A 144,179-nucleotide genomic window follows, 5' to 3' on the forward strand; every position below is an offset into this window, starting at 1 on the left:
TAGTCCATAGTTCCTGATATAATCATAAATGCTACAAGCAGACACATCTCACATCCACCAGTACATGAATGTTAACATTTTTGCCATAACGCCAGCAACATTGATTTCTGTGCTTATAAACTATATGAAGTTTTCAATTAAGAATTAACATTGGCTTTAAATAACTCATTATGACCCATTATTTAAAAATATTTTCTATAGAAATGGAGATTCATACAAAATTAGATGTCAATTGCTCTGAATCATTTCCACTGTAATGATCCTCAGTTAACGGAAGACTGTGAAAGGTATATCATGTGTTCCCAAATAGCCTTGACATCTTCCCTGTGAACTGCTGACATTTCTAAACCAAGCATGTAGATGTGAATGCAGCAACACGATCTAGATTCAGTTTCATTTCTGCCTTGCCTCTTTTATTTGTATTAGTTTATTTTTATTTGTTCAGCAAACTTAGACTAAAATTAAAAGGTGACCCACCAGGAGTGGGTGCTCTCCAGTTCAGTTCTGTCTGGGTCCTGTGCTTTCCCTTAGGGCTGCTCCTTGACACCTGGGCTGTTGTCTTTCTCTTACAAGTAGGTCTGCTGACACACATGGCTGTCTCTATTTCAAGTGCTCGGAGGCACTGATTACTGTAGCAGGGATAATATTCCCTGTTCTATAACATCTGCTTCAAAATGTTCGATAAAGAACATGACTTCCTTATTTAATGGGGGCTCTTCACTTCCAGGAGACTTTTCAATCTATCACTAAGGTAATAAACAACAACTGAATACAACCTAAACATACATTCTCTCTGGGTGTCTCTTTCTCTCTGTTTCTCTGTCTCAGTCTCTGTCTCTCTGTCTCTTTCTCTCTGTCTCTCTGTGTCTGTCTCTGTCTGTCTGTCTCTCTCTCATATGCATGTTTAATCATTTTTCTCTTTTCATAACAGCATTTAACTCTTTAACCATAAATATGCCCACATTTTTGGTTTCAGTCCTACATTATCTTAGAAGATATTCCATGGCAAATTTTCTACCTCATTTTACATTGTTGAAGTAAATGACATGAAGATGTTTAGTCAGAGTCCTCCATACAATGCCTATGTAAGTTTGTGTGATAGAAACTGTACTTTTTCTTCAAAAAATAATATTTAAATAAAATAAAAATTACATAAAAGTGGCATTCACTGCTATAGCCAAAATGGCATCAAGTAATTTTTGTATATATTATTATGATATGATAGAGTACTCACTATATACTTTTCTTGGCCATGAAAACAGGATGCTGATAATGATAACTGATTTGAGAAACTTACTATGCTTCCATTCATTTAATAAGGAGTCTTTTTTTTTAATGTTGTCTTCTCACAATAAACCATCCATTGAGACTTGAAATTGATGTTAAACACTTAATTCATTGCTTACTCCACCATCTTTTAGGCCAGAAATAATAGAAAGAAAAGAGCAATGTGTTGGTATAAACTGTTCTTTTTGTTTTTTGTTTTGTTGTTTGTTTGTTTGTTGTTTTGTTTTGTTTTTGTTACTCTATATGAATGTATGTCTCTGTATTTTTAATTGGTAATTATATGTTGACAGAGAGTTAAGTGCTGGTAGGATGGTATTGCCCTTTCTATGACCCATCTCTGGGTTTTCTATTTGTGAAGATCCATCCTTCCTCACCTGCCTAAAGGCAATCTAGAATTGCATCATAGGTTGTTTCATTGTTGATTGGAAGAGCTCCAGCCAAGCCGAGGGTATTCAGGTATGGAGGTAGTTATAATTATAGACGAAGGTATAAAGGTAGGTATAGAGGTAGGTATAGAGTTATAGAAGTAGCCATATGATGATATGAGAGTTCATTGGCTAGATAGTCATATTTTTAAATGAGTTAGCTGAGATACTGTTCAGGAAGGCAGCATAAATGTTAAACTATATAGAAGACTCTGAGTCATTATTTATACTGCTGGCAGGTCTGAGAAAGTCCTGTTATTCGAATGTGTGAGATTTAAATATTAACATATCGTGTAAAATTTAGTGTTGGACTGTCAATAGGATTTTGTAAAATTATATAAATTGGCCTTAACAAACTCACATTTTCCTGTTTACTTCTTTTTTTTCTTCCTTTATGACAAAGTGTTGTGTATTTCAGAATGACTTGGAACTTGTGTTCCATCTGCCTCATGATTCTTGAGATTAGAAGAGCATATCACCGTGCTAGACCTTTTGGGTAATGTTCAAGTCAAGCCAGGTATTCACCCATATGAGTCACACACTCAACTGACTGAGCTATAACTCCAGCCCCAGAAGACAGTCTGAACATACAAAACAGATCTTTGATTCTATAAGATTCTATCTGAATATCCACTCCGCTTGTGCCCATCAGCAAAGTCTACATACTGAGACACTTCCATGTATTAGTGCCTTCAATATCTTTTTTTCTTTCTTTTAAAAAAAAATTAGATATTTTCTTTATTTACATTACAAATGTTATCCCCTTTCCTGGTTTCCCTTCTGAAAATCCCCTATCCTATCCCCCTCCCCTTTCTCACCAACCCACCTACTCCTGCTTCCCTGTCCTGGCATTCCCCTACACTGGGACATCGAGCCTTCTCAGGACCAAGGGCCTGTCTTTCCATTGATGTCCAAACAGGCCATCCTCTGCTACATATGTAGCTGGAGCCATGGGTCCCTCAAAGGATTGACGGATCTGAAGGGCCTTCAATATATTTAAGGAATATTACTAAAATTGGTTGTTATGGGCCTGATTGACATTTATCAATGGTAATAATTATGATAAAATCACACTGTCTTCTCAAAACAAATAACACATAATTAAAAAATCTAAAATTGTAATTCTCTAAAATTTAAAATAGCATTAAAAGAGCCAGGTCTCTTGAAGACTGAGGATACAGTTCTGATGAAACACTGAATGTAAAGCAGGAAGCAAGAAGCAAGAAGTCAGATTTACATGTGTAAAACTCATTAAAACAATAGGCATCCCATTTAGACACAGCATCTGCTTTTGTTCAAGTTTGAGCCTGCAAGACAATAAATTCAATCTTTAGTGAAACTAATCTAGTATCATACAGTTGTAGGAAATATATAATATGTAAAAAGTGATTATTAAAATTATTAACTGAAATATTTTATTCTGTATAAAGCTTTGTTTTCATTTTAATTAGGAGTTTCCTAAGTATTAAATCTATCAAGAATAGTTAAGTTTTGTTTCTTTTATAGTTAAATTCTACATGTTATCTCTCCACTTTATTTTTTAAAAATTTAAAATTCAAAGATAATGTTTTTCTAAGAAACATATGGCAAGATAATATAATACATTGAAGATACAGAGAGGAAGGTGAATAAAATGGTAAGCTGACATAGACTCTATTTTTTTTTTCTGAATTGGGGTAGCCATTTCTAGCCAAACCTTCATAAGCCACATAGTACTTAAGTCTTATTATTATTTTTATTTTTATCAATCATTTTACTCATTTACATTTCAAATGATATTCCTCTTCTCAGCCATTGACAACGATTGGTTGAAAATGGAATTTCAGGAGGTGCCAAGCCAGATTTCCCAGCATTTTAAATAGAATTAGGGGCTCTTTAAAGAGAACTGGGAGAAAGGCCTTCTGTCCCCTATTCCTTTAATGTTTGCCATGGAAGAACTCAGTATGTCTTCTCTCCAGTGAGCTGAATGCTGAATACAGAGGTTGGGATAGGCAGAAATGAAGAAATATCTAATAAAAGAATAAAAAAGGATTAAAAAATATCATTTGATTGTTCCAGTTGGAGAAAGAAAGGGGTTGGATGTAGTAGGAGAGGATGTAGAGAGAACCTGGGACGTATAGAGGGAGAAAAAAAACATAATAAGGATATATTATGTAAAAATATCTATTTTCAATGAAAGAAAACTTTAAAAAGAAAAAAAAGAATTAAAATAGGAATGTTAATCATGTAGCCTGAAATGCATTTAGCACTTAAATATTCATGATTAATTATTTTTATGAAAAAGTATATTTTATACATTCTACTATAACAAGTCATCTAGGAAAAAGTGATGACTGTTCAGGACAAACTGGTTGCTTTCACTCATAATTTCTTCAGAACAAAACCCTCCATTGAAAGCATGATAAATAGGGACAGCCTTGTTATTATGGCTGTGTGAGTATATGTATTTTATTTGTTTTTCAAAATCAAGAAAGGTTTTGCATTACTTTCTGATATCTAATTGTCTTACATACTCATATATAAACCTAATAGGTGAAAGAGATATGATATGATAAAATAGATGCTCTTGCCATTTCTATTCTAATATTTCTATTAGAATATTCAGTACTGAAGATGATAAGAAAAGCTGTAAGTACGCATCATCACAAAAGACAGAAAGAAAAACAATCCCTTCTTATCTGTATATAAATAATGCCTGAGCCATTGTAGCCCACTATTGCTGATAACAAGAGAGGTCATTTGAGACATATTTTCTGACAGAATGAGGACATTCATTTTATCCATGATTAGGTGAATAATGTCCCATGGCATTTTCTCCATTGATGCGACTTAGTGGTGACAGCCTCATTTGCTGTTCACAGTGACCTTCCCTTCCTCCTCTCAGGATATCCTTTACTCCTTTTAGAAACTTACTTACCTTCTCCTTTCAGAAGCATATTTAAAATCATAGGTATCTTTGTATCTATAAAAATAAACCATAATTGTTTTCTAACTTACAAAACAAAAAGTTAATTCTTAGGCACATTTTGAATTTCAATTTATACTCTTCTTGTCACAAACATTTTATTTTAAAACAGTTTCAAAAATGTATTTTTATATCCTGGAGGGATGACTCAGTTTGGAGAGGGCTTGCCACACAAGTAAGAGTACCTAACTTTGAATTAGCTTCTCCAAGTCAGAAATGGAATGTGTGTTTGTAATCTCAGGGTGGTATTGAGGAGACACAGGCAGGCGGATCCCTGAAACTCATAATGGCTAAACTGTTTTAAAAATGTTCAGGGTGAAAACAACACTTAAGGAGAAAAAATCTGTAAGATAGGGATTGAGAAAAAATCAAAATTTTAATCTCTAGCCTCCACAGGAAAACACATACAAGTTCATGCTCATCAACCATTCACATTTAAAATACTCGGATGTCCATGTATCACAGACACAGCCTCAGACACAGAAGCAGACTCAAACATAGATGCACACATGCAAACATGCATGCATGCATATAGACATGTAGGTATCACATGCATTCACACACACACACACACACACACACACACACACACACACACACACTTGTTCCATTATTATAACAGAAAATCATGTAAGCAAGTCATCATGGCAGATGAAAGGGTGTGTAGTTAGTGGTGCCATGAACACCATTCAATAAAAGTGGAGGTTTTTGATGGTCGTGAGCTTGACTTCTGATTGTTAAATAATTATGTTAGTGTTGTCTTCAACAATAAGACTGTACTATAATTTAGTAGAGAAAAACCAATTTTCTTTTCAATATCCCTTGTTAAGTTTCCCTTGGGGGGAGGACAATATTTAGCTGGGGCTGTGTCTCCCATGTTATTTGCTTTTCTGTTTATATTTCTTTCATAGATGTATTTGTTTTAAGAAACTTTTATGCTGGTATGTTTCTATAGAACCTCACCACTAGCTTTAAGTTACAAGGTGTTCTCTTTTACGCTGTCTTACCACTTTCCTCAACACACCGTCCTACTCCTTTCTTTCTTTCATCTTCATAACTAGATATTGTTTCCCTTGCCTTGGGAGATTTCTTTCTCACCCATTGTCCCTTATTTTATACCTGACTTCTGTTGTCATACTGATTATAATGTGATCATTGGATGCAGACTCAAAGAATATTTTGTTTTCACTGTATTTATATAATTTAATATAACTTAAAATCTTGAACTTGAGTTATGCTGGATAAAATCCGATATTAGTGTGTAATACACATCTTAATATTTGCATTTGTATCATTTACAACTAGGTATAACAAGAAAAGAAAAACAACAGCAAATTTACAAATGCAGCACAAAAGCAAATCCATTATCCTCACACACACACACACACACAAACACACACACACACACACAATCAACAATGTAAATAATTCTATTCTCCCTTATATTGGCATGGATAGTAGAATAAATCTTCTTTGTATTTATGACTGAACAGCAGATCTTAGAATAGCTATGTGTCAAGTATAAGGAAAAAGGGCGGGGAAAACTGTACAGGTTACTTATAATGAACGTTTATTTAGCATGCATGTACATGTTCAGACCCAGAAACTCCAGATTTCCTACATAACAAATCACTAAAAACTTCAGAAAATTCTGGGTAAGACAATTTCAAAAATTTTAAGATACTGTAATTACATTGTAAAAAGTTATGTAGAAGTGCATAGGATAAAGTTAAAATTCCATTCCTTTCTAATAACACTGAAAACTCTGTGCTGAAAACAACGTGGTAATGGAGGTGTTTTCTTTTGGCTTAATTACTTCCCCAGTGACCAGTCTCTGGTGATTTAAGCAGTTTCCTAAATTTTCTGGAGAAGATTGTTTCTAAAATCAGTTTTGTTCCTTCCTATATATGGCAAAGAACAGCAATCATTCCTGGAACTATAGCTTTTAAAGGGAATTTGGCTTGAAGTAATGCGTGCATTTATTTGGGAAGTTTGAAACTGTCACATTTTAACACTTCCAATATGTTTTCTTTGTATGTTTATACTTTATATCCTAGTTAGGGTTTTATTTCTGTGAGGAGACAATATGACCACAGCAACTCTTTAAAAGGAAAACATTTATTTGGGGCTTGCATAGTGTAGAGGATTATTTAGCCCGTTATCATGCCAGGACACAGGGCAGCTCTAGGCAGAAGTGCCACGGGAGAATGAGCTGAGAGTTCTACATCTTGATCCAAAAGCAATCAGAAGGAGACTGGTATTCCACACTGGGCAGCACATGAGCATTAGGAGACCTCAAAGCCCACTCTTATGATAATATAGTTCCTCAAGCAAGGCCACACCTATTCCAATAAGGCCACACCTCCTAATAGTCCCACTCCCCACAGGTCAAGCATTGAAACACTTGAGTCTATGTTAGCCAAACTGTTTAAATCACCACAATTTCCTATTTTCATTTTTATTTATTTTTAACCAGTGATATATGCAGGAGTGTCAGATTTTGTTTTTTTGTTTCTGAGTACAGCACATATTGTTCTTTTAATTATCCCACATGAAATTTATGGTTGTCACAGATTTAATTAATTCATTTGATTCCTTCTAGATATTTTCAATCATATTTAATTGTTCCCTTAAATATGTTTCATCCACATTCAAAAGAGTTAGGAATATCACTATATTTAGATCACTTTTAAAGCCATGGAGAACATAAATATTAAAGATACTTATGGGCATCTATGAATTGATATTTATTGTTCAAGTTACAAAGAGATTAATATTAAAATCTGAGCCAATATTGGATTTAACAGTTCCCTAAATACCCCTTTCTAGTTTTGTTATTATTTATCTAAACTTTATGATTACTGAGTTTTTATTAATTTAATCTTGTCATATATATATATGTATATATGTATATATTAACATAATGAGAATAATTTATTTACTACTGGAATCTTCTTTTTATTTATTTTTTACACTCCCGATTTTATTCCCCCCACCTACTGTCCACCCTCCAACTGTTCCACATTCCATACCTCCTCCCAACTCCTGTCTCTACGAGGATGTCCCTACTCCCACCACCCATACCACCTGACCTTTAAACTCCCTGGGGCCTCCAGTCTCTTGAGGGTTAGGTACATCTTCTCTGATTGATATCCTATCATCATATATACAGTAGTCCTCTAATGTATGTGTGTTGGGGGCCTCATATCTGCTGGTGTATGCTGCTTGTTTGGTGGTCCAGTGTTTGAGAGATCTTGGGGTCCAGATTAATTGAGATTGCTGGTCCTAATTTTTAATCTGCTTGAAATGATTTTTTTCTTAGTAAATTATTTGATATTAACCAAGAAATTCTTGTGGTTAGAGCTGTCATAGTACATCACCTTAATAATTTTACTTTATTTTTTTAAATAATTGAAAATTTGATACATATGATTAGATTAAATTTTACATTTTATCTAGAATTATCTTTTAAAATTAATTTTAAAATTAAAGTTAAAATTTCAAAACTCTGAAACTGATTCATTTAAAACTGATTTTCTCATCTTTATTTCAAGAAATAGCTATCCATAGAAGTTTTATCTACGGTATATAAATCATTCTTTTTTTCTCAATTTTAAGTATATTCATATATAAATCTTAACAGGTTAAGTTTAGCTGCTCCTATTAAAATCTTACAGATATAATGAATCTGGAGTTATAAAAAATTCCCACTTTTTAAAACATAAAAATAACTAAAATGTTGTTCTAGTGAAGTGGGTTGTTTTATTGTCTTGTATATTTTAGACACTAATCTGCCAGATGTATTGCTTACAAAACTGTTTTCCCAGTTTGTATGCTGCGTGTTCAGACTGCTAACATTTGCTCTGCAGAACTTAAGTCTTTCATTTTTATGAGGTCCAAGTAGTTTATTTTTGCTATCTTTTCCTGTGCAAACATTCCTATTCAAAAAGGTCTTACGTATGCTTGTAACTTAATGTGTACTCTGTATTTCTTCCTTCTAGAAGTTTTAGAGTTTTGGGCCTAACATTGAGATCAGAGATTCATATGAAACTAATTTGTGTGCAGCCTCACTATCATCGAATATCGTATCACTGATGCTCGATTTCCACAGAAGACATGTATTGTGGGGATCACAAAACTTCAGTCTGCAGCAAAGCACATTGTCTGATTTATTCAGCACAACATTGTGCAAAGGTCAAGTGAATAAATATTGCATATCTGTTATTATTGCATTTTCCTTCTCTACTAAAATATTTAAGATCCTCCAATCTTTTGAATGTGACATGTGTAATACATTGTTATTGATAAAAGTTATGCTACTAAATGTATTGTATTCTTCCATCTAATTGGAAGATATTGAACAGACATTTATCACCCACACACTCCCTTCTAACATTGATAACATGAAATTAATTTTATAAAAACTTATGTATGAGTATAATAATACCTTGTCGATTTTATTGTGCATAATGTCCTTTGGGTTCCTTGTTACAAATGACATTCTTAATGTTTTAAGGCCAAATAATAATCTTCTGTGTATATTTCATTAATCCACTAATCAGTATTATACATCTTTTGCCAATTTATGCCAATGCATTTCAACGTGTAAATATTATTTTTATATACTGAGTTAACTTCAAGTAATAGGATGGTCAGAATACATGATCGTTTGCTCTGCATATATTTCTTGAGAAATTCTAATCCAAAATAGCTCCACCCAATTATATTTTAAAGAGTATGTATAAGGACACTATTTTATTAATTTTTGTTCATTGTGCAGATTACAATATTTTTTGATACAGAGGTATTATTTAAACTCTATAAAATAATTTACATATGAACTGAAATTTACAGTGAAATTACATTAGGCTCAATAATGTAGGTGGTCACACAGAATGGAAAAATTGAAGAAGGAAACAACGAAAATCTTTTTCCTAATCATACATGAATCACTGGTAGATAAAACTGTATTGCTCGAGATGTGTAATTTTGTGATTTCTTTTTTGTACACATCTACATTATGAATTTTCTGAAATCACATAAAAATACCAAACAGGACATCGTAATATATAAATAAAAGACAGGCATTATAAGCAAAGACCTTCAAAAATACCTGTGAGTTCATTTTGTGTTGGCCACACACTGCTCGGCATGAGAGCAGCATTTCGGTTTGCTTTGCATATCAGTGTGACTTTGTTACAAGTGTTTATCAGTTGTAGTTAGCTCCCTGGTTATAGGAGAAGTCTGTGTCCACATCTCCTCTCAGCAATGGGACAGGATCTTGCATAGACCCATGCTAGCCCTGTGCATGTTGCCAGTTTCTACAAGTACATACTTGCATCAACCACTTATGTCTCGAGAACACAGTTTCTTGGGGTCATCCTTGTCCTGTGACTCACACAGTTTCTCCAACTCCTATTCCTCAAAGTTCCCTGAGCCAAGAAAGATGCAGACATTCCATCCGGGATTCAGTGTTTTCAGATCATTTTCTGCACATTGTTCAGTGTGCATCTCTCTTATTAGTTCCCATGTCCTGCAGGGGGAAGTTACTCCCTGATAATAACTGCTGAGCAAGACATTGATTTGGGAGTCATTTTATTGGTATGTTCTTTTAAAAACAGTAGCACCTACAACTCTGCCTGATTACTTGGAGTGCTGCTATCCTAAAGCATACCAGGTAAGCCTCTCTTCACCAAGCCCTAGCCTGCCAACTCCCCTGAATGCTTATCAAAGAGCAATAAACTACACAGCATACTCATTTCCCACTCCAAAGTCCTGTGCACTTTCCAGGAGGAGAAACACCAACTAAGCCTTTGCCTCCTAAGCCCCTGCCCACCAAGTTGACTGAAAGCACACCTAATGGCCATCAGCTAACAAGCTAACTAACACACACACACACACACACACACACACACACACACACACACACACACAATCTCTCTCTAAAATGACCTTAAATACAATTTATAAAGATGATAGAGGTCTTTAAAGGTGAATAAATCCCTTAAAGAAATATAGAAAAAAATACAATCAACAGATGAAGGAAATTCCAGGCTGATGGGGCAGCATGTTTCATCACTTTATAGTTTCAGAACTATAGTTTGGCTCAGGAAGCCAAAACCCCCAGTATGTGGAGGGACAATAATTTGTTTACTGAGGAAACACCTCATCATAAAACTTCCACGTTCCTCTGAACAGCAAACACGTTTGTTTCCTTGGACATTCTATCACTCCTCAACAGGACATCTGGATTTCTCTGACAGAAAACTTTGCATCATCGGATTTATTCCCCAGACTGTAGAACATTTAAAGACGTCCTTCTTTCTCCTTAGATTACTTCTCAGCTGCATGGTGGGTCTGTCGATGGTTTCTCCAGGGTTCAGAGGCTAGGATCAAAAGGTCTATGAGGACCAGGAGAGCCACCCCCATCCTGATGAGATTCTCCATTGTGTCATATGGATTCTCTGGGGTGGGGTGGGGTGGGGTAGAGGGGGATTGGCCTTTTGAGTGGCCAGCTGAAGACTTCAACTACAATTTAATTACAAAATTTCTTTTTTATCTTTCCTTGAAACTTTTCCAGATGCTTATCTCCACTCATTTCAAATTCATGGATTTTTTCACAAATTGTTATTGCATGTCTATATCTATTTGCATATACATATACATTACTAAATATAACCTGTTAAATTAGTATAATGTTAATTATATATACATTTCCAGCGCTGACTCTTTGACACTGGCAAACCATTTGGTGTGCTGCATACAACTTACTTTTTTTGGTAATTAGTCATACTGAATATTTTGTTTTAGCTTTTTTTTCATGTATACATTTTGACCATTTACATGCCATGTTATTTCATGGATTTTGCACACATTATAACCAACTGACTTTATAACACTATGAGTACTTTGTGCTTCACAGACATTCCCTCCATTAACTCTTAGGAACATGGATAATGCAAATATAATTTCTCCCACTTGTAACCTTCTTTGCTATGTTGATCATTTTCTTGGACACATTTGGATTTTGAATTTGACATGGATACATTGGTCCATTTTGGTTTTGTTATCTGTGCTAGGAGATTTAATACAATAAGCAATAATATATTTTGATTTGATTTTTGTGTGTGGTGAGGAATAATGTTCTTGCCCATTATCTTAACTTATTTTATATTTTTTCATTATTTTAAACATAACCAAGTACATCTTGTAACCTTATGACCAAAATTTTCTTCTTCTTTTTCTAATTTGAAGATTTCAAGATAAGTTTTTAACTCAGAGCTTACTGATTGTTAATTCTGCTGCTTTTCTTCTCTACTCATTTTGTTTGTACTTTTGGTTTTAAATAACTTTCATTTTAAGGTGATTAAATATGTTCACCCCTCTCCATCAACTTCTCTCATTACAACCAGTGGAGATGTGAAACAGAATGGCCCCCACAGGCAAATATACTTAAACGGTTATTCACCAGGGAGTTGAATTGTTTTATATGAACGAAAGCATTCAGAGGTTTGATATTGGGGTTTTGAGGTTTCAAAAGCCCAAGCCATCCCAGTGTTGCCCCCTCTGCCTGTGGATCAGGACGTCAATCTGGTCTACTTCTCCAGCACCATGCCTGATATCAAAATACCTTTTATTCACCTGAAGTGATTGTCTGCTCTGAGCCTTCCTGCTGAATAAGCACAACCTTCCAGCTTTTTCTGAACTCTGGCTGGCTGGTTCAACTCAGCTATTCTGGCTCAAACTCCTCTCCAAGCTGACTCTAATTCAAATTGTCTTTGCTCGGCTATTGACTGAATTTCTCTACTTGGCCTCCAACAATCGCAAGCAATCTGTACAGATCTCCTGACTCCTTATTCCCTGGCTTCAGCTGCCTTTGCTGATCTGCCCTGAACTGCAAGAATTCTGAAATGATCTCAAATCCATTGCACTGTACTCCCTGCACTGCCTGACTAACTGATCTCCACCATCCACTTTCCAACAAGGCTTCTCCTGCCACAAACCAAAACTCTATTCATTGTTTGGGCATAAAGGTTTGTGCTAAGGGTTCATCTATATTCCAGCACAAGGGATTAATGATGCATCTTTCAAGTAGGACCATATGGGCCTAAAAGGTCTTAGGATATGATCTCTTGCCTAAGAAACTATGCGGCTAGATTAAAATTCTACACAGTTATGGCAATGGATTAAGTCTCTGAAACTGTAAACAGGTCTCCAATTAAAGTATTCCTTAAAAGGCTTGCCTTGATCATGGTTATTTCTTCTCAGTAATAGAGTGTTGACTAAGATACCACTCACTCCCCCTTTTTTTGTAGTGCTGAGATTGGAGTCATAGCACTAGTGATGCTATTTCTCATTCTTCAACAATTTCATATGGCCACATAGTAACTAAGTTTACCAAGGTGTGTTTTAGCGCCTTGTCAAAAAAAAATCAACATATTTGTATGTATATACACACACAAACACACACTCACATTCATATTTATCCTCTTAGACTAATGGAACTCACATTAGAATAGTATAGCTTATTCAACAAATATAAAGGCCTGTTGCATTTTACTAAGATAATATTGAAGGACTGCCAACTATAAAGAATTAAAAATATACTAGAGTTTAAAGAGCCTTCAGATTTCGTTATCATTTGCATCTTGTAGATGTCACCTCTTTGGGGTAATGAAATCTCCTATTTATTTCGATGCTATTAGAGGAGAACAAATTGCTGAGGCATTCCCAGAACATTTGTAATTCCATCCACAGACAGACCTAGAGCTTCTCTTTCATTTAGGATTAGCATCCTATAGCAGTTCTCGTCTGCTAAAGTTACAGTAAACAGCATAGACAACCAGCTGTTCTCTTCATATACCAAATCCAAACTGCTTCAAGTACATCATGACTTGGCTTAAACCTACTCCCTAATGTGAGTTTTTAATAATACAATACAGTTCTCTGAAAGGAAAATTACATTTACAGTTACGAAAACCACTTTTGGTAATACACGAGTGAAAATATTATTGAGCATTTAATTTGCTAAGTTTGCACTTGAACAGTGACAGAATTCAGTGAGTCATCTCTCTCTTCATGCGATTTGACAGCTTGAAAAATTGGGAAGCATTATCTGCCTCAGTTGTTACATGTCAAGTATAATAAGCATAAAATTGACCGATAAAAAGTGAGTGGAAGCTGTCTCAGCAGATGACCTTTAAACTTTTAGTTTAGTTCAGACTTTTTAAAAACCCAAGGTTTACAAAGATTCCCTGATACACACTCCAATCCCCTGAAAGAGGACAGAAATCAAGACTGTGTTTTCTTGTGAGGATATTTACTAAAACATTAAACTGGGATATAGAAATTAAAATTAATATATGAGTGCCAATTCTAATACTAGGCTCACAATATGACAACCTTTCTTACCTAAAGTAATAAACAAATGACAGTGTGAATAATTTTAATACTAGTTTTGTAATTTAGATTCTAAAAATATTGTTTCTGAATTAAGTCCTTAACAGCTAGACACTTTCTATACCAAAAGCAGAAATACATTGGATAAAATATAAACAGATGATTAACTATTTCTCTAATGAAAGTATGCCATCATTGTGTGATAATTTGATAGCATTTCAATTTTAAAGAAATGTCCATCACATTTCTTATAAAGATGCAATAGCCCCTCAGATTTCAGACAAGATTGTGATAACTAACATTTTCTCAATGTGTGTGACAGTCCGACTTCTTCCATCAGCAGGATGCCACTGGGAAAGTGCAATGAACTTTTGTTGAGCTCTATATTAACAGTTCTTCAAGTGGCTTTCATATTTGAACTCTAAACAACAATTCAAGGATTTGCAATGCCAGGCAGTGGTGACACACACCTTTAATCCCAGCACTTGGGAGGCAGAGGCAGGCAGATTTCTGAGTTCAAGGCCAGTGTGATCTACAGAGTGAGTTCCAGGACAGCCAGTGCTACAAAGAGGAACCCTGTCTCAAAAAAAAAAAAAAAAAAAAAAAAAAAGATTTGCAACAAGTTCAACTACTAAGCAGATTTTAGTTTCTAAAACTACTCATATTAGAATCAATTCAAAAAACTTTAAAAATGCAGATTTAGAAATGTGAGTTAAGGGTCTTTAACCTACCTATATCACTTTTATTATTTGTGGAATACCTTCCAACATGAAAGTGATTTCTGTTGCAAAGGAAACTGTGAACTATGAACCATAAAAGCCAATGCTGCAGTCATCAGGACAATGAATTGAAGAAGATGTAAAATATCCTATTGAATTCCTCGTATGCAGGCCACACTATTAAACATGGAAGGTCAATTTTAGCTTCCAGCTCCTTTTAGATACTTGTACAATAGCCACTACTTCAATGCTTTTAACAGAAGCTCAGACTTTGTGCAACAATCAGTTGTAAAATAATTAACTATTTCAGATACGATGCTTCCTTCTAATGAGGCACATAGAGAAACTTTTACTATAGATATTTTGGGCTGCTCCTTCAATAGTAATTAATAAATAGTATAATGGAAAGTACAATATGTTTGCTGATAAAAAGCAAGACAAAAAGTAAAAGTAATAAAATATGTCATTCATGAACCTTTCCAGTACAAAATAGATACATGAATACCAACTCAGTATGATATGAAGAAACTATAGTCAAGCATTGTGCATACTTAATATAAAAATGTGTACAATTTGATATATTTGAACTTCCATAGTGATGTTGTTCACACAGTTCCTAATAGATGGGACTTTAATTAAAATCCAGAATATGACTCTCTCTCTCTCTCTCTCTCTCTATATATATATATATATATAGTGAATATGAATATATATATTTTGAAATAAAAAACAGCTAAATTTTTCACCATTAAAATTAATCCTAAGACTACCAATATACTTAAACACACCAAATTTTACTTAAAATTAAACACAGATAATTCATTATATTATATTTATTACATGTTTTAAAAATGTATATATATATATATATATATATATATATATATAATTCTGACTATGGATTTACCTTCCTTATCTTTTCTCAGAATCTCTCCACAGTCCCACTCACCTAACCCCATGCCTTCTTTCTTTCACTTTAGAAATCAATAAGTCAAAAAACAAACCTTAGAAAATAGAATAAAATTAGCAGATTGCCAGGCAGAGAGACTGAAGGAGTAAAGAAAAAAAGCTAACCAGATATACATGCAGAGTGACACACACATATATAAAACCCATGAAAAGCATAAACATGGGAAAACAGATGCAAAAATCCAGTGAGGTGTTATAACATGACCAGACAGAGCTTTATTGGATTAGATAAAAAATGTTTAAAATACAGTTGGGCTTCTTTTGTGCTGGTGTTTATGAATCCTGGCCTTAAGAGGGCTTTGTATACCCAGTGAGAGATGCCACTGTAGGAAACTATTTTTAGATTTGTGAGCTGTTTTCAACCAAAGGTACCATAAATTCCCATTCTGACACACAGTTTCTTTACTTCCCTTGTTAGGGAAATGGAAATTAGAATGGAATATTTTAATCACCTTGGGAAAGCATTTTATATGTCTAATTTTAGACTTGCTTCTGATAGAAAAACCAGGAAAAATTGTTACCATAATCACATAAGTTTATGCAAATGACTATCACATATGTTTTTGTTTGAGGAAAAAAAGGAAGGAAAGGAGTTCCATCTTCAAAATACTAATTTCATTTCAAATCTCACTTTATATCATGGAAGAAGAACAGCAGTTTGTCTTTTGAAAAACATTATTATTGAACTTTCCTATATGTTTTTGCCTTGTAGTTCAGTATTTTGCCCTAATTCCAGGATTACTGATAATTGTAAAGATGATTAAGAGATGAGCTGTACCAGAAGGAATAAACAATTATGATAAGGCTAAAAGATACAAAAGTCATTTTCTCTTTTATCTATCAACTGAGTACATGCAATGTTAAATTAAATATACAACTTACATGAACACTGTAAGAAAAAAAAACTACAGAAGTATCGACAATATAGAATCTCGTAAGATTGTTTTTAATTTTGGTGGATGAAATAAAAAAGACAGGAAAATAAATTGAGAACATTTTTTTACTTCTCATTCAATACATAAGAATAATTATAATAATCAACTTCATAGTTTCTTATGTTTTCTTTCTCATCTCTTAGAATATTATGAAGTAATTTTTAATGCCTCTCTTTTGAAATAAATATTTGCCTACTGGGATGTTTGAAGCTTAATTTTTGTTTGGTATTTCAGTGGCTTGAATATTACAGTTATTACATTTTATTGTGATATGTCAGTCTAATAAAAGTCAACTCTTAAGACCCAAGCTTGACGTGATAACTATGTGCAAGGAACCACTGAAACCAGGAAGCAGATTGATTGGATTTCATCACTACATAGAAAGTAAAAAGTAAACACAGGGACCAGGGCCAGGGATACATTTTCAAGCACAACCCCTAAGACATGCTTCCTCTATCACTGCTTCCTCTCCTAAAGCTTTCATAATTGCTGCATACAGCACAGCATGGAAACCACAGTTCAGGCACATCATCCTGTGGAAGTCAATTCACACACCGACAGTATGTATGGAGTAATTGTTTCCTCTACTAGTGCATGTGTTGAATGCATGGTGCTCATTACAATAGGATTAAGAGGCAAAGAACCTAAAGATGATGTCTCTATTGGGAATTAATTAAGTGAACAGGAAGAATTGTTCTCTTGAAGTCAGTTGCTGAGAGCCTAGGGAGCCAGCAAAGTGAAGTTCTGGCCTCCTTATCTTCTCTAGCTTTCAGTATTACCATGTGATTTTTTTTTTCCTACCTGCATTCCAGCTAATGTTATTGAACCCAATGTGTGGGTGATGGATGATTTACAGTTTTACTGATAACATCTGAAACCATGAAGCCTTATGCACAAATAAAAAACGTGATGATCATTTCTACTTACTCTAACATTTCTCACATGGTATATTTTTATAGCCTTCAGCACACAAAAACATTTGCTTCACTCAGCATTTCTCAACTGCCTGTTGTGCTTGTCCAGATTGAGTTTCTTGTATGAATGGAATTCAGGCAGATGGAAAGGATCATGTCACCAAGTTCCTATTAAAAGATAGTTCTATTTTAAATAACTTAAAGAAGGAGTTGCCATAAAAACAAAATACATTTGTCGATGTTGTGTAGTACTATGTGTTAGGGGCAAGGAATAGCTGCACAAACCACATAGACTCAATCTCAGTCATGTATCGATAGTTTACTGAACACAATTCTAAGACTGATTAATCAGAGATGTAGCAGGGAGTCAGGATCAAATCCCAGTTTTTATCTGGGCAAACAAAAAGGTGCATTTGCATTATATCTACACAAAGCAGAGCTGTCTGACCTTTAAGCTAGTAGACTGGATCTAGAGACCAATAGGTTAGAGTTTCTTCAAAGCCCACCAGGCTCCATAACCAAGCACAAGTTATTTTGGTCAGCATAAGAAACAATAGGTTAACGTTAGGAGATATTAAATAAAGATTGAGGACCTGGGGCACAAGCCCCTTCCGCTCCACTTGAGACTCGAGCCCCGGGCTACCTTGCCAGGGGAATCACCCAACACCCCCAAGGGCCCACACAGGACTCCCCACGGGATCCTAAGACCTCTGGTGAGTGGAACAGAGTGCCTGCCCCAATCCAATCGCACAGAACCTGAGACTGCAGTACATAGGGAAGCAGACTACCCGGGCCTGACCTGGGGCACAAGCCCCTTCCGCTCCACTCGAGTCCCGGGCTACCTTGCCAGGGGAATTGCCCGACACCGCAAGGGCCCACACAGGACTCCCCCCGGGATCCTAAGACCTCTGGTGATTGGAACACAACTTTTGCCAGGAGTCCGGTTCGAACACCAGATATCTGGGTACCTTCCCTGCAAGAAGAGAGCTTGCCTGCAGAGAATACTCTGCCCACTGAAACTAAGGAGAGTGCTACCCTCCCAGGTCTGCTTATAGAGGCTAACAGAGTCACCTGAAGAACAAGCTTTTAACAGAGACAACTATAACAGCTAGCTTCAGAGATTACCAGATGGCGAAAGGCAAACATAAGAATCCTACTAACAGAAATCAAGACCACTCACCATCATCAGAACGCAGCATTCCCAACCCACCTAGTCCTGGGCACCCGAACACAACCGAAAATCTAGACCCAGATTTAAAAACATTTCTCATGATGATGATAGAGGACATCAAGAAAGACTTTCATAAGTCACTTAAAGAATTACAGGAGAGCACTGCTAAAGAGTTACAGGCCCTTAAAGAAAAGCAGGAAAACACAACCAAACAGGTAGAAGTCCTTAAAGAAAAACAGGAAAACACATCCAAACAGGTAATGGAAATGAACAAAACCATACTAGAACTAAAAAGGGAAGTAGACACAATAAAGAAAACCCAAAGCGAGGCAACGCTGGAGATAGAAACCCTAGGAAAGAGATCTGGAACCATAGATGCGAGCATCAGCAACAGAATACAAGAAATGGAAGAGAGAATCTCAGGTGCAGAAGATTCCATAGAGAACATCGACACAACAGTCAAAGAAAATACAAAATGCAAAAGGATCCTAACTCAAAGCATCCAGGAAATCCAGGACACAATGAGAAGACCAAACCTACAGATAATAGGAATTGATGAGAATGAAGATTTTCAACTTAAAGGGCCAGCTAATATCTTCAACAAAATAATAGAAGAAAACTTCCCAAACATAAAAAAGAGATGCCCATGATCATACAAGAAGCCTACAGAACTCCAAATAGACTGGACCAGAAAAGAAATTCCTCCCAACACATAATAATCAGAACAACAAATGCACTAAATAAAGATAGAATATTAAAAGCAGTAAGGTAGAAAGGTCAAGTAACATATAAAGGAAGGCCTATCAGAATTACACCAGACTAGAGACTATGAAAGCCAGAAGAGCCTGGACAGATGTTATACAGACACTAAGAGAACACAAATGCCAGCCCAGTCTACTATACCTGGCCAAACTCTCAATTACCATAGATGGAGAAACCAAAGTATTCCACAACAAAACCAAATTCACACAATATCTTTCCACGAATCCAGCCCTTCAAAGGATAATAACAGAAAAGAAGCAAAACAAGGACGGAAATCACGCCCTAGAACAAGCAAGAAAGTAATCCCTCAACAAACCAAAAAGAAGACAGCCACAAGAACAGAATGCCAACTCTAACAACAAAAATAAAAGGAAGCAACAATTACTTTTCCTTAATATCTCTTAATATCAATGGACTCAATTCCCCAATAAAAAGACATAGACTAACAGACTGGCTACACAAACAGGACCCAACATTCTGCTGCTTACAGAAAACCCATCTCAGGGAAAAAGACAGACACTACCTCAGAGTGAAAGCCTGGAAAACAATTTTCCAAGCAAATGGTCTGAAGAAACAAGCTGGAGTAGCCATTCTAATATCGGATAAAATCGACTTCCAACCCAAAGTTATCAAAAAGACAAGGAGGGACACTTCACACTCATCAAAGGTAAAATCCTCCAGGAGGAACTCTCAATTCTGAATATCTACGCTCCAAATGCAGGGGCAGCCACATTCATTAAAGACACTTTAGTAAAGCTCAAAGCACACATTGCACCTCACACAATAATAGTGGGAGACTTCAACACACCACTTTCATCAATGGACAGATCGTGGAAACGGAAACTAAACAGGGACACAGTGAAACTAACAGAAGTTATGAAACAAATAGACCTGACAGATATCTACAGAACATTTTATCCTAAAACAAAAGGATATACCTTCTTCTCAGCACCTCACGGAACCTTCTCCAAAATTGACTATATAATTGGTCATAAAACAGGCCTCAACAGATACAAAAATATTGAAATTGTCCCATGTATCCTATCAGACCACTGTGGCCTAAGACTGATCTTCAATATCAACATAAATAATGGAAAGCCAACATTCATGTGGAAACTGAACAACACTCTTCTCAATGATACCTTGGTCAAGGAAGGAATAAAGAAAGAAATTAAAGACTTTTTAGAGTTTAATGAAAATGAAGCCACAACGTACCCAAACCTATGGGACACAATGAAAGCATTTCTAAGAGGGAAACTCATAGCTCTGAGTGCCTCCAAGAAGAAACGGGAGAGAGCACATACTAGCAGCTTGACAACACATCTAAAAGCCCTAGAAAAAAAGGAAGCAAATTCACCCAAGAGGAGTAGTCGGCAGGAAATAAATAAACTCAGGGGTGAAATCAACCAAGTGGAAACAAGAAGAACTATTCAAAGAATTAACCAAAAAAGGAGTTGGTTCTTTGAGAAAATCAACAAGATAGATAAACCCTTAGCTAGACTCCCTAAAGGCACAGGGACAAAATCCTAATTAACAAAATCAGAAATGAAAAGGGAGACATAACAACAGATCCTGAAGAAATCCAAAACACCATCAGATCCTTCTACAAAAGGTTATACTCAACAAAACTGGAAAACTTGGACGAAATGGACAAATTTCTGGACAGATACCAGGTACCAAAGTTGAATCAGGATCAAGTTGACCATCTAAACAGTCCCATATCACCTAAAGAAATAGAAGCAGTTATTAATAGTCTCCCAGCCAAAAAAGCCCAGGACCAGACGGGTTTAGTGCAGAGTTCTATCAGACCTTCAAAGAAGATCTAATTCCAGTTCTGCTCAAACAATTTCACAAAATAGAAGTAGAAGGTACTCTACCCAACTCATTTTATGAAGCCACTATTACTCTGATACCTAAACCACAGAAAGACCCAACAAAGATAGAGAACTTCAGACCAATTTCTCTTATGAATATCGATGCAAAAATCCTCAATAAAATTCTCACGAACAGAATCCAAGAACACATTAAAGCAATCATCCATCCTGACTAAGTAGGTTTTATTCCAGGGATGCAGGGATGGTTTAATATACGAAAATCCATCAATGTAATCAATTATATAAACAAACTCAAAGACAAAACCACATGATCCTCTCGTTAGATGCAGAAAAAGCATTTGACAAGATCCAACACCCATTCATGATAAAAGTTTTGGAAAGATCAGGAATTCAAGGCCCATACCTAAACATGATAAAAGCAATCTACAGCAAACCAGTAGCCAACATCAAAGTAAATGGAGAGAAGCTGGAAGCAATCCCACTAAAATCAGGGACTAGACAAGGCTGCCCACTTTCTCCCTACCTTTTCAACATAGTACTTGAAATATTAGCCAGAGCAATTCGACAACAAAAGGAGATCAAGGGGATACAAATTGGAAAAGAGGAAGTCAAAATATCACTTTTTGCAGATGATATGATAGTACATATAAGTGACCCTAAAAATTCTACCAGAGAACTCCTAAACCTGATAAACAGCTTCGGTGAAGTAGCTGGATATAAAATAAACTCAAACAAGTCAATGGCCTTTCTCTATACAAAGAATAAACAGGCTGAGTAAGAAATTAGGGAAACAACACCCTTCTCAATAGTCACAAACAATATAAAATATCTTGGCCTGACTCTAACTAAGGAGGTGAAAGATCTGTATGATAAAAACTTCAAATCTCTGAAGAAAGAAATTAAAGAAGATCTCAGAAGATGGAAAGATCTCCCATGCTCATGGATTGGCAGGATCAACTTTGTAAAAATGGCCATCTTGCCAAAAGCAATCTACAGATTCAATGCAATCCCCATCAAAATTCCAACTCAATTCTTCAATGAATTAGAAGGAGCAATTTGCAAATTCATCTGGAATAACAAAAAACCTAGGATAGCAAAAAGTCTTCTCAAAGATAAAAGAACCGCTGGTGGAATCACCATGCCTGACCTAAAGCTTTACTACAGAGCAATTGTGATAAAAACTGCATGGTACTGGTATAGAGACAGACAAGTAGACCAATGGAATAGAATTGAAGACCCAGAAATGAACCCACACACCTATGGTCACTTGATCTTCGACAAGGGAGCTAAAACCATCCAGTGGAAGAAAGACAGCATTTTCAACAATTGGTGCTGGCACAACTGGTTGTTATCATGTAGAAGAATGTGAATCGATCCATACTTCTCTCCTTGCACTAAGGTCAAATCTAAGTGGATCAAGGAACTTCACATAAAACCAGACACTGAAACTTATAGAGGAGAAAATGGGGAAAAGCCTTGAAGATATGGGCACAGGGGAAAAATTCCTGAACAGAATAGTAATGACTTGTGCTGTAAGATCGAGAATTGACAAATGGGACCTAATGAAACTCCAAAGTTTCTGCAAGGCAAAAGACACCGTCAATAAGACAAAAAGACCACCAACAGATTGGGAAAGGATCTTTACCTATCCTAAATCAGATAGGGGACTATTATCCAACATATATAAAGAACTCAAGAAGGTGGACTTCAGAAAATCAAATAACCCCATTAAAAAATGGGGCTCAGAACTGAACAAAGAATTCTCACCTGAGGAATACCGAATGGCAGAGAAGCACCTGAAAAAATGTTCAACATCCTTAATCATCAGGGAAATGCAAATCAAAACAACCCTGAGATTCCACCTAACACAGTCAGAATGGCTAAGATCAAAAATTCAGGTGACAGCAGATGCTTGCGAGGATGTGGAGAAAGAGCAACACTCCTCCATTGTTGGTGGGATTGCAGGCTTGTACAACCACTCTGGAAATCAGTCTGGCGGTTCCTCAGAAAATTGGACATAGTACTACCGGAGGATCCAGCAATACCTCTCCTGGGCATATATCCAGAAGATGCCCCAACTGGTAAGAAGGTCACATGCTCCACTATGTTCATAGCAGCCTTATTTATAATAGCCAGAAGCTGGAAAGAACCCAGATGCCCCTCAACAGAGGAATGGATACAGAAAATGTGGTACATCTACACAATGGAGTACTACTCAGCTATTAAAAAGAATGAATTTATGAAATTCCTAGCCAAATGGATGGACCTGGAGGGCATCATCCTGAGTGAGGTAACACATTCACAAAGGAACTCACACAATATGTACTCACTGATAAGTGGTTATTAGCCCCAAACCTAGGATACCCAAGATATAAGATACAATTTCCTAAACACATGAAACTCAAGAAGAATGAAGACTGAAGTGTGGACACTCTGCCCCTCCTTCGAATTGGGAACAAAACACCCATGGAAGGAGTTACAGAGACAAAGTTTGGAGCTGAGATGAAAGGATGGTCCATGTAGAGACTGCCATATCCAGGGATCCACCCCATAATCAGCATCCAAACACTGACACCATTGCATACACTAGCAAGATTTTATCGAAAGGACCCAGATGTAGCTGTCTCTTGTGAGACTATGCTGGGGCCTAGCAAACACAGAAGTGGATGCTCACAGTCAGCTAATGGATGGATCACAGGGCTCCCAATGGACAAGCTAGAGAAAGTAGCCAAGGAGCTAAAGGGATCTACAACCCTATAGGTGGAACAACATTATGAACTAACCAGTACCCCGGAGCTCTTGACTCTAGCTGCATATGTATCAAAAGATGGCCTAGTCAGCCATCACTGGAAAGAGAGGCCCATTGGACACGCAAACTTTATATGCCCCAGTACAGGGGTACGCCAGGGCCAAAAAGGGGGAGTGGGTGGGTAGGGGAGTGGGGGTGGGTGGGTATGGGGGACTTTTGGTATAGCATTGGAAATGTAATGAGCTAAATACCTAATAAAAAATGGAAAAAAAAAGAGTATGTACTTTTATTGGACATATTTCAATTTTATTTGTGGCAATATCACAAAGCTGTTTATCAAAAAATTTAGAAGCAAAATAAAATTGCTGTGTTAATCTTTAAAAATAAATAAATAAATAAATAAATAAATAAATAAAGATTGAGGGAAGAAGGAAGAGGTACCATCAAGGTTTAATATTTAACAGTATGCATCTGTAATCCTGTCTCTAGGAAGTCATCCCAATTGTTTAATGAGATGTTTTAAATGTTAATAATAATAATAATAATGTATTACACAGTTATATAATTGAAGCTGTTGTCATTTTATCATTTCTAGATCCCACATTCCCAGTAACAAGAAAATAAAATGAAGAAGATATGAAACCCTGAGCTCTTCTATATTTAGTGTCTGTAGGTGGAGGTCATATCATTGTTCTATGATCACTGCTTTCATTACACGTAAAATTTACTAAGGATTATTTAAGAAATGCCTTGGTTAGAATATCTAATATACTAGGCAAATAAAAATTACATTTGGAATGCTATCTGATCATGGACTTCTGTAGAAGAACATATGTGCTCAGATTGAAGGAATGTGTCACCGTGGCCAGACCTAAACATCGGCTTTGAAGAAGAGCCCAACTGGAGAAGGAGATGGAGGAATGGGAGAATGTGGGTGGGAGGGTGGTAGTGGGAGGAGAGGAGGGAGTGGGGATACATTCAGGATGTAAAGTAAATAAATAAATAATAAATGAAGAAATGGAGAGTAGCCCAATTGAACCAAGATGCTGTCCATTTTCAGCAAGTTATCTGAAAGGGTATGTTCCATATAGTAAACAAATAGGTTTACAAGCTGAAAACAACTTTAAAAATTCTTTCACCAGTACAGTCCCATCAATAGATATTATGTGTGCACAAATTGGAATACACTATATGTGTAGGCATTAGACATTTTTCGAATCAAACCAAGTTTTGGTGTTTTATACTGAATTCACCATTACTACTGCATATTTTAAAATCAAACTCAAAACTAGTTAAGATGATTTATAATGTTCTAGAAAACAGACTGAGAATAGTACAGGTTTCAGGTATAGAAAAACTTTTCTTTCCTCAAGATTATCTTGTGTTTGAATTTAAATTGACCTGTGCATTATTTTTAAGTACTAGCTTGTTATCTGATGGCCTTTTGGAAAGTGGCTGTACCATGAGGCTTCTGACCTAAAAATTGATGGATTATTGATAGGTTAATAGACATACTGGAGCTGCAGAAAATGGTAGGAATTTGAGATCAGGAAGGACATGACTTGTCCCCAACCTCCCACATTCTCCTTCTTAGATGATCTAAGATGAGCACCTCAACTGTGTCACAGCTCACCTCCATGATGACAGTTATGAATATCATGGACTCAATATGTGGTCAAATTGTCTTCGTTGTTTTACTCACATGTTTAGATACATCCTCCCCACAAAAAATCTTCACTTATGTAAAAGCCAAAATAAAATTCCACAGTAATAACAAAATAAAGTATTATTTTATTTGAATATCAGCAATCATATTGACAGTATTTATGAATCCTTTTTTAGGGAATTTTACAATGAAAAAATTCATATCAGCAATATATTTTTCTCATGAAAATTTAAAAGAAATGCTCGCATGATTATTCATGACAAATACACATCAATAAGAAATCTTAATGTAAAATTAGTATAAATGTTCTATTTTCTTGTATGTAGTATAAATAATTTCTGATATGCAAAGTAGTTTCCTTTGATTTTCATTTGTGAACATTGTTACCTTAATTATAATCCATATTTGTGCCAATGATGTGGTTAAAAGAGCTTATCACAAAATATGAGATCATGGGATAAGCCCTGAAGACCACATAGAAGAAACCAACGACATGTTCTCTCATGTGTAAACACACACACACACACACACACACACACATATGTATTCATACATTAAAACAAATTTTAAAAATCTTTAATTCCAAGTATACTAAATTACAGATTAAGACCTAAGTATAATAAATTGTGCTATTTAAAGGGGACTATTAAATATATCAAAATGCTATTACATTCTAATTAATATGTGTAGAATTTTGTATTTGTACCTGAGTTTTCAAATATTGATTCATGCTATATTTTAAATGAATATATGAGTAATTCAGAAAATTTATCTGTCAAAATTAGTGATAATTTGGTTACGAGATTAAATTCCCATATCTCTTTTTGCAGAAGATAGCCGTCAGAAACAAAGGAAAAGTATATTTTAAGGTGCAACCCCTATGAGTTTGAGAACAGCCTGGTATACATAGAAAGAATGGAGTCTCAGTTATGTAATAAGGAGCTTCTCAAACAAACAAACAAAAAATACACCACCCCCCAAAAAATACACCACCCCCCAAAAAATAGCAAGGCAAACTAGTCTACTTCTGTATGTGTTAGATGGGAACAAGTAGACTATTAATTTATTTTCAAAGAGCTGTTGATATCCTTGTGTAACATACATTTATATCTCTTTGTCCTGTTTTTAACCTACTTTTCATAGAGTTGTTTAGATTCTTTTTTTTCCCAAGACACATTCATTTAATATGCACATAAATGGATATAGCCATAAGTAGTAACAAATTAAAATGTCTAAAATTTAGTTGAACTTTATTTTTATTTTGTTTATGATTTTACTGAGCTAATTCCTTAGGGTTTTAAAGTATAATAAAATTATAATGGTTGAAATCTATGGTAGTAGTATACAGTTATTGAATTAAAATATAAGCAGCATAAAACTTTATCCTTTGAAGGTCTGAGATACAAAAGGATTGTTAATGTTTTTCTTTACAAGATGTTGGAGATCAACATAAAACATATGAAACAAATATATAGAAAAACTAAGAAAGATATTTTATTTATTATTTTATTACAAAATGGATGTTCTATTATTCCGTTATCATTCCTGAGTTCCTTTTTGTGGGACTAACAAATTTGAAACTTACTTGTTGAGTTTTTATCTAGAGTATCCTTCATTTCTTCCCCGATGTGAAGCTTTCTGATCTGTTCAATAAATATACTACAAAAACCTTTCACTCAAGGCAAAGACACAGGAACAGATGATGAATCCTCAAGACAAAACAGTCTTCAGGCAGACTCAGATTCATAAGCATACAACAGACACACATGAGTTAGACTCAATCAACAGGTAGGAGACACAGAAGTAGAGAATAAAATGTAGGCTTGACTATGGTTTAAATTGAAAGTGCTTTGACTTCTTTCCTCACTGCAATGCCAATGCATGTTGGTGACTGAGTTTACAGTGAATTCATTTATATAACTCATTCTTGAAAATATTCATACAATAAAAATTACTAATGTTTGTAAATATGGCAGCGTAAAATCATATTACAGTACAGCATGAAAAAAACCAAACATATTTTAAGAAAGCAGTTGAGTTAGACTGTGAACCAGTTATGTGTATTTGTATATATGTATGAATTTATTTTTAGAAAATGTCTCTTCCTATTATCACAAATATTATAGGCATATAAGCTATCTTAAGTAGCCAAGACTCTTGAGTGTTGGCACTGTGAGTATACTCAAGTGGATAGCTCTTCATTGTATATGGGCTCATGTATAGAATTATAAGCTTTCTCACAGTGACCCTCTCTTCTACTATATAGATGCCTATGGGGTTCCCTAAGTCTTGACTATATAAATGTTTACATGTTTAGTCAATTACTGTGAAAATTGTACTATGTGGAGATGTTATAACAAGTAGAGAATTAATTATAGAGCAAAATTGAAATATCAGCATTCTTCTGAGAAACCACACACCTTTCCAAACTGGTAGAGTGATGTAATGACCCCAAGGAAAGAAATCAATTTTGTTATTATCTTGATTCCTTTTAATATATTATACAAATTTTACTTTATTTTGGCACCATATTACAGGTCTTTGTTTCTTGTTAAATTCAAGAATAGAAATTCTTTTTTTTTTCTGGCAAAAGTCATTCTAAGTTACTTGTACATTGATTTTGTAAATAATTCCAAGTATCATTTTGCAGTTTTCATGCATCATCACTGAAAAGTATTTCAAAAATAAAGTGGGCCTGTTAGCAAGAAATACTGTCTTTGGGACTTTCTATACTGAGGCTCCTTGAAACCAACAGTAATTATAAAGTTCTATATGAATCAGGGCATAAATTAACTTTTAAACAGCCTTTAGAAACTGAATTTTTAATTATTATTGTTATACACAGATGGTACAAGTCATCTAAGGTACAAGAGTAACTTTAATTGAACCTATACAGCAACATTAAGCTATATTCTCTTTGAATATATTGAGAAAACCAGAGGATTATTTTATACTTTTATGTTGTAAACAATATAAATAGAAGAATCATTATTATTAATTCAAGGAAAATTTTTATTTCAGGAGCAAACTTGGTATAATTGAAATACACCAATAGCTGAATTTTGACCTGAACTGAGACCAATAATTATAATTTGGGCTGAAACATCTTAAATTTTTGATCCATTCCTGGCAAATGTCAACACACAAACAAAATCAGGAATTTTGTAACTTGGCTTACATTTTAGAGACAGCATTTTAATATAGATATAAGCTGTAACTTAAATAAACCCCCTTCCTTAAGACTTAGACATCTATGCTAATGAGGAGATGGAAAGATTGTAAGAGCCCAGAAATGATAGAGAACTCCAAGGAAACGGTGTCTTCAAACTCATCGGGCTGATAATGTGAGCTCACAGAGATGAGGCAAAACCCACAAGTCAGCAGATCACAATGCTGAGAGAAGGGTGAGGGAAAGAATAGGCAAAGAGTTGTGGGTATAGACAGGAGAGTTTGGAGAGGAATATTTAGAATAAAATTGTTGCATTATAATAGGTAATCACTTCCTAAGCCTTTTTGAGTGAATTTATATTCTGCACTTCTTGCTCAGATTAGAATAGCTATATTTACTTATAATATGAGTGGAATTATGGCTGATTTCCTATGAACATATGAGTTGAACTTCTTCCGATATATTTTATGCTTCTTTCGTGCCCACAGAGACATCTGGATGGTCATTAAGATTGTGAAAATACCAACTAAAAAAAAAAAAAACAAAACAAAAGAATCACAATATTATAATCCTGTAGAAAGAAGGAATTCTATTTTAAACACTAAAAATAATTTCTAATAGAAAACATTTCCCAAATGTTTCATGGTTCCCTATTAAGGCCCTTTTATCTATGGCTTAAAATATTAGAGGTACAAAATCTATTCAAAGAATAAATAAACAAAAAAATTCTATAAAAACAACTTACATAATACCTTCTCAAAAATTTCTGAAAGAAATCATGTTTTAATAAATTTCTATATGCATATAACTATTTACATACATTATATATGTACTAAAATAATGATAAATTATAACTGATATTTCTTTAGGTTTATCACTCAGGTGAACAATATTCCTCTTATATGTGTTAAAATATGAAGTTTTCATGATTGCAAAATCAACACTAACCAGGTCAAATTTAAAAGATATGCAGACAATTGGTAGCTTCTGATTATATACACAATCCACAAATACATTTCAATTGTATTTCCAACTTTGAATTAAATTTCAGTTATATAGGTACAAATAATAAAAAATTCAGTATTTTAATGCTAAAAATCACTATCAACATAAAAATGCATACATCATAAAATAGTTAAACATCAGTGACAGTAATTTGTTTTCAAAGGCTATTTCTTATACAGGTTCAATCATGTTGATTAATTATCAATAAACAATAAGATTACCTGGAAGTGTCTGGGTCATAACTGTGAAACTAATCCAAGATCCGATCTGTTAAATATAAATCCCCAAAGTTAACAGACACCTCTGGCTCATCTACATATTTCATCACTTCTGATCTTAAATAAGAAATTTGAAAACTCAAAACTTTAGAAATGTTATGTATATAAAACAATTACACATAGTAACTTTTATACATGAAAGCCATAAAGACCACAAAATATCACATTCATAAAAGAAAAGAATATTATTTAAAATATTTGCTAACCTTAAAATTTGAAAATATCTCAAATCTGTCATATAAGACTTGCAAATTCCTTAAATATACATATATTTAAGTAAAATATTATTATATCTGTCAATATCTTTAGAAAACCTTTATCTATTGATTGAACATAATATGTTCAAAGCATAAAGTTGTGGGCTCACTATGTTTACAATGCAGTTCATTATTTTCATATGTAAATACCATACCTCATAGGTATAGTTAGGACAGGAAACCAGGAAAAACAACCATGTAAAGGGGTTGTAATTTGGACTTGGGAAACAGGCATTGCTACCTTTAGGAAAGAAAAAACACATCAATTATGTTTCAAATACAATTATGTAATACTAAATATTTGAGTACAATCATGTAACACATGCAATGTCATCTATTCATAGCAACTGATTTTATAAATTTATCAGAAAAATCCATTTCAAATGTTATAATCTTTTAACTCAGAGGGAATAGCTGTCATTTTCTAATATTTCTACATCTACATTGATGTAAAATGATGGGATGCATACGTATAATACACTATTTAAGGAATTAAATGGTAATTGTAATTATTCAGTACTAGGCAACAGCTGCAACAATCTTTTCTTCTTAAACTATAAACCATGCAATGCTAATTCCATGCTTTTTCCATTCTCCCAGTGTCAAAGTGTATGTGCTTGAAATTATAAATACCTCAAAACTCTCTATTAAATATATGAAAACCCAAAGGGAACTTGATAAGGATGTCAGTTATATCAGATGAATCTGATAGTATCTTGAGGATTATCCTGAATCAGTATAGTTAATACTCAGAAATGTCACAGAAATTATTGCAGCTAAGGCTTCAGAAGTACTACTTATAACTTCGATTTCTCACACTCTCACTTGATTTTCATTAATTTCCTCCTAGTAAACTTTTCTCAGGGAATATTTTAGAAAATAAATTTATAATGACTTCAAGTTGAACTTTGAGATGTGACACTTTGAAAAGAAAATGTGAGTTACAAAATCACTGTATTATTTCTGTAGCAAAATTTAATTAGAAAGCAAATCATATAATCTCATTTAGTTACAAGTGTAAAGTCATAAAATGTCAGTATGCTGTGTTCAATAATATAAGTGTGGTTGAAATAACAGGAGTTATATATATGAAATATCATGGAGATTTCTTTATGCCTCATTTTATGACAAGAATGAGCACTTTGCTGATTCTCTTAGAAAACTTGTGTAAACACTTTGTATGATGGCCATATAGTCAAAAGAAAGTTTATTGAGGAAGCTAATTCAGTGAGAAATCATTGCATTTCAGAGGTAAGAGATGCACATGAGATAATTTGAGACAAGCCTCTAGGAAAAGAATGTTTAGTTCATAAGCATGGAGCATTGATCAAGTGCTTAACAACCTGTTTGAAGATTACATGATGACTATGTTGCCACAACCACGCCAGTCAAGTCTGCGTGGCAGGCTCAAAAGCTTGGATGCAGTCCTGAGGCAAAAAGTTTCATGGAAACTCAGTCTCCTGGAGCCTTGGCATCCTGTACCACAAATGCTCAAAACTTGTCCTTGTGTTAGTCAGTGAATGGATCTTTGTGCTTTCTTTCAGTATTGTTTTATTATAGGAATGTTTTGTCAAATACCTAAATTAGGTTGAACTTTGCTTCCTGGATTTCACCAATATCCTAGGCAGTCCTTGAGCTGGCCCTGGGCTTGGAATTCAGTAAGAATGTTTACCTATTCAGACAAATTGCCTCCAGTATTGAAAGATAGTGAAATAAATCAGGCATTACTATCTACTACATAGAGTTAGAAATTTCAGGGCCATATTAGCAAACTAAGTTTAAAATTCGTATTACTCTTATGTATGGCAGACTGCATTACTTAATAGAAGAAAGTCCCCCACAAAATCACTTAGAATAACAGCCAAGTCTCTCCCATATACAGGAGTTTACAATGGTTTAAGAAAAAGATCAGGTTGTAGTTTAAGGCAGAACTAGAGTATTGTATTGTTCGTGAAAAGGTTAGCACGAACAAACTTCCCTGGAGCATGTCTTTCACTAGGCCCAGAGGAATAGCATAATTAGACGTTTACTAAGGGACCCCTGGTGGTGGGTTATATAATAGACTAGTATGGCACCTGGGCATATTAGCTCTTTCACCTGGCTCTTATAATGGCTGACTTTAGAAAAGTCCACCTTTTATCTCAGTTGTAACTACTGCCTGGTTCCTGCCAGTCTTTATGTATGCATTTCGCTGTTGTGTCAGATAACTTCAATATACCTTGGCTGATGTGTCACCTAACTTCTTTATTTTCTTCTATACGTCTGATGCTCACTTTCAGAAATTACATTCAGATACAGCACTCTCTCTGTGTCAGTCTTTGTCAGTTTTGCCAACTCCTTGCCCACCTGAGTACCAAAATCCTGATTCCCCTGGACAGACTGGGTCTAGTCCGCAGCACTATGTCTTGTAAAATATACATACTTATATTGGTAATGATGTTTATATTTATGTATATAAAGAGAGAGAGAGAGAGGGAGAGGGAAAGAGTTGCTGTTGATTATAATAATATGTAAGTTTGCGTGCTACCAAATTGATACACTCTCCATTATTCCTTTCTCAAGTTACAATTATTATAGTTTTTATTAAAGGAATATGTCAAATTTTCTGTGTTTGGGTGTGCCTGTGTATTTCTGTGTGATGCCTGATTTATTCTTTTAACATTCTCCATCTTATTTTTTGAGATAAGTTCTTTACCTGAACTCAGAGACGTTCACTAGTGATATATGCTGGTATGTAATAATGATGGATGGGCAACTTTGGTAAGCTCAATATAAAGATTAGAACTAAGTGGAATGTAGGTAAATATACTTAACATACTTTAAATATAGATAAAATTTCAGGTGATAACTGAAAATTAAAAGTAAAATATGCACGATTCTAAGGCTTTATTGATAGCAACTGTAGCATAGCTATTTCCTCTGAATTGATGTCATCTTTGTTACATAGACGAGGCTGCTAATAAGACTTGAGAAGTATTCAAAGTCCCCAATCATCTGGTTAAGATAATAGAAAGAATAAGCAATTTCTTTAGAGAGAAGACTTCAAGTTTTGCAGTGAGACCCAGAATGGTAGGCTTTTTGAGTTCATACATGCGGGAGTGTGTTTTCCATTGATTAATCTGCTTGAGTCTCACATGGTCCTCTAAGACCCCACACTTGTATGCCTGCCTATTACTCCAAAATTTTTTCATTGATTTTTCCAAGACAGACTCACGTGGGATGATTTCTTTGGTTGTCATGGTGCCCTATCAAGGACAAACAAGTGTCTATAATGTCTTCTAAAAAATGTCATAGAGAACATATAATGAGTGCTGATAACCTGCCATGGAAGGACTAAAAATACCAAAGCTAGGGACAGTATTAACTATGAAGTGAAATAAAGCCCTAAGACCACACTCTTCTGTGAAACGGGGATGGCTAAACTGAGACACAGTCAAAGCATTTTCCAAATTCTCAATTTCTTGAGTCCTTGAGACTACAAAAGTGGTCAATTCATCCTTAGTGAATGTTAGCATCCTCTTTTCTAAAATGCGATCGAAAGAAAATTATCTTGAAAGAAATAGATACAATAAAAATTATTAAAGGAGGGCAAGAATTTGGGAGGGAGATGTGATGTTGGGTCCCGGAAGTAGTTGAAAGCATGGAATGAAGGATGATATGAGAACATTTTCATGGTCTACAATATAAAAAATTTAAATCATAAAAATTATTATTTTAATGATCTTCTTCACTTTCCCTCCTAACTTTTCTCACCAGAAAGGATTGCATTAGTTTGAAGTTTATCTGACATGTTTCTAGGTTTGCAGTGAAAACGTACTAATTATAAAATAAATTGAAAGACCTTTATTAATATAAAAGAATTAACCTGTGTGATTTGGATGAGCCAAAACTGTATTGATGAAATGATTTCCAGCTTCACAAAACTGTAAAATATATTAAAATTTTCAATTAACAAGAAGAAAGTTTACAAAAACATATATCTAATAATAATTATTTACAATGAGATAGAAATTCCAAAGATATTCTTCACTATGTTGATAACCAGGTTCCAACGTCCTTATTAGTCTGTCAATGTTTTCCTATCACGCTTTCAACATGTTCTCTGGGTAGTTTTCTTAACATAAACCTATTGTATATACAGCTAAAGATCGATTTAATACTAATGTACAGTCTAAGTTCATTAACATACAAAAGCATAGCTTTTAATGCAATGATCACACTTAGATACCCTGTTGGTTTCAGTTCACTTTCTGGGTTAATTGCAATATAGAGCAGCCTCTAGGTTGTGGCATAATAATTCTTCATTGTCATTAGCCTGGTTTCCAGTGTTTGAAAGCACAGCAAATGAAGCAGAACCAGGTAAATGAGGAACAGTTTGGTTGGGTAAGTAGCAGATAACATAGCTAAAAATGAAGAATGGGTAAAAACAAATGTGAGAAGAAGAGCATCAAAAAACAAACCATTCCTTATATCTTGTCATTGTGGTGGCAATGTCGTAAGGAACAATATCACGGTCATTTTATGTGATTGGAATTTAAATGGTCTTGGAAAATAAAATAGATTTTACTCTTTATATGAAGTCAGTGCAGCTATTATGAGTAGTAAGTGGAAATTCTAATGGAGTTTACATTTGAATTAATTTTAAAGAAAATTTAATCATTATTTTGTGAGTTGATAAAATCCTTCATAGGAAAATTAATTATTGGAAGTTAATATTAGGATCATTATTCAACTGAATAATTTCAAGATATTAATTATTTAATAACCTATAATTTTTCAGTTAATATATGAATGAATATGGAATAAGAAGCTGATAATCACTATTGTATAAAACAGAATTGTGGGAGTGGATGTGCTTAGTTTTTGTTGTTCAATATTATGCCTTTTTAAAGGAGGAGGCGTAGGAGGAGGAAGAGGAGGAGAAGAAGAAGGATAAGAAGGAGGAGGAAGAAGAGGAGGAGAAGGAGGAGGACAAAATGAGGAGGAGGAGGAAGAAGAGGAAGAGGAGGAAGAAGAGGAGGAGGAGGAGCAGTAGCACCAGGAGGAGGGAAAGGGGGGGTAGGAGGAAGAGGAGGAGGAGAAACTCCAGTCAACAGATTTCAAACAAAGGAAGATTTTTCACTTTTGCTTCTAGAATCCACCCCGTTATCATAGTTTATACAATATGTTAATTGTTTGCAAATTCATAGAATTATCACAAATTATTTTGTGAATTTTAAACACCACGCATTGAGTTTAGAGACCCCAGAAAGTAGAGAACAGGCACTGGCATGAATGAAACTTACTTATGAGAGTTCTTTTCTTCAGGAATTCTTTATACATTGCCTTGGTATTAAGTAGCTTAAATATTTAAACAATGATATTCTCATAGTAGTTGCTGATTTTAGTTTAAATCATTACTATGTCTATTTGTATGGTTTGTTAAAAATTATTTCTTTTCATTTAAACAAATATAAACTTTATTAATTTTACTTTATAGTTTTCCAACTTCAGATTATTTAAAAATGCTTTGTTTACATGGATAAGCTAAATTGAATTTTAACCACTGTTTTCTTGATTAGGTACATATAGCTATATGGTTATTACTAATATAAGTTTTTTCAGGTGATTTGAGATGGGATTAAAACAACAAATAACCTTCTCTTGAATTTAAACTTGGTCTTTTCTTTTAAAAAAAAGGAAGTATGAAATCATATGTATTGATTCTCATACTAATCATGCTGAAGATGAAGCTACAGGATATTTTTTTTTATTTTTGCTACATTAGTGCATACAAAATTTCTCTGGACTTTCTGGCTTACTACATCAAGGCCCAGCTCTCTGCCTTTATTACAAGCTGTGAGTATGATTCTATGCATCCTCTTGCCTAACCACGCACATGCTTTTTATGCTTGAGGTACTTCTATGCTTTTAAAAGGCAAACACCACTAGATACAAACAGCTCCCTTTTCCAAGACTACTTGCATTTTATCATAACAAGGAGAGGAAACCCATCTGAATAGAAAACTAATGTTGATACTAGAGACAGAAGACATAAACTATAGTAAAGAACTATTTGAATACTTAGCAAACCTCCAGGAAGTCCTGTTTTCTTTCTGGTTTGTTAATAACTAAATATTCTAAGGCAGGAGAACAGTGAAATACTGCCTATTCAGAAGATTGCAAACCATGACTGCGTTTACAAAATGAAAGTAAATGGAGTTGAAATGAGATTTTTAAAACATATTTTGTATGCAAAGCAATCTGTTTTAGAATTTTGATTCTTTCCTTTTTGTAGTTTTTGAAGCAGGTTGATTTTAGAGAATCAAGAATTGTAGTAGATACATGAAAACATTAATACACAGTGTATTAAATTTAGAGCAGATGAAAAATACATGAACTTCAAAAGAAGAATAATTCTAAAATCTATATTGTTTCCTGGATCTTATTTTTATATTTCCCTTTGAGTGTGCAATCCTTATACATATTTAAGAGGTCAACATTATATTTAAAATTTGAAAAAGCAAGCTCTAAAAAACTTCATAGACTGTAGCATTCATTTAGTGAGATCTAAGTAAACATTTTATCAGAATTCTTTTTCCTCACCTTTAAATATATTTTATGGCAATTTCGTGTAACTTATGATAATTTTTCCTAAAGTATTATGTAACAATAATTCAGTAGAAAGAAGTTAAGTGGAGCAAGAGGGTTAATTATAACATATAGTAAAGCAATGGGCTATCCTTTCCTGGGATAGGGAATCAAGTGAATCAAGAAACACTGTAATACCATTCAACATGGTTAAAAATTGTCTCACCAGGTAATTGTCTATTCTACATACCAACTAAAGCAAAAATAACTTTTAAATAAATTTTAAGGTTTTTATACTCTATAGAACATAAAACAATGAAGAAAAATATAAAGTTTTGCAAACATTAATTCTTACTAGAAAACTGCAATTGGGGTATACATTGTCATTAAAATATACTTTAATGAATACTTGTCATTATTTACCCTTTGATCATTCTACATAATAAATGACTGCACTATGTTCTGTTAGTTTAATTAGAGTTAATTTACAATGTTATGGACTTATAATGAGATGATAATTAATTTCTTTACAAATAAAATACACTTAGAGCATTCATATCATAATAAACTACCCATACACGTTTGTTGATTTTTATGAATGAATAAACAAACTATCTTTGAATTATCCAATCTGTTTGCAATAAATTCACATATTCTGAATTTAGATTATATATGAAAAATTATTCAGGTCATAAGTGTTTTGTCCTGGATTATTATCCATTACCTAAAAATGAGTAACAAATGTTTGCAAATTTAAATCTGTCTGGCAAATATTTATTATCATTATTAATTATTATTACTATTATATTTACTTATATCTTCATTATTAAATCTATATAGGCAATTACATGTTATATAATATATATTTATAAATAACATATATAAACAATAAATTACAAGAGTATTCTGAGACAACAATTTTCTTTAATAATCAACATGATTTATATTTTGAAGAAGTTCCTTGAAGATTGACTTCTAATTTACTAGATTTGATTTGCTGTTGAGTAGATTTATATTTATTGTTTTCAAATTTAAGAAAAAGTACAAAATTCTCCAATATCATCTATATGTACTTCTCTACTTCATTATAACTGGATTATATTTACCATTTTTGAGCATTGAGTTAATTCACATTAGCTGGCTGGATTTCACCAATTTCACCTGGATTTTATGCAAGATAAAATTGATGAATTGTATATGAAAATGTCAATAATCAGCTGACAAATAAAGAGAAAAACAAGTCAGTTGCGTGTTTCAAGTTTTTAGAATTTTGCTTATGTCTAATTATGTACTGAGTATAAGATGCTTCTAATACAATTGTTTTGAAAACCTGTATTTATATTTAAATGTTTATTTTTGCACTTGTTTTTAATATTTAACAGAAAATAAATAGATTATAGAAAATTGGAGATATGTAATAAATCAACAATAGTTCATTAAGGGAATAGTGTGAATAACAACCAAATACAAAAATGGAATTATAAACATGTTGCAAAAAGCAGAGACTGCAGTTAGACAAAGGGTAAAAATCAGAGCAATAACCAGAGGTGAACACCAACACCAAACAGAACCCTAATTATGTCCATGCTGAAACAGGTTGTTGTTGCTTTTGTTTATGAACCCATTACTTCCCGTCCCAAATATTTTTGAGTAGTTAATAGTGGAAAATTAGTTATAAAACCTTTATATAAAATGAAGCTATGAGGCTATTCATGTAGGAACAATGTATAAGTATGAAAATTAAATGTTTAGTGTACTTTAACCACCTTTTTGAAATTCTAAAAATAAACTATCATATTTACTGAATAATAGATAATTGTATCCTACTATGTGCACGTTTGTTGATTTATTTTATTTATTTTTTCGGGGGTGGATTTAAGACAGGGTTTCTCTGTGTAGCCCTGGCTGTCCTGGAACTCGCTATGTAGACCAGGCTGGCCTTGAACTCAGAAATCTGCCTGCCTCTGCCTCTCAAGTGCTGGGATTAAAGGCGTATGCCACCACTGCCTGGCGGATTTTTAAAATAAAGGTGAACACACAGTAGGTGAACTTATTAACAACTGTGAAGTTAATATAAACACATAGTTTGTCTCCTGGAGTGACTTATTAAAAGGGAAAGAATTTTATCTACCCAGATCAATTTTTATCAAATTCAATGGAAAAGCATATTTGCTTATATGAAGTAGTGGGGAAGAAAAATTATGTTGAGAACAGTTTAGAAAGATGCAGTTCCTGGTTCAATACTCAGTACCACTAAGTAAGTCAGGCGGGTGCTGGCTCTTTCTGCATACTGAATCAATAAAGTTATAAACTTCTTTAAAAAAGATTTACTCAGTTACTTATTTTTATGTATATGAGTGCAATATAGCTGTGCAGATGATTGTGAGCCATCATGTGGTTGCTGAGAATTGAACTCAGGAACTTTGGAAGAGCAGTCAATGCTCTTACTTGCTGAGCCATCTCTCCAGCCCCATACATTTATAACTTAATGAACACTTTTGGATATCTGTCTATTGTATTTGTGAAAATGTTTGCTCTTAGAGGCTTGCAAATTCATAAAAGAATGGATGACAAGAAGGACCATGGACACTATCTTTTAACTTTGCTATATTTCAAATAATTCTGGTTATCTGTTATAAGTGAAAGTTAAATTTATTTAAGAATACTTAATGACTAATATGTAAACCATATAAAGTTATTTATATACTATACCACTTTTTGTGTGAATGTGCAAATTATATACATTATAAAATAGGTATTTTCTTTTTAAAATTTATTTATTCTTATTTTCTGTGCAATAGTGTTTTGCCTGCATTTACATCTCTGTGAGGGTGGCAAATCTTGGAGATATAGACATCTGTGGGCTGGGTTTTGAAACAAGATCCTCTGAAACAGCATTCAGTGTTATTAACTGCTGAGCCATCTTTCCAGCCCTGAAATAGATATTTTTTTACATAGCTAAATATATTTTCTACATACTTATTGTTCTCTGTATGATTTATTTTGTATTTTTATTAACACTAAATTTAGAACATCAGTAAAATTAACTATATAATACATACCAGAAAGTTGATAGCAGACACTATTACTTGCCTGTTTCCAAATGCTGTAAAGAAGAAAAAGAAGGTGAGATGCAAGCAAATGCACCTATCAGGATCATTGAACTAAAGAAAGACATAACACAAGCGTATTTACAGGATCCACCCTCCTCTAATGAAAAAGAACTGTCATACACATCTGAATATTTAATATTATACTTTTGAATTTCAAAATGTTCGAATTCTTTTTGTTTACTCATATACTTGACTTCTTGTATGCTAATACTATGTAGAAAACAAATGGAACCTAAAATTTTTTGTATAAGCTTTTGGAAAGTAGAGTGTATCTTGCTAAGGTCTCATTTAACTATACACACACACACACACACACACACACACACACACACACACACACATATATATATATATATATGGTCCACAAATAACAGCATGTATATATGTTCTTTTTCTTGTTTAACATGGTAATGAAAAAAATCATATTTCTATTATTTTGCACTTTTTATATTTCCTATGCTAATTTTACAAATTTTCAGTGTACTTTGTATTCTCACTGTTATAAGAACTTCATAATTATCATTAGAATGTGTACAAGAGAATTGGCATTTATATTTTATATATATATCATTTGTAAACAGGTGTATTCCAATCCTATGTTGTTCAAGTAGAGGTTATACTTGTATTTCTACATAATACATAATATAAATACACACACACACACACATATATGACATACATACACAAAATTTCATACAGAATGTATATAATATATTTATACATTGTATATGTGTATATATTTCTACATTGTATATGTATATATGTGTATATATATATACATATATATGTCACCTATATAAGTCGATCAGAGTACATTTAGTACTGCTTGTATGTACATGTTCTTAAGACTGATGACTTAGGATTAGATAACCTCTCAAAGGTTTCATTCCTTGGGAAAACTGATTTTACATTTCTTAGCAAATATAATGTGGCAGTGGGTAAGCCTGTTTTATATTTTTTATCACTTCACTGTCTATTTTTTGACAATTAACTAGTAATTTTCTTAGAATTTCTAGAGAAAATATACATGTCAGTAAAATGTAGTCTTTTAAGACCAAATGAAAAATTAAAGATTATGATACAGATGAAATTCAAATTTGACATTGTCAGTAAATTCTGTTAATTATAAGGCATTCCCTTATGTAAATAAGAGCTGAACTTGTTTTTTAGCATGGGTTTAGTAAAAAGAAATTGTACGTACATGGTGGTGTATATCTTGGGTGATTAATATAATAAGCCATCCAAGAAGTGAATCCCCAATAAAATGCACAACCCTACAAATAAAACAAGACAAAAAAAGTTATAGAAATAATATAGCTGGGCAGTGGTGGCACAAACCTTTAATCCCAGCACTTGGGAGGCAGAGGCAGGTGAATTTCCGAGTTCGACCAGCCTAGTCTACAGAGTAAGTTCCAGGACAGCCAGGGCTACACAGAGAAACCCTGTCTAGAAAAACAAAACAAACATAACAAAACAAAGGAAGAAATGCTATAATAAACACTATATATTCTTATCTAAATACCCATATATTTACACACACACTGGACCATCTGAAAATTACTTTTGTTGATTTCGTTACTTGAAAACTTTATACCTGTATAAAGTTCATCTGATTACTGCAACCCCTCATTCTCTTAATCTCCATCCTACCCCCATATACCTACTTTTTGACCCGAGTGCTCCCTTCCGTTTGTGTTCAATATATATGCATGAGTTTTCTCTCTCTCTCTCTCTCTCTCTCTCTCTCTCTCTCTCTCTCTCTCTCTCTCTCTCTCCCCTCCCTTCCTTCCTCCCTCCTCTCTCCCTCCCTCCCTCCCTCCTCTCCCTCTCCCCTTCCCCTCTCTCCTCTCCTCTCTCTCTCTCTCTCTCTCTCTCTCTCTCTCTCTCTCTCTCTCTCTCTCTTTCTTTCTCTCTTTCTTCTTTTTTCTGTTGGGGGGGGGGTGTTTTGAAACCATGTTTCTCTGTGTAGCCCTGGTTATCCTGGAACTCACTCTGTAGACCAGGCTGGCCTCGAACTCAGAAATCCATTTGCCTCTGCTTCCCAAGTGCTGGGATTAAAGGCATGCACCATCACTGCCTGTCCCTATGCGTGGGTTTTGTTGCTGTGGTTTGTTTGTTTGTTCCTTTGTTTAGACTCACTGAGTTTAATCAGGATAGTCATGATAATGTGAAGGTCTCCTTAGTGAGTCAAGTCTGAAGAAAATGAATGCCTTACCCTAGAGTCAATCAACAGTCATAGGAATGCATGCTTGATACTGTATTCCTGGTCAAAACCCAATGCCTGAGGAGGGTTTAAACTTTCCAGGTGAATTTCTCTATGTATGTATGAATGTATGTATGTATGCATCTATCTATCTATCTATCTATCTATCTATCTATCTATCTATCTATCTATCTAATTAGATATTTTCTTCATTTACATTTGAAATGCTATCCCAAAAGTCCCCTATACCCTTCCCCTGCCCTGTTCCCCAACCCACACAATCCTGCTTCCTGGCCCTGGCATTCCCCTGTACTGGGGGGTATGATCTTTGCAAGACCAAGGGCCTCTCCTCCCAATGATGGTCTACCAGGCCATCTTCTGTGACATATGCAACTAGAGACACAGCTCTGGGGGTACTGGTTAGTTCATATTGTTGTTCCTCCTATAGGGTTGCAGACCCCTTCAGCTCCTTGGGTACTTTCTCTAGCTCCTTTATTGGGGGCCCTGTGCTCCATCCAATAGATGACTGTGAGCATCCACTTCTGTTTTTGCCAGGCACAGTCATAGCCTCACAGGAGACAGCTATATCAGGGTCCTGTCAAGTTGTTAATCTAAAATGCCATGATCAAAAGCTGTATTCTAAACACTTGTTTCTTCCCACAGACAAAGGTTATCCCCACCCTTATTCAGAAAAATTTCTCTTTGACACAGCTCTGGGGAATTAATTCAAGGACATTGTTGGCTTTTCATTTATGAACAAGACTTATATGCCACCACCATCACCCCTAAGTCTGATGGGATATCTCTGACTTGGCAGTATTTAGAATGTAATAACGGAATGATACAGACTTTCTAAAGCTGCTTTCTGTTCATGGTACAAACAATACAGGAATGTTCTCCCAGACCATGGACTACCTGCAATGGACATAGCCAATACTGGACTCAAATATGTCCACCACATATCACAGAGAGGTTCACAGGCTCTTGTCTCCCCCACTGAACTACTGGATATTGTAATTTTTTAAAATAAAGTATCCAAACTGAATACATGGACTGCTTCTGCCAAACATAAAACAGCATTTAACAATGAATTTTTGTATTATTATGAATAACCTAACTTTGTTGCAGGTTTTATATATTCATGGGTATTTAAGACAAAATTCAATATTTTATACCATACAATTATTTATTAAGAACAAATATTTTTATCATAATATTAATATACTGAAAGAAATGATCTATAGCAAAGTATTGGTACTACATAGTACAATGCCAACATAATAATTACCACAAATATATGCTGATTATTTGTTGAAAACTATGTCAGACTTGATCATAGAGGCTAAAGCACTCTCCTGGCACTGTTTCAAATTGGTAGTTAAAAAAGTGGATTCTCTAAGCATTCTAGAATTCTCTCTCTCTCTCTCTCTCTCTCTCTCTCTCTCTCTCTCTCTCTTAGATATTTGTATAAAGAAAAAATTTAAGAGCATACTATATTAATAATAATAATTCAAATAAAAGATAAAGTATATTGATTTTGAATTGAAAACTTGAATTGTCAAGTTTCCTAATTTACATTTTCAATGCAGTGTCTGAAAACTTTCATGAATTTTTTGGTAGCTTCTTGACCTTTGATCTTTTTAGATTCTTACCTTTTCCTCATGGCAGATTCTAGCATCACACTGGAAGCTATGATAACCACATAATACTATGTGGCTTTCTTCCATTTCAAATGGGTTTAAGAAACCTGATTCAATGCTCAAATGAATACATTTCCATGCATGATCTACTTTATAATCTTATGTTCTCAGAGGGTTAATTAACTAAGATTAAGTCACAAGTAAAATTAAAAAGTTGATACATATGTAGATATAAGAAAAAGTGAGTAATATCATATAGATGATGGATCTGCTTTGTTGTTTCTCTTCAAACTGACAAAAGCTAGACTAGAAAATTGAGCATGCCTCTATAAGATTTGTATGCACTCATGCCTTTGTGATAGTTCCTTGATTAATCATTGATGTGCAGGAGCCCAGGTCACTGTGGGTCATGGCTCTCCTTTGTAGGTGGTACAGTTGTATGTAAGAAATCCCTGCCTTGGCTTATTTCAGGGAGACATAATACAATAGGAGGAAAAAATAAACCTATACTTCCCTAGTAGTTTTTTGTCATCATGGGCCTTTTCTCTTTCTCTTTCTCTCTCCCCACTCTCTCCCCCTCTCACTCCTTCTTTCTTTCTTTACAGCTACTGAACCATAGCTAGCACAATGATGCAATGTAAATTTTATTATTTGAAATATAAATTCAACCCATAATGCATCTTAATTCTCACCTTTATCAAGTTTTTCATAGGACTGTGTCCTGTAGAAACTTTGTGAACAAATAAAGTCTCCAGGAGGAGTCGGATGTAGTGGATACAATGGCAGAAGAAAGCCAAGCTGGAAAATTGAACAAATTAATAGTCAATTAACTGCTTTTCTGGAACCCACCATAAAATGCCATATTATGTAATTTTTAAAAGGTTATTTAGTTTTAAAATTTTCTGACAGGCATATATTATATACTGAGCACATAATTCCCTCTGTTTTCTTGCTCTGCTCTGCCACAGAAAATTCTTGAGCCCTGCAGTCTTATTTATGCTTTCAAGTCTATATACACATATGAGTGTGTGTGTGTGTGTGTGTGTGTGTGTTACAGATCTTGACAAATCTTAGCAGATATTTTAATTTGTAAATTATATCAGAATGTCTCATTAGCAAGAAATCTTATTTAATTCGAATTAGCTATAAATGTTTATTTAATTTTTTTCTAAACAATTTAAAATTTTATTTAATAACGAAAATAACTAATAAAAATATATCAAAATAACTTCTGATGATACCAGAAATATCTCATAACCTCAAACATAAAAATTTTTCGTGTCCATATGCCTTAGGAAGTAGCATAAATATAATAATTAACAATGTGTTTGTAAGAAATTGCCTGCAGATTGAAGCAGATAATGAACAAGTTTAAAAATAACCAATGCCTATGTTGAGAGTAGTTGACATTTTGCAACATTCAAAATTACTTTATAATTGTCTGCTTTTTCTTTTGTCAGTACTGGAACATTAATAGAGTTTGAATTTCATCTTCTATGCTGTCTGATGGCAGCCTGTATTTGATAGGTTCTGATGACCTGACACATTGCCACATTTGTCTCTTCATATGCTTGCTTCCCTGCATTTAAGGCTCCTCCTCTTGCCATTTTTATATAACTCCTCTTTCCAAAGTAAATGCTAAATGTCTTTTAGGATGGCCAATTTTCTTGGACAGACATTCTATTAACACATTTAGCTATTTTATTGTAAGTGAAAGCTAGAATAGTTAAAAATGTAAAGTAATTGATAGTATATTTCACCTTGAAGCTTTTCATTTTCATGAGGTGTAGTGTTGATCTTAAAGGCTGAACCACTAGTGTTCTGTTCAGGAAACTTCCCTCTGTGCCAGTCAATGACTTTGGGGTTCTTTCCCATTGAGGTCCTAGATCCATGTTGACTTGAGCTTTTTATTTTTTTAATTGGGTTTTTATTTCATTTACATTTCCAATGCTATCCCAAAAGTCCTCCACACGCTCCCCCACCCAATCCCACTTCTTGGCCCTGGCGTTCCTCTGTACTGAGGCAGATAAAGTTTACACGACCAATGGGCCTCTCTTTCCACTGATGGCAGACTGTTGAGAATTTTTTATGTCTATCCTTTGTTTTTGTTTTTCCAATGCAGTTGATAATTGTTTGAAGTCCTTGTCTTACAGAGCTTTCATTTTCTTGGTTAAGAGTTACACCAAGATATTTTAGACTATTTGTGGCTATTGTGATTGGTTTTATCCAGAATTTCATTTTCAGCCTGTTTATCATTTGTATAAAGGAAGGCTACTGATTTATTTGAGTTAATTAATATCCTGCCACATTGCTGAAAGTGTTTATCAGCTGTAGGAATTCTCTGGAGGAATTTTTGGTGTTGCTTATTATACTATCATATCACTTGGAAATAATGAAACTTTGACTTCTTCCTTTCTAATTTGTATCCCCTTGATCTACTTTTGTTGTCTAATTGCTCTAGCTAGATGTCTAATATCTAAACTATATAAGGAACCCAAGAAGTTAACATCCAAAAAACCCCAGAATCCCTTAAAAACGGGGTACAGAGATAAAGAGACAATTCACAACAGAAGAATATCAAATGACCAAGAAACACTTAAAGAAATGTTCAAAGTCCTTAATCATCAGAGAACTTAAAAGCTAAACAACCCTCAGATTCCACCTTACACAAGTCAGAATGGCTAACATCAAAATCTCAGGTGACAGCAGATGCTGGTGAGGATGTGGAGAAAAGGGACACTCCTCCATTTTTGGTGGGATTGCAAGCTGGTACAAACACTCTGGAAATCAATCTGGCAGTTTGTCAAAAAATTGGAAATATATCTACCTGAAGACCCCTCTATACTACTCTTGGGCATAAACCCAAGGTGCCTGACCACACCACAAGGACACATGCCCCACCTTGTTCAAAGCATCCTGAAGCAGGAAATCCAGATGTCCCTCAACCCAACCAAAGAATGGATACAGTAAATGTCATTCATTTGCATAATGGAATACTATTCAGCTATTAAAAACAAAGACATCATTCATTTTACCTGCAAATAGAAGGAACTAGAAAATATTATTCAGAGTGAGGCAATTCAAACACAAAGGGGCATGCATGGTATGTATTCACTGATAAGTAGATATTAGCCAAAAAGTACAGAATGCCTAAGATACAATCCACAGACCATAAGAAAGTGTAACAAGCAAAAGGAGCAAGTGAGGAGGTTTCAACCACATTTAGAATAGGGAATGAAATAATCATAGAAGGCAAAGGGAGGAAGGGATTTGAGAGGGATAGGGGAGGTGGAGGAGGAAAGGGGAATGGGATCAATGAATAGAAATAAGCAGCCTCAGGGTATGGGAGGTGGTGGGTGACCTTCTAGAAAGACCCAGATAACTGGGAGGTGAAAGACTGTCAGGACTCAATGGAGGTGATCATAGCCCAAATGTCCAACATTGGAAAGAGGGATCTCAAAGAGTCTACCATCAGTAGGTAGATAGGGCCTTAAGTGGAGGGACAGGGTTACTAACCCCCAGTCAAAATTTCTGACCCAGTATTGTTCCTGTCTAAAAAATGTTCAGAAATAAAATTGGAGAAGATACTGAAGTAAAGGCAGTCCCATGACCAGCCCAATTTGGGATCCATCTCAGGGTCGGGGCAGGGGGGTGGGGGGGGTGTAACCAGAACCTAACACTATTACTGATGCTATGATGTTTTTCCAAAGTATGTCCTGGCATCACTGTCCTCTGAGAGGTCCCACCAACAGCTGACTGAGAAAGACATAGATACTTACACCCAACTATTGGACTGAAGTCAGAAACCCCTATGGTTGAAGTAGGCACAGGACTGAAGAATTTGAAAGGGAGAGCAACCCCATAGGAAGACCAGCAGTGTCAACTAACCCAGACCCCAGGGAGCTCCCAGAGACTGAACCACCAATCAGGAGCATAAACAAACACAGTAGAGATCTTCTTTGGCAGGCCTCAGTGGGAGAAGATGCACTTAATCCTAGATAGACTTGAGGCCTCTGGGAAAAGGGAGGCCTGCGAGGTGGGGCATCCTCTAGACAGCAAGAGAGAGGAGGAATAGGATGAGGAACCAGGGGAGGGGGAACTGAGAGGGTCAACAACTGGGTTTTAAATAAATAAAATAATAATAAAATATATTTCAAATAAACATGGCTCAAATATAATATACTTTAAGCAGTTCAGTGGAGTAAAAATTGAAACATGCCACTTATTTAATAATAAAAGACATTTAGTTTATCATAGAAAGAGCTTATTTTACTTAGATAAATACACTAGGAGTAGTACTGACAGTAAAGTAAATAAAATATTCAATAATCACCATATACTACTAAGCACTGGTTTGCAATAGCAGGCCAAATTACCTACTGTCTGATGGGCCTTCAGTCCAATTAGGGGCATCTTGGTAATCACCAAGATGTAAATATAAATACTATACCCTTGAAAATATTTTGCTAAGCTAATCTTTGAAGTAGTTTGTAAATTTTATAGCTAGACAAACTATAGATTGCTCTTCTCCTTAGGCAGTTTCCATTCTTCTAAATATGACTATGATAACTGGTCCGCAAGGGAAGTTAAGTTATCCAGGGCAGCTCCAACTAGACTTCTGCAAAAAGGTATGTCCAATATCTGTGGTGTATTTCATAAAATGGCCTTCATTCAAGTTCTTTGAAGTATACAAAAGCAATCACAACAGCCTATGGTAATGTAGCTTCCTTACTTCTGATCAATAATTTGACCTAAGCATGTTCTTCTTCTTTACTGATCCATTTTGAGATTACTCTTTAGAATCTTGCACAGTTTTCTTAAATCTCTGCCAACCACTCAAGGCTAATGTTTTAAGAAAGGACTCTTATATTACTACCAGGAATTAATTGTGGAAATTATTATACTTGGTGCTTTGGAAAACACGTGCTACTGATGGACTTGTTACTAATTTGCTGTCAAACATGCTGTTTGTGTTTAAGAATAGTAATCTGTCAGTCAGTTCATTTGTATCTTAATTGTTCATCTTTCAATCTGTGCTGTATATTCAATATATGCTTAAATTCATTCTTAAAATCCAAGTGTTGTGTTCTCCTTCCAACACCCTAAACTTATGTCCTAACTTTATTAAACAGTCAATTTAATTGAAGAAAAATGAAGAGTTTTATATTTCAAAGCTTCCTTGAAAAGCCTATCATTTTAAAGAATCAATTTTCTGTTGTACCTTTGTGAAGGGCTACAGTAACCGTTCTTCTGTTCCTACAGTAGACTAAATGGCTTTATAATACATATTCTTTTAATATGAACAGTTTCTCGATTGACCAGTTGCAATATAACCCATTAAATACCCAAAGTGAAATAAGTATGTATGCAATGAGTTCACCTATCAAACTAAATTATTACAATGAGTAATTTGTATAAACTACGCCATGTCAACAACGTATTGCAAGTATTGCAGGAGTTAAATTTAGAGAAAAAAATCAACAATGATCACAGAAACATAGTTTAGAAAATAAGAAACAAGCTAAACTAGTAAGATTTATGAAAGTAATTGGAATGACCACTGGAAGTGAGCAATATGGACAATATTGACATCATTCTTGAAATCTAGATAATAGAGGGGAAGCTATGAGAATTGGGAAAGTTGTGGTTGAACAACTTGTGTAGAGAAGGGCACTGGGGAGTCGAAACAAGGAGTCCTCAGCATGGCTGAGCCTTAGTGTCTATAATGAGATGTAAACATCAGGATGGGATTGGATTACCACAGCATTCACTGGACCTCAATGCTCTTGTGCTTTCTTAGTTCACTTGAGATACTTTTAAGTCACAGAATTTGAAGTTTGATTTTTTTTTTCTTTAAAACATTTTTAAACTTGATGTTAGCCAAAGGCCTAGAAGCTGATGCGTAACATCGTTAATTCTGGCCATCAGCAACAGCATCTTGTGCACAGAAGCAGAGACAGATTCAGTGCCTTTGGGAACAGTGATCAGCACACAGACGCAGCAGCTTGTCATCCTGCATGGGTATAGGGTAGGGTGTCCCAGTCTTGTTTCCAAAGTAGTTTCTCCACACAGGGATGATGGAAAGCTTGACAAAGAAGACAGTAGCTCCTCAGATGTCAGTGACTATCTGCCATTCTTGGAACACTTATAACCAAAACCAACTTGGCTGTTATACTCACCAGTAGCATCAAAAGCCTTAAACCTGGTCCCCTGGCCAGCCCAACTCTGCTTCTGCACTGGCATGATCTTTCAAACCTCATTTTTAAGGATGCTTCCAGGAAAAAGTCAATAACCATGAGTTCCTTAAGAGGCATGGAGAACATGTAGATCTTCTATAGGGATTTTACTTTCATGACCCTGAACATGTGGCCCAGCTTGGTCACAGGAATGAATTTGTCATGATCTTTATCTCCAAGATCCCCTCAGTTTTTACCTTGGTTGCTAAAACTGCTGCAGAATGCACCAAGAGAGTCTGCTTGACTTCCCAGTGCACCACAGTTATCCAAATTGGTTGTTTTCCAGAAAGAAAATTGTTTTGTTTTTGAGACAAGATCCTCTGTGTAGCCTTGGCTGTTCTGATACTAATACAGATTAGGCTGTCCTCAAACTCACAGTGCTGGAATTAAAGTTTTGCTCCTCTATCCCAGAGTCTTCAACTCTATTATATAAAATCTATATGACTTAGTAATATTATAGTATGGACCTACAATGTTTTATATTTTCTGAGTTATGCTATATGATCCCAATCTTCCTGATGTTAGGAGGCAGGTGTGCTTCTGCCATACATGTGATCAGAAAGTGAATAGCTGGTACCTTATAGTGTGATAAGAGTTAAGATGCATTGGTCCAAAAGTTAGATTTGCTTTAAATTCTGATGCCTTTAACTAACAATGTAATTATGGAGAAGTAGTCTATTCTTTATTCAGGATACATATGTCACCTTTGTGTCTCCCATGTCTGTCACTTACTGTACCACAGGGTGCCGGGGCCATCTAGTGCTCTCCTTGACATCATATATGTATGAGCTCCTCAAGTAAAAAAGAAGGTATATTAACAGAGGTCCTGAGTATTCAGCCAAAAAGACCTGAAAGTAGAAAGTACATTTGGATTAAAAATATTTTTATAAATATTTTAAGATTCAGGTGCATTCATTCATGAGAATTGATCAAATACATAATATGGTGAAATATATGAACAGATATTGACTTTTTCAAAACAGGCTAGATACTGCTGCAAATAAATCTTGCTCAGAGGAACTCACTTAGAGCTAAGAAGAATTGGTAATGTAGACACATTTTTTAAAATGATTCTAAACAACTATTTTATTGCAATGAAATAGCAAATGAAAACATCCAAAGTTAGATTAATGTGGCTATTTACACAGTTATTTGCCCAGAACCAAACTCTGTGCATCTCCGTGCACTTCTATATCATTGTACTGGTCATTGTAAAGCAGTAGGTCTCTCTTAAGATTTCACATTGTCACCATTCATTACAATTTAGGCACTTATCCATCACATACACACACATACACACACACACACACACACACACATATACACACACACACAAGATTTGAAATTAGAAAAGCAATAGTGTTATATCCTCTGATTTTGAACTTAGTAACAAATAGTGCAAAATCATTCTATGTGATTAGGCAAATGCATTTAACTATGATTTAGTTTTGCCCTGCTCAATCTACACCCGATGTGAAGTACCCACTCATTGAAAAGAACATAGTAAAAGCATCTACTTTCCCTTCTTGTTGCGTTCTCCCTTCTACACACATATTTCTTTTATAAAAATCAACTAACTCTCCCATCATTAAAACAAAACACTAAGTCTTGTCTATTTGAAATGTTATACCTTATAATACTTAACTTTAAGTTTCAACTACTCACAATCTGCATTTACTTGGGAAGAGTCTCAATGAGAGATTTTCTACATTATATTGTTCAGATGACATGTCTATAGAGGATTATTTAATTTAACTTAATTGATCTACAAAAGCCCAGGCTACAGTGGGCAATACTGAATCTGAGTCAAGGGCTTCATGAGTTAAGGCCAGCCTAGGTTATAGAAAAACTCTAAGTACCCACATGAGTATGCTATTACATAGGTGTATAAATATATGTTATGTATAAACATATATCTAGGCTTTGATAATGGATTATGTAATATCATTATGTACTTATGCATATAGTTTTGTGTTTTTAGTTGTAATTCTGAATATAGAATCACTTATGTCAGGAGCAAAAAAGACTAACAATAAGAAAAACTGTAAAAACATGATTATTTTTCTAAAATAAATTCTACATAAGAATTTATATTAATTCACTGCTTATGAGGTGAGGTGCCTTCTTATTGAAATGCAAACAGATGATCATTATGCTTAGCATGCTTGTTCTCATATCATATCAAAATTGAGGAAGATGGGTCAGGGAAATTGCCATGAGTTTGAAGCCAGTTGTGGTACAATATGAGGCCCTATTTCAGCAAGAAAAAGGGAAGAGAGAAAGAGACAGAGAAAGAGGGAAAGAGAGAGACAGAGAGTGGGGACGATGACTAGAGAGACAGTGAGATTATTAACCATCAGGAATGTCCCATAATATGTTTCAGATAATGTTTTGTAGTAATAAGGCTGTTTGCTTTATATTAAAAATTTTTAAATGTTTAATCCAATGCCACCTGATTTAACAAAGTCAAATTTTAGCAAATTCTATATGATATATTCAATATGAAAAATGTTGTGGGTAATAGTAAAATTTCATGAAAAGCCACTATAATTTAAACTAATAAAATTTTATCAGATATTATGAATAAAGTTATTCAGAGTCAGAGGAAATTAAACTATGTTTTCCCCTTTGTTATCTCTTAAATAAAATTCAGGACAGTATGCTCATAGACATGAATACAATTTAAAAGACAATATTTTATCACCAATATTTCATAAGCTAAAACACAGCAGTTCAAATGGGAACTAGATGTGAATTTTAAACATTGAATACGCTAGAGAATGGCACCAACTTTTGGACAATGTCTCAAAGCATTCATTTGAGGGCAAATAAAAGAAAAGATAAAAGATACTTTATTAAACTGAAAAAGGTATCAAAATTGTTTTATGATAAAAACCAAAGACTGCATAGATATATTACTGTGGTCGTTTACAAAGTGGAATTTGTGTTCTGATGAAAACTGAAAAGAGACCAGACAAAAGCTTATTCATGCAGAAGCCAAGCAAGTGATAAGTACTCATAAATTCCATTGTAAACAGTAAGGACTTGATTTTATTTTGAATTCACAAATTGCAATTAAGTTATAATTCATTAAGTCATTTATTTTATATTTTGTTAATATGCTTTTTCCTTCAGGTTTCTCTGCATTACATATATGAACCAGTTTTTTCATTCTTTCTTTCTTTTTTTTTTTTTTTTTTTTTTGGACTTTTTTTTTCTTTTGAAGTTGTATTCCTTTAAGTAGACAATGGAGGTCCTTTTGAGTCTTTGGAATGTCTATGGCATCTTCATCTTGGTGAATTATTTCCCTTTGTTATATGTAGAATATTGAATCTAGGGCCCCATGCTACTAAAGCATATATAGCTAAGTTCTACATATAAATCTGTCCAGTAGCTGCATAGAAAGTAAACACCTTTTCTACACTCTAGCATCTGGGTTAATTATGTTAGTTGATACAATCTACAGGTCATAGGAATCCTTGCATCTTGTATTCTTTAAAAAAAAAAGAGAGAAAACACATTTATATGTGTTCAGGTTACATAAAGCCATGTTAGATCTTGCTAGAGATTATAAAGTTGATTTATGTTTGAATATGTCAATTAAGTACAGCAAGTATGCAAAACCACTTGATTTACAATAAAGAGAAAGAGAAAATGTTTCTAGAAAAATAAACTAAAAAAATCAGTTATAAATTAGGTAGCATTTTTGAGCTTAAACTTTCTTTAATATATTAATATAAGTTTTTAAATTATCTTTACTTTTGTCATTATTATTAAGTTGATAGTTTGGTTTCTAACTCTATATTTGACTTCTGTGAACAAATTAAATAGCATACCTCAGAATAACCAGAAACTAACAGTAAAAACACAGTGGCATTAAACAGCTATTAAACAAAGGACAGCTGTGAATTATATTGTTAGTAGTTTCCCAAGAGTAAGATCACTTTGCATTACTGAATATCATTTATGATGGTATTGTATTAGACAAGTACTGCTTTCTTTTCCTTAAGTCTAACTCTGATGTGAACAATCTACTATGTAAATCATCCATATGCACTAAGCAATTTCAACAAATCATAATAATGAGATAAAAGAGAAAAAAAAAAAAAACACCTAATCAAAGCCCAAAGCCCTCTTTTAAGACATTTCCAGGAATGAGATATTTCCAGGAATGAGAAATTTTTAGGTCATTACAAACCTAGGTTAATTTGTGTTATTGTTGTTGTTGCTGTAAAAATATTCTCTGGATAAGAGATTGATTATGGCTATGAAGTTTTGAAGATCATAAGAAATAACAACAGCACAAATTTTCAACCTTTTTGGAAATGAATATTTAAAACCATATGCTATCTATCAAAACTGAAGGTACCCTTAAAAATACTTGTCTCCATGGACAAAAAGATCTAAATAAGAAACTGTTTTGGTCATGAGTTTCAAGAAGAATTCCCAAAGTCATCAGTGCCACTATTCATCTGAAATAAGTTAAATGGTTTTAAAGTTCAATTGCATCTTGATTTCCAGAGATCATTAATGTTTTTATTTAAAACTCCCTACATTTATCCAAAATATATGTACACTAGAGCTGGGGATACGGTGATCAAATCAAGAGTAACAATACATCTTAAAACATGAACTTATACAAGATTCAAATAACAGGACCAACATACTTATGCTTAAATGTATCTATCTTTGGGATCAAGGAAAAAAGGGAAAGAGACAATTTAGATATTGAAAAATATTGAATGTAGTGTTAGTGAAGAGATTATTCCCAATCTTAATGTTGCCGATTTGTCTTATTAATGGTGTCCTTTGTCTTACAGAATTTCCTACATTGTATGAGGTTCCATTTATCATATCCAAAATATATAAAAAAGAACTCAAGAAGTTAGCCTCCAAAAACCAAAATAACCCAATTAAAAAATGTGGTCTAGAGCTAAGCAGAGAATTCTCAAAAGGGACTCTCAAATAACTGAGAGGCACTTGAAGAAATGTTCAGCATCCTTAGTCTTCAGGGAAATGCTAATCAAAACAACCCTGAGATTCCACCTTATATCCATCAGAATGGCTAAGATCAAAACAGCACATGCCAACGAAGATGTGGAGAAAGAGGAACACTCTTCCATTGGTGGTGGGATTTCAAGCTGGCACAACCACTATGAAAATCAATCTGGTGGTTACTCAGAAAATTGGAAATAGTTCTATCTGAAGACCCAGCTATACCACTCATGGGCATATACTCGAAAGATGTTCTACCATACCACCAAAACACATGCTCCACTATGTTTACAGCAGCCTTATTTGTAATAGCCAGAATCAGGAAACAACCCAGATGTCCTTCAACCAAAGAGTGGATTCAGAAATTATTATTCATTTACACAATGGGATACTATTTAGCTATTAAAAACGATGACATCATCAATTTGCAGACGAATGGATGGAAGTAGAAAATACCATCCTGAATGAGGTAACCCAGACTCTAAAGGACAAGCATGGTATGTACTCACTGATAAGTGGATATTAGCTAAACAGTACAGAATATCCATGCTGTAACACAAAGACCATATAAAGTTTAACAAAAACTGTTCAAGTAAGGCTGCTTCAATCCCACTTAGAAAGGTGAAAAAACATCATGGGAGGCAGAGGGAGGGAGGGAAGTGGGTAAAAGAGATGAGGGGGAGCAGGAGGGGAAAAGGGAAATAGGATCAGGAATGGGGCAGGGCAAACAGGAGAGAAACAGAAAGGGCCAGGAGAATGAATAGAAATATGCAGTTTCTGGAGGTGGGAAGTGGGAGGGCCCTCTAGAAAGTCCCAGAGACCTGGGATGTGAAAGACTTCCCAGAGTCAATAGGGTATCCTTAGCCAAAATGCACAATGGGGAGAGAGAACTTGAAGAAGCCACCTCCATTCAATCGACAGGTCCCCAAGTGGGAGGACATGGTTAAGACCCACAGTCAAAATTTCTAACCCAGAACTGTTCATGTGTAATAGAACTAGAGAGACAAAAATGTGGAAGAGAATGAAAGAAAGGAGGTCTAGTGACTGTGTCAGGCCCAACTTGGGATTCATCTCATGGTGGGGCACCAAGGCCTGACATTATTACTCATGCTATGATGTGCTATATCTTATGTGTATGAACTAATTGTCAAGATATAACACTGATATCATGTCTTCAAGAAAATATTGTCAAATCCTCCTGCACTCAAGCTCAACAATGTTTGCATCTGGAGAAATTCATTTCAAACCGTATACTCAGGAAAGAACTGTGTGAATATTTTATGAAGAGCACTAAAAATTCAAGAGAGTCCCAAATAATTAATTATGTACCAAATAATAGGACCCAATGCAAATCATTGAAGACCATCAGATTTCCAGCGACCTCCATTGTAGCTATGAAAAATAAGTTGATAACAATGAAATGAAACCTAGTATTCATCAGGAGTTAAACAGGGTCACTCCCAAGGGAACAAGACTTAGAGAAAAGTAAATATTGTCCCCAAACCTATGTGATCCCATATAAAGCACTCTCTAAATATAAGAAATAAGTTGCATAAGAAAAGATCAGTTGCTTTATAATATAGAAACAGCTACCCACTCAGAAGTATGACAGAGCAGTACCTTCCTGGTGATTAAATAATTGTGTACCTTCAATTGTGTAACCCAATCTAGAATATATGCTAGAGACAAGTAGCTTAGAGCTATGAACATATACAAGAGAGAGATGAATGCAAAAATGATGAAAATTACTATTTTTAGATACCAGTGTTTGTGTGGTGAAAAATAGGTTGATATTTTAAGCATTCATCACAGTCATTTAGTGGAGAAGAAATGTTTTCATTACTGTTGACCACCGATATTTCATGTAAGACGCAAGTCAAACTGTAATTTCATTTTGCTATATCTAACAATTTCTACTGACTCTACAAAATGGCTGATTGTCCATATGCATTTGAATATTTTATAAATGTATATAAATGTCACACAGGATAAAAGATGTCCATTATACAATTTAGAGGACACAAAGTAGGTGTGGTTGCAATGTCTTTTTTAAGCATTTATTAGACTGATCTGTTTAGGGCAAAAGAGTGTGTGAATCATAAGGCTGATTTCAGAATGCTAACCAATTTCTAGATCCCTCTTTGTTGCTTAGATGAATTTTTTTCTCAAATAAGTATAATTCTCTAGTATAGATATCAAAGAATTCTCCTTTACTGCTTTTCTTCTTCATTGCTTATCCTGCTAGTGCAGCTGGAAGCTTCTAATGAACTCATGGCTGATGTCTCTCACCTTAGCACAATCCCAGGGAAGAAAATTTACTCTTCATCATAAGTTTGCTCAAAGAATCCACGAATACTTAAATCATTGTAGGTCAGATTTACCTACCTGAAATATCTTTAACTAAGCCTGCTCAAGCTCCATGTTAAATATTATATATATATATATATATATATATATATATATATATATATATATATATATATTACAAATGAATGCATCAGTAGTTTTAACCTTAATATTCCTGTATTTCAGAAGAACTAATACTATTTTAAATTTAATTATTAGCCTAACAATTTAGTACTCAAAGGCTGAACAGAGTTTGGAAACTAAAAACAAATTCATAATACCACAGGTCCCATTATACTAACCCTCATTAAGGGCCTCATTACTAAACATGGAAGGGGAATATATCTTAAAATTAATTTGGAAAAGTAGTAAATTAATAAATATAAAAATAAACACATGACTTAGAGAAGGATTTTTTTTAACATATAACTGAGCATGTATGTTTATTAGTTTTTAAAATACTCATTTATTTAATGTCTATGGGTGTTTTGTTTACAAAACAAGTCTTTCATACATAAGTACGCAGTGACTTTGAAGACCTGAAGAAGCTGATGGGACTGAGAACAATGAGAAGCCAGGTGGGTACTGAGAATTGAACCAGGAGCCTCTACCAGCTTTAAGTGCTGAGCTGCCTCTCCATTCCCCGTATTTATCAATTTTAAAATTGATTGTATAAGGAAACTGCTCAAAACATTATGAATGATAAAACTATTTTTAGTGCCAATAAAACAGAATGCACTTGAATGGAAAAAGACTGGAAATAAAAACGTTACAAATATACATTATATTGTAACACAAAACACAAATGTAAAAAAAATCAAAAATTCTCATTTTTGAAGAATATACATGAAATGTGCCAATTGTGAAATAAAAATGATGACAGAGAAGATTGCATTCTCTGCATATCATTGCAAGAATTGCTTATCACCTTTGATTTTTCTTTGTACTAAGAGATCTATGGAGTTTACTCTGGCTGTTGAAACTTTTCTATTAATTGATTGCCTCGATCGTAGGTATTTCGATCTCTCGAAGTGGTTTCAAGAACTTTTCCCCTTCAGTTCCTTTGGTGCAGTCCTCTTCTTTCTATATCATTAAATTCTGAGGTAGCAATTTTAAGAACTACAACTGTTACCCTCTCAAAAAAGAGAAGGCAGAGAATGTACCCATGAGCCCAAAACTGTGCAATACAACTCAATAGATAAGGAATAAAGTAAACAGATGGACCTCTTTTTCAGTAGAATGATATGAAAAAAAATTCCTTTCTTTCTTTATGCCACAAAAACCTTGTGTTTCAATCAAACTTTGTCCAATGATTTTGGTACATCTATAGTAGAGTTTTACATATCTACGAGGAAGTTCACTTTAGATATGGTGGTCTTTAATGATTCCTTATTATGTATTTTTATCTGTGTACATAATTATTTAATTCTTCTGGTCCCCCTTGAATTTTTATAGTTCTTTATAAAATCTTCATACAGTTCCTTCATGAGTATATTATTGAAATTAATTTCTCCTTATTTTGCAAAAATATCTTCAGTTTGTGTGCAGGGTAATTTAACATTTTCTAAAAGACATATTTGCAGTGTTGAATTTCAATATAAATGTATCTGACAGAAATGATCAGACTTTTCAATTTACTTGAGTAGGGCACTGGGTTCAATTTCTATTACTTAAAAAAGCCTAAAATATAAACATTAAATTTAAAACAGTATATTGTAGGTCTTAAACTCCAATGGACACTTACTGTAGTCCACCCGACTTGCTGACCCAAGTCTGTAAAATAGAGTGTGATAATTGAAGAAGCTGCAACACTTTGAACTGTGATGTAGTCCCTCAAATATGGGCCACCTAAAGTAAAAGCAATGAGGACGTAATATTTAAATATCATTTCATGACACAGTAACAATGAGTATTAATGTGAAACTGGTAACTACTTAGAATTAGTTTTAAAGAGTCATTGCATTATATATCAGCTCTGAATATTATCAGACTTGAAGCCTTTTATCTGAGTAATTTATGTATCAATTTCCTGATATACAGATTTCCAAAAGCTTTCAGAGCAAAATATAGACAGTCTTTAGCATTAGTGGAAAGAAAGGCAATTACTCAAGAATATTCCCTTGAAAATTCAACTCAACCAGCCCTTGACTTAAGCTTTAGTATATACTAGATTAAAAACCCCAACCATGTATATTGAAGATATATATATATTTTATATGGAGAGAATAAATGAAGATTGCTCTAACATTTCATTTCTTGCTAACTTATTATATAACAACAGGGAGTGAACATGACGTGGAAGTAATTTGAAGTCAAAATGGTCAATATTACTATGACAATCACACCTAAGATCATAGAATGTTTGTAAGATTAAAATTTGGATGTCTTTGTACCTTTTTTGGATATATACATATATACGTACACACAAACACACACACACACATATGTATTTCTATTTTTAAAAGATTATTTATTATTATGTGTAAGTACACTGTAGCTGTCTTCAGACACTCCAGAAGAGGGAGTCAGATCTCATTATGGGTGGTTGTGAGCCACCATGAGGTTGCTGGGATTTGAACTCAGGACCTTTGGAAAAGCCAGTGCTCTTAACCACTGAGCCATTTCAACAGTCCAAAATATACTTTTTTGTTTGTTTGTTTGTTTGAGACAGGGCTTCTCTGTGTAGCCCTGGCTGTCCTAGAACTCACTATGTAGACCAGGCTGGACTAGAACTCAGAAATCTGCCTGCCTCTGCCTCCCAAGTGCTGGGATTAAAGACATACTCCACCACTGCCCCTATTGGGTTCTTTAAAAGGGAAAATCATTTGTATTCTTCCATTATATTTGAAAACTTATAGTAATAAAACATTGAAACGTTTGTTTTTAATATAGTCTCAGCAAAGACATTCTGTAAAGAAACTTCATAAATCATCTCTCTTTCTCTCTGTCTCTCTGTCTCTGTCTCTCTGTCTCTCTCTCTGTCTCTCTCTGTCTCTCTCTGTCTCTCTCTCTGTCTCTCTCTGTCTCTCTCTCTGTCTCTCTTTGTCTCTCTCTGCCTCTCTCTGTCTCTCTCTGTCTCTCTCTCTGTCTCTCTCTCTCCCCCCCCCCCCCACACACACACCCCATGTCTTTCTCTCCCTGTATTTTTGTCTAGGTAGATGTATATGTTTCTGCACTCTCTTAGACACATGTGGGTTGAAAACAGCAGTGTTCATCACTATTCTCCTTTCATTTTCCATCTCTTTTTATACTTCCAGGATCCTCCTGAAACCACCACACTTAGCCAGTCTCCACTTGTCCCAAGTCTACCTCTTCTCTGAGTACTGAGGATACAAATTTGCATAACAAATCCTTTTGTCTCTGAGTCATTTTCTCCTTAATTCCTTATTTTATTCTCTAATTTAGGAATAAAGAGTTCTGTCCTTTTCCTTTAGAAAATGTCCTCATCTAAAGGAAGAGAAGTGTACATAGACAGGGTGCAAGCCAAGACAATGGACCTGCCACCCTTGTTGATCATGCTTTTTGTACTTAAGAGCTAGTGATTTTCAGCCCAAACAAGCTAAAAACAAACAAGTCTTCAGATAATTGCTCTAAACAATGGGCTATATTCAGGAACACACCCTAATATAGGTGTTTGGCATGGATTTCATATGGAGGTGTGCACTAAGCTTTTCCATATTGGTAGTTATGAAATCTCAAAACTTCCTTATATCCATGTTTCAGCTCTTCAATATGGCATTTCATCAACTTTAAATACTAGAAATTCAAGTGTCCTGACTGGAACACTGAGAAGCAGTAACACAGTAAAATAGCTGTGGATAAAAGAAACAAAATTCATTTATTTCCGTGTCATTTTAAGTATGACATTGATATCTCCATTCTGACTCTCAGAAGATATATGGTCTCCTGATTGCTTTTTAGTCAACAGATTATCTGAGGGAGAGATCTTGGCAGGTCTAAAGCTAGGACTCACAGTTCTTGACTTTCTCTTTTCTCCTTCATAGGGTCTGTTTGTTCTGCTAAAGGGAAGCAGATTACTTGGCTCACAGTGGAGTGTTTGTGATCTTGTGCATACCAGATCAATCATGTGCTAATGGATGTTGCAGCAAAATGTATGAGTCTAGAAATGGTCAACAAACTACAGCCAGTTCTAAGAGCCACTGGGTAAATGAATGTTTATCATTTAGCACACAAACATTATACTGAGTTTTGGTTTTAACAGTATCTGTTGGAGGAGGAAATTAAAGTTGTAATTTCATGAGGCAAATTGCTCATTCAGCAAATTATATTGTCAAATGCATTGAAGGAGCTCCATAGTCGTCTTATGGATTTGCTCACACTCAACTTCTATGGCACTACTTGTAGCTATTATAGATTCATAAATAAAATGTTGAATCTACAACAGAATCTGATTTCACACTTCTAAAATTTGGTAGCTTAATGGGACTGCAGTGATGGCTCAGCCATTACAAAAGCTCACTGCTTTCCTGGAAGACCCAAGTATGGATCCAGCACTCAGGCTGAGCAAAACCATATGCAATTTTGGTTCCAGGAAATCCTATTCCCTCTTTTGGTGTCACAGATTCCTACAAAAACATCACACACACACACACACACACACGATAGAAATAAATACTTACTGAATTTTGTTGTCTTTTTTTTTTTTTTTGGCTATACATAACAATCAATGTACCATAAATAGATTAACTAGAGAAGTCAACTAAGTCTCAACCTGAGGTAAGAGAAACTTATTTTCACAATACACAGCTAACATCAATTAAATAATTCACACACCCCCCCCCCCAGCAAAAAAGTAATTACTCCAATTTCTATCCAAGCACATACTTAGAAGTTTGATTTTGCTTAGCCCACTTCCTGGTCCTGAATGTCTCAGCCACTAGAAGATTTGTTTTTTAACAAATGAATCCTTCAGTCCCTTGGAGTATGCCTTAAATGGAAATTGTATTTGAAATCAATGCCTGTGGTACTCTCACACAGACTTTGTGTGTGTGTGTGTGTGTGTGTGTGTGTGTGTGTGTGTGTTAGGAATTTGTTCAAATAATACAATCATCTCATTTAATATAAGCCATACATTATGGAGGTCCATAGAAACAAGACAATGCTTTTGCTTCCTTCGCTCAGTAAGGAGGAATTTGAATTGAAAATCTGACGATGATTCACTTTATACTAAAGTTATATGGATTAGAAAAATATAATAGATCACTATCAGTTTATCATACATATACATACACAGAATATCTTTCTTTTATTTAGAAATAGGAATTTGGCTTAGATTCTAGTGAATTTTTACACTGATGAATATTAGCAAGAGGAAGAAAAAAATCCAATATATGTGAAGTGGCAACTCCTTAATAGGTGCTTCCTATAAAACACTACTAATTTTTTTAAAATGCATTCTAGAAACCTTACAAAAATCCAACTCAATCTACAGCTTTCATATAAACAGAAGGTTTTAAGTGTTAGGTCCAGGTGGTGCAATATCAGCAGTATTAGTTCTTAAGTAAGACTTATTTTCACATTTATATATCTATCTACTGAAATTCTGGTCTTATTTTTTCTGCTAGAGAATGTTGCATTTTCCCCAAATTTCATTAGTTTTTCTCTCCTTTATCATAGTATTCTACTTATGGAATCAAAGTGGAATTTTCAAAAAATAGTGTTCAATGATAAAAGGGACAAGCACTGGAGTGATAGATTCAAATGGAGTGGTATTTACACGCATGCACTACGTAATAAATGAGAGTTATTGAGCTCTGAGGACAGGTTCCAAATTAAATGAATTGATTGGTTGAAATTGGTCTTACCATATTCTAGTTGTAGGCCAATTCGAGAAGGGTACCACTTTGGACCTATACAGTGAAAAATAACATTTAATCATTAGTAGGAGCAGAGACTTAGCTATAAAACATAGAGGGAAGACAGGATTCTCATGGGAAAGGAAATAAAACACATACTCAGTAATTCTCATTGGAAGAGTGCTGACTAGCAGTGGAGGGTGGTTATTGGATGAAACTGCTACTATCTAATGTATAATGAGAGATTAAATATAAGTATATTTTGAAGAAAATTCTTTCATTGTTGATTTCCCCCCAAATACATTTTAATTACTATTAACAGAGATATCAACCGAGGCACAAAATTACAGTACCATCCTCCTGGAGGCTCAACCAGAATTAGGAGTGCAAGGCCAGCCTGAGCTACAAAACACCATCCTGAGTTATTAAAGCAAATACACTTAAAAAGCAAATGTTTTAATAATTAGAAGTGGTAAAGATGTGAATTACTGAAATAAAAGAATGAAATACTCCTGAATTTACACCAAAAGGTAACTTGTGTATGAAGATTATCATGAGGAAAATCCTAAGAAAAAAGTTTATGATAAAATAATGTGTACTTAGGCTTAAACTTAAACAAAATTTAGGGATGATGATTGTGAAGGTGATACACAAATACTGTGACATCATTTTAGGATATGCCCTAGATAAAGGAATATTTTTTTAATCCTATATATTACCTAACATACTTACAACTTTTCATTTAAAGTTTTGATTTGTAAGCTACTGCTATTTATTGAAATAGTTTAAAGGGAGTTCTGCTGCAGTGTGACCTTCAGACAAATAAAATATGAGGTAACAAAATGCCATGGAAAAGTCAACCGTTTTAATTGAGCATGGGAGGACGATTGATACTGAAGCAAGTGCAAGCGATTTGATTAGCATTTCACGGACAACAATCGAGTCCCTATGAAAGTTGTACATGAGTAATCAGGTTCTGTTTATTTTAAAAATATTCATCAAAGACATCACTTTATAATTCTATCTTAATTGGACATGCCAAAGCAAAAATAACTCTTGTTCTAAACATTTACATATATGTGTATGTATGTATGTATGTATGTATGTATGTATATGTACATATATATATATTATATATATATAATTATATATACATAGACACATGCACATGCACATACACTTCAGCTATGTAACAGTTATTACCAGTTTAAATAGCTTGTAGACATTAAATAGCTTGTAGATCCAATGCTGATATTGGATCATGGTGTCACAGTTGAATTATAACTATAAAAGTCACCCCAAAGATAATGACATCTTATCAGTTGCAAGAGTAAACTCGCTTTGTGTAATAGCTATTGCATTCTGTCCACACTTTAAAAATCTTTCCTAACATTATTCAATAACACTATGAAAAGAATGGAACTCTGCCACAAGTAAAATATATTTCATTACATTACTTAACACCGACGATTCACTAGGCAAGTGAAAATAAGGAGTATCAATGTACTTATAACATTCTAACATCTGTTTTAAAAGGAAATGCATATGGAAAGCCAAACTGGATAGACAGACACATAATAATAATATAAAGTACCCATTTTATTTTGAAATTGTATCAGAAATAATATAGCCTAATACAGCATGTGTCCAATAACACAGATTAATTCACTATTCACTACTAGGAAATGATCAAAGGCAGGAGAGCACCAAAATGCTGTTTGATTGCAAACACTTGGGCAAAACAATGGGTTATCACCCTAATGTGTCTTGTATACTGCAAAAAGAACTATAATACATAAAATAATGTCAGAAGTAAATAATGTGTGACACTATTAAAATTAAGTGGAAATATTTTACATATCTTTTCAATCTATGAAATAAACCTGACTTAATGTACAGTAATCTTGTTGATTGAATCAAAATAATTGGAAATTTTATTGAAAACCCACTGTGAAGTTGCCAGTTGCCAGGTGCATTTCAAATGATATCCTATTCAAGGTAAACTTTCCAAGACAACCAAGTAAATTGAGAGCATAAAGCAAGAGTGTTAGCAGAGCCTCCGCATTCTAAGGGAGAGAAGATTTTTCTGCAAACACATCATAATAGACATATTGTGATCATATTAAATAAAAGTATTTATGAGCCCCACGCCTGCTTCTTGATTTCAGAATTTTCAGAAAGATAAAAATGAGACCATTCATAAGAAACATGAAACGTGATAATCAGTGGTGGACTTTATGAGATATTTCTGAACTGGGGCATGTTCTCATCGGAAAGGGGAATGTTTAGAAATGAAAGCAATGCCTAACCCATCCCTCAAAATGCTAAATAAACACGGTAGTTATTTAAGAGAATAGCAAATAGCTTAATTGGAGGAATGTGTTCTTTTTTTTTTAACATGGTAAGCTAGTCTTCATACTGAACATAGCAGCAAATAGATTATTATCATTGATGTGTATCACACACCCATATTTGATTTAATGTGCAGTAACTTTCTAGATTAAATCAAAATAATTGGAAATCTGAACCTGACTGTTGATTGGTATATTTCAGATGATGCACTACTCAAGATAATCTTCTGAAGACAACCAAGTAAACTGAGAGCATAGATCAGGTGTGTTAGAGCTTCAGCAGGCTAAAGGAAGATGTTTTCCTAAATATAAGTGAAAACAAACATACTCTTCTCAAACTTAAGTGTATGTGTGCATTATACACATACATATATACATATATATATATACATATGCTTATGTACATATACATATGTATGTATATATATATATATATACACACACCACACATCATATGTACATAGACACATAAGTATGTGTGTGTGTATGTATATGTATATATTATTGGTTGTCAACGGTAGGAAACCATGGGATTAGCCTGGCCTAGTTGCCTTGAAAGACATGTGTCATAAATTTTTCAGGTTATAGTCTATGGCTCCTGAGGTACAATGTACCTTCCAGTTCCTGAGAGAGAGATGTGTTCCCTCAGACAGTGAAGTATTCAGGCTCCTTTGTGTTTCTCTGTATGACCCTTAGTAGTCAAGGTAGCATGAAAGCTTCACAGGACAATTAGTCTTGGATATTAATCTTGTGCACCTTGTGCATCTTTCAAACTTTATTGTATCCTGGCAACTACAACTGTATCAATCCAGGCAATTTTCCTTATCTTCTGTTTCAGATAGCTGTATAAGAAGTCTGATTATTTCCAATAAAATTTCCACAGCCTCAGTCTTGATGTGGTCTCTTCAGTCAGCATGGCAAAACGGTTTTCAACAATGTTTGAGAGAACATGCCATTATGGAAGAATTTACAAGGTGAACACTTCTTAATTCATATTAAAATTGACATGGTAGGGTGTCAGAGGCAGATGGTTCTCTGAGTTCAAGGGCAGCCTAGACAACAGAGAAGAGAGTTCTAGTATAGCTAGGACTACACAGAAAAACCCCATCTGGATAAAACAAAACAAAACAAAATGTACTTTGAGGGCTGGAAGGATGGCTCAGTGATTAAGCGTTAAGAGCACTGGCACACAATCAGAGAAACAGGACCTCATTCCCAGCACACACAGGGCACTTCACCACTGTCTTTAACTCTAGCTCCAGAAGTTCTGACACCATCACACAAATACACATGCAGGTAAAATACCAGTGCCCATAAAGAAATATAAATAATAAAAACCTCGTCTTTTAAAATTGACTTTGTTAAAAACAAAACAAACAAACAAACAAACAACCCCCCCCCCAAAAAAAAAAACACGATTATTGGAAGGTAGCATTCTGCCATTCTACATGCCAAGTAAACAACAAACTTTATTTGCTATGAAATGAAATTTGAGGGAAATATTCTGCATTACATCAATAGAAAATTGAACAAATTATAACACTGCCTTTAAGTCTCCAATATGTAGTAGAAGATGGCCTTGTTGGATATCAGTGGGACGAGAGGCCCTTGGTCCTGTGAATGCTTAATGCCCCAGTGTAGGGGAATGCCAGGACAGAAAAGTAGGAGTGGGTGGGTTGGTGAGCAAGCTGAGGGTGGATGGGATGGGGATGTTTTTGAGGGGAAATCAGGAAAGGGAATAAAGTTTCAAATGTAAATACAGAAAATACCCAGGGCCAGAGTCGGCTGACACCTGCCAACTAACCACAAGACCCGCCACTGGTTTCTAAGACCTCTGGTGAGTGGAACACAGTGTCTGCTCCAATCCAATCGCTTAGGACCTGAGACTGCATTAATTAGGAAAGCAGAAAACCCGGCCTGATCAGGGGCACAAGTCCCTTCCTGTCCTGCCAGCACAGGGGTACCTTGAGCATGGAGTCTGTGAACACCCTAAAAGTATACACAGGACGCTCCATGGGATCTTAAGACCTCTGTGAGTATATCACAATTTCTGCCAGGAGGCAGGTTCAAACACCAGATATCTGGGCACCTTCCCTGCAAGAGGAGAGCCTACCTGCAGAGAGTACTCTGAACACTGAAACTCAGGAGAGAGCTTGTCTCCCAGGTCTGCTGATAGAGGCTAACATAAACACCTGAGAAACAAGATCTAACCAGAGACAACTACAACAACTAACTCCAGACATTACCAGATGGCAAAAGGCAAACTTAAGAATCTTACTAACAGAAACCAAGACAACTCACCATCATCAGAATGCAGCACTCCCACCCCACCCAGTCCTTGGCACCCCAACACACCCGAAAAACTAGACCTGGATTTAAAAGCATATCTCATGATGATGGTAGAGGACATCGAGAAGGACTTTAATAAAACACTTAAAGAAATACAGGAGAACACTGCTAAACAGGTAAAAGACCTTAAAGAGGAAGCACAAAAATCCCTTAAAGAATTGCAAGAAAACACGACAAAACCGATGATGGAATTGAATAAAACAATCAAAGACCTAAAAAGGGAAGTAGACACTATAAAGAAAACCCAAACTGAGGCATCACTGGAGATAGAAAACCTAGGAAAGATATCTGGAACTATAGATGCAAGCATCAACAACAGAATACAAGAGATAGAAGAGAGAATGTCAGGTGCAGAAGATTCCATAGAGAACATCGGCACAACAATCAAAGAAAATACAAAATGCAAAAAGATCCTAACTCAAAACATTCAGGAAATCCAGGACACAATGAGAAGACCAAACCTATGGATAATAGGAGTTGATGAGAATGAAGATTTTCAATTTAAAGCAAATATCTTCAACAAAATTATAGAAGAAAACTTCCCAAACCTAAAGAAAGAGATGCCCATGAACATACAAGAAGCCTACAGAACTTCAAATAGACTGGACCAGAAAAGAAATTCCTCCCGACACATAATAATCAAAACAACAAATGCACTAAATAAAGATAGAATATTAAAAGCAGTAAGGGAAAAAGGTCAAGTAACATACAAAGGCAGGCCTATCAGAATTATACCAGACTTTTCACCAGAGACTATGAAAGCCAGAAGATCCTGGACAGATGTTATAGAAACCCTAAGAAAACAAAAATGCCAGCCCAGGCTACAATACCCAGCCAAACTCTCAATTACCATAGATGGAGAAACAAAAGTTTTCCACGACAAAACCAAATTCACACATTATCTTTCCACAAATCCAGCCCTTCAAAAGATAATAACAGAAAGAAAACAATACAATGATGGAAAAAATGCCCTAGAAAATGTAAGAAATTAATCCCTTAACAAACCAAAAAGAAGACAGCCAGAAAAACAGACTGCAAACTCTAAAAACAAAAATAATAAGAAGCAACAATTACTTTTCCTTAATATCTCTTAATATCTCTTAATATCAATGAACTCAATTCCCAAATAAAAAGACATAAACTAACAGACTGGCTACACAAACAGGACCCAACATTCTGCTGCTTACAGGAAACCCATCTCAGGGAAAAAGACAAACACTACCTCAGGGTGAAAGGCTGGAAAACAATTTTCCAAGCAAATGGTCTGAAGAAACAAGCTGGAGTTGCTATTCTAATATCGAATAATATAACAAAGTTATCCAAAAAGACAAGGAGGGACACGTCATACTCATCAAAGGTAAAATCCTTTAGGAACTCTCAATTCTGAATATCTATGCTCCAAATGCAAGGGCAGCCACATTCATTAAAGAAACTTTAGTAAAGCTCAAAGCATATGTTGAACCGCACACAATAATAGTGGGAGACTTCAACACACCACTTTCATCAATGGACAGATCGTGGAAACAGAAACTAAACAGGGACACAGTGAAACTAACAGAAGTAATAAAACAAATGGACTTAACAGATATCTACAGAACCTTTTATCCTAAAACAAAAGGATATACCTTCTTCTCAGCACCTCATGGTACCTTCTCCAAAATTGACCATATAATTGGTCACAAAACAGACCTCAACAGATACAAAAATATTGAAATTGTCCCATGCATCCTATCAGACCATCATGGACTAAGGGTGATCTTCAAAACAACATAAATAATGGAAAGCAAACATTCACGTGGAAACTGAACAACACTCTTCTCAATGATACCTTGGTCAAGGAAGGAATAAAGAAAAAATTAAAGACTTTTTAGAGTTTAATGAAAATGAAGCCACAACATACCCAAACTTATGGGACACTATGAAAGCATTTCTAAGAGGGAAACTCTTAGCTCTGAATGCCTCCAAAAAGAAACTAGAGAGAGCACACACTAGCAGCTTGACAACACACCTAAAAGCTCTAGGAAAAAGGAAGCAAATTCACACAAGAGGAGTAGACTGAAGGAAATAATCAAACTCAGGGGAGAAATCAACCAAGTGGAAACAAGAAGAACAATTCAAAGAATCAACCAAAGGAGGAGGTGGTTCTTTGAGAAAATCAACAAGATAGATAAACACTTAGCTAGACTCACTAGAGGGCACAGGGACAAAATCCTAATTAACAAAATCAGAACTGAAAAGGGAGACATAACAACAAACCCTGAAGAAATCCAAAACACCATCAGATCCTTCTACAAAAGGCTATACTCAACAAAACTGGAAAACCTGGACGAAATGGACAAATTTCTAGACAAATACCAGGTACAAAAGTTAAATCAGGATCAAGTTAACGATCTAAACAGTCCCATATCCCCTAAAGAAGTAGAAGCAGTCATTAATTGTCTCCGAACCAAAAAAAGCCCAGGACCAGATGGGTTTAGTGCAGAGTTCTATCAGACCTTCAAAGAAGATCTAATTCAAGTTCTGCACAAATTATTCCACAAAATAGAAGTAGAAGGTACTCTACCCAACTCATTCTATGAAGCCACTATTACTCTGACACCTAAACCACAGAAAGATCCAACAAAGATAGAGAACTTCAGACCAATTTCTCTTATGAATATCGATGCAAATATCCTCAATAAATTTCTCGCTAACCGAATCCAAGAACACATTAAAGCAATCATCCATCCTGACCAAGTAGGTTTTATTCCAGGGATGCGGGAATGGTTTAATATATGGAAATCCATCAACATAATCCATTATATAAACAAACTCAAAGACAAAAACCACATGATCATCTAGTTAGATGCTGAGAAAGCATTTGGCAAAATCCACCAGGCATTCATCATAAAAGGCTTGGAAAGATCAGGAATTCAAGGCCCATACCTAACCATGATAAAAGCAATCTATAGCAAACCAGTAGCCAACATCAAAGTAAATGGTGAGAAGCTCGAAACAATCCCACTAAAATCAGGGACTAGAGAAGGCTGCCCACTTTCTCCCTATGTATTCAACATTGTACTTGAAGTCCTAGCCAGAGCAATTCGACAACAAAAGGAGATCAGGGGATACAAATTGGAAAAGAAGAAGACAAAATATCACTTTTTGCAGATGATATGATAGTATATATAAGTGACCCTAAAAATTCCACCAGAGAACTCCTAATCCTGATAAACAGTTTCTGTGAAGTAGCTGGATATAAAATAAACTCAAACAAGTCAATGGCCTTTCTCTACAAAAAGAATAAATAGGCTGAGAAAGATTAGGGAAACAACATGCTTCTCAGTAGACAGAAATATTATAAAATACCGTGGCGTGACTCTAACTAAGGAAGTGAAATTTCTGTATGACTAGAACTTCAAGTCTCTGAAGAAAGAAATTAAAGAAGATCTCAAAAGATGGAAAGATCTCCCATGCTTATGGATTGACAGGATCAACATTGTAAAAATGGCTATCTTGCCAAAAGCAATCAACAGATTCAATACAATCCCCTTCAAAATTCCAACTCAATTCTTCAAAGAATTAGAAAGAAAATCTGCAAATTCATCTGCAATAACAAAAAACCTAGAATAGCAAAAACTCTTCTCAAGGATAAAAGAACCTCTAGTGGAATCACCATGCCTGACCTAAAGCTTTACTACAGAACAATTGTGATAAAAATGGCATAGTACTGGTATAACGACAGAAAAATATACCAATGGAATAGAATTGAAGACCCAGAAATGAACCCACACACATATGGTCACTTGATCTTCAACAAGGGAGCTAAAACCATCCAGTGGAAGAAAGACAGCATTTTCACCAAATGATGCTGGCACAACTGGTGTTTATCATGTAGAAGAATGCGAATTGATCCATTCCTATCTCCATGTACTAAGGTTAAATCTAAGTGGATCAAGGAGCTCCACATAAAACCAGAGACACTGAAACTTATAGAGGAGAAAGTGGGGAAAAGCCTCGAAGATATTGGCACAGGGGAAAAATTCCTGAATAGAACAGCAATGGCTTGTGCTGTAAGACAAAGAATTGACAAATGGGACCTCATGAAACTGCAACGCTTCTGTAAGGCAAAATACACTGTCAATAAGACAAAAAGGCCACCAACAGATTGGGAAAGGATATTTACCTATCCTAAATCAGATAGAGGACTAATATCCAATATATATATATATATATATATATAAAGAACTCAAGACGGTGGACTCCAGAAAATCAAATAACGCCATTAAAAAATGGGGCTCAGAGCTAAACAAAGAATTCTCACCTAAGGAATACCAAATGGCTGAGAAACACCTGAAAAAATGTTCAGCTTCCTTAATTATCAGGGAAATGCAAATCAAAACAACCCTGAGATTCCATCTCAAACCAGTCAGAATGGCCAGATGATCCCACAATACCTCTCCTGGGCATATATCCAGACGATGTTCCAACTAGTAAGAAAGAAACATGCTCCACTATGTTCATAGCAGCCTTATTTATAATAGCCATGAGCTGAAAAGAACCCAGATGCCCCTCAATAGAGGAATGGATACAAAAAATGTGGTACATTTACACAATGGAGTACTACTTAGCTATTAAAAAGAATGAATTTATGAAATTCCTAGGCAAATGGTTTGACCTGGAGGGTATTATCCTTAGTGAGGTAACCTAATCACAAAACAACTCAAGTGATATGTACTCACTGATAAGTGGATATTAGCCAAGAAACTTAGAATACCCAAAATATAAGTTATGATTTGCAAAACACATTAAACTCAAGAAGAACGAAGACCAAAGTGTGGACATTTTGCCCCTTCTTAGAACTGGCAACAAAACACCCATGGAAGGAGTTACAGAGACAAAGTTTGGAGCTGAGACAAAAGGATGAACCATCTAGAGACTGCCATATCCAGGGATCCATCCCATAATCAGCCTCCAAAGGCTGACACCATTGCATACACTAGCAAGATTGTGCTGATAAGACACTGATATAGCTGTTTCTAGTGAGACTACACAAGAGCCTAGCAAACACATAAGTGGATGCTCACAGTCAGCTATTGGATGGATCACATGGCCCCCAATGGAGGAGCTAGAGAAAGTACCCAAGGAGCTAAAGGGATCTGCAACCCTATAGGTGGAACAACAATATGAATTAACCAGTACCCCGGAGCTCTTGACTGTAGCTGCATATGTATCAAAAGATGGCCTAGTTGGCCATCACTGGAAAGAGAGGTCCATTGGACTTGCAACCTTTATATGCCCCAGTACAGGGGAACGCCAGGGCCAAAAAGTGGGAGTGAGTGGTAGGGGGGTGGGGGGGAGGGTATGGGGGACATTGGCATAGCATTGGAAATGTAAATGAGGGAAATATGTAATTAAAAAAAAAGAAAATACCTAAAAAAAAAAGACTGGAAGTCATATATCTTTTTGACCTCATATGATAAAATGAAAACTATCTGTGACACACGGAGAGTATTATAAATATATATAATATTAATTAATTACACATATAAATATATAATTAATATATCAAATATATCAAATACTAACAAAGTGTTTCTTTAATGACCATTGGTATGTATTGCACGGTGTCAAAATCTTCTAACAATTTTTCAAGAAAGCTGTGTGCTTTTTTTCTACTTTTTGGTTCTAGTGTTTCAGCAATTACACTTTCACACTGCATCACATAAATAACAGAGTCCTAAAAAAAAAAAAAAAACAGAGTCTTTTATGTTCTTCACATTTTTCTGGTTTCTTTTGTCTGTATAGACTTCCAATTTATAGATCACTACTTTATAAGTTCTTGAATGATTTTTAGATCATGCTTGATTTTAATAAATAATTTCTTCCTGTTAACAAATGAGCTAAGACATTATAAAAAAATAGCATAATTAAAAAGATGTTGAGCAAAAAAATTCCCATGCATAATAATACCAAAATTATAGAATAATTGTTAATTTGATTATGGAAGATAATATTGATAGTAGTTATTATCCTTGTAAATAACAAATATGACTTAAAAATAATAATACAAATGGTGAATTATTCTCATTTTAACTAATAATTCTATGACTTATTTGTGAAAAACATTGAAATATTGTTTGATCTTATATTTTTAAAGTGAAGCTGTTTTATTTGAAAGCAGCATTTTTCACCAAGCTATCAGTTTACTTTAACAAATGTTTCCCCAATAACCACCACTAATTTTTTCTTTCTGGTATTTACAGAGGCATACAGCTTGGCTTTCCTGTAGCCAAGAGCCCATTGCAATGTGAAGTTTTTATTTTCACAAAATAAACTCACTACAAAGAAATAACAAAGCAATAAAGAATGCACAAAGGGAGGATGTCTTTTGTATATTGCAATGTGCCGTTAGTATAGTATTTTATGAGCCATTACCAAAAGGGCATAACTTCTGTTGCTTTTTCGTCAACACGACCATAACACATCACCTGAAATGACTCCTTGATGTGCTACAACCTCTGGCTTCTGTTTTAGTTTGCTAAAATAATTGTTTCACTTATTTGGAGTGATTCACTCATTACACACTTTCAGTCTAACTAGACACAAATGTACGAGCGGCAAACCATGTCCTTTCAGTATTATAAATACCGCAGACATAAAGAAGTAATCAAGCTAAAGTGGACCATGATTCCAGGCAGACACTTAGGGTTTTAGGAGGAGAGGCAGAGCAGTGTTTATGAATCTGTAAGAAAGAAAGAAGTGTTTGCCTTCTCCTGCCCAACAACAGAAACTATTTTATGCAAATCAGCAACAATAAAACGAGAATATTTTTGCTTACAAAAAAAAGGAAAAAATGTAATGGCTAGAATATAGTGTTGATATTGCAGTGCTTGGATAAAAGACACTGGATAGCATAGGAATATATAATCAATATTGCAAAGTGAGGATTTGCAGAAAGATAGAGACATGGTTTAACTAAGAAAACTCAAGTAAATAATATTTTTAGCTGAATAAACAAACACTCTGAATTATGAAATAGGAGGATGACCTAAAAAAATAAAGTAAAATAATTCCAAATCTCCAATGTGTTTCTTCTCTACAAGGATTTCTAGAAATTGTCCACCTTTCTATTCTAAGATAAATCTTTCAAATACATTTTTTACTATATTAAATTTTACCCGATATCACATTTTGTATACACATACCATTCTTTCTCAGTTACAATTCCTACTTTACATCACCATGATAATTAACAATACATATTTTTCTGGTGGCCCTTTCTCTAAGTTCCTGGATAACAATATAGTATCTAATTTTTATATCAACATGTCTAAAAAATGTGTCATTCTTCAAGAGAGAACGTCAACTGAGAAAATGGTCCTACCAGGCTGGCTTGTAGGAAACAAGAGATGCATTTTCTGGATAGATGGCTGATATGGGAGATTTTAGCTCACCTTGCGTGGCATCTCGCAAGGGTTTACTGTAGTAGATACTGTATCAAAGCAGGCTGGCCAAGCCATAAGGAGCAATCCTACATGTGACATTTCTCCATGGCATCTAAATCAGTCCCTGCCTCCAGGTTCCTCACTTGAATTTTTGCTGTAACTTCCTTAAGCAGAATATTATCAGATGTAAGCTGAAAAACAAACAAACAAACAAACCTCAATTTCCTATCAAGTTGTTTTTGGCAATGGTGTTTTTATTGTGGGTAGTGTTTCTTTTTGTTGTTGTTTGTTTGTTTGTTCATTTCCAGAAATAGAAACCCTAAGGTAGACTATGACACAGAAAACTAGCTATGTAGACCAAGTTGGGTGCAAACTCACACAGATCCATCTGGTCTGCCCCTGCCCTCTGAAGACTGCAGTTAAAGGTGTTTGGCACCAAATCTAGCAATAAATTTGAATATATGATGCTGAGAAGAAAACCAGAGTTTCTGAATGCAGTTATTATTCATCCTCACCCTGTTTTTGTCTTTCCATCTTAAACTACTTTACGTACATATTGGGATGCTTAATATCTACTTCTATTTGCCACTGAAATAGATTCAACTTCCATGAAAACATGTTTTTATTATCACTTGATCATAATTATATGTGCAGTGATTAGAAATTTGCACACACACACATACACAAATACACTCACAATTCAATGAAGTTTCAAGAAATCAAGTGTTTAAGACAATAATATTTTATTTTAGATGTTACTGGAAATATATTTCCAATTCAGTAATCATGCTTCAAGTTCTGACAAGTACTCTTTGCTTACAGAATTTCCTTGATGGTTGTTTCTGTAAATGCTTGATGAAAGATTATCAACTATTATAACTTTTATGGATGCATGGAAGAAAAGTGATGCATGGAAAAGAAGAGTGAGCAACCACCATTACTTAAGGGAAGATTTTATACTCCCATTATAATTGGTTTGAAGATTTATTATTTTTTTAATTTACAGATGAAAACTTGGAAGAAAATATGTGTTTATTCCTTGACACTCATTTCAGAGAGGAAATACCACAGCTCTGCAAACAGAGTGCTATAAATAAGAATTTGTGCTCAGGATGAATAAACAAAGTACAGACCACCTAGGTGATTCACTCAGAAGGTAGGTATGACTATCAGCTCTTGCTGTCAAGTTGGAAAGAAGTAATCAATCTAGTTGTAAAAAAATTCACACATAGAGAAAACTATTATAGTAAAATAACCTATGCCTGGACCCATAAATCTATAAAAAATTCATATCAATTTCTTTCTCTTTGTCTCTTTTGTTTCTATGTATATCACTATAATTTTTTAGGTGGTGGTTTGTTTTGATTTTGAAATAAGAATTTGAAATCTGAAATGAATTGTTCAATGTGTTATGTATTTAACTATGTATACATAAAATACTTCAGTGTGTATAATCTTCTATCAATGAGAGACCTAAACAACAACAACAAATAAAAGCAGTCATGATGAGACATGTTTGCAATCTTATCACTTGGGGGGAGGGGGGTAAAGTTAAGGATGAATTAGGAGTTCAAAATCATCCTGAGCTACAAAGACAGTTGAAGTACCACCTGGTGTAATGAACCCCCCCTGCCCCCCCCCCACAGGTAACAAGGAGAAAACAAATAGCAGAAAGAGTTCTGATTGGATCAAACTCCGATGTTTAAGACAGCAAACTTATGTAATAAATAAACATTACTATTCAGCGTTGAAAAAGGTGCTCACAATTTATAAAGTGTATTTGTTATAAGCACAACCATTACATAAAACCTAATGATTTTGAGGTTTGAATAAAGATATTCAACACTAATACAAGCAGCCCAGAGCAAAAAGCAATTAGTGTGACAGGCATGAGAAATCAGAGAAAAGAAGCACTGGCAATTCAAAGAGCCCACAAAGGACTTCTGGTTTTCGTTTTTCTTTCATTGTCTTGAAATTTAACAGTTGATAATTCCTACATAGAGTCAATGGGAAACAAGCAATTTTTTAATTGGCTGAGATGAACATTAGCTGAGCCCAGCAAAAGTGAGATGACACTAATAAAGCCAACCACGATTCTCAAAGTAACCAGTAAATCCCAGCAGAGACCTTTGGAAGTTAAGCAAAGAAAATAGCTCAGTAATATGTAGGCTGGAACAAATTACCCTGTCGAGCATCTGGATGAAACAAGATGGCAGAGCAAAGATAATTTTGCTGTCTCTTTGAGCTAGCACACCAACCTTCCTTTATCAAGCTAAGCACTTCTTGATCTTGAACACTGAAAGATACATGTGGTGATACAGCCGTTGACACTGATAATCTCAGAGCTTGGCTTTAGTCTTCAAGTGGAAGGCAATAGATGTTGACATATTTAAAGTTACAGAATCACCTGAAGAACTCTCTTTAGATAATGTCTTTCTATATCAATCATTCTCTCCTTCATTTTCTATGCACTTTTCCATATGCAGATATTTCCATGTAATATTCGACATGTGGGAAAGCAGGACTAATTTACATATTACATAGCTGTGTAAACTGCCGGACACTAGTATCCGTTACATCCCCAAGTTATTGAAAGATTGTCTGGACTTCTGAAAGTGTCTGACAAAGCTGATATTATTGGGAATCTGGCTAAGGCTGATGAGCTTCAACTTCCATTCAATTTTTGTCTACTCAAATGCAACATCATTCTATAATAAGAACCACTGCTTTGACTCAGAAGACTGCACATTGTTACCCCACAAAACCTCATCCTGTATAAAATGACTGCTTCTTGAATTGCTTAGAGAAGGATCCTAAGCATCTGCCATGATGTATGTCCTCATAACACATCAGGGTGGATGCCCTGGCTTGGAACAGCTTAACATATACAGTTTATTTTCAACTTTCTCTTCCATTTCAGTAGTTTTCCCCCACGTAAAAGATCTCCACCACTAGCTGCTTCTCAACGACTATTTTTATACCAAAAGTCCCTAAATAACAGCACTTGTTTCTTTTACACAACCAGGCTCCAGGCAGAATAACAGCCAAATATTCACACTTTAATAAATTATTACCCCACTATGCTCCTTTTGAGAGCTATCTCTCCTGAACAGATTCTCATGCTTGGTAAAGTTAATAGAACTTCAGTCCACTCATTGCTGTTCATTTCTCTTTCTAGGAGCATGTCCCTTGATACTCAATCAGCTGTAAAATATCTTTTAGGTCCAACACGGAAAACGCCTGAAAGTCAATGAATCAGTTTTCACAATCCTGCCTTGTAAAAGTCTTATAAAATCTTGTTCACAAAGATGTTAGCTCCAGTGCCGGTCCTTTATTGCAACAATGTAGAGAGGCTACAGCAACCTTCTCCAGTGTCCTGAGATAGAACAGGAATCTGTGATGCCTATCAAGTAACTCACACTTCTGTAAACAGCACTTGACTCTATCCTCGATGACCACTCGGCTTTTCCTAGAGTTCATAAGCTACCAAGACTGTCCACATGCTTATATAGCACCTGCACTCAGGGACATTGGGTCCTTAGAAGTTTCTCTTTTTGTAATTTTAGCTACCTCCATTATTTTGAAACTAAACTAGAAAACTAATGTTGGAATGCATTTTATGTTTGGTTGTACTTCACACTTATTACCAAACAGAAATTTTCTTTTTAATCGTTATCACATTGCTCAGACCTGAATCTGGTCATGTGTTTCTCTCTAGGGTTACTCTTTTGGTCTACTAACACTATATGTCCAAGTATGTTAATGACTGCCTTCCTACTTCAAAATAATTCTTCCTCAGACTTCTATAAGAACAATTTTCAATGTTTGTTTGTAAACAGTATATAGTTATAAAAGTAACTAATAAGGTGGAAATTTTAGAAATCTGAAAAGAACTTGAAGAAGGTTCTCTCTCTCTCTCTCTCTCTCTCTCTCTCTCTCTCTCTCTCTCTGTATGTATGGTATTATGATACTGGCACAAAACAGATGTATAAGTCAATGGACTATAATAGAAGACTCAGAGAAAAATTCATTGAGCTATAGTAACCTAAGCTTTAACAAAGTATGCATCTGGAAATAATAGAGTCTTTTCAGGTAGTGGTGCTGACAATAAACCATATATACAATCAAAAGGATAAAATTATATCCATTTCTTTAGTGCACAAAATATCAGTTGAAACTGGATCAGAGAATGTAATTTAAAACATAAAGCAGTGCAATTGTTAAAAGGAGCAAAAAAGAAAGAAAACACTTTGAGACCAAGTTGCAGGCAAAAAAAAAAAAAAAAAAGTACAAAGAGAAACACAATAGCAATGGATATGGCCACATAGGTTGGCAAAATGAAATCAAAACATCCTTAGAGAAAAGAAATAATCAACAGAGTAAGTGAACAGCCCATAGAATGAGAAAAAAAATCTATTAACTTTATACAAAGAGGACATATCTATACTATTTGAAAAATGGAAAACATGAATCATCAGAGGCACAAAGCTGCCAATCCAGAAACGGACCAATGGAAAAAAGAGGCAACTGTCAGAAAAGAGCTACAAATAATCATTACAAACCTGTAAAGGCACAGTCGGTGCGGATTTGATATAGTACTCAGGAGGCAGAAGAAGGTAGGTCTCTGTAACTTAGAGGCCATCTGATCTTTAGAGTGAGTTACTGGGTAGCTAGGACTACTTAGGAAGAACTATGCTAAAAGCATATCTAAATTAATGTTTTCAACAACACTAGAAATCAGAGACTTGTGAATTATGGCAAATTAAAATTACTGTGAGATATCATATCACTCAAGTGACACCAGTCACTATCAAGAAAACAAGATTAAAAATATCACTGAGAGGCCTTTAGTCTTGGGAAGATTTTATGCCCGAGTAAAGGTTAATGCCAGGGGCCAGGTAGCAGGAGTGGATGGGTTAAGGAGCAGGGCGGGGGAGGGTATAGGAGACTTTCAGAGAGGAAACTAGAAAAGGGGATAGCATTTGAAATGTAAATTAAGAAAATATCTAATAAAAATTTAAAATAATCACTGACAAAAATATGAAAAATGACTAACCCGCATATAGTTTGAGGGAGATTAAACCACAGTGTCTATTTGAATTAGCTGGATGCTTTGTAAAAGACTGAAAATAGTATTATCTTATGGCCCACTTATACCAATCTTGGTCAAATAATCAAGGAGTGACACACACTATGATGGAGGTATACCAAGCTCATATTTATCACACTGTTCACTTCACAATAGTAAACAAGTAAACTCAGCCTGTGTGTCCATCAACAAATAATAGATGAAGAAATTGTGATACAGAATATTAATGAGATATAAAAAAATCATACAATATGCATAAATTCCAACGTCACTATATGACATAATTTTAAGAAGAGTAATTGCTTCAATTACTTCTCTGTTGCTCTGATAAAACAGCATCACCAAAAAGCAACATATGGTAAATGTCTTTGTTTTGGTGTAGGTTTTCAGAGAGTTAGGATTCCATCATGGTGGGGAGGCTTGGTAGCAAGCAGGTGGTATGGTAACAGGAATAGGACGCTGAAAGATCATATCCTCAATCTGAAGCCGGAGACAGAGAAGCTAATTAGAACTGAGATGAAGTAAGAGCTCTAAAAGCAATCCTCCATTGACATTCTTCCTCAGGTAAGACTGAATCCTTTAAAGCTCATCACACAATGCCACCACCTCAGGAGTTCTATATAATCACACGTAGCTTCAACCAACTGGAATTCAGAAAAAATATTTACATCAATATTTAAAAAGACTAGATTGCCTCTTGAGTATGATATAACTGTGAGGAGTTCTAAGCAAATGGAGACAAAAACTAAGCATAGATACCACCAGGCATTGAGCATGAGCTGGTGGTGCACGCCTTTAATCCCAGCACTTGGGAGGCAGAGGCAGGCAGATTTCTGAGTTCAAGGCCAGCCTGGTCTACAGAGTGAGTTTCAGGACAGCTAGGGCTATACAGAGAAACCCTGTCTCCAAAAACAAAAACAAACTAACAAAAAAGACTATTGCTTACAGACCCCAGAAAAAACTGCACTAGCTCATTTCAATTACCTTTTTGAGTTAGTGACAAAGATGCTATGGAAGTTCTCTGAAACATGAGGAAAAACTGAAACAATATTACATACACACACACATATATATATTATAAGAGCATTTAAACTAATGTATAAAATCAACAAAGTGAGGTACATTTAAAACTTTACTTTCATTAATATAAAAATACTTCAAAATTTAGCCAGCTATAAAGGTAAGCATTTTTTTCCTTCAATTTCTTTATTGATATATTCTACTTCTAAAGTAATAACAAGATCAACACCATCAGATTCATATGTCCACCAGAATAAGTGTCTCTGAGCACTTATACTCTATTCAGCAATTTTCACATTTCTCCTTACTTATGAGTACATCCTGTTTCCAGTCATCTAAATTTCTCAACTATAAAAGCTTTAGCAAATATTTAGGTAGCAATTAAATGACCTAGAAACACTGAAGCAATTGAAATGCACAAGTTAAGGATTATTACAAGAAAAAAAAGTTTAAAAGATACTATGCTAAAACTTTTGTGTCAACATTGTACATATTTACATTTTAAATAATTTTTAAAAGAAAATTACTTTCTCTTTAGAATATTGGAAGCATTTTAACTTTAGTCACATATTTCCTAAAATAATCAAAATTTGCATACTTCCCAGTAGGACTAAACATACAGAGGTATTTCTTCTCTAAAACTTGCACACATATCATTAATTTTTAAATGACTTACTAACTATACATTGAATAAATTCCAGAAAAGAAATTCAAGAAAAGTCAGTTCTTTGCAGAGATAAGTGGTTATTATGAGTTCTTTAATATTTCATAAGCTACTCAATTAAGGATATCATTTTTCAAATTATTTCTTGAAATTTAATCTATAGTGGATGGATTAGTAGATACTGTCTTCCTTCTGTATTTTGAGTTATGCAATATTTTTGAGTCTGTATACTGAAGTACAGAAACAAAATGTAAATAAAGCAGGTATTTGAGAGAAAAATCACCAGTGCTTGATTTTAACTTTAAGAAGTTTAACGATATAATGTTACAGTCTCTAATTCCCTTGTCCTACTCTGTAAAAGTCTGGAACTTAATGGTGACTGCTCTGGGTCACTTTATAAAATCTGCCTTTTCTCCCTTTGTTCCCTTGGTAATTCAGAAACAGTAGTAGCAGTAAAAATATTTGGTGTTTTAATGTTCTTTTTCAGTTATTAAAAAAGTATTAAATGGAAATCAACCATATGAATTAAATTCTCTACTGGAAAATTTTGTACTCAAGTACTTAAAATAGGGAAATATTTTTATTAATATTGTAAAAAATTTCTGTCTCTTACTTTCAAATTACATGTACTTATTTCCAAATTCAGAAGTTATCAAATGTTTTCTTTAATATAAATAAGAATCAATAAACCTCAAAAGCAAAATTAAATTTTTCAACATATTATAATTCTTCAGTAAAAATTCTGACCCTTCTGTAGAACAGTATATATGACATCTCCATTCAGGGATTAGCATAAGGATTCAGCAGGTAAAATCTCTTTCAGCCTAGCCTGAAAACATGGGAATACAAGTACCAGAACTCACACACTGCAAAAAGAAAACTAGTTTACAAAACTTGTCCTAAGACCTCCACTATCATGCCATTGTACACATATGCAAATCCATATCAACATACACATACAGATAAAAAATACCAAAATGAAATTTAGTGAATAAACAATGCATAAAAATAGCTTGGGTAGTAGGAAAATACAGCTCTCCCTTATGAATATTAGATACAATTGTCAGATAGGGAGTTATGAGCTTTGAAATAAGGACATACTAAAGGCTCATCATCAGTGAAGGCCATGTAAATTTGACATAGAATATGAGAGAAAATCATTTGTTATGACCCACAATATCAAGATTGAGTAACTGAATTTAATTCCTAATTAAGTAACTAAGAATTAAATGATAAACTATCTAATAAACTGGAACTTGAGCATGAAAAACATAGTTTGTTACAGGATATGAATATGGCATATAAAATATTGAGATGGAAGATTAACATGCAGCAGAAAATATAGAGGATGATGAGGCAGACTTCATTTTTTAATTATGTTGAGTCATGGTACAGTTTGTACCTTGAAACTGAAGAGCCCACTGAAGGGGGAGGGCGGGGGATAAGAAATTAGAAAACAAAATCAGAAAGATGACAAAGAATGACGTCTTAAAATTACATAGGTAAGATTCATTAATTACCTAGTTATCATCAGTAACTATCAAGGAAATCTAAGTCAAAACTAAATTGAAGTTTTTTTCTCACTGTGGCCATCATTAAGTTCACAGAGTAAAAGAAATTGCAGCCATTCTGTGTAAGAAGGGAAGAAGAATTTTATATTCTATTCATTGCAATCTACTTGGTTCAGACACTGTGAAAAATAAAAACATAAAATAAAATAAAATAAAATAAAATAAAATAAAGAAAAACAAACCCATCATTCATAACATCCAGATCTCCCATTTGTGGTTTCTGTTGTGGTTTGAATAAAAATGGCCCTCATAGGCTAATAAGAAGTGGCACTATTAGGATGAGTGGCCATGTTGCAGGAGCTGTGGCCTTGTTGGAGGAAGTGTATTACTATGGGGTGGGCTCTGAGATCTCAGAAGATCAATCCCGACTTGTGTGACACTATCATTTCCTGCTACCTGGAGACCTGAAGGCAGAACTCTCACTAACTCTCTAGCTCCACATCTGCCTGCATGCCACTGTGCTTTCTGCAGAGAGAGAGACAGAGAGACAGACAGAGAGAGAGAGAGAGAGAGAGAGAGAGAGAGAGAGAGAGAGACTAAACCTCTAAAATGTAAGCCAGTCCCAGTTAAATGTTTTTCTTTGTAAGATTGCCTTGGTCACAGTGCCTCTCCAACCACAATAAAACGCTAAGATAGATACTTCAACAAGTCAAGATCAGAGATAACTGAATACTTACATTGATTGAGACACTATTCTCAATAACCAAGTAATGAAATTACTCTAGGTTACAATTTATCATTACAACAGCAAAGAAAATGTGTATACACAGTGAGATTTTACTTGGCCATGCAAAATGAAATACTCCATTTGCAGAAAAAACCAGATAAAATTAAGGATCAATATATTCGTGAAGTCAATTCCATAAACACAAACAACATATGTACTGTCTAATATGCATTCATGTGGTCTATAAGGCATGTATGTTTCTTATATGTTGGAGAGAGAGAGAGAGAGACAGAGACAGAGATAGAGACAGAGACAGAGACAGAGAGACTAAACTTCTAAAGTGTAAGCCAATCCCAGTTAAATGTTTTTCTTTGTAAGATTGCCTTGGTCACAGTGCCTCTCCAACCACAATAAAACCCTAAGATAGATACTTACTTCAACAAGTCAAGATCAGAGATAACTGAATACTTACATTGATTGAGACACTATTCTCAATAACCAAGTAATGAAATTACTCTAGGTTGCAATTTATCATTACAACAGTGAAGAAAATGTGTATACACAGTGAGATTTTACTTGGCCATGCAATATAAAATACTCCATTTGTAGAAAAAAAAAACAGATAAAATTAAGGATCAATATATTCATGAAGTCAATTCCACAAACACAAACAACATATGTGCTGTCTAATATGTATTCATGTGGTCTGTAAGGTATGTGTGTTTCTTATGTGTTGGAGAGAGAGAGAGAGAGAGAGGGAGAGAGAGAGAGAGAGAGAGAGAGAGAGAGAGAGAGAGAACTAAAAGAGGGAGTCTTAGACATTTAGAGATGGAAAAAGAGATGACAGGGGAAAAGAAAAACTGAAATACGGACCAATAGAGAAAGTATTATTATTATATAGAGATATCATAATGAAAAGCTGTTGTACAGTAAACTTGTTAATGAATTAAGTTAAAAAATATTTTTTTCTTGTAAGAATCAGAGCCTGCTGTTAGGAATGGTTTATTTACTCATTTAGTTTTAAGACACAAATAATTCTAATTTTTAAACTCCAAGACCTGAAGACAAATAATATGAAAAAGACATGACAAGAAGTTAATTTAGTATCAGAAAATAAAGTTTTTAAGCCTCAAAGTTTGTAGATTTTCATGAATAAAATTATTACAGAATATAGCTATTTATGGATTCCCATAAATGTATGTGTGATAGTTTGAATAGGTATGGCCCCCATAGGCTAAAGTGCTTTTTAATAATTGTCCTCTAGGTAGTTGCACTATTAGGAGATAGGCACTTGTTGGGATACACAGCCTTGTTGGAGGAAGGGTGTCACTTTGATCTAGACGTTGAGATCTCATATGCTTAAACAAAGCCCAGTGTGGCTCACAATCTTCTGCTGCTTGTCAATCAAGATGGAGAACTCTCAGCGCCTTCTCCCGAACTATGTCTGCGTATGATTTTTTATTACTTTTATTTTTATTTTACAATCCAACAATTGTTCCCCTCCTGCCCTCCACTTCACAGTTCCTCATCCCATTCCTCTGTCCCCCTGTCTCTAAGAAAATGTTACCCCACCACCACCTGGCCCTCCCTACTCCCTGGGGCCTCAAGTCTCTCAAGGGATAGGTGTGTTTTTATTTTTAGTAAGTTTAATAAGCATACCAAATATTATGCCTGGGAGAAAGGATTACTTAACAGTAGTTAATAAATCTCAAGTCTTATTATAGTTATTAAATCTGATCACACGTTTTGTCAGTTGGATATTTCTCAAATTTTGCACAAATTACTTTTACTTTTTTAAGTCATATTCAAATTTCTGTTCACTTAAATAACAATTTCCTCTTACTGAATTTCTGACATTTTAAATTTTAACATTGCAAGTACTGTTTTATTTTGATCAGTCCTTTATGCTCAGATTGCATAATCCCTAAATAAGCGTTCTAAGAGTATAAATAAGCAGAGATTTTTGTGTGAATAATGAGTATAATTACCTATGTAGACTATGTGAATAGGTAATAATTTAATTTATCTCTGGCTTCTTAATATTTAGCCGAAGGTGGCTTGCAATTCCATAACCACATGCTTTTCAACCCCGCATTGGAGGGCTTAAAGGCATGGCCTACCACATTCAAAGTCTCAAAAATAAAGTTGTGGTCATGTTTTAATAACTGAAAACTTAAGACATCCCATGCTTCAGAAAATATAGGGACACAATTACAGAGAATTTGATAACCAAGTTAGTTCTAGAAAAATGAATTAAAAGAAGCTATGTGGATACCCCGTATTTCATTTTGGATATTGTGCTGCCCTGATCTTTTATTTTTAATGTATTAAAAACCTACATGCCTTTAAGATAAGATATCAACACACATCTTCACAAAGTAACTTGAAATGTAAGCAGTTTTAAAGTAACTATATTCCTCATTGTATATGTCTCTTAAAAATACCTTAAAATCAATAGTCTTAAAATATTTATCCATTTAAACTCTACTAATTGTAATCCCTTGTTATATTTTTTGTTTCTTTGTTTGTTTTGTTTTGTTTTGTTTTGTTTTGTTTTGTTTCGAGACAGGGTTTCTCTGTATAGCTCTGGCTGTCCTGGAACTCACTCTATAGACCAGGCTGGCCTCGAACTCAGAAATCCACCTGCCTCTGCCTCCCAAGTGCTGGGATTAAAGGCATGTGCCACCAACGCCAAATATTTTTTGTTTCTTAAAATGTATATAAATACTGTATAGGCATTCTTCTTTTAATAGGAATGATGTTACTATTTCCATTACTGTAACTGAACTAGTCATATCATAGGGATAGCTATATATAAATCTAGATACAGAGCAATAGTTTCTATTTCTTTTAAAAGAAATAATTTCATTATTCCCTGAGTTTATCTTCAAATTTTATACAATGAATCAATATATAAAATTATGAATTTGAATATATTACCCAAAACACACATTCTGTTCAATAAGACATGATAAAAAGAATCTTTAAAATTATATAAGTACAGAAATTAATGATATATCTTAATTCTCCAGGCATTGGCATATTATGATATATCAACATAGGTTTATAACTATGAACTTTCATAACAGAAGCAGGCTATGCATATAGAGAGTTATCTATTTGGAAAATGTCTCTAACATTGACTTGACTTTAATAATTATACAATCAAGCTTACCCTTATGAAATAGTAAACAATCGTATTTTCCAGTAATTTTATTTTCATTGTTTGAAAACTAGAATGAATTTAATTATTAAAGCTAGATTAAAAGTAAATATATATATGTAAAATATGAATACGTTAAAGCAAATTATAGAGATTTTTGTTAACAGAACAATGTTATCCATCAATAAGTTTAAACAATATCATTTATAAGTCTTGTAAAATAATTTTTATTTAGAATGGATTTAACTTATTTAAATAGTTGGAATAAAATCATTATTTAATGTTTTGTACTAATATAAAAGAAATATTTTTTCAGTTAGTTTCTTTATATATTAAAATTTCTTCATATAAAAGAATATTGAACTATAAATTAAAACAATTTTATATATTTTCATTGAAAAAAACTTAAGATTTTTCTTGGGATATTGTTAACTGCCTATCTCCTGAATGTTGGCATGATTTTCCATGATTAGTACTCACAAAAACCTGTTTAATGTTAAAGCACCAAAAAGTGCATCAAATGTGAGAATCATTATATTTAAGAATTACTGAGTACTAAATTATCAAAGAGATCAGTTTTAAAATACAGCTTTAATGTGCTTGCTCTTAAAGAAAAATTTGAGCCAATTTGAAAATATGCTGACATACATTTTAATAGATAAATAAAACTCACATGCTTTGTGAAACTTCTGTTTGACATCATGAATAGTTGATGTTTGTGTGACCTGAAAGAAGGAAATACAATTATAAGAAAAACATGATAATTTCTGCTAAACAAATATTTAAGAATCATGGTGATGTTGGTAAAATGTCAGTAAATTTATATTTTAAATAACTTTTAAATTCTATTTTAAGAAATAATATAAGTTATTAATATTATGTTTGAGTTTTTTATATATAATAATGGTAATATAAGTACAATCAAATATATTCCTCTAAAGCATATCTTTAAATTTTTCATCTTTTCAAATTATTGAATTTCAGTCTTCAACAATCAAGAGAATATTGAGTAAAAAGGATGACCAATTAAAAATATCATTTATTCAGAATCAGGTGCTGTTTGATATACATTTGAATCATACAGTAAATACATTTAAAATTATGGTATATAGAACTGTTTGGAGACAAGTCACTTACATGATTTTATTAATAAATTATGGTAAATTATTTTACAGCAATTCTCAACTGAATACATTAAACATACACCAAAAATCATACAAGGTGCATCATATATTAGGTTTAATATATTTTTATCTCTAATTACTGAGAATAACACATTTACAAATGCAACTTGGTTTGAATTATTTACAGTAGAAAATGACTGAAGCCAACGGTTTCATACTAATACATCAAGCTATCACAGTCCTTCTTTACTTTCTGTTTATATCAATTTTCAGAACTCATAATTCTTTTTACCACTCATTCTTTATACTTACTTATAAATATGCCTTGAAAGCACATTTTAAGGTCACTTCCTACAACTTGATTTTTTTTTTCTCCTGTAGGTTTAGGAGATTGGTGAAATATGTGATGACCATATGAGAAAAAATGTTTATCAAGCTCCGTTGACTGATTTCTAATTATGGCTTTAAAAAAAATAATTAAATAAAAATGCATGAAAAAGCATACATAAAATACTTATCCAAAAAGGTGGTACACTGATAAAAAAAAAAAAAAAAAAAAAAAAAAAAAAAAAGACTGTCAAACGTGCCAAACACGCCTGTATAAGCCTCAAGGGTCAGTCAAGTTCCCCGACCACTAGAACACACTTAACTAATCTGGGACTGCTCGGAGTATGCTCCAAGATTTCCAACCAGCACTTCAGATCTGTGACCAGTTGGAATCTGAAAACTAAAACTTGAGTGACCCTAAAACTGAAAAACATCACTGTGCTACTAATACACAAAATTTCATATTGGATAATAGCAATCAAAGACCTGAAAAGCCACACAGTATCAACAAACATCATACACGTTTTAATTCCAGATATAAAGATACAAGCTCAAAACCACAGAAATAAAGAAATGACATAATATACCTTTTCCAGAAACCAGAACTCTTATTTTAACATTCTCTTAAAAACTAGCTTAGCTGAAATATAAGACAAGAATTTCAAAATAGGAACTGTGAATGAGGTCAAGGACTTTAAAAGATTATGAATAAGCACCTCAAATAAGACATTATAAAATGAATTAAGCAAAACAATTCGAGATATGAAAATGTAATCTCATAAAGAAATTGATTCACTAAATGTCAAATTGAAATAAAAGTTGAAATAAAACACTCAGAAATAACACAAAAAGCTCAGAGGAAGTCTTACCAACAGATAAAATAAAGTGAAAGCAATAATTTCAGGATCTGAAGATAATGTAGGAGAAATGAATAGGAATATCCAATAACACAGTATGGAAAGCTTATGACTGCTAAGAGAATGACCCAGGAATTGTCTCTAAGTGTTTGTTAATAAACTTTCCCTTTCATCCAGTTTTCAAGAATCTTCTAAAGGATAAGTGAATATCACATTAATTTAGTCATTGTCATAAATCACTGTTATATATACAAAGAAAGAAATAACTCTCTCTCTCTCTCTCTGCCTGCCTGCCTTAGAACTTTTTTATTATTTCTTTTTTATTAGATATTTTTTATTTACATTTCAAATTTTATCCCCTTTCCTGGTTTCCCCTCCATAAACCTCCTATCCCCCTGCTCACCAACCCATCCACTCCCACTTTCTGGTCCTGGGATTCCCCTACACTGGGGTATAGAGAGTGTTTCTCTTCTTTGGGATTGTTGTGAGAAGATTCCTTAGTAAGTTAACCCAGACACAAAAGAACACACATGGTATGTATCCACTGATAAATGGATCTTAGCCCAAAAGCTCACCATGCCCATGATACAACCCACATACCATATGGAACATAGGAAGAAGGAAGGCCAGGGTGTGGATGTTTCAGTCCTGCATTGATGAGGGAAAAGGATGATAGTGGGTATGGAGGGAGGGGCACCTGGAAGGGAGAGAGGAGGATGAGGAAAGAAGAGGGGCAGTATCAGGTCCTGGAGGGGACCAGAGAGAGGTGCACAGGGTCAAGAAATTGAATAAAAAATATATAGCAGTGGAGGATGAGGAACTGGGGATAGCCACTGGAGAGTCCCAGATGCCAGGCAAGCAAGAGGTTCACAGGACACAACAGCATATCTTTAGCTGAAATGTTCACTGAAGGGGAGATAAAACCTGCAGAGACCACCTTCAGTAGATAACAGAGCCACCATTTGTGGAATGGGACCATCTACCCATCAAAAATTTTATAACAGAAATGTTCCTGTGCAAGGAAAGACAGGGACAAGAAAGGAGCAGAGATTGAAGGAAGGGCCAACTGGGGACCACCCCACCTGGGAATCCATCCTGTCTTCAGTCAACAAAACCAAATAATATTGTTGTTACCAAGAGGCACTTGCTGACAGGAACCTGGTGTGGTTGCTCCTTGGGAGCTTCGGTTAGCAACTGACCAATGCAGATGCGAATGCTTGGAGCCAACCATCAGACTGAGCTCAGGGACCCAGGTAGGGGAGCTTGTGGAAGGACTGGAGGAGCAGAGGGGGATTGCAATCCCATAGGAAGAAGCATGTTGGCTGGATGGACCACCCAGTGCTCCCAGGAACTAGACCACCAACCAAGGAGTGTACAGGGAGGGATCCATGGCTCCAGACACATATGTAGCTGAGGATGGTCTTATCTGACATCAATGGGAGGGGAGGCCCTTGACCCTGTGGAGGTTTGATGCCCCAGCATAGGGGAGGAGGATGCTGGCGTGGTGAGGCAGAAGAGGGTGGATGGATGGGAAATCACACTCTTAGAAGCAAAGGGGAGGGGAAAAAGGGCAGGTGTGGTGTGGGGGAGGGGTATTTGTGGAGGGGTAACTGGGAAGTGGGAGATCATTTGAGATGAAAATGAATGGAATGATTAAACAAACAAACAAACAAATAAATAAATAAATAAATAAATAAATAAATAAATAAGAATACAAACGCCCAAACTGGAAACTTTAACATTCTACTCTTTAATATTTCTTATAAGAAATCAATCATGAACAAATAAGCGAGCAAGGTTGAAGCTCGCTAACTGAACCAAGTGTATGCATCTGAAATTCCGCAGATTGTAGTTAAGGCTTGACTCATTGCTGGTTTGCCAACATTTACATTGATGAAAGCAAAGTTTTCACATGCAAGAAATGAAAGTTGTGTCTGTTTACCATCTGTTGTCTTTTTAAAATAAACTATTCATACTATCACTGTTTGCATAACAATATTTTTCTCATGTGTCCTGGAGCTCCTAAAATTGAACAGACATCTCTAAAAGACTGTCAACACTATAATTTTGGAAAATGAAATGGTTAAATAGAAAAAAAAAACAACAGCTGGTTCAATCTGTTTGTTAAAAATTTGTATTTTTTGACTCAAAAATTATCAGTGAATACTGAGAAAACTGTTACCACAAGCACAAAAGAAAACAGAATGAAAATTTTCCATCATAAATGATTAAATATTAAGATTTACCACTCCTCAGAGGAACACATAATATAAACACTCAAACAGGCTTGATAGCTGGTAGAAACTGCCACTTGCTGGCTTTAGAACAGAAGGAAGAACATGGCCCCAAGAGAATAAAACCCAGGACTAACGCAGAAAAGAAGAGTAACTGTAAATTTCTTTATATATATCTTAATTAGGTATTTTCCTCATTTACTTTACCAATGCTATCCCAAAAGTCCTCCATACCCCCCCCCACTCCCCTACCCACCCACTCCCACTTTTTGGCCCTGGCATTCCCCTGTACTGGGGTATATAAAGTTTGCATGTCCAATGGGCCACTCTTTCCAGTGATGGCCAACTAGGCCATCTTTTGATATATATGCACCTAGAGTCAAGAGCTCTGGGGTACTAGTTAATTCATAATGTTGTTCCACCTATAGGATTGCATATCCCTTTAGCTCCTTGGGTACTTTCTCTAGCTCCTCCATTGGGGGCCCTGTGATCCATCCAATAGCTGACTGTGAGCATCCACTTCTGTGTTTGCTAGGCCCCGGCATAGTCTCACAAGAGACAGCTATATCTGGGTCCTTTCAGCAAAATCTTGCTAGTGTATGCAATGGTGACTGCGTTTGGAGGCTGATTATGGGATGGATCCCTGGATATGGCAGTCTCTAGATGGTCCATCCTTTTGTCTCAGCTCCAAACTTTGTCTCTGTTACTCCTTCCCTGGGTGTTTTGTTCCCAATTCTAAGAATTTTTAGTTTAGAAAATGGGATAATAAGTTCAAAATTTGCTTTAAAATTTGTAAGTATTTCTTACATAAGCAAGTAATATTTTAATACTGAGATAAATAAAATCCTCATTTACTTGAGATTTAAGTTTCAATTAATTTCCACTTATTAATTAAGAAATAGTTGAACAGATTCTTAGTGAAAGTTAGCTCTCTGAATACTGAATCCAGTCATCTAAATGCTTATCTTGGTAGATCATATCTATTACTCTGTGACTAGGGATGCTTCAAAGCATCTCCTAGGCTTGCTTTGAAGGCATGAAAGCCTATGTTTGAGCCCCAGCACTACATCAATCAGTATGATGGGCCCTCTCAAAATCCTAGCACTTATGAACTGAAGGTAAAGAAAGGATTCGAGCATTCAAAGTCAACTTCAGAAACATTGTAAACTTGAGGCCAGTCTTTGTTATATAATATTGTCTCCAATGGCAAGGTATGGGGTATTTTTGCATGAAATTTGCAGCTTATTAATAATATTTCTTAATAATATAAATATGAAAATGACCTGTTCAATATGAATTCTCTGTTAAATCAATATATATTACTGATTGTATATTCATTTGTAAGAATATGATTCTTCTATCATAAAATATTTATATATTATAGTGTTCCCTCAACAGATACCAAATATGCCTTTCTGTCAAAAGATGAGCACTAATATATATATATATGCCAATTTCTCTAAAGCATATACCCTAGAAATTTAAGAAATAGATACATCTGAATAAATATGATTATATATGATACCAAAATAGTACTAGTAGGTTTTGTAAAAAATTTACCTGAAGTACAGCTTAAAACAGAAAACAAAGACAAAAAAATGTAAAAAATAATTAAAAATAATGTTAGAGTTTTGCAGTTTACCCATGCTTAGAGTAGATTTAGCATCACATCTGTACTGAATTAAGTCTGAATTCTGATTAAATGAAGTTCAGATTTTCATTCAATGATGTTTACAACAAGCAGGTAATAAATCTGTTTTCAGTGATGCATACACCAGTATAGACAAATAAATAACTCATCAAGAAAGCAATTTATCAAACGCTTTGCTAGAAGAAATTACTAATTACATTATATTATGGGTTTCAAAATCAAATAATGAGCAATTGCAAAGTTAAAAGCCTTTAAACATGAAATAATTTTAAATGTTCATTTCAGAAGCTTTAAAACCACAGGATGGGAAAGATAAGTGGCCAGAAGCAGCACAATTCTTAATTAATCCCTCATTTGCACACTTGAAAAGAGAATGAAAACAGAAGTTCAACACTCCTCTAACAAAAAGAAAGAGCAATGCCCCATGACATTCAAAATGAATCTCTTGAAAAGAGAATCCCAGACTCTTGAACACATCACACTGCAGTTGTTGGCTCAATCATGTCACTTCCTTAAATCTTAGCAGATCAACAGAGATTAATCAGCTTCAAAATAAACCAATAAAACATGATATCCTAGTGGTTTGGAGCCTGAGAAATTTGCTCATGGAAAAAATTTAAGGCAATGAGATAATTTATTTGGCTTTCCTGTGTTAACTCCTCTAAGGCATCTTTTACTGCATCTTTAATCCCAGCACTTGGGAGAGTTTGAGGCCAGCCTGGTCTACAAAAGTGAGTTCCAGGACAGCCAGGGTTACACAGAGAAACCCTGTCTCAAAAAACCAAAAAAAGAAGAAGAAGAAGAAGAAGAAGAAGAAGAAGAAGAAGAAGAAGAAGAAGAAGAAGAAGAAGAAGAAGAAGAAGAAGAAGAAGAGAAAGAAAGAAAGAAAGAAAGAAAGAAAGAAAGAAAGAAAGAAAGAAAGAAAGAAAGAAAGAAAAAGAAAGAAAGAAATTGCCACCTCTGCCACCTCTCTCATGATGACCTTCCCATGTGATGAAGTCATTGGGCACATTAAATAGAAGACATTTCATCAGCTCTTCTAAATACATACACACACACACACACACACACACACACACACACACACACACACCACACAGGCACATGCCATCTACAGTCTTGGAGTTGGAGATTCATATCAGGAGTAGAGCAATTGCCTAGTCCCTATCTCAAATAAAACAAAGCAAATTAAACATAGCAAAAACCAACAACATTTAAAAAAACAAAAAACAAAACTCTAGTTGAACTCATCAAGTACCATGTTCATTTAAAAAAACAATATTGTCTTTACTTGTGTCAAATGACATGTGCATGTCTTTTTCAATAATAGGGATATCTGAAGAGTATGAAAAATCTCTCTCAGTGTGACTTCAAGCTAGGGTCTGAGACTGTGGCTCACTTCTGTGTTATACTCTTCCCTTACATAGCTTCCGGGAATTCCTCACATATCAACAGTCATTGATGTTCAGGCTTTTATATCAAGTGAGTATGGTGTTTACAAAGATCCCATGCACTTCCTCTCATTTACTTTGATCCACCATTTAGTTACTTTAAATACCTAATGTATGACAAATGAGACGTAAATAACTGCTCTAGCTTTCAGAGAATAATAACAGCAAAGATTGTGCATGCATACTATATATGTACTGTATGGAGGCACCTTTCCTGTAATTTTTAATCTATGGGTGATTAAATCTGCAGTGAAGAGCCCATTTAAGCAGAAGCATGAATAATTGTTGAAGAAAGTGCAGATAAGCAGGAAAGCAGAGGAAAAAAAGAACATCATGATTGAAGGAGAAGATAAACATGAGCTCTATTTTTTTTTCTTTTTTTAGATTATGGCACTGCAAAATATTTTTGAGTTTATTTGACAATAGACAATTCAACAAACTTTAATGAGTATACCTTCATACAATTGGCCATGTTGATTTGGATAGGATTATAGAAGTATTTGAATGCTTTTGGCTGAAGAGCTGTTGAATGTTGAGAGTTTAATTGACTGTTTTGGGGAAAGTTTGGAGATGGAATGGCTAAAGAAATGGAGACATTTGAGCCCAGGCATATCAAGTTTTAGAGAGAAGTTTGGGATTCCTTCCAGATTTTATCAGAGACATTTGTATTTAAATGTGGAGGGGGGTGTAGACACAAAACCATTACTTGGTAGTTGGACTCAAAAAAACATCTGTGATTAGTAAGAGACCAGTATCATCAATGATGAAATCTTCTGGGAAGTACTTCCTTGGGGTCAACTCATAGAGGATATTGCACACAGATGGCCAGCATTGCTCCTCAAGCTGTCAAACAAACTTGCCAAGAGGTAATTTTCTCCCATGCAGTACTGGTTTGGGCAGCATACAAGCAGCAGAAATGACAGAGTCATGATGACAGGACATAAGCTGGAGAGATGGTTTAGCCCTATGAGAGCATAGTATTCTTCTATATGCTCCTTGTTTGATTCCAAATATTCAGGTAAGGTAGTATATAAGTATGTGTAACTCCCCATCCAAGATTCTGAAACTGTTGCTCTCCACAGACACTTGCACCTGCACCCACATAGAAATACCCACATACAAACACAGAGAGGAGGAGCACATATGTAATAATTAAAATAAAATTATTATTGGTAAATGAGAGCAGAGTGAAAGATTGAGTTAGGACAGGTTTTTTTCAAAGATCTCCTATCTTCAAAATAAAGACTTCTCCACAATGGTCCCCCAGTATTGACTGTTAAATAAATTCCAGACAGGATTTCCCCTCAAACAACCACCTAACATACTCTGGTCAGTTCAGAAAAGAATATTTGGTACAAAGAATATTTATAGTATTTTCTACTTTTAATATATTATTATACATAGGCATGATGTACATTTTAGCATGCATGTTGGCCTTTCTACCTGTCTGAGAAAAAAAATTGAAAGGAAACGAACAAATCTCTACAATTTAAGACAGTAAGCACTATCAGTCAGTACGGGCTGGCTTTGTGTCAACTTGACACAGCTGGAGTTATCACAGAGAAAGGAACTTCAGTTGGGGAAATGCCTCCATGAGATCCAGCTATAAGGCATTTTCTCAATTAGTGATCAAGGGGGAAAGACCCCTTGTGGGTGGGACCATCTCTGGGCTGGTAGTCTTGGTTCTATAAGAGAGCAGGCTGAACAAGCCAGGGGAAGCAAGCCAGTAATGAACATCCCTCCATGGCCTCAACATCAGCTCCTTCTTCCTGACCTGCTTGAGTTCCAGTCCTGACTTCCTTGGTGATGAACAGCAGTGTGGAAGTGTAAGCTGAATAAACCCTTTCCTCCACAATTTGCTTCTTGGTCATGATGTTTGTGCAGGAATAGAAACCCTGACTAAGACAAATTGGTACCAGCATAGTGGGGTATTCCTGAGACAACATGACCATGTTTTGGGGAGGACTGTGGAAGGACTTTGGAACTTTGGGCTTGAAGATCCATTCCTTGTTAAGAGCTCTGTCAGATGTTGTGTTGGAGCTTGGAAGATAATGTTGAGAACAGTGCAGAAGTTGGAGGTCTGGCTTATGAAATTTCAGAGGGAAAATTAAAGACTCTTTTCAGGGCCATTGCTGTTTTGATTGGGAAGATTCTGTAGTTCTGGTTACCTGGGGCTAAAGAATCAGCTGTGATTAACAAGATACCAGAACTACTAAAAAAAAAAAATAAAATAAAAAACAAAAACAAAAACAAAAAAAAAAAAAAAAAACTTTGCATTACTGGGACTATTGATGCTGGTTAGCTGGAGCTAAGAAATTAGCAGTGATTAAGAAGAGACCAGCATCGTTGAGGTGACATCTTCTGGGAAGTGTTTTCTGAAAGCACAAAGAGGCTGTGTTCCAGAGATAGCCAAGGTTATACTCCTGTTGCAGCAGGACTTCGTAATATGTAAGGGTCACCTGGGTGGTACTGGTTTTGAAGGCATGAAGTTGTCACACAGAGCAGCTGAGGCTCGGCACTGTGAGAGGCCATGGAAGGCCATTGGTGAAGGTGCAGCCTCAGTTGCAATTGACGGCCCAGGACTGAAGGGGTCATGCAGTGTTTTGGAGATGCCAGTACCATGAGATGATCACCAAGAGCAGCAGCAGCAGTGGAGTACAGGCATCTGAAGCCTAGAGGGTGACACGAGTGCTACAAAGGGCATGGCTGGAGTAGTGACCCAAGCCCTTGGAGGAGCCCAGAAGATCATGAGTTGGATCCCAGACATTGGACAGTTGGAGATTGATTTTTGCTTTTGATTGTGACCTTGCACTGATATTTTCCCTCTTGAAGGAAGAAACTTTTTTAGTGAAGCCCACAGTTAAGAGACTTTTAATTGTAAAGACTTTGGATTTTAAAAGAGATGGATATTTTAAAGAGATTGAAAATTTAAGAATATGTAGACTGTGGGGCATTTAAAGTTATTTAGACCTTGGGGATGAATAAGAATGTAAGGGTTGAGGCTTAATAGTGATGTGTTTGTGTGTCAAGTTGACAAGGGGTCGATTGTACTGGAGAGTTTTGTGTCAACCTGACACAGCTGGAATTATCACAGAGAAAGGAGCTTCAGTTGAGGAAATGACTCATGAGATACAACTGTAAGGCATTTTCTCAATTAGTAATCAAGGGGGAAAGGCCCCTTGTGGGTAGGACCATCTCTGGGCTGGTAGTCTTGGTTCTATAAGAGAGTAGGCTGAGCAAGCCAGGGGAAGCAAGCCAGTAAAGAATATCCCTCCATGGCCTCTGCATCAGCTCCTACTTCCTGACCTGCTTGAGCTCCAGTCCTGACTTCCTTGGTGATGAACAGCAGTATGGAAGTGTAAGCCAAATAAACCCTTTCTTCCACAACTTGCTTCTTGGTCATGATGTTTGTGCAGGAATAGAAACCCTGACTAAGACACAGTCCATGGTCTGGAACAGCTTGAGGACATGAACCATCATCTTGTTTGCAGCCCTCTCCATCTATTTCCATAGTCAACCAAACCTACTTCATAGTTATCCCCTTCTATTCATATAGTTTGCTATTCACAGTTCATCATATACATACTATGTCTTCAAGGAGGGCCCCAACTTAACACATTGTTAAGTCCTCCATGAATACCTTGTCAGTCACTGTATAGATTTACAATCATTGTATAGCCAATTCATAGTTTAGCAATAAAATGTTTTATTTATGTAATAATATATTTAAATGTAAATGTAGCATAATTTAGTTAAATATTCACAATAAAATCTTTTATATAACAACTAAACTTATGAAGATGATCCCTGTCATTAACGGGTTGATGAAGACGGGAGATATTTGTTGGTCAATTGGGTTTAAAATTGAATTTAAATAGTTGTTAAGATTAAAATTTTTGGAGTTTTTTTTTTTTTACAAATCAAGTTGAATATACCTAATAAAGCACAAGTAATTAAAAATAAATAACGGGGGATTTTATATACAAAATTATCATCAGTATTTATTGTATTATTCTAATATATGTATATATAACAAATGTATATTCCATGTATGTATATTATCTATTGATTTGATATGCCAGTTAGCCTGATATACTATTATACAGTGCATTCATCTCTCAAAATAGCCCACCATACCCATAAATATGCAGTAGTATTATATCATATAAAAAGGGCATAGAACTTTAAACTGGAAACCATCACTTCAATAATTTGGGGGTTTCTTTTTATAGCTTTGATATGAGGGCTTTTGTCTTGTCTTATTGTATCTTGTTTTGCCTTTTTTTGGTTGATGTTTCTCAGAGGCCTGTGGTTCTGTGAAGTAAAAACAGAGGGAGAGTGGATCTGGGAGAGAGTGGAGATAGGGGAGGACTAGAAGTACTGAGAGAGGAGAAAATGTGGGCCAGGATGTATTATTTGAGAGAAGAATCTATTTTTAATAGAATAAATTGAAGGGGTATTAAGTCTTAATTTACTGTTATACTGGATTAAGGCTTATGTTTTATTCATTTTTACAATTTAACTAATGCTATTTTATTTCACATATGTCAAAACATAAACTACACAAGACCCTTAAGCTATATCTATTACTGGGAAAAATATATATTTCAGTGTTTCTTATACTATAAAGGGTAATTGATAGCATTCCCTTTTTTAGAAATAAGATTTATTGGGCAATTAAAAATTGTTCAGCTTTCTAATAACATTCTGATATGTCTGAATTAAATATTCACAACCTGCTAGCTGTATCATTCTATATTATAGAAAATTCAAGGAAGAGAACTAAGCAGAAAAAAGTAAGTGTGGAAGAAAGGGGGTACTGGTAAGAGGTAGAAGAAAAGAAGCAAGACCTGTTAGTGACATAAATGTAAAAATTAAAAAAATAAACCCAGAAGTCTCTGGAAAAAATAACACATAACCATTTTAGAACAGATAATATTAACAAACTAACACACTGGCTATAATTTGCCAGACGTATTTAAATTGGCACTACATAGAGTTTTAAATTTTTTTCAGAATTTTGTAAAAATATTTAAAGATACACTATTTAAGAGATTCTAATTCTAAGGTCATCTCTACTGTTCTGTAGCAGTAGGTCATATGTGGACCACTGGAGGGATGTTTGTGCTTTATTTTTATGAGACATTTAGAAAGATTCTCTTGGGGGTGAAGGGTAAAGAGAAGAATAAAATAACCTCCATCTCTTTTGAATAAAGATAAAGAGAACAGAATGTGAAGACCCTGCACTATCTATCACTCACAGCACTTTATGCCCTTGCTCTGTTCTTGAATAAGTGACTTAGTGTCAGGCAAGCTTCTGGCATTTTTAAATATAGGAGCTAATGACAACAGCTAAGAGCTACAGATTCACCATTTCCTTAAAATTATTTTTATGCAGTGTCTTATATTTTGATGTTCCAGCAATCTCTTAGCAATGACATTAACAAGGTATTTTGAAATTCCTCATCTTATAATTGTTAATTATTCATGTTGTTTTATTATTATTCATAAAAAACCCTTCGTGAATAAACATCGCTATATGATCCAAGAAAATTATGACAGCTTTTGCCAACATTATATATATATATTTTTTACTGTTTAACTATCGACTGTATTTATACCCAACCAGTGAACAGAAGCTGCTGACCCCTGTGGTTGAATTAGGGAAAAGCTGGAAGAAACTAAGGAGGAGGGGGACCCTGCGGGAGGATCAGCAGTGTCAATTAACCTGGACTCCTTAGGTCTCTCAGATATTGGACCTACAACCAGGCAACATACACCAGCTGATATGAGGCCCCCAACACACATACAGCAGAGGACTTCAGGTTCTGGGTTCAGTCAGAGAAGATGCATCTAACTCTCAAGAGACTGGAGGACTCAGAGAGTTTAGAGGTCTGGTGAGGTGGGGAGTGGGGGTGAAAAAATCCTTGTGAAGCCAGGGAGCAGGGAGGAGGTATGGGATGTAGAACAGTCCAAGAGTTGACTGGGAGGGGTAAAAAAATCTGGAGTGTAAAAAAACAAGATTAAATAAAATTTTAAACATTAAAAAAATAAAAATAAAAATAAATTTTATCCAATGTCAAGAAATGTCTTCATGTGGGAATAAGTTTACCTTAATTACAGCTAGGAAATCGCAAAATGTTTTATAGTACTCCAATTTAAACCTATTGCTTTAGAAAAAGAGAGCAATATCCAGGCTCTTGTTTTGAAATGGGTGTCACTTATTAACCACCTAGCCATTAAAACTTTTGCATTGGTCTAAATGCAAAAGAAGTTGAAGGGAAAGAAACAGTAAAACCACTCAGTTTGTGAATCCAACATACTGTAATCAGACCAAACAGTGAAATAAAAGTAAACACAATGTCATATAGTAACACTTGTAGAGAATATGGGAGAAAGGCATGTTGAAACATATTAAAGGCTCAACATTAGGAATAGCCTTGGGGGAAAATGTGACAGGGAAATCCAAAGGAAGGCATGGCCTAGTTACCAGGTGGAGTGTATTATCTGACACAATGTAACAGCTAGCTCTGGTTACCATGTAGGGAATCCACTGTAGGTGATAATGACAAATGCAGGCTGCAGATTTAAGCAAGCTGGCAGTGGAAGTGGCAGGGATTTGTCACTGTCTGGATAGACTTTGAAGGTATTGTCAAGAAGATGGATGGTGTGTGGAGCATGAGATTAAGGGATGAGTCATGACTCCCACGAGTATCTAGAGAGTTATTTGAAGGGTAGTTTCCGTTTATTTACTTGGAGATCTCTAGGGAAGCTAATTAGTGCAAGATCTGCACAGAACCCACTCCTGGTATTTGAAAATAATATTTTAAACTAAATATATAAAATATATCTTCAAATCATACATTTATCATAATAAAATAAATGTATTAGCCTTTTTTCTTAGTGTTTGTACAAACAAATACGTCTTTCCAAATCATGAGTATAATTAAAAGTAACTTTGTTCACATTATGTTTTAGGAATGGCCCTAAGATGTCTCATATATTATCAGCTTCAGATATGCTAAATTAGGCAGGTCTAATAAAAGATACAGCTACATAGAAGATGATGGAGACCATGATGATGATAGACAGATAGATGATAGGTTGTACCATATATATCTAATGAATTGGACAATGATGAATCAACAGAGATCAAAAGTCAATATGTTATTTTTTTTTAAGCTGAAGAACTACTGTAGAAATAAAATGGTTTTGGAGATAAACACATGTATCCTGAGAACATTTCTAATTGATTAATAATAGAACATGCCGTAACCCCACTGTGACATATTGGGATTCGGAGGTCTTTGCCACCACTGCTCTGGATTCTGCAGGTTCCACTTCTGAGAACTGAGGAATATAAAGGCCTGGGTGACTTAGACATAAATAGAATAAGACAAGAGAAACACAGAGAGTAAAAAGAGTAGGGTTTGAAAAGAGTAATAAAAGAAATGGAATCTCTATACTTTATACTCTATACTCTATACTTTTCAAGAGAAAGACAAAAAATATAAAACTAGCAAACAATATCAGCTGTCATGATTAAAACTTCAAACTAATTGAAATCATTAAAGAACAACCAAAAATGTACCTTTACCCATATCTTGTTTCTTTCATGCATCTTCATCGTGATGGAATGAATCATTTTATGGCATAAAAGAAAACAAACAAGCAAGCAAACAAACAAACAAAAATAATCACAGAGCAACTCCTCCTAACAATGCAAAATCAGAGATTTAAATTAATATGCCTAAGTCTTATAGCATGTGTGTGGGCGTGGCAGCTTGTAGTAGGGGGCTGGCACAATATGCACTGTACTCTGGACTGACTTTACCATAAGGAAGAAAAGGAAAGAAAGAGAGAGAGAGAGAGAGAGAGAGAGAGAGAGAGAGAGAGAGAGAGAGAGAGAGAGAGAGAGAGAGAGAGAACGAAAGAAAGAAAGAAAGAAAGAAAGAAAGAAAGAAAGAAAGAAAGAAAGAAAGAAAGAAAGAAAGAAAGAAAGAAAGAAAGAAAGAAAGAACGAACAGTGGAGCAATTGGGTATAAAAGAAGAGAGGAATGAAAGAAAATAAGAAATAGGGTCATGAGGAGTTCAAAGTAAACCCCTTACTAAAATGTTATTTCTATAAAATAATACAACTCAGATGTGAGCACCAGGATTTTACAGTTAAAATTCCTAAGACAGTAGCTTTCTGATATTTCCTATTTAATTGAATTAATATCTATGAAACTGAAAGGTATTCTCATTTCTTCAAGGACAATATCAGATATGAGAATAATAATTAACAAGTGTTTACATTTCTTATTTTAATGTAACAGTTCTTCAACTCTCTGCTACTTGTTAATTGCGTAATTACCTCTTCTGAACTTTTTATCCTTTCAGACATTTAATAGGAAAATGTTGCAAATGTCAGCTGTTTCTGAGAAGACTTAAAATTTATAACCATTTTCTATTTCTGAAAGCAATGTTGGAAAAAAAATCAAAGAAAAGACTTTTGTATTAAACAGAAACAGATTATATGGAACCTATATATCAAATATTCTTTAACATAAAACATATTTCTCACTTACAGAAATATAGATTTATAAGATTTCCAACTATATACAAGTTGATGATTAGAATGTCCTTAGTGTTACTTGTGACCTGCACTAAAATATAGCATTTTAATGTTTTTTAACCTAAAAGTAAATCATTATGTTTAAGTTGTAAATTACTGCCATTACAGTTAGTAAATTTGAACATATATAATGTTTTTGACAGTTATGAAGAGCAGTGAACAGTACTATTACCTAGCAATCCACCTGCAGTATGCTTACATAGAATAAGTGATTGGATATTTTGTTTATACAAAAAACATTCAATAGTGTTTCTATAAAACAAAATACATAACTTTTTTGAAAATATCAATGCTGTAATGAATTGAAGTTGCTGCCTTTTCAAATAGATGAAAAACATTTTGGTGTATGATACATGCCCTTAAATCTTCAATAAACACATTTTCATACTTCATTTTTTTTCTGATCTAAGATATACAGATTACAGCATTCTTCTTGAAACATCTGTGCCTACAGATGCAGAAAGAGGGGACATTTAAAAAGCTGTATTCTTTAAGACTTTAAAGACTGCTCTTTAAAAAGGTAAAAGCTTTAGAAAAGTAAACAACAAAAACAATATACTAAAATATATTAAACGTTTACAATCTGGACACATACTAAATACTTTTAACTTTTATTGCTTTTATTTTCTATTTTCTACAAGCACTTGTAAAATGGTGTACATTTTATTGCTATAAAAGCATGAAAAGAAAAAATTTTGATGCAATCTGTGTTTTATTATAAATGTTTTTACTTAGGGATTATAGGCAATACAGCAGAAATTGAAATGATTATTTATGGTAAATATGAAAATGAAGCAAAAGTATATAAGGCAACTTCTTCACTCAAGAACTAAGTTTGATGATTAGTAATGCATTTAGCAAAGTCCTGTCATTTAATTTTGAAGTTAGTAATTTTGAGCCTAACATGAAACATTTAAGAAGATAAATAAAGCTTACCTTATCCACAATACATATTTGTTTTCTTGTATGAGCATCCAGTATTTCGATCTCAAAGTGAGTCGTTTTTGAATGTTTGACTGCTGTAGTAGTTTTGAGCGGGCCTGCTGAGAGTACAAGTTGTGACAAAGAGTGGAAATTTCTCGCATTATTCTTCATTGTGGACTGTGGCAGTCCCTGGAATAACAATTCCCTCTTGCGTTCCAGGGACTTGTGCCTTTTGAACATTGTGTGAACTAGCAGGGGAATCTGGCATGTAAACAGGAGATACTTGCAAGAGTACTCCCTTTGTGCCTGTTAAACACTGCTGTGGACGCCCTGGAGGTCAAGTGGCATGCCATTCCAGCGGTCTAGTTTTATTTAGCAGGCTGGGAAACAATGACCGATCTGATTTCTATATATAACACTATTGAGAACTGCTGCAGAGTAGTACATTGCCTTCTGCATTTGAATTATTTCTTGCTTTCTCTTTTTATCTCTGTTACTTATGAGTACTCTTATCTGAAATTCCAAAGCAGAAAAGAACAGAGTGCTTTTATTATCTCCCAGTTCCGGATACAGTAATCTTCAAACCTATTACACACTGGTTCTCATTCATACATAATATACTCCAGCAGGGTGACACCATATAGGGTGAATCATAACGCTGCAAAATATTATATAAGACAGTTAAATTGAGTCTATAGTTAAAGTCATAAGATACACATAAAGTCAGCTATAGGATGAGTTTCATTTAGTGACAGAATTAGAAACTTAGCCCAGAATGAGAAAGATTGAACGTTCATAGAGAAAAAACCTGGCAGGCAGCATATATTGTAACCATGTAACCACATAAAAGGCAAACTGGAATACATTTGAAAAATACTCTTTAAAAATGTAAACATTATATAGCATATAATATATATATATATATATATATATATATAAACACATATATACTCATATGTATAAGGTATATGGATCTATCTATCTATCTATCTATCTCTATATATATCTAATTATAAGATATATAAAGAAACACAGATATATATGTATATATATATGTATATATAATTATATATACCTATGTAGGTCTATTTCTCTCACACTCTCTCCATATATATATACACACACATATGTGTGTGTGCATAGATAGATAGATAGATAGATAGATAGATAGATAGATAGATAGATAGAGAGAGATAGAGAGAGAGATAGAGAGACAGACAGACAGACAGACAGACAGACAGATAGATAGATAGATAGATAGACAGATAGAGAGATAGATAGAGAAAATTCTGTGTTTACCCTGAATTATTGTTTGAACAAAAAACTCAGAAATTTGACTAACAAGACATTATCAATGATAATTATCAGTTTGGAAAGGAAATTAAATTAGAAGAAACTTCACAAACAGTAAATTTTAAAACTATTCACGATAAACTCAAGCCAGAGAGAAGACCCCGTGAGTAAAGGACCTTACAAGCAAGTCTGATGAGCTGATTAGGGCTCCGGGTTCCACAAGGTGAACTGAGTAAACTAAGCTTGCAAATTGTCCTCTGACAACCATAGGCATCTCAACACCCAACACACACACACACACACACACACACACACACACACACACACACACACCCACACACCCAACACACACACACACACACACACACACCCAACACACACACACACACACACACACACACCCAACACACACACACACATACACACACACACACACACACACACACACACACACAGACAAACTGTAATTTGTTTTTTGTTTTTGTTTTTTTTTTGTTTTTTTTTTTGAGACAGGGTTTCTCTGTGTAGCCCTGTCTGTCCTGGAACTCACATTGTAGACTAGGATGGCCTTGAACTCAGAAATCTGCCTGCCTCTGCCTCCTGAGTGCTGGGATTAAAGGCGTGCGCCACCATGCCCGGCCACAAACTATAATTTAAAGATTACAAAAACCACAATACACTCATCTCAAAGTTTGTGTAAAATGATCTCAAAAATGTAAAATATGACATAACCCACTCAGCAATATATTATCTATAATATCAATAATGATTAAAGAAAGGGAAAATGATAGGGAAAGTTATAGCTTAAATCTTGAAAATTTTATATATTAATCTGTGATAATTACTTGTTTAAAATATGAGAAAATAAAAACATTTTGCAGCTAATTTTTATCATATATGGATGAAGTAATTATTTAAAATAAAGTGCCTTTGGTTTTTCTTAGTTGATTTATAACATTGATACTTCAATTAACAATGACTCATTACATTCATAACACCAGCAAATTAATAAAATTTGCAGCCATACTGGAAACTGATAAAATAATCAGTGATGAACCAGAATCTTCATTGTAATGAAATATAGTTATAATAAAATGTAAATGAATTTTCAAAAGGAATATCATTTTTCTGGTCTCATCATTTTTTGTCTTCTTTAACAACAGCAAGAAAAAAAAACCAATTATTTCCTTACTTCAAAAACAAAATCATTTGGGTTCACTTTTTATTAATCTGTGTTTATATTTATGCATATATATATGTGCCTGCTTGTTTGCATGTACAACACGACAAGTGCCCACAGATGTCAGAAGATGTCAGAATATGGTTTGGATCTTCTGTGTGTGGAGATTTTGGCAAGTGTCAATCACTTAAGATGCTAATTAAACTAAGGTCCTCTGCCAGTGCAGGGAGTTGTCTAAACTGCCTATCTGTCTCTCCAGCACTTCATTAGTTCAGTTCATAAAATAATCAAACTTTGTAGAACAATGTTAATATATAAAAACAAATTAGCATTATTTTATAATTTTAGTTTAGCTTGTAGTTATGACGTTTGGATGTGAATGGTTATCAATATTTGTGTACACATAAGCAGAATACCACATAGGCTAGAATAAGAGACAGACCTTGAGAAGACAGAGAAATGAAGGACTGTGAACTGATAAGAGAACTCTAGTCCTCTGCAAGAACTCTGAGAAGGGAAAGACCCCCATGGGTACCAACCTGTTCTGACACATCCAATCTCAGCAGGGCTAGGCATATCCTTTCCCACTGAGGCCAGACAAGGTAGCCCAGGAAGGGGCTAAGGACCCAAGGGGAGGCAACAGAGTGAGAGTTAGGACTTGCTCCACTTGTTAGGGAACTCACCTGGAGAGCAAGTTGCATATTTGCTATGTATGTATAGGAAGCCAAGATCTAGCCCAAACCTTCCCTTTGGTATATTATAATTGAAGAACCAATTTTGTTGAGATATAATTAACAGACATTGGTGGAATATTTTCATGGTCAGGTTTTGAATTTCAAATTCTGAGATTAGAAATGTGAATAGTATCTTGCTCACCCTAGAATACTGGGATATAAAGTGGCTTGTAATTCCATACATATTTCTTATCGGCTTGAGACCTTGAGAACATTTTACTTTTTATGTCCAACATATTGTTCACAAACATTACTTTCTATTTGAACATCACTTTCTATTTGAAATTTCTGACTATATTTTCTTTACAGATTATTGCTGCTCCTATTTTGTGCAATACAAAACAGGTTTTTGTTTTTGTTTTGTTTTGTTTTGTTTTGTTTTGTTTTGTTTTTTATCTTTGTGCTTTTCTCTCCCAATCCACCAGTCCTAATCTTGTGCCACCATCTCCTGGTAGCCTCCTTATGGCTCTTCTCCCAGATAAGTCTGTTTGTTAAACCAACCCATACCTCTTTTTTTCAACACCACTTGTTCCCTGAAGTGGCTTCCCATGGTTGCACAAATTATACTTATCCTCACACCTTCAAAGTTAGAGTTACTTTAAATTCATAACATTTTAAATTCATGGTAAGGGTTAAATGTGGGTTCTAATGTTGTAATTAGTTTAATGCTGGCTTTCACATAAACATAAATGGTAGCTTTGGAGTTAGTTTAAAAACATGAAAGAAAGAAACAACAGAAAGATACTTTAGAGAATTGCAGTCCTTCTGTAATATATTTAAACCACACCAGCATTAAATGCTAGCTCATGTCATTCCACATTCCCATTAACAATTTTCATTTGTTTGGATTATAGAATCCAGACATAATAGATGTGAATTATGCTATCATATCTCATTGTTTGAGCACAAGGAATAGTTTGAAGGCACTCATGTCACATTAGCATTCACTAATGGGTTTGGTGTATACTCTTTCTTTTGTGCATTTGCACGTTGTATGATTTCTGACTACTGAGTTTTAAGTCTGAAATCTCAGATATATTTGCATACTATTTCCTAACTATGTTTTATATATCTATACTTCTGGTTAGTGGCTTAAATTGGAATTATATTATATTCTTCTTTATTGAAATGATATCAATATAAGTGAATATAGTAGATATCAAAACTGAAAGATACTGTTTGTGGTCAATTAGATAACAGTGTTCAACTAGTCAATAAAGTTATAGACAGTCAATGCTCAAGATTGATTGGCAATAGAAGAATGAGAGAAAAAAAATATAGAAAGACATATAATTTGTCACAAATCTAAATAATGTTCTGAAATAAATATTAAAAAATAACTTGGAGCAAATTCCCTGGGGTTCTGCATCAGGAGGGCTATGACTCAATGACCATCACATTTCACGAGGATACATTCTTTTAAACTACATGTTCTGTATCCATTCTTTGTTTGAGGGACATCTGGGTTGCTTCCAGTTTCTGCATATTATAAATAAGGCTGCTATGAACATAGTAGAGCACATGTCCTTGTGGTAGGGTAGAGCATCTTTTGGTTATATGCCCAGGAGTGGTAGAGCTGAGTCTTAGGTAGAACTACTTCCAATTTTCTGACAACCTGCCAGGTTGATTTCCAGAGTGGTTGTACCACTTTGCAATCCACCAGACATGTAAGAGTCTTCCTCTTTCTCCACATCCTTGCCACCATATGCTATCACTTGAGTTTTTGATCTAAGCCATTCTGATTGGTGTAAGGAGGAATCTCAGGGTCATTTTGATTTTTATTTCCCTGATGACTAAAGATATTGAACATTTCTTTATTCATCTGTTTAGAATTCTGAGTTTAGCTCAGTACCCAAGTTTTTAAATTGGGTTATTTGTTTCTTGTAGTCAAACTTCTTGAGTTATTTATATATTTTTGATATTTTCCCTCTATTGGATGTGGGGTTAGTAAAGATCTTTCCCCAATTAATAGGTTGCTATTTTGTCCTATTGACAGTGTCTATTGCCCTACAAAAGCTTTTCCATTTCAAGAGGTCTCATTTATCAATAGTTATTCAGCTATTAAAAGCAAGGGCATTGTGACATTTACAGGCAAATGGATGGAACTAGAAAATATCATACTGAGTGAGATAATCCAGACCTAAAAAGCCATTCAGGGTATGTACTCACTGATAAGTGGATATTAGCCAAAATGTACCAAATACCCATGATACATCCTGCAGATCTTAAGAAGTTAAACAAGAAGGAAGGTCCAAGGAGGATGCTTCAATCCCACTTAGAAGAAGGAACAAAATAATCATGGGAGGCAGAGGGAGAGAGGAACCTGAGTAGGAGTTGGGAAGAAGAGGTCAAGGTGGGGGGGGGGGCAGGATTTGATATGATCAGAGATAGAAGAGAAGCTCTGAAGGCCAAGAGAATAAATGGAAATATACAGCTGTGAATGTGACATGTGATTTGAGGCATACCCAGGACTCAGTGTGAGTGACCTTATTCAGAATCCACTCATACTAAAGTTATCATCCTATCTACTTTAAATATGACTATAATCTGATGACTCCTACCCTCTCCTGTTCCTTTTCTTTATCCACCTCCGGATATTCTTTTCCACTTCCTCCTCCATTCCATTCTTCTTTTGTTCCTCTTCTTGCCTATGTATATCTTCCTGCGTTTTTCCTCATGATTCTGACATAATTGAATTTATAACACATATATTCTTTCCTCTTTTACTGTAGTTGGTCTTCAAGCAACAATAACTTCAAGGACTGTAATAACTGAAGAGAAAATGTACTGATCTCTAAGGTCTGTGACATTTTGAGTAGATTTCTTTCTTCAATAGATTGATCACGGTAGCATCATTTTAGGTGTGTCTATATGTCTGAATTTTTTTTTATTTGCTCCCCTAGACAGGATTTTAGGATTTGAGCTAGCTGGGTCATTGGAGTCTATTCCACACATTATTTCTCAGTAGTTAGCACATTATATTGTCTGAGAAATTATTACAACTGCATATTGATTTAGAGATGTAAAAAAAGCATATAGAAGGGCAATTTACCATCTATATAAAACTTACTGTAGATGGGTATGATGGTTCTCAGCTTTGTTCCTCGCATTGGGGTTGAAGGATGAGAACTATTTTGCTACTGCAAATCAGCCCTGGCTACAGTCTGAGGAGACTGTGTCTTAAAAACCAAGGACAGAGTCAAATTAGTAGCAAATGGAATCACCAAAAATTAAAATTTTAAAATATTTCTAAAATTTTTAAAAGCTTTTAACAAGTTTAACAGAATTATGCACACTATATTTAGTGTACTCCCTCTTATGGCTTCTTTCACTTTTCACTAATCTAAATCCTGATTACAGGGCAGTACTTTTTCTTTTTCTTTTTCTTTTACTTAATATTTTTTATTACGTATTTTCCTCAATTACATTTCCAATGCTATCCCAAAAGTCCCCCATAACCTCCGCCCCACTTCCCTACCCACCCACTCCCATTTTTTTTTTTTTTTTTTTTTTTTTTTTTTTTTTTTAGCCCTGGCGTTCCCCTGTACTGGGGCATATAAAGTTTGTTTGTCCATTGGGCCTCTCTTTCCAGTGATGGCTGACTAGGCCATCTTTTGATACATATGCAGCTAGAGTCAAGAGCTCCAGGGTACTGGTTAGTTCATAATGTTGTTCCACCTATAGGGTTGCAGATCCCTTTAGTTCCTTGGGTACTTTCTCTAGCTCCTCCATTGGGAGCCCTGTGATCCATGTGATGAAAATTCCAATCAATCGATCAATCAATCAATCAATCAATCAATCAATAAGCAAGCAAGCAAGCAAGTATAGATTGGACCTCCTTTTATCTGGACTAGCAACATAAAAGCTGCCACCCATCTAAGAGAGGGTCCCATCTTTAAGTCAGCCATGAATGGCAGTGCTCTACAGACTCACCCAGAAGTCTCTCTCTCAGTTGAATGCACAACCTGCCGAGGTGACAGACAGGTTAAACATCACAATTATTATATTTAGCTGTCTCTCCTATTTCTCTTTGTATTTCTTTTTTACTTTTTTCTCCTTTTAATCAAATTAAGTAGTTGTTGAAAAGGACAAATCTAAAAATTAAAGAGAAACATAGAAATTTTAATAAATTGTACTTCACCAACTACTTTTAGATAAAAATGGTATGTGTGTGCTACAATTGAAAACTGTGCTGCTTGAAATTTCATGGTTTCAGCAATGCATCATGATGGCCTGGGATGTGTAGTAATTGTTTCTTGCTGGATCAGTTCCATTCTAAGCTTTCTGCTTCTTGTGCTAAATAAGGTGGTGTGTCTATAGCACTCCAGGGCTGAGGATATGCCAAAGTTGCCAAACTCTAGGGAAGTACAAATTTAGACAACCGCTCACTTCTCTTGCTGGTATTCAGCTACAACCACCATCTAAACTATGGTTGTTGGCATTGGTAGTAAGACAGGATACCTTTTCTAAATCAAGGTCATAGATCAGACTCCAGCTGAGTCCTGCAGCTAGAGGTCAAGCTTGTGGAAACTGTAACATTTCAAGTGTCTAGTACTGGTAGGCTCCAGACTGATAACAGTTTCCTGGAACTTTCCCAGAAATTTGTTTTTGAAGGAGACTCAGAGTCACATTTACTGGGCTCACATGCCAAGTAAACAAATTAATATAAAAGATGCAATTTAATAAGAACAAATTAACATAAAGAAAGTCTTTCTTTTCTTTTGTGACAAGCCAGATCTCCAAATCATCCTTGATTCCAGTATCGGTGATATCGAGTGTTTGTTTCCTCACATACTTACTGAGCCTCAAAGGGAGCATATTCTGAAATGCTGATTCTGTCATCAATCAGTATTACCACAAGTACCCAGCAATCTGCTGATCTCACAAACTGTGCCTGTCTCTCTCTCTCTCTCTCTCTCTCTCTCTCTCTCTCTCTCTCTCTCTCTCTCTCTCTCTCTCTCTCTTCTTTATTTTCTTAGCTCTTTTCCTTGGAATTTATTTTATATAGAAATCTTCTGCCAGGACTAATTAGGCATGCTATTGTACATTAGCAATTATATTTTATCCTTTCTTTCCTTTTTTTTCTTTTTTTTAACATCTCTATCTTAGCCTTTATTTTTGCCCTTAAAATCATAAATATGTGGGTTTTTAATTTTTTTATTGTGCATTTTCCTCAATTATGTTTCCAATGTTATCCAAAAGTCTCCCATACCCTCCCCCCTGCTTCCTTACCCCCCCACTCCCATTTTTTTTTTTTTTGGCCCTGGCATTCCCATGTACTGGGGCATATAAAGTTTGCACTACCAATGGGCCTCTCTTTCCAGTGATGGCCAACTAGGACATCTTTTGATAAATATGCAGCTAGAGTCAAGAGCTCCGGGGTACTGGTTAGTTCATAATGTTGTTCCACCTATAGGATTGCAGATCCCTTTAGCTCCTTGGGTACTTTCTCTAGCTCCTCCATTGGGAGCCCTGTGATCCATCCAATAGCTGACTGTGAGCATCCACTTATGTGTTTGCTAGGCCCCAGCCTAGTCTCACAAGAGACAGGTATATCTGGGTCCTTTCAGCAAAATCTTGCTAGTGTATGTAATGGTGTCAGCATTTGGAAGCTGATTATGGGATGGATCCCTGGATATGGCACTCTCTAGATGTCCATCATTTCGTCACAGCTCCAAACTTTGTCTCTGTCACTCCTTCCATGGGTATTTTGTTCCCAATTCAAAGAAGGGGCACAGTGTCCACACTTTGGTCTTCACACTTCTTGAGTTTCATGCGTTTAGCAAATTGTATCTTATATCTTGGGTAGCCTAAGTTTTGGGCTAATATCCACTTATCAGTGAGTATATATTGTGTGAGTTCCTTTGTGATTGTGTTACCTCACTCAGGATGATGCCCTTCAAGTCCATCCATTTGGCTAGGAATTTCATAAATTCATTCTTTTTAATAGCTGAGTAGTACTCCATTGTGTAAATGTACCACATTTTCTGTATCCATTCCTCTGTTCAGGGGCATCCAAACAGTTGATAGAAATGAACAAAACCATACTAGACCTAAAAAGGGAAGTAGACACAATAAAGAAAACCCAAAGTGAGGCAAAGCTGGAGATAGAAACCCTAGGAAAGAAATCAGGAACCATAGATGTGAGCATCAGCAACAGAATACAAGAGATGGAAGAGAGAATCTCAGGTGCAGAAGATTCCATAGAGAACATCGAGACAACAATAAAAGAAAATACAAAATTCAAAAGGATCCTAACTCAAAACATCCAGGAAATACAGGACACAATGAGAAGACCAAACCTACGGATAATAGGAGTTGATGAGAATGAAGATTTTCAACTTAAACGTCCAGCAAATATCTTAAACAAAATTATAGAAGAAAACTTCCCAAATGTAAAGAAAGAGATGCCCATAAACATACAAGAAGCCTACAGAACTTCAAATAGACTGGACCAGAAAAGAAATTCCTCCCGACACATAATAATCAGAACAACAAATGCACTAAATAAAGATAGAATATTAAAAGCAATAAGGGAGAAAGGTCAAGTAACATATAAAGGCAGGCCTATCAGAATTACACCAGACTTTTCACAAGAGACTATGAAAGCCAGAAGAGCCTGGCCAGATGTTATACAGACACTAAGAGAACACTAATGCCAGCCTAGGCTACTATACCCAGCCAAACTCTCAATTACCATAGATGGAGAAACCAAAGTATCCCATGTCAAAACCAAATTCACACATTATCTTTCCAGGAATGCAGCCCTTCAAAGGATAATAATAGAAAAAAACCAATACAAGGACGGAAACCACGCCCTAGAAAAAGCAAGAAAGTAATCCCTCAACAAACCAAAAAGAAGACAGCCATAAGAACAGAATGACAACTCTAACAACAAAAATAAAAGGAAGCAACAATTACTTTACCTTAATATCTCTTAATATCAATGGACTCAATTCCCCAATAAAAAGACATAGACTAACAGACTGGCTACACAAACAGGACCCAACATTCTGCTGCTTACAGGAAACCCATCTCAGGGAAAAAGACAGACACTACCTCAGAGTGAAAGGCTGGAAAACAATTTTCCAAGCAAATGGTCTGAAGAAACAAGCTGGAGTAGCCATTCTAATATCGAATAAAATTGACTTCCAACCCAAAGTTATCAAAAAAGACAAGGAGGGACACTTCATACTCATCTTTTTGGTTTTTTGAGACAGGGTTTCTCTGTGTAGCCCTGACTGTCCTGGAACTCACTCTGTAGACCAGGTTGGCCTCGAACTCAGAAATCTGCCTGCCTCTGCCTCCCAATTGCAGAGATTAAATGCATGTACCACCACTACGTGACTATTTTTTTTTCTTAAAAGCGAATCCCCTTGAGTGTGCAGTCATGAAGCTGGTATTTGAAGATGACAACAGTTGGTCCTTTTTGTTGTATTTGCCCCCATTAAGACAACATCAGCAACTTTTCAGAGTAATCTGCCCCATTTTCTCTCCTTTTCCTACCCATTATTTTTCTATTCCATTTGTTTTTTTCTTTGCTCTTTAAGCCTGTTTTCAATACCTTTTATTTCTGAGGAAAGAGAAGTTCAGGAATTATTTTGGACATTATTTTTAGATCATTCTGTGATCTCTTATTTTCATTCAGTGGCTGATATTGATCATTCTTTAATTTCATCTATTCATCTACAAGAATAACATTACTTAAAAAGTTATAATTTTCTATATGCAAACATAATTTAGGTACATTTTAGAATACTTTGGTTTATTAATCTAAGTAGTCTAAAATGTACGTTTACAAAGTATTGTATTATTTCATTATATACAACTACATTGTGGTGTATAAGATAAAGTAATACTAAAGAAGTTAATATAAAAGAATTTTAACCTAGTTTTAAATTAAATGACTATTTTCTACAACAAATTTAGTAGCTTGACTTTATTTTTTTTTAATTACGTATTTTTCTCAATTACATTTACAGTGCTATCCCAAAAGCCTCCTACACCCTCCCCCCTCTCCCACTCCCCTACCCACCCACTCCAATTTTTTGGCCCTGGTGTTCCCCTGTACTGAAGCATATAAAGTTTGCGTGTCCAATGGGCCTCTCTTTCTAGTGATGGCCGACTAGGTCATCTTTTGATACATATGCAGCTAGAGTCAAGAGCTCCGAGGTACTGGTTAGTTCATAATGTTGCACCTACAGGTTGCAGATCTCTTTAGCTCCTTGGATACTTTCTCTAGCTCCTCCATTGGAAAATCAAATCAGGATAGCCTAGTTGTCCATCAATGGAAGGAGAGGCCCTTGGTCTTGAGAAGATCATATGCAGCAGTACAGGGGAATGCTAGGACCAGGAAGCAGGAGTGAGTGGGTTGGGGAGCAGGGCAGGGGAGGGTATAGGGGACTTTCAGGATAGCATTTGAAATGTAAATGAAGAAAATATCTAATAAAAATAGAAAAGAAAAATTAAAGAATGGCTTTTTGAATAGTAATATTGTTTACAAATTCTACATTTTCAAAACTCAGCATCAGGAAATTATAATGGCTTAAAGAAGCACTGTCCTTATCCCCATAAAGCTTGTAATGTATTTAGAGAACATTAGCACTGCATATTAAGTTACTCTATAATTCAATAAATACTTAAGGAAAGAAACTTAAATTGAGCAAAATATGGTATAATCATTAAGAATTCCTTTCCAAACATTGACTATATTGTGCAGAAAAAAAAATCCTGAAAAGATGTTTAGATATGGAGAGAAATTCATAGCTGTCCTGGAGGGGCACAGGATCTATAGGTTTCTGGAGAGCCAGAAGCTTTCAAGCATCACAAGATGGAGCCAAGTGTCATTAAACCAAGATGAGTTGACCTTAGGTTTGGTCAGGAGGTGACTGTCATTGTCTGAGTTAGTAATGTTATCTTAGGTAGGTGCTGAGTTGAAAATAGGTTGGGAAGCCGACATTGGAAGCGTAAGATCAAGTAGACCTTACTTTTCTTTTCTTTGTAAAAAACAAAGGATCTACCTTACAGAGTGGCAATGTGAAGAAGTGAATGGAAACAGCAAATGAGAATCTGTGCTATGCTGTTTACAGAGAACTAAGACTCCAGACAAGGAGAGTCTGCATTCCCAGGAAATTAAGAAGCCAACATATTATGTAAATATTGTGGTCCTTTTTCCTCATTAAAATCTGTTAGTTGTGAAATACTGCATCAAAGATTTGTACATTTATATTTCATATTTGTAACTTCCTCATGCATATTTTACTAATTTCTAAAATCCTTAACACTATGTATAACTTAAGAGCATATTCCAATAAAATAGCTTTTTTGTGTAATTGCTATAAGAACTATTCATAAAATTATGTCTCAATGCTGGCTTAATACCCTTATTAATTTGTTTAAAATTATGTAACAAAGTTAGATAAAAATAGTTGATGAAATGTCACACTATTTGACTTCTGACTGTTTGTTAAATATACCTTTTATATACCTTTTTCATATCAGTAGCATGGTTAAACTAATAAAAAGTCAAATCCTTATCATTTCTATACTGTTCAGCATGTAAGCGATCTTTAAATATAACAAACAGTTGCCCTTGATTGTTTTATTTCTGTAATAAATTATTTTATGCCAATTTATCATTTCTTGCTAATAGAACATTGATTCTCCTAATATTCCTGAAATTCTATTTTATGGGAAATGGATATGGAAATCTGATAGGAAAGTATCCTTACTATCATAATTGGTACGACAATGTATTTAGCAGCACCTGCTTTTCAGAATGGAATTTCTTGTAAATATAATGGAGTGAGTTATGAAAGTGTCATATGTTTATGAAATTTACAGTGCGTCTAATAACATATGAATCTAGCTTTTCGTGTATCTCACACATTATCTCTGAGAAATTAGTCAAAATAAGACTTTATAATATACTGTCTATTTTTAAATCATACCATTTAAAAATGTTTTATAGTAATATGAATCTATCATGGAGAAAATTTTCTATTAAATTTTATATCATACAACTTAATTAGTTTCATGAGAAAGCAACCATCTATGCATGGTTTGTTTTTAATTTTACTGAATTTCAAGAGGTTAGAGTTTACTCAGGGTTGAATTACTTATGTATCTGCTTGAGTACCATCAGAAAATTTTATCTCCCCCAAAGTTTAACTTTTCTTTAATATTCCCCTAAAAATAATAATAATTGTAGGTCCCTAGTAGGTGTTCATCATTCCACTAAAGTAAAACATGTCCAGTGAATATGTCAGGTCAGAGAACAGGTCACCAAGATGTGTACCTAAATAAATGATGGAGCCAGAAGAAATATACAAAAAAAGCATGTTTTATGTAAATATATTACCTAACCTCTTCATTATTTAATATTTGCATATAACATGTATATGTGACCTATATATGTGTTTTATGTATAATATATTTATAATATGATAGACATTATATGTGTTCAAAGACACCACAAATAAATATTCTTAGCATAAACATTCAACTACCAAAATGTCTCTCAAATATAAATACACAGCAGACTTATTGTCTTGAACTCTTATTTATGACACTAAATAACTTAATTTCTAAATGATCCTATAGCATAGCAATAAAAATCCAGATGAATCAAAGGTAAATAGAAACTACACTAAAACTTTTATGTATTTCTAAAACAACTTTGCTTTAAACTGAAGCCCACTATACTAGTATTTTATATACCTTTTTCATATAAGTAGCATGGTTAAACTAATGAAAAGTCAAATCCTTGTTATTCCTATACTGTTCAGCATGCAAGTGATCTTAATAGGAAATACATCACATCTGGGAATTAGTCATATGAAACACTGCCTATATGCATATAATATCTATAAATATTTTTATAATTAGCAATTATACTTCTGTCACAATAGAAATCAAATCCTAAGATGAAAGAGTATGATACAACAAGAATAAATATGTACACCTCTCTTTCAACAAAGACATTGTGATTTTTTATGAAGGGTTCAGAATAGGGAAAAACCTTTTTCTGGGGAAAAAGAAAAACTTTTTCCCTCAGAAAGGGAAATGCAATTGCATATTCCAACAGAAATTCATTCTGCATGTGTCATGACTGCTCATAAATTTCTTCACATCTCAATCCATTTCAATTATGTGAACTTGTGCAGCCTGTATGCCACTAGTCTGAATTGGTGAAAAAGGGAATCAGTGTACACTACCAACATTTTAGATTGGTTAGATAAAGGGGTTTTTTTTTTGGTGTTTGTTTTATGTTGACATAAAACTTTTTATAAATGACTCATGCAAGTTTTAGTTAAATACTTAATTAGAAGTAAGCTTGACACCATAAAAGAATTCACTTAAAATGAAAATAATATCCAAAACTGTAAAAATTCATTACCAACACTTTCCAATGTGTACTAGGTTAAACCATAGATGTATCTATATTTAGAATTAAACACTAAGTCAATTTAATTATAATTTATATTTCTGAGACAAAGAGAATGGAAATATCAAAAGAAAACAAAAATGCCTCTTTTACTTATCAATTCTTAAAAACAGATAAACAAGAACAACAAAACCTGCCAGGTTACTTCCTTTCTGTTACTATCATAAAACACAACAAACAAGAGTAACAGTATAACCCATACCTTGTCAGCTAGTCATTATTATACAACCATTTCCTTTGAAATTAAACTATTCCACCCACCATGGAAGCTTTTGAAGAGGGAAGCTATACATTCAACCTACTTTAGGAAGTCCCTGAAACTGACTAGATGTTCTAGGCTGTTCGTTGTCAAAATAAAAGTTGATAGTTTCTCTCAAGTGAAGTGGGAGATAAGATGCAAAGAAGAATCTCAGATCAGACCAGGTTATCTGAAAGAAGCCCAAAACAACTTGGATGCTGGAAAATTGGACTAACTAAACCACATAGCAGGGGCCTTCTCCAGCCTTTTGTTCATTATGTAAATTGTGCAGTGTGCTCTAGGTTCCTAAAAACCTGAAGTTGGTGATACATCTGTCTTGGCAGTGTGAATCAAAACTAGTAGCATAGTATTGGACACCCAAGGGCAGTCTCATTTGCCATCCACTACAAACTTAGCTTTCCTCTTGGACCAACTATACTTCATGACTGCAGCTCACACTGATGGAAATCCCACAGTCCTGAGATCTCCAATCTGCCGGGATCTCCATTGCAAAGGAGGCTTCATCCTCATTAGTGTCTTCTCAAGGACTCTTTTTAGGATTTCAGAACTGACCCGGCTTTAGCTATGCTTCATGACCTTTTTATGTTTTAAAACCATTAACACTTAAATTACTCATAAATTAACTGAGTACTGATGCAAACTAAAGATGCAGTCGGACTTTCTTGGACCATTTCCTGTGTGCTGAACCAGAGAAAATGCTTTCCTCTTGACCCAATGGAGCAAAGCAGAATTAAACTAGAATGTTCAAGTCTCTTGTGAGCCACAGCTGACCCTTTGGTTTTAAATTGTTCAGTTTTCTCTTTTTTTGATGAACCAAAGAAAGACAGATTAATTCATCTCGAGTGTATGGACTGCTTATCAATCACAGATAACTTTTGGGTCCACATTGATCAGCTCCTTACTATCCCAATGAAACACAAAACCAAAACCACAGAATCTTTGTAATCAAAACAGCAATGACCCTGAGAAGAGCCTTTAATCTTCCCTCCAAAATTTCACGAGCCAGGCTTCATCTTCTGCACTGTTCTCAACATTATCTTCCAAGGTCCTACAGAACATCCCACAGAGCTCTTAATACCCATGGTTCTTCTAGTCCAAAGTTCCAAAGTCGTTCCCAGTCCTCTGCAAAGCATAGAAAGGTTGTCACAGGAATACCCCACTATGCTGGTACCAATTTGTCTTAGTCAGGGTTTCTATTCCTACACAAACACCATGACCAGGAAGCAAAGTTGGGGAGGAAAGGGTTTATTCAGCTCACACTTCCACATTGCTTTTCATCACCAAAGGAAGAAAGGACTGGAACTCAAGCAGGCTAGGAAGCAGGAGCTGATGCAGAGGCCATGGAGGGATGTTACTGGCTTGCTTCCGTATAGAATCCAGGACTACCAGCCTAGGGATAACACCACCCAAAATAAGCCCTCATACCTTTGATCACTAGTTAAGAAAATGCCTTCCAGCTGGTTCTCATGGAGGCATTTCCTCAGGGGAGGCTCCTTTCTCTGTGATAACTCCAGTTTGTGTCAAGTTGACACACAAAACCAGCCAGTACAGTAGTTCTCACGCTGTGCATCACAACACTTAAAGGTTCATAGTGCTGAAAAACCATTTCACAGAGATCTCATAAGACCATCGGAAAACACAGATATTTACATTACAATTCATACCAGTTTCAAAATTAGTTATGAAATAGCATGGAAATAAATTTATGTACAGGGTTCACCACAACATGAGGAACTGTATTAAAGGGCATAATCAATCATTAAGAAGGCTGAGAAACACTGATCTAACTGACCACAGGGTCTCCTGCTCAAACTTATATACCACAGTGCAATTCCTGGACATTAGGATCAGGAAACACTGAAGAAGAACAAGAAGAAGAAGAAGAAGAAGGAGGAGAAGGAGGAGGAGGAGGAGGAGGAGGAGGAGGAGGAGGAGGAGGAGGAGGAGGAGGAGGAGGAGGAGGAGGAGTGGAATCATTGCAGGACCCAAAATATCAGGATGTCATGTGAGAGATGGTGTACCCTGCAACAGAAAAGCTGCATCTATGAAATCAAAATGAGATGGCTAACATAAACTCTACCAATCCCTATCCCTACAAAGAAATGATTTTAAACTACTATGAACACTCACAGGATTTGATTCAGAAGTTATTGTCTTTTGAAAAGGTACAAGGATAGAGCAAAATTTCAGAGAAATGTTGAGTTGGTATGCATTTGTAAAGAGAGATAGATCATGAATTATAAGTATTATAAGCAGGAAAAAAACAATTGAGTTTCAAATGTAAGAGTAACAGAATTAACAAAGAAAGTCAGAGAAAAGGAAGTGCCCCTGGATGTTGGTAGGACGGAAGTCTGAGAGTTTCTTGGATTGGTGGGAATGTTAGTTGCTCTAGTATGAAATTTTGACTATGATAGCATGTTGGTACTGTTAAGTACAGCTAAATCAATGTACCTTTAAGTTTTATTGCAGGAAAGTTTCCAAGACTTTAATGTGAATAACTAGCATCCAGTATTGTATTATTTTCTGCTCTATCTAATACATTCCATGGCTTGTTTCATGGAGTATTCCCATAGAATTTACTTTAATTAGTTAGATTTTAAATTAACTAATGTAAACCTCTGAAATATTATTAAATGCTAAAATTATAGTAAATGGAATGGAGAACATAATGGTCCTAACATTAAATTATCACAAGAAAATATTTATTGCTCCTCAAAATTTAGCTTTCAGTAACTTATTTAAGTATTATTTCTTTTTATGGTAAAATATCTGGTATTTTGCTATAGGCCCATATTTGTAATAGCAAGTTTCTTTAGTAGCTATAAATTGAATGCTACATGTATGTGTGTGGTTGTATATGAATTAAATTAATAGAAACAGGAAAGCAACCTGTGTAGCATCAGATATAGAATATCCATAATATTCTAATGCAAGATATATAATCAAGTTAAACAAACAGACAAAAACTGCATGCAAAAAATTAGAAGAGTATTGCATATCAATGAGTATCTATACACACACACACACACACACACACACACACACACATACAAATTACAACACACACATACAAATTACAGTCATTTTATCTAAACAAAATCAATTTCAAAAACTATCCTCATACAAATTCATTTACTGGATATGCAAACACTGCTAGATATTTTCATGTGATTTTCAACTTTGTTTAATATAAGGTAACAAAGATCATTATAATTTTATCATAAAACTTTGTCAATTATATTAAAACAAAATGCTAAACCTGATTTAAAATGAATTTCAGGATGCTAGTTATTCTTCAAGGATAATCACCTTGTCACCCTGAAAGCTGAACAAGATTTTTCCACAGTGGTTTTATTGCATAATATCAGGATGAGCTGAACAATTTAGGGAATATCTGACCAGCTAAATGAGCTTCGTCATCTTCAAATCAATATGAAACTCTCAGCTTTTATCTGTCAAAAATTAAAATTGTGAACAGGAGCCAGAAAAGTTATGATTCATTTTATTCTCATTGATTAATAGATTTCCTTGTGGGGGGTGTTGAAGATTGCTGCAGAATTGCAATCTATGTGAATAATTAATCAGACAGCCTTGTTATTTTCCTGTCTTGTAGGAATGAATATGTGACACCTAAGTTTATGTAGGACAAATAGGATTCTTTTATCATCCTGCTATTTTTCCCTATTTTCTTTTCAATTACCATGCAAATGAAAGTAGCCTTACTAATGCTGCCAACAGATTTTATTTCAAAACAAAGATGTAGTTATCACCGTTCTAGAGTGTATGACACATGCTGGAAGTTTTGCAACTTACAGAAAATAAACTTAATATAGTATAATCCATACTCTAATACAAAGACTTAACAGAAACTCCACAAGTTATATAAATTTTCTTATGAGAATATTCTAATATAAATGTTCTAATATATGTTTGTTGTTTCCTGGAATAGGCAATACATGACCGTTTGCAGTTAAGGTTAAAGGTGTGGCATAGCCCAATCCTTGAGAATTAGGTCTAGTCTTAAATACAATGAATTTTGTTTATTTTTATTATAAGATAGCCTTCAAGAATAAGGTGGAAGCAGGCAGGGTAGTTTATCAATATAGCATTTGTTTATTATTTGATCCAATATTAATTGTTTAATATAAAAACTTAAAATTCAAATGTTTAAAAATAAAATAACCAATATAATTTGAAAAATAAAAACATATTTACATTTAATGTTCTTTTAAAAATGCTATGACTATTTCCACAATCCTATACCTGTATCACATAACAGAAAGCATTTATCATTCATTGTTCTTTGAAAACATTTTTTCATTTGTCATTTCTTTCTTTGGAATAGTGTTTCCTATACATTGTTTGATTTTTTTTTTTTTGATTTTTTTATTACGTATTTTCCTCAACTATATTTCCAATGCTATCCCAAAAGTCCCCCAAAATAATCTTTTTAAAATCTTGTGTACATTCAACTCTCTACTTTAATGTTTAAGCCTTTGTTGGTAATTAATTTATCCCATGTGCTCTAAATCACCGGTAGGTTGTTTGTAATATTACATATGCTTTAATTCTGAAAATGCTGACATTAGACTACACTATTAGGAAAGAAAGAAGGGGGAGAAACCAGTACTTTCCCACCATAGATACAAGGTCTTTTCCCATTTTTTGTGGTATAGCTGTGGTTAGGGAAAAGAATAGATTGGAATAGAAATGGGAGACTTGGAGAGATTTTTAATGATTATATCGTTTATATTTCTTGGATTACAAAAACGGTTTTAAATGATTCTGTTCTGCTTCATAATCAAGTATTGAGGTGTCTTAGCATCTCGGCATTCATTCTTGTTGGTTCTTAATTATGATGTTTACTATCCTGCACATTCTACACTTCGAGTCAGTAGTACTAAAAACAAGAATGTCTTGCTGATTTCTAGAAATCAGATCGTCACGCACATAGACTGATCTCCATCAGAAATAATTTGCCTATACTCCACATACACAAAATTTTCTGAGCAACACTATTACAATAACTAAGAAAGGGTGTTTATGTATGTATGTTTATGTATCCAGCACCAGGTACCAGGCTGGATGTTCATCAAGTATCTCTTGCTATTGAGTGGTTTGAGATAAGGGAATGAAAGAAATCCTATTTCACATCATCTGGCTTTTCTTATTGTTTGCATATGCTGTTTTTGTTATTAACGAATGTCCCTAAATAGTGTATCCTTCATAATAAGATCATAAGTGGAAATTTCAATGGGAGTAACTTTATATAATTAATTTTCAAAATGACACTAAACATTATTGTAGAACTACATTTTAATTAATATTAGTGGTAAAATGATACCAATTTGTATTTTAAAGATAACATTATATTTATAGGCTGCCTTCAGAAATCATCCTTCTCCCTGTTTTCCCAGAACAAATCTCCCAGCCTCACCCTTCTGCTGCATCCAAAATACACCTCAACATCAAGGATAGTCATTACCTCAATGTAAGGGGATGAAAAGGATACTCCAAGTAAATATGCCTAAACAAGAAACTGATGTAGCCATTTTAATATTGAACAAAATAAATTTCAAGCCAAAAATTAATCAAAAGAGATAAAACACTACATATCCTTTAAAAGGAAATCCACAAAGATGACACACAATTCTTAATATGAATGCTCTTGCAAAATGGTACCAAATTTTGTAAAAGAAACACTAATTCAGATTAAATGACAATATTGACTCTCAGACACTGATAACGAGAGACTTCAATACCCCACTTTCACAAATGGACACATCATCCAGACAAAAATTAAACAGAAAAATTCTGGAGCTAGCAAGTTATAAACCAAACAGCCCTAAAAGACATTTGCAGACCATTTCCCCACACACAAAGGTATATATCTTCTACTTTGTACGTCTTAGAACTTTTGACAAAATTGATCACCAACTCAGATACAGTGCCAAGTCAGATACAGTGCCAAGTCAGATACAGAAATTTTAAATAACTCCTTGCATCCTATCACACAATGTATTAAAAATGGAAGTCAAAAACAACAGAGTTTACAAACTCAAGAAAACGGAACAACTATGATAACTCTGTCAACCTGATGACTCTGATAACTGAGTTGAACAGAAAGAAAGAAAGGAAGAAATTAAAGACTTCTTAGAATTCATTTTAAATGAATATACAATGCTCGTCCAACAGTGTGTTGTTCAGTTTTCATTAGTTTATAGGCTTCCTGTCATTTCTGTTGTTGAAGTCCTAGAAAATGATTTCTAATAATATTCTGCTATATTCATAGACCGATGGCTAGTCCAATTGTCATCAGAGACACTTCATCAAGCAACTGATGGAAACAGATACCCACACATAAACATTAGGGTGACTTGGAGAATCATACAGAAGATGGGGAGGAAGGATTGCAGGAGCCAGAGAAAATGCACGGAATCAATTTGCCTGAATCCATAGGGGTTCATTGATTCCAAACAACCAACCAGGCAGCCTACATCAGACTGATCAACGCCCTCCAAACATATGTTACAGTTGTGTAGCTTGGCACTCCTAACAGTGGGAGCAGAGGCTGTCTTTGAATCGGTTGCCTGTCATTGGCACTCTTTTATCCTGATAGATTGTGTAATCTAACCTTAATAGGAGAGGATGCACCTTAGATTCCTGCAACTTGGCATGCCAGGCCTGGTTGATATCCATGTGAGACCTACACTTTGATGAAGAGAGATGGAGGAGGAGTGGATGGAAGAGATGAAAAGGTAAGGATTGGGGGAAGGTCTGAGAAGAAAGAAGGGAGAGAAAACAGCCATCAGGAAGTAAAATTAATTAATTAAAAATTCCTCATACTCTCTTATCCTGCACTTCACGCCTTTTTTAAAATTTTATTTTATTTTTGGCAAACCTAGTTAGTCTAGATAGTGTAATTGAACAATTACAAACCTACCATAATATACATACATATATATTCTGGAGCATAATAGGCCATATCGTCAACAAAGAATGATGCTAACTCCCTGAGAATCAACCCATTGCCAATTAACTCCTCAGCATGGACTCAGACCTTGCACTGGCTGGCTGGCTCGTTTTCTGCATCAACTTGACACAAGATAGAGTTATCATAGAGAAATTAGCCTCAGTTGAGGAAATGCCTCTCATGAGATGCAGCTGTAGGGCATCTTCTCAATTAGTGATCAATGAGGAAGAGCTCAGCCTATTAGTGGGTGATACCATCCCTTGCCTGATACTTCTGGGTTCTATAAGGCTGTTCAAGCCATTGGAAATAAGCTCTTAAGCAGCACCACTCCATGACCACTGCATCAGCTCCTGTCTCCAGGTTTACCCCTGCTTAAATTCCTGTCCTAACTTTTCTCAATGATGGTTAAGGATCTGGAAGTATAAGATGAATAAACCCTTTCATCCTCAACTCTTTTTATCATAGCATTACATTACAGCAATATAAACCCCAACTAAAACAAGTTGGTACCAGTGCAGTGGGGTTTTGCTCTGACAGACCTGATCACATATTTTGGGGAGGAATATGTAAGGACTTTGGAACCCTGGACTAGAAAACAGTTGAGTGTTGAAACCTCAGTGGGATTTTGTAGAAGCTTGGAAGGTAAAAATTTTGATAGAGGTGCAGAAGATGGAGACCTGATTTGTGGAATTTCGAATGGAAGAGCAAAGGCACCATCAGGGCCATTGCTCTTTTGATTTGACTCAGTGGTTCTGGATAAGTGAGACAAAACAATCATCTGTGGTCAACAAGATACCATAACTACTGAAGTGAAACTTTTATATAACCAGAACAATTAATGCTAATTAGCTGCAGCTAAGAAATCAATAGAGATTAAGAAGAGACCAACATCATGGAGGTGAAAACTTCTAGGAAGTGTTCTGTGAGAGCACAGAGGATCTGTTCCAGGAGCGGCCAAGGTTTAAACTTTTGCTGCCAACCATTCTTGGTAATATGTGAGTCACCCAGATTGATCTGAGTTTGAAGCTATGAAGGGGTCGTGGACCGCAGTGAGGCTTGGCATTGTGAGAGGCTAGGCAAGACCATTGGTGAAGGTGCAGTCTCAGTATCAGTTGAAGCCTCAGGACAGAAAGAGTCATCGAAAGAAGTTGGGGTTTGGCACCATAAAAAGAGCTTATGAGAGGCTATTAGTGAAACTGCAGCCCAGTTGCAGCTGACAACCCACTGATTTAGAAATGCCAATAGTATGGGATGACCACCAAGAACTGTAGCAGCAGGGGAGGGGAGCCAGCCATAGCCTAGAAGATAAGCTGTGTGCCAACAGAGGGCAGAGCAGGAACAAGATTTCCGGAAGATCTCAGAAAAGTGTGTTTGAATCCCAGACACTGGACACTATGTTATTTATGCTGTTGGCGTTTGAGTATATACAGCATGTATTCCCTCTATGTGTGATGTTTGGACTCTCTGGAAATGGATCTTACTGTGCATCTCAGACCTTTCTCAAGCTTCATTGCCTCTCATTGTGAGATCACAATTGTATTCATCTACTCTTTGACAATATTAGAATACTTTTAATAGTAATTAATGAAACAGTGTCTTATTTGTGCTTGTCTGTATTTCCAGTAAATGACAAGGGAAGACAGAGGGACCATGAGTTCAGGGCCAACCTGAAGTGTGTAGCATTTACCAAAATAACCTGGGAAGGGGACATTATCTCAAATAACAAACAGGAAAATAAATTTGTACGCAGAGAACAAAACTGCTTTTGTAGTAAATAGAGATTAAACTTTACTGTGACTGATGCAGGGTTTTTAAATACTGGCTTAAATTTTCTCCAGAATTAAAATAAAAATCTAGTAAAACCAACTTCTCTTAAATGTAATTGAGCAACAGTCCCAATGGGTAAAAATATTTTACAAACCTACATAAGACAGAGTTCTGGTGTGATAATCACAGCAGCTCCGCTGTGGAACGGAGCACATCAGACTTAACTTGAGAATAAATATCTGAAGAGCGTGTGCTGTAAAATGTCCCTTTAATAGTCAATAAAGCTGGCAAGAGCCATTGCTCACCACCTGATAGCTACTAGGCTTTCAAATTATAGAATTCATTTGTCACACGCCACTTAGCATATCTATAACTTTCCCCCAAAGAAATGCCATCTCCAAGTAGTTATTTTAATGGGTGAAGGATTAAATGCTAAAATAAGAGGCAATCAAAGGGAAAGTGAAAGACAATTATATGCTGTCTCTTAAGACAGAAATGAATTTCACCTGAAGGTGAAATCTGTTTTCTCTAATGAGTTTAAGAAAATACATAGAAACAGAGAAAATAAGTGGCATTCCACATAATGGAGGCTGGGTTTCATCTGCATCTGCAGGTAAGGTCTTTGTACAGGAGAGGAGTATTTATCATGTCTAACCTATTTCAGTTTACAGGACCTTTGAGAGGATTGTTCTGAGTCACTGAAGCTGATGAGCACATATGTAAAAATACAGATCTCAGCAGCTGCATATCATTTTGAAAACAAATCTGTAAATCTCATTGCTCACCTTACACCCAACTGGTGCTCACTTGCTTGGACAGTAATAAGTACTTTATTAATGCGTGGAATTATGTGTGTTGGTTCAGACTGATGTTTTTATTAATCAGACTCAGTGTGGAACAGAAATAAATTATGCTCCAGAATATATATATATATATATATATATATATATATATATATATAGAGAGAGAGAGAGAGAGAGAGAGAGAGAGAGAGAGAGAGAAAGAGAAGTATTAAATGTAAATAGGAACGTTCTGCCCTGAGTGACAAATAATAGCATTTTGAGATACCTACCATGAAAAAAGTGACATCAATTGACATTGTTAACGCGGAAAGTTCACTAAGTAGATCCTGTGTTCAAATTTCAATAGCACATTGTGTATGAAAGTAAAACAATCCATAAAAGAATACATCTCTCATTGCATAGCAAACACATAAGTGGATATCCACAGTCAGCTATTGGATGGATCACAGGGACCCCAATGGAGGAGCTAGAGAAAGTATCCAAGGAGCTAAAGAGATCTGCAACCCTGTAGGTGCAACAACATTATGAACTAACCAGTACCCCAGAGCTCGTGTCTCTAGCTGCATATGTATCAAAAGATGGCCTAGTCGGCCATCACTGGAAAGAGAGGCCCATTGCTCACACAAACTTTATATGCCCCAGTACAGGGGAACACCAGGGCCAAAAAGTGGGAATGGGTGGGTAGGGGAGTGGGGGGGAGGGTATGGGGGACTTTTGGGATAGCATTGCAAATGTAATTGAGGAAAACACTTAATAAAATAAAACTGGACATAGTGTAACATATCCCTTTCCCAATAATAACATTTTACTTTTAATTTAATTAATTTATTTAACATTTAAAAGTAACTACGCATCTTTATATTCTGGCCACCAAATTCTAGTAAGTGGTCTTAGCTTTGAGTTAGTGAGACACCTCCTCTTGAGACATTGTGCTGTTCGGCAGTGTTAAAGAACTGTTAAAATTAATTTTGGTGTTAATTATAAGATCTTTAGGATTATATTTGAAGCTTTCTGTTAGAAGTTCATTTTCCTATAAATAGGCAGATGCTGCAGATAGGCAGTCTGACTTCATAATTAATGGTTATATTTGTCTTTGCTGCCGTAAGCAAAAGCACTATAAATCTAATGAAGAGCTGGATTGCACATACACCATCATTAGTTGATTTTACCACTCTGCATACTTTGATACTACAGCACAAAGAATTCAGCTGACTTTCCTAGCCCTCGCTGACTTTTGGCTCCTTACCTTCACCCTACAATTGAATGACAAAATGGAGAAACAGTGAATAGAGGGGAGAAACTCCTTTGGTGGCAAAGCTGAAGGACTGCTGTGACCTCCACTAAATGGCAAGGCAATGTGTTCATGACATGGCACAGAAATTCATAAACATACCAGTAGGGAAAGACTATAGATAACTTGAGTTAAATCACTGCAATCCTTGCTGGAAGGAAAGAAGTTACTAGCAAAAGTTGTCTAACTCCACATTCTAGTCCCCTGCAATGTCACTCACAAAGGATAATCATGAGAAACAAAATAACTAAAAAATCCTCTTTTCCTTTTAGGTAAGTTATTCTTTTCTTAGGTGTATAAGTGTTCTGTATGCATGTATGTTTGAGTATCATCTGCATGTCTGATGCCCACAGAGGACTAATAGGGCATCAGATCCCTTAAAGATGGAAGTAGAGGAGATGGTGAGTGGCCATGTAGATGCTGGGGACCAAACAGAACTTCTAAGAAATCAGTCAGAGCCATAAACTTTAAATCCACCTCTTCAGGCTTCAAATAAAACTTTTTCCCCCAAAAGGCTGTGATATGAAGAAATGAAAAAGCTTTAAAAAACCCCAGGTGTAAGTCAGCTGGATTACATCCTCCTGTGTTATCTCCTATGAAGGTGCAACACCAAGTCCAAATGGAAGGCTTTTCTCAATAGGTCATCTGTCAATTTTGATTATAAAGGATTGCACTGCAAACAGAAGCGAACAGAGGTCTCAGAGCAGCAACATCAGAAGTGGAAGTGGAACAGCTGCTGCACATGCAACCCAGAAGTCGGTGTGCAAAATGCGAAAGCAGCAAGGAAACTAATACATGTCAGAAGAAATAGTCCTGACAGGGAATGGCCGGGACCATGGTGGCATTCTGTTGGCATCACTGGTTTGTGCGCTGTAGCTTTGCAGTCTTGGCAGCAGTAATGTTTGGAGGCAGGAGGCGTGGCATCTTCTATTGGTTACTGAGATGGTATAATTCTAGGTGATCGCACTGGACTTGACAGAGGGAAGCATTTTTGCAGTCACTGAAGACAAGTTGAGGAATGGGTTTTAACAGAAGACAACAGAGTGATACTAGCCATGACTAGAGGAAGTGGAGAAGAATCAGATGATGAATTAATAAGAACTTTGAATATGTTCAGACTAAGGAAAAAGAACCTGAAGCTGACTGTCCTGGATCTTTTAGTAACCTAACCACAAGATTATAGCACAGGCTACTGGTAAGTATCAGGATAAGGGAAGCCTGTGTGAGGACTGTGAGACTAGCTTGGTGTGCACAATGTAACAAACAGCAGAGGAAGCTGCTTTCTCTTGCTTGCTAAACACTGTAGCATAATAATGCTTGTTAAGTCGAGCTTTCTTCTTACCAACCCACCATCCCTGTCCAAATAGAACAAGACAACCCTCTGCAACACATTGTTGAAGAACTGGTCATCATGAGAATGGTCACCTGCCTTTGCTGATGCCTATTGCCTGACATCCTTTGAGAAGATAACACATTTTTAACTCACATTTGTGTAAGGAAAAAGAGTTTGTTTTCCCAGACGGCCATCACTGTGTCTTTCTGGAGGGACGCTGAAAAGGGACATCTTTTTTTTCTTTATCTGCATATTTATTACTTTCAGGAGAAATAAGAACATTGATGCCATGAAGGCATGGTAATGAAAAAGAATATTTTTTTTATATTTCTGCAAAGGAAATTAAGGATTTCTAAAAATGGAAAATGAGGGAGAAACAAAGCAGAATTGGAGGAAGACAGGCAATGAAGGAAACTGGATTCATACACAAAGAAAGGAAAAATTGAAGAATGAGATAGTTTTCTTCTTTAAGTGTGACTGAACTTAGTCATTATTTCTGTCTTAGCTTGACAGCATCGCTGTATCACATTTATGATGTTCATGCAAAGCTTGAATAAATGCAAATTATTTTGCCTCTCTTAAAAATTTCCATTATCACAACCTAGCAGGAACATGTTCCTCCCACATACTCTAATTATCATTTAAAGACTAAAGTTTCCACTTAGAATGAAATGATAAATGGTTATTTTTAGTTTTTGAAACTTGTTTCTATAACTACAGATTTCTATTCATTCTTCTAGTAATTTAGTGCATTTCAACAGATATACAGATTATAAATAATATTGCTTAAAATGGATGAAATTAATTAGTATATATATATATATATATATATATATATATATATCCTAAATTGTTGGAGTCATGTGTGATTTTTGAGAAAAAAATATAATTTTACTAAATTACTGATATATTTGTATGTCTCAGTTAAGTTTATTTGCTATACCTTCTCTTTAAACTTGGGTCATCTTTGATCTTCTCCCTTATCACAGTGCTACATGCTGAAAGAAAGCAAAAGAAAATGTGCACAGGTATTTGTTATAAGAGGTCTTATGAAACCAAGCAAACAGTTTATCTTTTTTTTCCCTTCTCCCAACCCTCCTGACCTTCTTACTCACTTAGCTTCATGTTCTTTCTCTCAGAGAAAAATAAAAATAAAAATAAATCCAAATGTACCAAACCCAAAACAATATGATAAAAACAAATGAAATGAAAAGTCTATAAAATCATAAAGTCAGCTTTATATTGGCCAACTACTCATGGCCATTGGACCTGCCTTGGATTAAGTTGATCTATACCCCATAACACTCCCTCAGAGAAAGCAGGTTTTTCCCTTTCCAAACAGATCTCAGTTGCAAATAGCTTCTTGTTTAAACCTCCATTCTCAGTGCTACGTTTTTATAAGGTTTTAACCTATGCAGCCCTATGTGTGCTGCCACAGTCTTTTTGAGTCCATTAGTCCATGCGTATCAATCAGTTCTGCTGTGTCTGAAAGGTGATATTTCCAAAAGAAACAATTTAAAAATATATCTGCACATAAATTAAAGGAAATTTACACATTTAGCACAAAATTGAAATTATTATGTAAACATGCCTGGAAGACAGGTAATCCAGGAAAAAAATAATTTCATGCAGTTTTATCTGTGACGTTTGAGTAGAGTGATGTGTACCGTGAATTCACCTTTCAATTCTAATGCATCACTAGGAAAATATATTTCAGTATGTTTACTTGAAAGAGAGGAATTAAATATTTGAATTTTGAATTATTTATAGAAAAATAAATTTGTCATCGCTGAATCTTTAATGTATGTAAACTTTGTTTGGAATTCATATTTAATTTTAATTCACCAATGTTTAATCCAGGGATGTAAAACATTTGTAATGTCTGTCTGGATATAATGTAGGTTTTGACAGAAAGATATGATCTTATACAATTTTAGAAAGAGATAAAACATATCCTGAAGGGTTTCTCCATCCATATCTTAGGGTGGGTCATACCCTATGTTGCAGATAATGTTGAAGAAAGAATGCACATACAAATGACCTGGAAAATAAAGAGAAGTAGGAACCCTTACGCACACACTAATCCCAGTTTTCTTTCTGGACCACTGATGCTGAGGGTAGTGGTTTCGTGGAGGGGCACATTGTACACTATTCTGTTACATGTCAGGTTCAGACTTTGGAAAAACTGGGGTATTATAGGTAGAATAGAGTAGTTGTTGGTAGAGCAACTATCACACAAAGGAAGTCGAACTTAGAAAAGTATCAAGGGTAAACTTATGAAAAGCTACTGCCTCATTCCAGCCCTTCACATCACCAACAAGTTCCTTTTACTCAGCCTGCATTTACAATGGAAACATCTAGAAATATGAAATCTGGGAAGCAAATAGCCACCACAAAGTGGCATTAACAGATATACCACAGAATCCAGGATCTAAATTTAAAAACCCTTACTAGTGTGTTTTAAATATTAAGTTAACAAGCAAATATGTTTTATTTCAGTTATTCTCCATTATATGTGAAGGTGGTACATTGTTAAATATAACCACCCTAATATTTATTAAGAAGCATAAAAAGCAGCTAAGAAATGTTTGGATAAACATATAAAGTACTAATGATTTTCATTGAAAATAGGGAGGAAGAAGAAAAGTCACTTTTTTTGGTACAAAGAACAACTTTAAGCAATAGCATCCAAACAGCTAAAGATAATACAGCAGAAGGTATATTATTCATATGTTAAATGATCTGTAAAATAAACTCTAAAAGGCTCTGCTCGTTAAAATCATAATGTTCTCATTCATAAGTTTCATAACTAATCGCCTGTCATTTTATTCAAAATAAAACATAGCATTTATAGTATTTTTCATAGTATTTTCTTCATTTTGGTAGCTTAAGCTGTAAAGAATGGAATATTTATTATTAAATTCTGACTCATTGTATCTAATGTATCTGATAACTTAGAAAGACAGCAAGAAAATGCAAATTACAGGGGCCCATATTTGTCTAATTGGGCACCATTAAATATGCTTATGGACGGTACTGTTTACAGTTTCCTTGTGCCTTTCTCTTTAACCTACCAGTTTGGTTTTATAAGTATATTGGATCCAAACTATGCTATGTCATTTTGTGTGACCAGATCAGAATAATGACTACTTATGCATATTATTGCTGAAAATGAATTATGTGCTCTCCAGTGATGGATAACTCTAAGAATAACGGCATCAGTGCATAAACATTCCAGTAGATAACTCAAACATTAACTATCATGGATAATCTCCCAATGGATGACTAAGAGTTATCAAGGGGAGTACAGTACCAGTTCAGAAATGCCCTTGGCTCCTGCTGAGTATGTGCTGACCTCAACTGATGCTATTTTTGCCTCTGTTCCTCTTCTCTGGCCTCCACTGACCTGGTCATGCTGTCAACACTTACCTTCATCTCACTGCTCAGCGCTCTGGATAGCTCAAGGTAAAGATATCCTCTGCTATGTTGAAAAGGTAGGGAGAAAGTGGGCAGCCTTGTCTAGTCCCTGATTTTAGTGGGATTGCTTCCAGCTTCTCTCCATTTACTTTGATGTTGGCTACTGGTTTGCTGTAGATTGCTTTTATCATGTTTAGGTATTGGCCTTGAATTCCTGATCTTTCCAGAACTTTTATCATGAATGGGTGTTGGATCTTGTCAAATGCTTTTTCTGCATCTAACGAGATGATCATGTGGTTTTTGTCTTTGAGTTTGTTTATATAATGGATTACATTGATGGATTTTCGTATATTAAACCATCCCTGCATCCCTGGAATAAAACCTACTTGGTCAGGATGGATGATTGCTTTAATGTGTTCTTGGATTCGGTTAGCGAGAATTTTATTAAGGATTTTTGCATCGATGTTCATAAGAGAAATTGGTCTGAAGTTCTCTATCTTTGTTGGATCTTTCTGTGGTTTAGGTATCAGAGTAATAGTGGCTTCATAAAATGAGTTGGGTAGAATACCTTCTACTTCTATCTTGTGAAAAAGTTTGTGCAGAACTGGAGTTAGATCTTCTTTGAAGGTCTGATAGAACTCTGCACTAAACCCGTCTGGTCCTGGGCTTTTTTTGGCTGGGAGACTATTAATAACTGCTTCTATTTCTTTAGGGGATATGGGACTGTTTAGAAGGTCAACTTGATCCTGATTCAACTTTGGTACCTGGTATCTGTCCAGAAATTTGTCCATTTCGTCCAGGTTTTCCAGTTTTGTTGAGTATAGCCTTTTGTAGAAGGATCTGATGGTGTTTTGGATTTCTTCAGGATCTGTTGTTATGTCTCCCTTTTCATTTCTGATTTTGTTAATTAGGATTTTGTCCCTGTGCCCTTTAGTGAGTCTAGCTAAGGGTTTATCTATCTTGTTGATTTTCTCAAAGAACCAACTCCTCGTTTGGTTAATTCTTTGAATAGTTCTTCTTGTTTCCACTTGGTTGATTTCACCCCTGAGTTTGATTATTTCCTGCCGTCTACTCCTCTTGGGTGAATTTGCTTCCTTTTTTTCTAGAGCTTTTAGATGTGTTGTCAAGCTGCTAGTATGTGCTCTCTCCCGTTTTTTCTTGAAGGCACTCATAGCTATGAGTTTCCCTCTTAGAAATGCTTTCATTGTGTCCCAAAGGTTTGGGTACGTTGTGGCTTCATTTTCATTAAACTCTAAAAAGTCTTTAATTTCTTTCTTTATTCCTTCCTTGACCAAGGTATCATTGAGAAGAGTGTTGTTCAGTTTCCATGTGAATGTTGGCTTTCTGTTATTTATTTTGTTATTGAAGATCAGCCTTAGTGCATGGTGATCTGATAGGATACATGGGACAATTTCAATATTTTTGAATCTGTTGAGGCCTGATTTGTGACCTATTATGTGGTCAATTTTGGAGAAGGTACCATGAGGTGCTGAGAAGAAGGTATATCCTTTTGTTTTAGGGTAAAATGTTCTGTAGATATCTGTCAGATCCATTTGTTTCATCACTTCTGTTAGTTTCAGTGTGTCCCTGTTTAGTTTCTGTTTCCATGATCTGTCCATTGGTGAAAGTGGTGTGTTGAAGTCTCCCACTATTATTGTGTGAGGCGCAATGTGTGCTTTGAGCTTTACTAAAGTTTCTTTAGTGAATGTGGCTGCTCTTGTATTTGGAGCATAGATATTCAGAATTGAGAGTTCCTCTTGGAGGATTTTACCTTTGATGAGAATGAAGTGTCCCTCCTTGTCTTTTTTGATGACTTTGGGTTGGAAGTCAATCTTATCAGATATTAGGATGGCTACTCCTGCTTGTTTCTTCATACCATTTGCTTGGAAAATTGTTTTCCAGCCTTTCATTCTGAGGTAGTGTCTATCTTTTTCTCTGAGATGAGTTTCCTGTAAGCAGCAAAATGTTGGGTCTTGTTTGTGTAGCCAGTTTGTTAGTCTATGTCTTTTTATTGGCGAGTTGAGACCATTGATGTTAAGAGATATTAAGGAAAAGTAATTGTTGCTTCCTGTTATTTTAGTTGTTAAAGGTGGCATTCTGTTCTTGTGGCTGTCTTCTTTTAGGTTTGTTGAGGGATTACCTTCTTGTTTTTTCTAGGGCGTTGTTCTCGTTCTTGTATTGGTTTTTTTCTGTTATTATCCTTTGAAGGGCTGGATTCGTGGAGAGATAATGCGTGAATTTGGTTTTGTCGTGGAATACTTTGGTTTCTCCCTCTATGATAATTGAGAGTTTGGCTGGGTATAGTAGCCTGGGCTGCAGTTTGTGTTCTCTTAGTGTCTGTATAACATCTGTCCAGGCTCTTCTGGCTTTCATAGTCTCTGGTGAAAAATCTGGTGTAATTCTGATAGGCTTGCCTTTATATGTTACTTGACCTTTTTCCCTTACTGCTTTTAGTATTCTATCTTTATTTAGTGCATTTGATGTTCTGATTATTATGTGTCGGGAGGAATTTCTTTTCTGGTCCAGTCTATTTGGAGTTCTGTAGGCTTCTTGTATGTTCATATGCATCTCATTCTTTAGATTTGGGAAGTTTTCTTCAATAATTTTGTTGAAGATGTTTGCTGGACCTTTGAGTTGAAAATCTTCATTCTCATCCACTCCTATTATCCGTACGTTTGGTCTTCTTATTGTGTCCTGGATTTCCTGGATATTTTGAGTTAGGATCTTTTTGCATTTTCCATTTTCTTTGATTGTTGTGCCGATGTTCTCTATGGAATCTTCTGCACCTGAGATTCTCTCTTCCATCTCTTGTATTCTGTTGCTGATGCTCAAATCTATGGTTCCAGATTTCTTTCCTAGGGTTTCTATCTCTAGTGTTGCCTCGCTTTGAGTTTTCTTTATTGTGTCTACTTCCCTTTTTAGGTCTAGTATGGTTTTGTTCATTTCCATCACCTGTTTGTATGTTTTTTCCTCTTTTTCTGTAAGGACTTCTACCTGTTTGATTGTGTTTTCCTGTTTTTCTTTAAGGACTTGTAACTCTTTAGCAGTGTTCTCCTGTATTTCTTTAAGTGATTTATTAAAGTCCTTCTTGATGTCCTCTACCATCATCATGAGATATGCTTTTAAATCTAGGTCTAGGTTCTCAGGTGTGTTGGGGTTCCCTGGACTGGGCGAAGTGGGTGTGCTGGGTTCTGGTGATGGTGAGTGGTCTTGGTTCCTGTTAGTAAGATTCCTCCGTTTACCTTTCGCCATCTGGTAATCTCTGGAGTTAGTAGTTATAGTTGACTCTGTTTAGAGATTGTTCTTCTGGTGATTCTGTTACCGTCTATCAGCAGACCTGGGAGACAGATTCTCTCCTCTGAGTTTCAGTGCTCAGAGCACTCTCTGCTGGCAAGCTCTCTTACAGGGAAGGTGCGCAGATATCTTGTATTTGGACCTCCTCCTGGCCGAAGAAGAAGGCCCAAAACAGGACCTTTCTCAGACACTGTGTTGCTTTGGCAGTTCCCAGGTGGTACAGACTCTCACCTAAGCAGACTAAATTTCTAAGTTCCTTGGAGTCCCGGGACCAAGATGGCGACCGCTGCTGCTGTGGCTTAGGCCGCCTCCCCTGCCGGGTGGGCACCTGTCCTCCGGTCCGGAAGGTGGCCGGCTGTCCCCGGCCCACACAGGGTGCTGCCTCAGCGCCTCTGTGCTTCTGCCTGTTCCAGAAGCTGTCAGGTTCTCTGGCGCACCCTCTCACCTGTTCAGACTAATTTCCTAAGTTCGGCGGGTCTCGGACCAAGATGGCGACCGCTGCTGCTGTGGCTTAGGCCGCCTCCCCAGCCGGACGGGCACCTGTCCTCCGGTCCGGACGGTGGCTGGCTGTCCCCGGCCCACAAAGGGTGCTGCCTCAGTGCCTCTGTGCTTCCGCCTGTTCCAGAAGCTGTCAGGTTCTCTGGCGCACCCTCTCACCTGTTCAGACTAATTCCCTAAGTTCGGCGGGTCCCGGACCAAGATGGCGACCTCTGCTGCTGTGGCTTAGGTCGCCTCCCCAGCCGGGCGGGCACCTGTCCTCTGGTCCGGAAGGTGGCCGGCTGTCCCCGGCCCACACAGGGTGCTGCCTCAGCGCCTCTGTGCTTCTGCCTGTTTCAGAAGCTGTCAGGTTCTCTGGCGCACCCTCTCACCTGTTCAGACTAATTTCCTAAGTTCGGCGGGTCCCGGACCAAGATGGCGACCGCTGCTGCTGTGGCTTAGGCCGCCTCCCCAGCCGGGTGGGCACCTGTCCTCTGGTCCGGAAGGTGGCCGGCTGTCCCCGGCCCACACAGGGTGCTGCCTCAGCGCCTCTGTGCTTCTGCCTGTTCCAGAAGCTGTCAGGTTCTCTGGCGCACCCTCTCACCTGTTCAGACTAATTTCCTAAGTTCGGCGGGTCCCGGACCAAGATGGCGACCGCTGCTGCTGTGGCTTAGGCCGCCTCCCCAGCCGGGTGGGCACCTCTTGACTCTAGCTGCATATGTATCAAAAGATGGCCTAGTCGGCCATCACTGGAAAGAGAGGACCATTGGACACGCAGACTTTGTGTGCCCCGGTACAGGGGAACGCCAGGGCCAAAGGGGGGGAGTGGGTGGGTAGGGGAGTGGGGGTGGGTGGGTAAGGGGGACTTTTGGTATAGCATTGGAAATGTAAATGAGCTAAATACCTAATAAAAAATGGGAAAAAAAAAAAGAATCAAAAAAAAAAAAAAAAAAAAAAAAAAAAAAAAAAAAAAAAAAAAAAAAAAAAAAAAAGATATCCTCTGCTAACCTCTTCGAAAGACACATGTATGCCATTGACTTATCTATGAGGGCCAATAATGCCAGAAAACACATTTTAATCCCTTAAATTAGTTCCTATCAAGCATTTCACAAGATTCATGAATGTCAACCCAAGTGACTCAGAGAATGGGCAAATAGAATGTGGAAATGTCAGCCTATCTGTTGATTAGTTCACAAGAAAATATTAATAAGAGGATAAATCCAAATGTCACTTATTTAAGTACCTGGTTTCAGTAGTTTATTGGGAATGTGATATTTTAAAATCTTTATTAATTTATATCATTACTACAATGCTGTAATGATAATAACAGTGATATAGCCAGTAATATTCATAAAGTAAATTCAAGGTGTTTAAAGTTGTTTAAAATTGTATTACCATATTCTTGGTATGTAGAAAACTACTGAAACACTAAGATAGTTAAGTCAAATTTGTCAGCTAATAAGATGGCTTCAAAATGCATGAACTGTAATATAATTCTACCAAACTGAACAATGCATTCAGGATTTAACTCCTTTATCAATTCCCCTATTAAATATATTAAAATGCATATATTTTAATTATAGGAAAATGTATTGTTTAGCAGGATGGTACATTGGAAGAGTGTAAGACTTATTAAGTTCAATACAGAACTTAATAAGAGTCTTATTATGTTCAATACAGCATTAATTTCTTAGTATTCTTTAAGGAATACAAAACCACTTTGAGTATTGGAAAGCTGGAGAGGTCTTTGTGATAGCAGTCTCATGCTAGGGATAGAGTCCTCTAATGGTTCTTAAAATTTATGAAGAAAAAAATATTACAACTACTGCTAAAAGTGGTTTATCTGTATGGTCAACTTCAGAAACAGTAGAGAATCTCCAAGAGAGAAATAATTCCCTACCACTGTTACAAGGAAAAATAGAACAAAATTGTGTTGTAACTACTATCCATCCATTAGTGTAGATTTCATTGTATGCATGCAGTGAAGTCCTAGTAGACAAAATCTAATTCAGATGTTTATGACATCAACAGACATTTGGGTAATTAATAAGGAATTAGTACGGCTAAAAACGAAATGTATAAGACTAGAATAGATGCAGAGATGATGATAAACTGCTCAACCTTGAACTCAGTATCACGTGAAGTATTTATGAGGATGTTGTATTATATATATATATATATATATATACATATAATTATTTATATGTTTATACATGTATATATGTGCACATATATATGTATATAAACATAGATAAATATATATAAGGATTCTTCAGAGAATCAGTAAGAAAGGATGGATAGAAATCTTAAAGAACTTGTAGAGGGGTTAACTTGAATGATTATGGATGCTGTAGTATTTTATAGGACAGACCCACAGCCTGGAAATCACGAGATTACAGGATGATGAAATCTCAGTGAAAAAGTAATTGGCGACAAGAATTTCTTCTTTTCCCTCACTGTTGTCCTACCTCTGCCTCTGTTCAGTCGTCAACAGATTATATAAAGCATATGAACAATATGGAAGATAATTTGCTTCACATACAGCCACTATTTAGATGTTAATTTTTGTTTAAAATTATACCTTCACAGAAGCATTCAGAATAATGTTGGACTAAATATTGGAATATGGTAGTCTAGAAAGTTGACATATAAAACCAACAGTCACATATTTTATATGTAAATATAAAACATGTACAGTAATTACTGTTAAATTCTATTTTATATCATTAAACATGAAGTATATATACATATAAGTACCTGTTTGTATCTTTGTGTTCTTGCTACTATTCTCTATTTGAATAGGAATTATTCAAATTCATATGCATGAAAGAGACCCAGACTGCTCCATATTAGGTATTATTTATTGAACTGTCACAGGCTAATGATTTGGATTTTTTAGTTTATTATTATCATTATTATTATTTACTGGAAGAAGCAGAATAGAAAAGAATTAATGCATCCATCCATGGTAGGCTTTTAAACTGTTTGGTTTGCTTAGGTCATAAATGGTAATCACAACTTCTATGACTTCATGTGTGCAGGACACAGGTCATATATAGACTACAGGATTATTTTACATGTTTCTTCATATTCTGGATCTTATATTCTTTCCTCTTCTGTGATGTTTTCTGAGTTTTAGGGTGTGGCTTTGATATAGATGTATCTTCCACTCAATCGCTGAATATTCACAGTCACTCAGTCCAGTGCTAAAAATTCACTATAGTAAACACTGCATATTTTACAAAGTAATTTGATCAGCATTGAGAGCAGCTCTAGTCTACCAATACAGACCTAGTCATTTGGAGTGTACCTTGACAAGATGACCATCTCGCAAAACAGCAACAGTAAGTTTGCCATCAGTGAGCATGACCGTTTTAGTAATGGTTTTTGGTCAAGGTAACCATTTTCACAATTATAAGCATGGTATATCTTTAATAATCTTTCAATATGCCTCACTTGTTTCTTTATTTACATTAAAGCAAACTCTATGCGTTAATTTTGATGAAACTCCTGTACTTTGATGCCTACTACACCATAGGCATAGCAATAATGTCCAAATTTAGGGTTTCAGCTTTTTCTTTTTTTCTTTTCACATCAAGTGTCGCGCCCGCTCTCGACCAGCAAGAACGACTCGACCACCAGTCCTTCTAACAGCAGTTTATTCAGTCCTGATTCTTCTTGTTTATATCTCCCCCGAACCCTGGGCCTCTCACTCCTTTTATACTCTCTCTCATCCACACACCGCAGGCCATGCCCCCTCGCCAGTCACGAGGCTTCAGCTAATCAGGGCAGCAGGGGCAAATCTCCACCAAATTGGATTCACCTGTATCCTGGTACACCTGCGCAGCACTCAAGATGTTTGTGTCTTAAATGAGGAAGTCAGGTGCAAGTCATATGACTTAGCTGCAGTCCCTGGCGCCTTTGGGACTGCCGCCACACCCGCTCCCCACAATTCCCCCTTTTTTCTTTTTTGGCAGAGAGAATGTCTGTAGATAGCCCCTCGCAACCATGCCCCTTACCTGTCTTTGGGAGACAAACAGCATTGGTTTGATCCCTGTCTTAGGTTGGTGACATGCACAGGGAGTCTTATCACTGACTACCTCTCAATCATGCCAAGCCACACCTGGGGAGATTGTGTTTTGCTTGTGGCAGGTGCATCAAAAGGCCAGGATGTTGATAATCTATGGCCAGATCTTAATTGCTGCAAGCAAGCCTCATGGGTGAAGGTAGAGGTCTGATCCCCAGTGTGCAAGCATAGGGGCCCTACACAAAACCATCCCTTAGGCTCATCACCCAGAGAGGTCTTGGCCAGCTCCCGTGTCGTTTTTCCTGGGGGAAGGGAACTAGGACACCGAACCTTCATGCAATCAGACGTGCCTTCCACAGGATGCCAACAGCAAGCTATCCTCTGTGCAGTGCTTAGCCTCGCACCCCACGGCATAACGCAGCATAATTTCTTTTAGAGCGGCAAACCGAATCTGAGGAGATTGTCCCGCCTCCACTGCAGCAAAAGCCTACGCTACCATGGCGAAAGTGCGGGCCGCACACTCTGCACCTAACACATGTGCCAAACACAAAACACACACACACTATAACAAGCACACATCCCAGGGCTCTCATCCCCGCTCATCTTCCCTGAAGCAAGGGATAGATGGCCAGCGGGGCTATCTCTTTAAGGGGAATTCAGGGATCAAAAAGCGTGGAAAAATTTGAATGTCATGTCAAGCTGGTATCGGCTTCTGGAATAACGAAAGGATCTCTCATCTCGGCTCCATCCTTTGTGCTTGTGGGATCATCCACCACATCCACAGGGGCAACTGGATCAGGAGCCTCATTCTTGCAGCGTCTCACCAATCCCTCCAGCACCCAAAGAGGTTCCATCTGGTCCTGTGGAAACACACAAACAGACCCTCTCGCCCATGTCAACACTGAATCTGGTTGATCCTCTCCAAATCTCCGGACAGAAGGTCCACCTACAGGTGGATGCTGAGGAGGCATAGGG

The 144,179-nt window shown here is 35.3% G+C and overlaps 1 protein-coding gene across 1 annotated transcript; it reads right to left on the bottom strand.

The window, feature by feature from the left end:
- Positions 1-28,271: 28,271 nt before the first annotated feature.
- On the bottom strand, positions 28,272-105,345 carry Tecrl (trans-2,3-enoyl-CoA reductase-like). Its single transcript, NM_153801.3, has 12 exons — positions 104,923-105,345; positions 88,399-88,450; positions 63,434-63,478; positions 59,353-59,456; positions 51,000-51,115; positions 44,724-44,829; positions 41,390-41,462; positions 40,138-40,181; positions 34,371-34,428; positions 30,661-30,746; positions 30,192-30,237; positions 28,272-29,491 (listed from the first exon to the last, which is right to left on the bottom strand). The coding sequence occupies exons 1-12, from the start codon at positions 105,148-105,150 to the stop codon at positions 29,364-29,366; spliced, it is 1,086 nt and encodes a 361-aa protein (NP_722496.2). The 5' UTR covers positions 105,151-105,345; the 3' UTR covers positions 28,272-29,363.
- Between the last annotated feature and the right edge of the window lie 38,834 nt (positions 105,346-144,179).

Source organism: Mus musculus, chromosome 5, assembly GCF_000001635.26.
Source record: "Mus musculus strain C57BL/6J chromosome 5, GRCm38.p6 C57BL/6J".
NCBI classification, from domain to species: Eukaryota; Metazoa; Chordata; class Mammalia; order Rodentia; family Muridae; genus Mus; species Mus musculus.

Bases quoted from the DNA above. Each gene is read 5' to 3' on its own strand.
- Tecrl (NM_153801.3), bottom strand. From the start codon at position 105,150: ATGTTCAAAAGGCACAAGTCCCTGGAACGCAAGAGGGAATTGTTATTC. The intron at 30,747-34,370 runs GTTAATTCTTTT...TCTTTCCTAAAG, and splicing joins GGCTCATCCAAATCACACAG to GTAGCAATGCCTGTTTCCCA. The intron at 29,492-30,191 runs GTAATCTTATTG...TTTTTTTTTTAG, and splicing joins TATGACCCAGACACTTCCAG to TTGGTATTTTCACAATCTTA.